Source organism: Agelaius phoeniceus, chromosome 23 (genome assembly GCF_051311805.1).
Source record: "Agelaius phoeniceus isolate bAgePho1 chromosome 23, bAgePho1.hap1, whole genome shotgun sequence".
Classification (NCBI taxonomy): domain Eukaryota; kingdom Metazoa; phylum Chordata; class Aves; order Passeriformes; family Icteridae; genus Agelaius; species Agelaius phoeniceus.
The window spans coordinates 2,730,651-2,872,544 of NC_135287.1; the positions used below are offsets into that span (position 1 = coordinate 2,730,651).

Genomic DNA, 141,894 nt, shown 5'->3' on the forward strand with positions numbered 1-141,894 from the left:
GCACCTGGATGTGCTCACAGTAACACCCAGCACTGAGGTTCACATTCTCTGAACCTCAGAGAAAGAAAACTCAATTCTTATCATTTGCTGTGTTGTGCCACAGTAGAATGCAGTATGGGGATTGTTTACCCACAGTGATGGTGTTTTGTTTCCTTGGCCTGTCAGGGCCAGGTGTGTGTGTGTGTGTCAGGACTGTTGGGTGACAGTCACAAGATTCTGTGCAGTTGTGTGCAGAGTGCTTGGCAGATTCAGTTTTAGATGTATAGAATAATATAGTACAATAAAGTAATTAATTAGCCTTCTGAGATCAGTGGAGTCCTCCTCATCATTTTCTCCCCTTCATCAGGGCCATCAGAGCATTGCAATACACAAACAAACCAAATAAACAGCTCAGCCCTTCACAGTGATCTCAGGGAGTTCATTTTGGTCTTCTTTAAAAGGTGTGGCTGTGAATGAGTCATGAGGCACAGGGGATTAAAGGAAGGGGGAGTAAGAGGTTAATTGGATTCTATTTGGAGAGGGATTTAGGTTGGCTGAGTTTTTTCAGTCAGCAGCACATGGTGGAACATGTCACTTGTAATTGAGCTAATGAAACACCTCTGGAGATAAAAAACCACCAGCTAAATTCAGACTTGGCTGCAGAGACTTGAGGTTCATTCACCACAAGGTTATGCAGAGATGGAACTGCTTTGTTTGAGCATGGGGAGGTAAGAGCAGGGCTGGGTTTGCTTTGCAAAATCTGCTTTTTGTCACTCGGGGCTGCTGGACCTTGGGCTGATTAAGCAGCCTGTGGTGTTGTGTTGTGCTGTGGACACTCTTCCAGGCCAGGAGCCCACACTCTGCCAATATGCTAATGCAATTTTCTGAGTCCAGCCTCTCTCCTGCCCTGGTGCTATTCTATTTGTTTTCTATAAATAGGCATTTTGCTCCATGGGTATTGCTGGGAGCTACACATGGCTGAGCTGAAAGGGGGCTGCCAGTACCTGCCCTTTTCCATGAACCTTTTGGTGACTCTCAGTACAGTCCTTTTGGTTTTCTCAAGGGTAATTAAGGGTTTGTTTTTCAGTCCTCAAAACCTTGACAAAAGCACCTCTGTCCCAAAGCCAAACTACCAAACCTGACTTGAATGCAAGAAGGGCAGAGTTGCCTTCCTGAGCCTGCCCAAAGGCCAAGCCAGAGTCCTCTTTGTGAGAGATTTTAATGATCTGAAATTACCTTGTCTTCCAAGTCAAGAGGAAAACCTTTCAGAGGTTGTACCTTTCAGAGCAAGATATAGCATGTTAAAAAATAAAAGAGAGACATTTTCCTGTTCAAAATCAATTTTGTACAAAACCACCACCTCCATCTTTTCAGAATGAACCTGAATGAAAGTCGCTTTCTAAATTAAAAAAGTTGCAGTGAAAATTGGTTTCCAATTTTGCAGGTTTCATATTCTTGCTTTGGGGATAATTAAATAATCCAGTAATTTCCTTTCCAAGACACTTTCAGAAAACTAAAATTCCACTTCTTCCTTCCCTCTGTCTCCCTTCAGGAATTTAAAGTTAGTTTTAATGAGCAAAGTGATTGTGCTTGACACCCCTGATAAAAGAAACCAAAACCAACACAGTAATGAATTTTATGCAGTTGTATAAAAAATATCAGGGGCACGAGGACCTCAGTGTCCTCCTCTTGTGTGCCAATTTCAGAACACAGGAAACCCTGGAATGATGTGGCTGCGCTCTGTCAGAGAAACCAGAACAGCACAAGGCAAGAAGAGGAGGAAGCTCAGATTTAAACCCATGGCCCTGCACAGATCTAGAGGGCAAGGACAGGAGGAGGCTGGGTTTATATCCCAGTGACACTTGTTCAGCAGGAATTGCCTCTTTCTCTTGGGTTTCTCCTGCTGTGGTTTGATTCTTCCCTCTTCCTGCAGAGCTTTGGTTCCTCCCTCTCTGGCTTTAGGCAAGAAGGAAAGCAGCTGCCTGAGCTACCAGCAGTGCCTGGAAAATGGAATGTCTCAGGTTAATTAAGGGATCAAAACATCCAAGGTGCTGCAGGAGAGGAAAATGTGCCCTGGTGAGTGCTGCTGCAGCCTTTGTCCCTCCCAGGATCCCCCTCAGAGCTCTGTGCTGCCAGCACACAGAGAGGCTTTCTCAGAGCAGGGTCCTGCAAAGCCTCTCTGGGATGGGAATTGAGGCTGCAGGCTCTCTGGCACCATCTCAGCAACAAAGACAAAACCCCTTCGTGCCCAGTTACAGCTCTGCAGCTGATTCAGGGAATTTGCACAAACAGCAGCTGAAGGGCAAAGGCCCCATTGCCCCTGAGCTCAGCTCTCCAGGGAAAGGGATCCCATTCCCTCCCCCAAAGCTCCCACAGTGCTGAGACAAAGAGGGCCAAAATCAGTGGCCAAAAGCTCCTTAAGACATGGCAGACAGGGACGAGGATCATCTCCATGGAATGGTTTTAGGCTGCCCAGCCTCCCTTGATGAGAGCCATCCTTCAAAGGCAATCTGGCCTGGATTATAAACTCAAATATCTGAGGAGCCAAGAGCTTGCAGTTTCCCATTAAGTGGTATTAATTGCCCTGGTTATCGTGCTCTGCAGTTTGACCTAACCTACTGATTCCCCTTCCTCTCCTGCTGCAGAGCATCCATCACTTTTTAAAGGGTTCCATAAAGCTCCAGGGAAGGCTCTGGTTTGTGTTAGCTTGATTGCTCTGGACTGTGACAAAGCACCCATCACAGCTGCCCAGCCACACCATAGATCAAACTCCTCTAACCTTGCCATGTCCCAGAGGGGAAGGGCAGGAAAATCATCAGATTTAACCTCCAGGGCTTTATTTCTGGCTGGAGGATGTCAAAGGCCATGCAAGCTTTCACTTTTTTCTTGCTCCCTTAGAACCCACAGCAACAGACAGGAGGAGGAAAGCAGGAAAGGCAAAGGAGAATATTGGTTTCTCTGGGTCTGGATTGAAGGCACTTGGGACAGTAGTTCATGTTCAGACTCAGGTGTTTATTGTTTCTTATCAGTAAAACAGTCTCACAACCATGAGTTCTGCAGCCTTTCATTAGAAGGCACAAAATGGCCAACAATCTCTTGTTACAAGGTCTTTTAAGACTAAACCATCCAATTAAGAAATGACACCTGGATTATTTTCCTTTTTAACCCAATAACTGATCCCTGGAAGCTTGCAATGTGGATTTTCCTGTCCAATTACAAAACACTACCCAAACCCATGAAGAAGAAGGAAGAAGGTGAAGAAGAAGGAAGAAGAAAGTAAAGAAGAACAACCTGCCTCCACCCTAAAACCTCCATCTTGCTTCATATATATTTCTATATTCTAAAATCCCAAACTCTAAGTTTTCCACCCTGTGATTACACACTTGTAACCAGCTCCACACCCGTAATCCCAGTGCTATCAATCAATTTTGGAAGACTTCTTCACAGCCTCAGGTCAAATGCAGTGTTCTCTTGTGGGTCTGTGCGCAGAAAGTTGAAAATTCTCAGGGGTTCCAACAGGAGAACAACAGAAACTGGATTTTTGATGCCACTGAGCAGCAAAGGCCACATCAGCGCTCAGTTTCTGGCTCACACAAACCCAGGTGTGAACAAGTGGCCTTTGGGAACTCAGCAGCCAAGGCCTTCCCAGAGATCAGCTTTTCTCCTGAGCCAGGAGGCTGCTGGGGATGAAGCCACATGTCCAACTCCTGCTTGTGGCAGGGCTGGTGGGGAATCAGCACAAAGGCTCCTGGCATGTGTGGACAGTCAGTGTTTTCCATCCTGCAGTGTTTTCATCCTGACTGAGCCTGTTCTGTGCAGGGCAGTGAATTCCCAGGGTGACTCACACTAACCAGCACATGGCAGTGGATGTGCAGCAAACCCATCTCCTGTAGGGTCCACTAAAGTCTGCTCTTCCTCTCCCTCTGGAAGCAAAAAGCTCAGGACTCTTCTGCTGCCTGCTACTCAGGGTGAAAAAGGTGAGGAGGAAAAAAGAAACAACAGGTTTAATTCCCATCCCCCGTGTCTCCCTTGGTGCTTTATTCCCTGAATCAATAGGAGAAATTCATAGAATCACAGAGTGTTTGGGTTGGAAGAGACCTTTGAGATCATCTGGTTCCAACACTCTGCCTTGGGCAGGGAACCTTGCCATGGACCAGTTCTGGAGAAACAGAAAATCCTCAGTGTTTCTTCAGTAAGAGACCCACCCTGACAGGTTTGGTACACCTGCCTCTGAATGGCAAATGAATTCCAGGGGTTTGGCTCATGTCTGCTGTCCTGGGTTGTCAAGCAATTGTGTTCCATTTCCCATCTGTAGGGCAGCTGTCTTCTGTTCAGGGGGCAGTTTTTCCTTATCTCTTCCACAGCTGGGGAGACACCTGCTGATAACAGCTATGGAATGTCCCTGCATGGCTGATAAGAACTACAGCATCCCATTGGGAGATGTGAGCCCAGAGGAAGGAGCCAAGCATTCCTGCCTGGATATAATCTGGAGATTCTGGAACACCAGCCAAGCATTCCTACCTGGATATAATCTGGAGATTCTGGAACACCAGCCAAGCATTCCTGCCTGGATATAATCTGGAGATTCTGGAACACCAGCCAAGCATTCCTGCCTGGATATAATCTGAGATTCTGGAACACCAGCCAAGCATTCCTACCTGGATATAATCTGGAGATTCTGGAACACCAGCACAGCTTCTGCACTGGATTTCCCAGAGGAACAGCAGCTGCCTCTTGCCCTGGATCTCCAGAGGCAGAGACTGCACCTTTCTCCAGGATCCCTGCTCCAGCAGAACCAGCCCTGACACTGCAGGAGGGCTGAGCCACAATTCCAATGGTTCTGCTGCCAGCACCCTGACCCACAGGGTGTCAGGCTGGGTTCTGACTCTGGCAGTGTGGTTTTGGTTTACTGCATTGTTTATTTTATCTTTTTATTTTCTTCCCTATTAAAGAACTGGTATTTCCTGCTCCCATATTTATAGCACTTTGGAAAAAGGGGTTGGGGACATGTTTATATTCTCCATTTCAGGGGAGGCTCCTGCCTTCCTCAGCTGACACCTGGCTTTTGAAACCAAGACATCTGCACAAACCATTGCTGTATGAGCAGTAACTGCACCCTGCCTCACCAGAGACATCTCAGGGAATGAGCCAGGAACAGCTCCTGTCAATGCAGGCCGAGCTCTGACTCAGGATTTTCCAGTTAGACTCAGGATTTTCCCAGGTTTTCTTTCCATGAATCCAAGCCCTCTCAAACAGTATTCACCCACAGGATCCATTCCTGCCTGGGATGCCAGATGCTGCCTCCAGCTCCACTCCAAGATGCAGATGGAGAGTGGAGGGGATGATGTGGGTGCACACACGAGCGTGGGCTTCTCCTCCGCTGCTGTGAATCAGCCACAATCACAACAGCCAGTGATGATCTGCTCAATGCTTTTAAAAAAGGACACTTAAAGGAACGTGAGCAAAATTAAAATACTGAACTAGCTAGTCAGATTAAAAAACCACGAGCTGTAAACCTTAGAAGAGAAACACAATTTTTCCTCTAACACAAAGAGAATTTTTAAGAGCAATTCACTCTGTCTGTTCTTCAAGGAGCTTTTTCAACCTGGGCTTATGCTCACTTTTTCAAAAGAGGCTGACCTGAACATTTTTTTATTTCTTTCAAGCACAACAATCCAACCCAAAGCCATTTCTTTTTGTCTGGCTCTGTATTAATTTCAATTCCATCAACGAGGCAGTTGCATAACTCTTGTTTGTAATTGCTGTCACGTCAGCCCTGACACTGATCACTGCAACACTGAAGTTATATAAAAGGTTTTGTTAGGATTTTTGTTATTTTTCTCGTTTAAATTGTGGGAAGATGAAGTCCTACCCTGGAGAGATGTTTTGGTTTTCTAAGCTCTGTTGTCTATTAGTCTTGTGCTTTGGTGTCTTTTCTCTCCAGTTTTGTTTTACACAGTGCAAGGGTCTGTTTATGCACAGAAACTCTCCAAAAAGTTCTGTGCACCCCACTAATACACAGGCTATAAAATAAACTCTGCTGAGTCAGAGAAGCTACTGGCAAAAGCAAAGTTCACAAAATGGGTTTGCTCTTAAGGGGCAATTTAAATTTCTGGCAGGGCAGACTATTTAAATGCTCCAGTGGCTGGAATTATAATTTACCTTGTTCTTCCAGAACCAGTGGGCTGTTTCCATGCAATGATGGAGTATCAGACCCCATGGGATCCTTTCTCCTTGAGTCTCTTCACCCAAACACACAGAATTGCTCCTGGAACCCAGAGTCAGCTCCTCCAAACTCCTCTCAGTGTCCTTGCTCCTCCTGAGCACTCCTGATCATCCCCTTTGACCCAGGGCTGTGCTCACCTGGCAGGGAGGCTTCTCCTGCCCCCAGAGAATTTAAATGATCCATTTTACCACTCATTTTCTGTCCTGCTGGAGGCACAAATGCCAGGGCCATACTCACAGATCTCTTGGGCCCAAGGTATTCTGAAAGGCATTCAGCACTGCAGACAGAAATGCTTCAAGCCAACAAATAATGAAGGACTTTATTTTGACATCAGTGAATTGTACCCAATACTTACTCCACTTATGTTCCTTCATACTTAAACAATCTGTTTGTAGCTGACATTGTTTTTTCTTTAAAAAAGTCTAGACAATGTCAGATTCTGCAAGGGGAAAAATGAAAAATATACTGAAGTATACCAATGTAACGAAGTATCCATGCTCCCTCCTAAAAAATAAAAAAGAAAACCCTTCAAGACCAGAAAATATAAAATATATCTGCTTCTTACAGTATCTTTTCTGTAAGTCCTGCCTCCCTGGGGAGGAGAAGCTTCTTTAGAGATGGGCATGGGATGGCAGGAAACCACATCTCTCATTCCCAGTCCAAAATCAAAAGAAGCTTGTAAGGGCTAAACCATAGCAAAGAAGCTAAACCAGAGCAAAGCAAGGCTCGTGCTGGAGGTCTGGGCTTGTAACCCATTTATTTCATCATTTCCCAGGAGACAGCAGTACCAGCAGCTCCTGAGGGGAAGCAGCAAGGAAGGAGTTGGTCAAGTGCTGTTTTCACATGGTCATTGTTCAAAATTCCTTCTGGATTGTGTGTGCAGCTTCAGGGGAACAGGCAGCACTCAGTGAGAAACAATTGTCACCTTCTGAGTGCTGGGAGCTTTGCAAACCACAGATTTGAAGCACCTAGGGAGGCACGGGGAGCCTGGGAATGCAGTTTAGCCAGATGCAGAGCATCATTCCTAAAGACACTCCCACAGGAACCCAGTGGTGTTTGAAATGAGAGGGGTGTGTGCCAAAGCCAGGGCACAGCCACTCAACACACAGTTACATTTCATTCATTAATTTCATAATTTGGATAGAAGAGATCAAACTTCAACAGAGAGGTAAAGGTTCAAGTGAGATACACAAATAGATGCCCTGTGAGTTGTTCTCTTATCTTCACCTGAGACCTTGTGACTGAGACAAAGGCAGCTCGTGCTCAAAGGCAATTAACTCAAGCCCTTGGAGTGGTTTTCAAACACACAGATCTCACTCTGGGTGTTTGTGGCCTATTTCTCAAGGATTTGTGAAAGGCAGCTGAGGAAGTCAGGGCTCCTGTCAGTGACTCTGCTCTTTAAGCACGTTTCTGTGCCCTGAAAGCTGCTAACAGACCCCAAAGTCCACACGGACTGCACCCCAGCCTCGGGGCTGTAAGAAAGGCTCTGCCATGGACACACCTCCCCTGCTCTGCATGCTCAGGCTCTCACAGCAACCTCAGCTCTCACAGGGGTGATGTTACCTCACTCCTCTGGAGATGCAGCTTGTGGAAAGCTAAGAAGAAATAAGAAAATGCATCCCAGAATTCAAAACCCTCTGATAATGTACTGAAAGAAATTGATGTTTTAGGTTTAATCCCAAGTGTAGTTTAAGGCAAGTTTTTTCTATTTTAGTTATCTCTCTTGCTCTGTTTGGAATCCGAGCACATTAGCAACAGAAATTGTTTTAAGATGTCCTGTGTTTTTACATCTCTCTTGTGAAGAACACCAGCATTTCAAAGAACTGAACACTTCCAACAAGTTAGAGAGGAGGAATAAAAAGGTATTTGCATTTAAACTGTATTCATGCATAACCCAAGCCAGGTTTCTCTCAGCAGCTTCATTTTCCTGGGGATATCACTGGGTAGGAATGGTGCAATCAGCCCTGGGAGAACTCTTGTCCCTGCTCTGCCACATTCCCAGTAGCTGAGTTTGGGCTTAGCTCAGACACTCTCCTCTAAGCAAAAGAAATAATCCTTCATTACTGTCAGGAATGAAATGCTGAATGCTCCAAGGAAGCCACACAAAAAGCTTCAATAATGTCCACTTGCTTTGTTAAGGGCACCTAAGAGATGTTTCATACAAAACATGTGGTGGTGCTTTGGAAAATCCTGCTCCAGTCACCGGCCCAGGCCTTGCCCTCCACCCAGGGGTGCCCTGCCCACCTCTGGGTGCTGTGTGTGAATTCACAGCTCCACCATCCATGAAGGGTGCCCTGCCCAGCTCAGGGATGCTGTGTGAATTTACTCCTTCACCATCCACCCAGGGGTGCCCTGCCAGCTCTGGGTGCTGTGTGTGCCTTTACAGTCAGCCAGAATTTACTGCAGACTTCAAATGGGACCTAGCTTCAAAGAACCAAAATTTCTGCTTTCATGGGAGACCCAAGCCTCTGTGTGTCACACTGCATCTCTCCAGGGCCCTCCCCAGATGAACTCCCTCTTCCAGTTATGCTCAGGTTCAGACACCTGTCCCTATTCATGGTCCTCAGTCAAAGGAGAATTTGGGGTTTAGAGACTCTCCAGCCCTACCCATGTTCATGGTGGCTCCAGCTGCTCTGCACCAGGGAGAGCTTTTCCATTTTGTGTCTCACTCCTGTGTCAGACACTGAGCACAGTCTGGCAGCTGGTGTACAAATCAGCCCAGCCTGCTTGTATTGAGCTGGTGGAGGGCAGAGTTAGCTCTTCAGCCAAGCACTTCCCAACCTGCCATTTTCCAAGTTATCTGTTGATCCAGGATTGCAGCTCACTCACACAGGTGGGGCTGTAGGAGGAAAGGGATTTTAATTGCAAGGGTTGTAGAAACAGCAGAGATGGATTTTAAGCCCCACACTCTGGGCTGTTTCATGGCCCCTCTGAAGCTCACAGCTGCCACTACAATGACTGCCTGCTGTACTTTAAACACTTTCTGCTTTGGCTGATTTGATGAGGCTCCCCCTTGGCTTTCCATCAACATCACCCCAAGGAAAGTTGGCCCCAGCACTTTTGCAGAATGGGGTCTAAAGAGAACATGAACAGAAGGCAATCTAATTAATATACAAAGGAAAATGAAACAGAAATGTGTTCTTTATTCTTAATACTCTTTACTCATGTAACTTCTCCAACCATCTATTAATGTTAATTTTGTCCTTTCTCCCAGTGACAGCTTCAGCACCAGCGAGTTCTCCTCACATCAGCTCTTTTGGGACTGGTTATAAGCAAAGCTATAGGGGAATGTGGCTCAAGGGACAGGGCTGCACCTTCTCACTGAAGGTCCAGTTTACTCAGTTGTACTGCAAGGCAAACACTGCCAGAGTTAAATAACCACACAAAGCAAATATATACTCCATAAAACATTAATATTTTAATGAAAAATCTTAGCTTCATATTTCTATCCAAAGACACTCAAAACTAGTTTTTCTCCCCCCTTAATTTTGACCTATAATGGGACCAGTTTGGAGATTTTTTTTTTTGTATTTTGGAACTTTTTTTTTAAAGATTAAACAACCAGGCTAGCAAAAAGGTACCCAATACATACTTTTCTTATATCAAACAAGCTAGTATTTCAATACAATGTAACTATACAGAATATATACATTACACATATGATCACAAAGCAAACACTACAGGCTCAGAACAGATTTGAAAAAACATGATATTCACATTGATTACAATAACTCTAAAAATGATTGTAACGTTGAAACGGCACTTAGTTTACAAAAAAAGTCACAAAAATATATATAGCCACCAAGAACTATGGTTCCTGAAAAATACTAATAGCCAGATAGTATTATATAAAATGTGAAGTGTATTTAAACATCGTATACATTAAAAAACAAAACCAAAACCCAAAACCAATTCTGTTAGGTCAATAAACATGCCAAGTAATCTAGCTGTGGCCAGCATCAACAAGAGAAGCTGTACTGTGGATGAGATGATGACTGGATATACGGCTGGTGACTGGAGACTGGCACAGTTAAGGGGGTTTCACTGTTACTAAAATGCACAAAGAAGCCCAACAATAATTTAATTCACATTTTTTTTCCCTCCAGCTTCCACTTTTCCCTCTTTGGGGTTTCACCATGGGGCAGCACCTTGAGTGAAGGCACTGCAGAACAGAGCAAGGAAGCTGTCCAAGGACTCGGTGTAGCCAGGGTTACAGGTCAGAATATCAAAAGCATGCATCAGCTAAATGAATGGTGAAACAAAATCACTCTTCTGGGGACTTCAGCAACCCTCAGGAAGACTGTAGGTACAGTTGCCACACGGGCTGGCAGCACCAGATTCCACTTTTTTTTTTTTAGTGCAACCAGATTTGTAGCTGAGAGCTGTGGGACACAGAGTTACTGTGCTAGAACACGGAGTGAACGAAAATCCAGAGCAGTAAGTACTGTTGCACTAAAAAAATTCACATTTGTTTCTTTTATGGTACATTTCCTCAAATACTTGGAACCCACTCTATTCACCAGGTACCTCTGATGTGGGGAGGCACTGTCTTGAACCCTCTTACCTGCCATCATCACAATGCTATGGGATTTATTATGTCTACAGTTGGAGATGAGAACCCTCCAAAACAGGATTTCACCTTGTGAGCAAAACTGGAACGTGAGCGGCCTGAATGAAAATCAGCTATTTTCCATATTCTGATGGTGTGGAAGTTGCAATGGATGTAGGAGCAGCAGGTGCTCCTCCATCTGAATTCTCTCATCCCTGCAGGGTGCACAAAGCTCCTGCTGGATTTGCATATAAAATGCTTCCTGGTTTGTCTCTGACAGAGACCAGCACTCACCTCAGCCCTCCCAACCCGGGGCTGCAGGGTGGAACCAGCGACCAAGAAGTGCCTGAAGCCCTCATATAAAACCTTAAACCATAGCTTAAAAACAATAAAACTCCATCCCACAGGGGACATATAGGGATCATAGTCTTATAAAATATATCTGACTGCATTGGCAGCTATTACTTTTTTAAAAAGTTTAAATTCACATCTTTTAGACTCAGAATCCATGTGAACCCAGAACCATTTTCAATACCCGAGTCTACTGATCTCTCAGTATGAGAGACTTGGCCGTGGTCTCTGCGAGCCTGACAACTGAACTCCAGCTGTGGGAACAGCACTTGGGCTCACTCTGCTTGCAGCAGGAGGGCTGAACCACACCAGCCCTGACCCTTGTCTAGCAGACACAGAAATGCATACTAAATAATGGAATTTTTTTGGGAGGGAGGGGAAAAAAGCTAAGAAGAAATAAGAAAATGCATCCCAGAATTCAAAACCCTCTGATAATGTACTGAAAGAAATGGATGTTTTAGGTTTAATCCCAAGTGTAGTTTAAGGCAAGTTTTTTCTATTTTAGTTATCTCTCTTGCTCTGTTTGGAATCCAAGCACATTAGCAACAGAAATTGTTTTAAGATGTCCTGTGTTTTTACATCTCTCTTGTGAAGAACACCAGCATTTCAAAGAACTGAACACTTCCAACAAGTTTTAGAGAGGAGGAATAAAAAGGTGTTTGCATTTAAACCGTATTCATTTCTATGGAGAAAAGAGATATTAACAAGAAACAATTACAGACAGGAAAATTAACAAGTAAACCCAACCCTAAACCCACCAAACCAAATCCTCCAAGAACTCTATTCTTTCTCCAGTTGAACCAGATTGAAAAATGAGAACTAAATTAAGATGTTACCCAGAGATTAGGAGGCTGAAAAGATAATGTGTAACACACAGTGCAATGAAAAATGAACCCAGGCCTTGCCTTGTACCTCGGTGTTAATGATCCTTGTGTCTTTTCAAGGAAGAACAGATCAGAGCTATAAAGTCTTTGTAACTTTCCCCTTTCTCTTTGGTATTCTGAAAGCAATTTGCCTTCTGACTCAAAATTTTAAGTCTTAAAAATCCAATATCCAGGTATGTCTGTGGTGTGTTTGTACCTTCTCACCAATGAACTCTTTAGCAAAATACTTCAGGGATGAAAATGATCAGATTTTAATGATCAGATTATGTCCTCCAGCTCATACCTGACCACCTTTGATTATTACATCTCTGCAGTCAGGAAATGTGGTTTGAGTGAAGCACTGCTCAGAACATGACTCACAAAGGGCTCTCATTTACCTGTGGAACATGTCAGGAAAAAGAGAAAACGCTGGGTTTGAGCTCAGTGTTGCAGCCCTCTAGGTCAGAATAAAGCTCAGCAAAAGGCATTGTCTTGTCTCACTGGCTTCTCAGAGAAATCCCAAGTGCAAGAGAAATGGTCTCTTAATTCAGCTCATCAGCAGGCACTGGGCTATTTCACAGTACAGCAGCCCAGAAAAAGCATTTCTCCTTCAAGCCCTTTTAAGAAGCCTCACAAAGGTAGATATAATCAAGACTGAATTGCAGCACAGAAGTTCTTTGCAGCATGTTTCTAAAACACCCTTTGGATCTGGTGGAGAAACCTCATTCCAGCAACCCGGAAAGTACTTAAATCCCAACTGTTTTCACTCTATTTAACTAAAATATGTGGGTTTAACCTAAAAAGAGAAAAATTGTTGAGGTCATTGAAACCCTTTAAACACTTTCCAAAGGTCAATAAACTTTTTTCCTTACAAAAGCTGGCTATTAATAGAAAGAACTCAGTCTCAGAGAGTATCAGAGCTGCCTAGGCTGCCTGAATACAAATTGATGTGCAATATAATACCACTTTTGTGTCTTCTGTTTCTTCAGGAGCAACCTTGCTCTATTGGTTTCATTTCCTCCTCATGTTTGCATAAAACAAATCCGGAAAATAACAGAAAATAGCAATTAACAAAAAAAACAAGACTCAAAACTAAGGGAGTGTATCATGCCTTTGGAATACTGAGATCAAGCAATACCTACTCACTCAGCACATCATCTGTAGGCCATGGGCATTTGGCATCAAACACTGAGTTAACTTCAGAAGCTGTAAGAAAAATCACAAATCTCCTAATGTACTTCCTAATTTAGGTTTCAAAGCAGTACTTGAGCCCAAACAGCCTCGACCAAACAAGACTCACTGCTCTGAAAATCCCACACCCTCCATTCGTAGCTTTTTCTAAATATGGAAAAATGAAATTGCAAATATTTCAGTTTATTGCTTGCTTGAGCTGTGTGTGTAGCTGGAGTAATGGCCTTTAATAAACCGAGTTGGCAAGGATTTAAAGTGTTTTGAAACAGGAACAATTCATCATTGCTCTATAGGCTTTTTGTAAACAGCCCCCTGTTGGTTAGAAAGTTGTCCTTAGAGAGAATAAATTGCTTGTTTTACCCAAAACAGGCTAGTAAAAATCTCTGAAACTATACATACATATGTATAAACAAAAAAAAAGTGCAATAATGCACAAAAGAGTTTATTTTTTCCAATCTGTAAACTCCCTCTAGCTAAATCTCAGATTAGTAAAAACACAGTGTGTATGTGAGGGGGCAATGATCAGAACTGCAAATAATCTGGCCATGGTTTAAGAATTTCAGTTTGGGAAAACCTTCATTTCCCTTTGTGGCTCCCCATCTACAGACAGGTACAGTCAGGAGATATTTGTCAGGCTTGCATGGCTGAACACTTCTCCATCATTCCCAATTCCTGGTGCACCTTTAGACTTTCCATGCCTAGCCTCAGCTGGGCTGATCTGTTTAGGCTATTTGATCAAGCAGTTTCTAAAAGGACTGGAACAGAAGAAGGAGGAATACCTGGCATTCATCTGGGCTGGACAGGGATGGTGTGTTTTGAAGAAGTGTGTGACTGTTCCTTTCAAAACCGCTCACCATTTCCAAGCACAGGGCACAGTAAGGGCTTTGAAAAACAGCAGGCACATATAGGAAGTGTCACTTCTTTATGCAGAAGATTAAAGCATCCACTCAAAACTAGTCAAAACTGTTCAATCATGGTTTCCAATGCATCCTTTTGTTTATCATTTGAAAAAGGTTTCCTCTGATTTCTTTCCCTTAACCAGAGGGCCTGCAGAAGCAAGAGAAACTTAATGAGCTGCTCTAACTGTGGAAGAAGGAATAGTTAAAGTGATCTGAATCAGTTGTTCTTCTTTAGAAGTGTATCACAGCTTCCATGATGTTCTGACAAGATCTTTTTTGTGCAATCAGTCTTAAATATTTTCACAGAAGTGATCATTCAGTCATGAAAAATAATGTAACATCTGTCGCAGTTTTCAGTTTAAAGCGTAGCTTACAAAGTAAAAAGGGGAAAATCTCCCCACTTTTCATTTAAAAAAATTAAATTAAAATGTACAGGACCAAACACAGGCACTTTCCAAAGAACAAAAATGAAACCAAACCATGAATTATTCGATAGTAATAGATGACAGCTCCGGTTTGGGAGGGTCACCCGCGGCTGCCTCAGCAGTGGTGTTAGTCTTTGGCTGCTCTGGCACATCTTCTTCCTTCTCTGCCAACCCACCCAGAGACCCCAAGGGGAAAGTGCTTTCACAATTCTGAGTAGATGACACCTGTGAAATGACAGGCATTTGGACAGAAGAGTTGCTTTCAAAGCCATGCTCCCCTAGCTCATACTGCCCGAGGGTCTCCTCTTGTTCCTGGTTTAAGTAGTCCGGTACTAGGAAGTCACTGGAAGAGGGGTAAAGGACAGAAGAGAAATGTCATTTCTCACACCATGGTATCAGCTCCATCACACAAACTACATTGACAGAGAACAAATGTACTCATTTCACATTGGCCAAGACCATGGCACTGACATACTCCACTAAGCACCATAACCTGGTTCTCATTTCCACACACACAGAATTTATTCAGTGGCATCTATTTCACATCCGTATTTCCTACACAGCAACTTCTTATGATTAGATTGTATCACCTTGATGAGAATGAAAGTTAATGTCTGGAACACATTTGGCACTGAAAACCTCATTGAAAAAAAGGGAGCATTCAGGCTTTAAAAATAGAAACAAAAATGAGTTCAGCACTGGCAAAATGTGGCCCTTTCCATGTCTGAGGAACAGCATCCCCCAGAGCAGCAGCAGGACTTCCCTCTGAGTGGGCAGGGTAGAACCAGGGGCACAGGTGAGGCAGCTGAAGGCACAGGGAGCTGCCAGCTGCAGTGGGGGGGTGATCCTGACATGTATCACACTCCTGACAAAAGTATGGAATTGCATCTCCTTCCCCTTTTAATCCTTCCTGGACAACTCTTGTGCTATGCACTCTTAACAGCTGAGGCCTGAGTGGATCCAAAGAAAACCTACCAAAAGCTCCAGTTGTACTTTCAGAGCACGAGGACATAATGGAAATAAATTTCTTTGCAAGTTTTCAGCACCAGACATGAAGTTTGTCTCGAGACAAGTACATACATGTACCATATATATGCACATTTGTATGCTTTGGTTCACCTGGCAATGCCTCAGTCAAAAGAAATCCTTAAATGACAGAAGCATTCACTGCTCCAACCCAAGCTCACAGCCAGCTCTGCTAAACCTCATGTTTGTCAAATCAGACTGAAGGAAGGGCTACAGGCAACTAAAATCACACCCTTTAATATGACTTTAATTTGCTGACAACAATGCAGTGCTTACCACAACCAGGGCATCACCCTGCAGACTGTTTGCTCCAGTTTTGGCACAAGAGCCAAGAACCAGAACTGTGTAAGCCCATAGATATGAAGCACTTGTACTTTTAAACAATATTCTGCTGAAACAACAGCAACTGGCTTTCCTGCTTTGTTTTTCAATCTTTTTTGTCCTACGTCACTTCTGAGTTAATCAAATAGAACAAAATACTCAAATGTTTTTTATGGGAAGAAGAATAATGTCTGGAAATCAGGAGGGGTGGGATTGTGATGCTGTAACATTCAGAACATTGCATTTTTTGCATTGCTGAAGGCAGATGATTACACACACCACGCTGCACTCTCTCTAAGATTTAAGAGCTGGAAGATCTTCCTGTCTTCAATTTCTCTCATCCAACTTTTATATTTTCTCAAATTCCAACAATTACTTTTATATCAATGAGAGAACACAGTGCTCGTCTGACACCTCAGAACTCTTTTAATAGTCTTTAGCAGTGCATTTGTGAGATATGCCAAGTCTTTTGTGGCCTGATAAAAAATGTCCAAGTGGCCCTCACTATTTCCAAAACTATGAGTCTAATCATTTAGTAATGTTATCTAGAAAATGAGAAAGGAGAAGGTCTGGAGTCATGCAATCTTTCCACAGTGTTAAGCAACCACTTAAAATGAAGTAGGAAGTCTGTGCCCTATGAAAGTGAACAGACTATGTACAAGATTTTGAAAAGCAAATCAATATCAAATCACAGATACTGTAGGACAGAACACTGTGGCTTCACACCATTGGCCTGGCCATAGGTACTACTGAAAAGAGAAATTAAGTAACCCAGAACCAGCCTCTGCATATCACTGGATTCTTCAGTAGCCTCCTATATAGCTCCCATGCTGTAAGACAGATCAGATACAACAGAGAGTGGAGCAGGAATCAATCTGACTGCAATTAGCTGGCAACCTGATGAGAGGCACAGCAGGCTGCCCTGAAAGCAGGAAATGATGATCTAAGGATAAAAAAAAAAAAGAAAAAAAAGAGAAAAAAAAAGAAAAAAAAGCAAGTTTCCCTGTTAGGTTTTTGCTGTGCACCTCACCTGCTCTGGAAGTAGTTTGCTAGCTCTGACGCTTCATGGTTCAAGCTCCTCAGGTGAACGATTAAATTTCCAGAGTTGGTGAACATGGCGCCGCATGTTTTGCACTCGTAAATCCGAGGCTTGCGGATAATGTGCCGGGAAACCCGCATGTGGTGTTTATATTCCCCGAAGGAAGTGAAAGTGGCACTACATATCTGGCACCGGAAACAGCGTTTACCTTCGTGCTTCAGGCGATGCATCTTGAGCGAGTAAGCTCGGGTGAACTTTTTCCCACAGCGGTCACACTGAAAGGGTTTAATGCCTGTGGGAGAGAGCACAAACACATTCACCTGTGGGGCACAGGGCACAATCCTCCCCACAGACTGCAGCTCTAGGTGCTCACAGCAAAGCTCTGCTTGAAAAAGAGATTTGCTGTTAACTTTAAAAAGGGAGAAATAATTAGAGCAGAGCTGCGCTCCCTCGGGACAACCTCCAGGAAATCTCAGGTGTAAGAGCTGAAATGAGGGATGCAGGACTCCAGGGGCTCTCCAAAATGCAGTTTATTATATCCAAGATGCAGTTTATTGTATCCAAAATGCGGTTTATTATATCCAAAATGCAGTTTATTGTATCCAAGATGCAGTTTATTGTATCCAAAATGCAGTTTATTGTATCCAAAATGCAGTTTATGCCATCCAGGACGTTACAGCAGTCCAGGGTGGTGGGTGACAGAGCTGTGCCCACAGCTGTGAGCTCCAGCTGCAGGCAGGCCTGGAGCCCTGCATCCCTCATTCAGGCTCTTACTAATGGAGCCTCACGTTGGGTGCCACTGTAAGAGCTGAAATGAGAGATGTGGGACTCCAGGGGCTCTCCAAAATGCAGTGTGTTGTACCAAAATCCAGTTTATTGTATACAAAATGCAGTTTATTGTATCCAAAATGCAGTTTATTGTATCCAAGGTGTTACAGCAGTCCAGGTCGTGGGTGACAGAGCTGTGCCTACAGCTGTGAGCTCCAGCTGCAGGCAGGCCTGGAGCCCTTTGGTTTTGGTTTCATTGCATTCTATACTTTTCTTTGCTGAGCATCTTAATACAGTAGAACCAATCTATACCTTAACTATTATCCATAGCCTATCATAACTGCTATCATTACCACATTCATGTTACTGTTCTCCAATCACTCAAAGTCAGTACATTACAGTTTAAGCTAGAAGTTGTTTTTTCAGTTTTCTTGCAGTGGAAAATTCTGAGACCTTTTTTCTACTTGCAGCTTTTGCTGACTTGTTTGCCTGTGCTTTCTTTCTGTTTGGTAAAAACATTTTCTTGTTTGAGGTGGGTTTTTCCTTTGCTCTAAGCCATAAAAACCCCTTCTAACTAACACACCCTTTGCCTCCTTGGTTATCCAGTGAGACTGGCTCAGCAATTCATTTCTTCTATATCAAAACCTGCTTCCATTTCTATTCCTTCTTCAGACTCTACATTTAAAAATCTTTCTGCCAAGCACACATACCTGTGAGACTTTCTGGTCAAACTTTCATCCTTCCCAGCACTCATGGCTGTGACCTGTCCCAAGGCTCCTTCCCCATGGTTTAAACGATTTCAAGCCCCTGTGGATTCAAGATCCCCAGGTGTGGGAATTTATAAAATCAGAGGCTTTTGGGAAAGCTGCAGAAGGCAGGCTTCAGAGACAGCAGAACTGTGATTAGAGCTGATAGCATCTTCCCATTGTCATAACCATGTCATGAGACTGATGCTAAAAAATAAAACAGCTCAGAGCACGTTCCTCAACACTCCTGTCCCATTTGTGATTTCTACAGAGCCCCTGACCAGCAACACCCAGGCACAGGCACAAGGCCCTGATGCTGCAGCCATCTCCTGTGCCTTTGAACTCCTTTGATCTCAGCACATTCTTGTGCCAGACTGGTTCCCAACAATGCAATTATCAGCCTACCCTTAATTGCAATGTTTTTTTCTGGCTGCCTTTGGCCTCAGAGAAGTGTTCTGGCAAGGGGACTGTGCACAGGGACGCCCCTGTAATGCAGCAGGAATGGTGATAAAAGGGGCAGTAGGAGCCTTTATATTGCGTGGGAACCTTGCTGCACAAGAATTTTCGGCAGCTTTGCATGACAGACAGCTCCCTAAGACAGCTGAGCTTCATGCCTCTCATTTTTTTCTTGTATTAATTTAGAATTTTTTTCTTGTATTAATTCTAGAAATTCAGCTCCTGGTTAATTTTTCATTTCTTACCCTAAAACATGCGAGCTCTGCAATATGTTGCAGTGGCTGAGTGTGTAATCATACAAACAGAACTATTACAAGATAAAAGTCTGAGTCACCAAAACCTTAGGATTTAATCAAAAGTGTGAACTGCAGAAAGTGGGAAAATCCAAACATGAGGTTAAGAATCTGGAATATGGAGCTCTATTCATAATAGGGCTGTCAAGGAATAAAAAAGATTTTCTCAAAAGGCTGAATGTGCATCAGCCCTGGCTGTTAATTCCCCCAGTCTTTCACTCTGCTTCTCTTACTTTCAAAGCAGGAGGTGAACTTTTAATTGAGGGCTTTTAGACAGAGAAAGCTGTAGTTAAGGTTACACTGAAATGCCCTGTTAAGCATGTGAAAACAAGTTAATAAACTGGAATATGGTCTGGTGGAGCTCAAACTTTTCATGCTTTCCTACTGTCCAAGGGCACCCATTTCCTCTGGTAGTTTGAGGGAAATCTCTTTAGCCATTTTACTCACATGAAAACACTTTCAACATTTACAAGCTTTGAGAGTTCTTTTGCATGTTAATTATTCTAAACCAGCTATTCAAAGCTCTCCCAACTTTACCCAGGGGTTGTCAGTTGACAGGCAGACCAGAGATGCTTTGCTGTCAGATTTTAACAACAGGCTTGGGATCATTTTGCACCCACAGAATTTGCTTTTTCAGGTATTAAACACATATCTGGCTATTTTGCTTGAAAGGATTTGACAAATAATTGTTGACAGGGAAAAATTACACCTTGTCAGTTGTGGCTGCTCTGTCCCAGAATGGTTCAGCTTCTGTGTGCAGGCAAGAGTCAGACTCAAACCAGGAGATGCTAAACCATGAGACTTAGTGGCCAAGTGCAATAACCTTTCAATATTCCCTTTATTCCCCCAAATGTCAATGTTATTGCCACATAATGCTGACAAGTCTTGAAAACACCAGTAGCAAAGACATTGGGGAGTTCATGCTTGGTTAGAAATCAAAATGAATTTGGGGACCCAGGCCCAGAGGAGGCATTCCCATAAACCTTTGGCTGCCTGTGCTACCTGCAGGAGCTAAACTGAAAATGAAACCAATTCAGTTGTCCTGCAATCCTTCCCAAAAGTCTGAGATGCAAAGGCATACAACCTCCTTCAATGCAAGGACACAGATAATATTTTCTTATGGCTGCAAGTCTCCTCTGAAACACAGCAGAGAATTGCAATATGGCAGAGGAAGAATTTCAATCTACTTCTTTAGTGCAATAAAAGGGCCAAGTATACTTTATTTCATCTCAGATATTTTTCAGGAAAATTACTTATCCTGATGAGTTGCAGGCAATCAGGTTTTTTTCAGTCCACACAAATGCTGATTATCCACGAGCACAACTATCAGTCAGACTGCAGGGATCACAACAAGCATTCAACACAACCTCTACCCAATCTTTCTGAAATCAACTCTGAAGCACTTGGCAGGTGAGTGGAAAAGCTGCATTATTACAAGGCTGTGAGTCAGGAACTGGGGGAGCAGGGCTGTTTCTCACCTGAGTGGATGAGCATGTGTTGTTTCAGGTTCTGGATGCGGGTGAAGCGCACCCCACACGTGGGACACTGGAAGGGTCTGTCGGGACCGTTGGGGCTGGGCCTCTCTGTGCTGCTGGTGGAAGGAGCAATGTAGAGTTGGTAGGGATACTGAACGTTCTCCAGACTACAAAGAAAAAAGGCACTTATTTACAAAAGCAGCCAAGAAGCCTCCTCTGCAAAAATCTGAACCTTGAAGGCTTTTGTGTGAGAAGGAAGAGATTGGCACGTCACAGTTCTGCTGAAATCTCATTTATTCTGGAAATCTCTGGGTCTGTAGCAATGTGTCTGATCTGCACCTGAAATCTTACAGTCACTGACTCTGCACATCAGAGCACACCCAGGGAATAAGCTCAGAATTCTGTTTCTTTGGGTCTGAGCACAACTGCAAACTGAACTGAATGTTATTTTCCAGGCGTGAGCGTTTTCTCCAGCACATCGATGACTTGCAATCACTGAACAGTCCCTGAGGAAGAGTTATAGAGCTGAGCAAATGAAAAGCAAAGGAGTATTTTGCAGCTTCAGTGATATTTACAAATGAAATTAAAGCCAATTAATTTTTCATCTCAATCCAAGCTCCATCAACAAAAACTAGCATCTACAACTGCGTATTTTTAAGTTTAAAATATTAATCTAATGAAGCAATACTTGCTCCTTGTCTGATTCAAAGAGCTCCAGTGCTGTGTTTAAAGAACAGCACATGAACTGCAATGAGGAACAATTTAACTTTCAAAGTAATTTATTTAAAACTGACTAATTGCTCCTCCATAGCCTCCAGCTGCAAACTGTTTAAGGGAACCACAGTGCTCTAATCCAAGTCCTCTGGCAAGGAACTTGCTAAAGGGCACAGTGAAACAGGAACAAATCTGCTGGTACAAACAGGGGTTGTACCTACCTGGGGGTTCCCTTCCCTGAGCACTAAGGTCTGTATTTTTGGTGAAATTGCCATTTCAGCTGCTGCCAGCCTGCTGAAAGATCAGCCATCACTGGCAGCAGGGAACTGCTCTAACCCTGACTGTTCATTCCATGGCCAGCACACTGCAACTTCAGCTTTACTAAACTGAAACATCTGAAATGCCCTGAGAAAAGATGCAATGGTGTCTCCTCACAGTCAGAAAGTTTTCCTAAGTGAGGAAATCCTTCTGCTGCTCTGCTTCCCCCTCAGGCCCAGAGGGCTGCCTTCAGGGTTCTGCTGGATTTGGGGGTTTCTAACACTCACACAAATGAAAGATGCACTTGGCACAAATACATTTTCCTAGGCATCATACAAAAATTCACAAGTTCAGCACAGGAGGGTAAGAACTAGGATCATCTCTTTAAAATCAACACTTAAACTGTCTTTACTCTGGAAAAGGATGGCACTGCAACTGTGAGGACAGGGCATATCTCAATTCTGAGCACATTAATTCTCAGCAGCCAAAGTTCCAGTTGTAAAATTTATCTGCAGAGAGAGCACCAGGTATCTCTTGATACACACAAGATTCAAGGGTTTCCTGTAGAGTTTAGTATCACTCAGTCTGTAAAACCCTAAGGATTTCTGACCTCACATGGCACTGGAAGAAGATTTGCACTAAAGAAGAAATTTTCTTGTCCTTGACTTTTTATACACAGTAGGGTCCCAGAGCTGAGGAAAACAAGAGATGTGACAGACTTGTTGATCTGTGATAAAGGGAATATTTGCAGGAGCAAAGTCACTAGCTCTGTCCTGGGCCTGGCAGAATGGAGCTCTTTGCCATTCTGGGGTCTAAAAAACATCAACTGAAGCTTTTTGAAATAAGTGAGAGCATTTTAAACATAGGTTCTGATTTTTCTAACCAAATTCCTGACCAAGCCTGGCACTCCACTTCCTTTTTTATACATGTAGCGTGCTCATATAAGAATAACATTTGGGTTTTGTGACAACAAAGAATTTCATCTTCTGACGAGTTCCTTAGGTGCTGCCTCCCTCACTGCTGTGTTGGGGACTGTGAGGAGGCACAGGCACGTTGTGCTGCTGGAGCTTTCTCAGGAGACACCCAAAGTAGGGCAGCAGAGCTCTCCTTTTGTTCCCAGCTCAGGAGCCAGAGCTCTCCTTTTGTTCCCAGCTCTCCTGGGCTCACTCACCCTCCAAGCCTGTGCTGGTGCCACCTCCTCCACTGGAGAAGTGCTATGGGCACAACTCCATAGAAGAAATTGAAATGAAAGCCTGGGTTTGATTTCATCTGTCTTTCATGGTGAGGAGGGCTGATTAAAGCAGATCCAGTGGGAACCAGAGGTTCCCCAGCTATCAGTGCCTGGCTTGTCTTTTCCCATGCTCACACTGCCAGCAGGGTGAAATGCCTGTTTGGTGACATAACTCAGCACCATGAAGAGATTATATTTGAAACATTATTAGATTTTTCTCCCCTGCTTCCTTTTCCCCCACATTTACCTAATTTTTCAAGACTTGCAATTTGTGATCAAGATTTGTGATCAATTTGTGGCATTTAACAGCTGAGATTTGTCTGACATCTCCAAGAGCTTCTGTACCAGCTACATAGAGAGAGAGGTTTCAAATGTTGTCACTGAAATATCCTACTTGCACTTTTTCTTCTTTTCACCTGAGATTATTTACATATTTAACTGTGCAGAACTAAACTCTGACAAACATGAATGTCAAAATGCCAGTGAACCTGGAAATGTTCATTATTTGTAAATAACTATTATTTTAGAGAAGTGGAGGCTCTCATTCTATTGGATCAGAGAGACCTTTTATAACTGAGCAACTCCTTTTTAAGTGTAGCCACAAACTGATACAGAGACCAACTGTTAAAGCAGGCAAGATTAGAAGTGTGTAACAATCCAAATGTGAAATACCAGAGAAAGAATAGATGAGACTTCACTGGAGCAGTCATTTTAATACTTAACAGACTCCTGTGTGCCTATTAAGCTGACAACAATTACATGTGACCTACTGTTTATGAAACACTGATTATGCAGGAGGCCAAATTAATGATGTTAATTATTTAAGACAGAAACTCAAGAGAGAAGACATCTTAGTTTTTGAAATGTTTATGATTCTTCCACAGCGACACAGATATAGTACTGAGAGGCCTTTAGAGGGACTGGTCTTTTGTTTTGTTTCAGAAATAGAAATGTAATATATTACATTTATTAATGTAATAAATGCTTATTACAATATACATTTTTTAATATTAATTTGCACTGGGAACACACAACTGATTTTGAAATTTTGAGAATTCCTAGTGGTAAAGAAATGTACAATATGGAGTTAAGGGTGCATGAAACATTCAAACAGTTTGGGAAGGGAATTTTCTCCATCTGTACAAGGTATTGATTGTTTTTTTCTGATTCAGCTAGAGAAACATGTTTTACTTTATTCAGAATTCTTATGCACCCAAAACTGTGTGCCCAAATTGCTGCACAGGGAACAACAATCCATATTTATTGGCTGCTGTGTCCATCCCATGCTTGAAATGGGAATTTAAGTCATGCTTGAAGGGCTGTCCCAGTGTATTTGAAAGCACTGACAAGACAAACACAAACCCCTGAAAGGAAACTGCTCAGGTCTTGGAAGCACCATTTTAAACATTCAGCTGGTTCTTGGAATCAGAACATTCTTGACACTTTCATTTGAATTTATAAAATAAATCACCTGGTAGTTCTGGAGTCTGAAATCCCCATGACTCTCAGTTCACTTGTAGCTATTGAAACCAGGTGCAAATTCAAGTTCATTTTCCTGATACTTCTGTCACTCTGAGACTAATTATTTTCAAACTGGAGCATAAACTAAGGTAAATATTCTTTCCTTCTCTGCATGTAGGAGATCTTTTAGTGGGAATTTTCAGTGTGTTTAAAGAATTTTTTATCTTTTGAATTTTCTACCCAATTTGTGCTGAAGCTCTGCAGTTTTATAGGAAATTTCTGAAATAATCCACTGCTGAAAATATGTGTGCCACTTGACTTCAGAATTACAGGTTTCAAAGCCTGGATTAGTTCAAGTGCAACATGTGCTCCTACTATTAATTCAACCCTTAAGTGCTGGGTGTTATTTTTATACTCAGGTTTGTTAGCAGATAGATAAAATCTTCCATGTCACCCAAAAAGTCTTATCTAAGCAGTTCTTTGCCCTTTTTAAGGGAAGTGGGACAGATTTGAGATGGAAAGATTTTATGAGCGATGAAAATGCAGCTTTTGGTTATTATCCCTATAGGGAGCTTCTCTTGACACAATTTCTGCAACAACTTCCAAAGGTTCACACTTCTCCCTCAGACCCACTTGTCTAACAAACCCCAGTTTGGAAAAATGTGCTGAGAGAAGGGAGAGCTCAGAACTGGAAGTCAGAGGAGCTGAGAGCAGCCCTGTGTGCCATGGTGGGTACCCCACTTACTTGGCTCTAACAGAACCATGATGTCTCTTTGACCAAACAGACCCAGCTCAGTTTGGTTTTCTCTGCCAACCTTCCCTTATAAGGGATTCCCTTCATAAATCACTCAGCTCAGCACAGCAAACGCCTGCTAAATATTTACAGCAAGTGCCACACAGCATCTTGGTAAGAACTACAGGCAGAAAGTTTGGGGGAAGAGATTTAAGGCTGCTCTGCCTCTCCTGTGGCTTGCACTAGTGTGGTTTGTTGAAGTCAGGGCTAGGCCTTGTTTTCAGTTGGTTGCTTTAGTATGCATGTTTCACATAGAGGTTTAATTCAAATTTATTGATATAGAGCAATGATGAAGAAACAGCAAGAACAGGACTATCTTTCTTCACCAGTGCTGCCTGGATATAAACAGGAAACAAAAAGCAATGAGTAAGCAGATTGTGACTTTCATCACCTACATTCTTCTAAAGCATCTGCCCCTCCAGGCACTGATTGTACTTTGATCAACACCCAGAACTTGATGTAGGAACAGCTAAACATTGTGGGATTAAGGCTGGGGAGGTAAATTACAGCAGCCACTTGGAGCAGAACACTTTGCACCCCGGGTTGGTACATACCGATCATCATCGTCTGCGTGAGCGTTGGTGCCAGACGTGCTCTGGAGTGTGGGCAGCCCCTCTGTAACCCCCTCATCTATTGAGCCTAGGCAAAGAAAAAAGGGCAGTTTAATGCAAAGAACTGTTCAAAAAGGGTTGGGGGAGCAGGTAAATACACATCAAGCTTGCTTTCCCAAATCTCTGATAGACACTGATAGCTGGGTGATAAGATAATAAAAGTGCCTAGGGAAAGTCATTTACAACACCCAGAAGCAACTTGTTCCAAAGCAGCTTCTCTCTGCACAGATTACCCAGTAAATTGACAATTCAATAAGGGCACATATTTGGTCCACCTAGAAAATGGAAATGTTAAATACAGCCAGTTTTCAAAACACATCCAGAACTAGCACTGAAAAGCAGGAATGTTACATTCACCTACAGGGACTATTTTGTCAATTTTTCAGGACTTCCTGAGCAATAAGGAGTTCAAACCTGCCACACTAAATGACTTTTGTGGTCCAAATCTTCCATAAATATATTAACTGATAATGTCTTCATTTATTGATAAGCAGCTGAGACAGGAAGAGCCCTCTGGGAAATCAGAAATGCAACACAAAAAAGACAAAACAGCTGTTTGTTAGAGAAATGTACAAACAAAACCACTCCAGAGCTCTGCTCAGTTCACCAGCACTGGGGCAAATGTAGCTCAAGGGGCTTGGGGAACAGAATCCAAGGAAATGCAGCACTAAAACAAACCCACACCTTCATTACTGATGGGGCTGCTGCTCATCTGTCACCAGCACCAGTTTGGTCAAGCAGCCCTGGATGGCCCCACTGAATCCATGGGATATGAGGACAGGAGGGGAAGGAGATTTCCCTCCCTTCATCTCCACCTTGAGGACAAGCAAAGTGCAGGACAGTGCAATGAGCTGCTCTTGCTGCTGGGGTGAAATAATTCTGCTTTATCAGAGAGGAGCAACCTGAATTTGGGGACCTAAAGCTCACCAGGAAAATCAAGTAGAATTAGGTGTACACTGGCAAATGTCAGAGAAATGCAGCACTAAAGTAAATCCACACCTTCATTCACTGATGGGGCTGCTGCTCATCTCTCATCAGCACCAGTTTGGTCAAGCAGCCCTGGATGGCCCCATGAATCCATGGGATATGAGGACAGGAGGGGAAGGAGATTTCCCTCCCTGCACCTCCACCTCAAGGACAAGCAAAGTGCAGGACAGTGCAATGAGCTGCTCTTGCTGCTGGGGTGAAATAATTCTGCTTTATCAGAGAGGGGTACAGGAGCAACCTGAATTTGGGGACCCTAAAGCTCACCAGGCAAATCAAGTAGAATTAGGTGTACACTGGCAAATGCCAGAGAAATGCAGCACTAAAGCAAATCCACACCTTCATTACTTATGGGGCTGCTGCTCATCTCTCATCAGCAGCAGAGTTTGGGCAAGCAGCCCTGGATGGCCCCATGAATCCATGGGACATGAGGTGGGGAAGGAGATTTCCCTCCCTGCACCTCCACCTCGAGGAGAAGCAAAGTGCAGGACAGTGCAATGAGCTGCTCTTGCTGCTGGGGTGAAATAATTCTGCTTTATCAGAGAGGGGTACAGGAGCAACCTGAATTTGGGGACCCTAAAGCTCACCAGGAAAATCAAGTAGAATTATTAGGTATATGCTGGCAAGTGTCAGAGAAAATGGAAAACCAAAGGGAGGAACAAAGATGGGAAAGGTGAAGCAGAAAATGTGCATATTCTGTCAAAAAGAATGAGAGATTCTTGTCTTAATGTGATGCCATGTTATGGGGCCAGTGACAAGAGGAAAATTGCATCTCTGGCAGCTTCACAATTAGTAAAATAAAAATTGTTGATTTTGTTAAGAGGTGACAAACTATACTTGGGAAATTCATCAGCTAAGCTATCTAGAAAGCAGAAAAGTGAATCCCACTTTGATTTATCCTTCTTTCTCATGAAATACTTCAGTGACAGTCCACTGAAAAATAAGCCCAACTGCTCTTAGGTTTCATTTCATGCCTTCACCTCTCAAATGCCAAAAGTGCTAATGAGTTATGAGAGTATCTTCTCACACACAGCTGTTTTGTAACCATAATGATTTATTTACCAAGTCCCTGCTCCACGTCTCCTTCCAAATTATAAAGTGCTTCCAAATATAATAAATTGCAAATGAACAATTCTTAAATTTCCCAAAGAGTGAATAAGAGCTTTTTGCAATATCAGAGAGAGGCAAGAATGCTTTTGTAGATGCACTATAAAACACTGAGATAAATATATGCAGTTATATGTGGAAAATATGTTCAGGGGAGAAAAAGCTGTACTTTAACATATTTTGCTGCCTCCATTTACTATTCTTACATTACTGCATAAAGTAATGCATTTTGGGGAGGTAAAAAGTGCTTTCTAGCTACAAAGTGTGCAGTATCATAACTGGGCTAAAAAGCAAGAACACTGTTTCCCTTTATAGCAAAACATGAATAAAAACCATTCTGAGGATGGTTATTATGCCAAAACCACTAAATATTAATTCAAACATATTCAAAGACAAAGAGCAGATTTGTACTTTAAAGATTTTGCCCTGGCACATTTTTCTTCTCTCTGCAGCTGTTTTAAGGCAGGACATGCTGTACTAACAGCAAAGACAGATATTTAAGTTTAAAAATTATAATCACTAAAGCCTGAGATTCTCTAACCCATGCACACAAAATTACTCATCTGGGGCCTGGAGTTTACAGCCAGTTTGTTCTTTAAGCTGCCTTGGTGTGATATTCATTTATATATTTATGATATATATCACTTGATATGCTATTTTTAACATTCTCTAATCATTACTGCTTCTTGTTCTATTTTGTCTGTGATGATATAATTACTTTGATGAAATAATTTGCATCTCTTATCACATGGCCCTGGCAAAGTCTTTCCCTTCTGACTGCAATGAGTTAAAACTGAATCAAACAAAATCTGCTTTTGAACAAGGACCTCTTTTCCTGGTGACTCCCCAGCAAACAGAAAGTTTCTTTTAGTTTTTAATTTGTGCAATATTTTGCCAAACTTTTAAAGATTTAAACTAGAGGACATGAAGTCTGTTCCTCAGCAAAGGTAAACATCCTTGTCTCCAATAAAGAAAACATTTTCATTTGGAAAAAGCATTACAATCTAAAATATCACCATGTGAGCTATACAAACTGGAGAACAATCCAACAGCACAGGATGGCATAGATGGGATAGATTTCATTTCTTTTTATGAATAGTTTGGCACTGAATGTGTGTTGCAGTTCTGGAGGGGCAGCCTGATCTCACTTTCTGCAGGGATGTTGCAGTGTTGCACTGACCAAAGCAAACAAACAATGCAGACTACAAGGCCACAATTCTTTACTGTGCTGTAGTTTATTTAATTCCTTAATGGGGGCAGCCTTTCACTCACACATTATTTGAATGAAGCAGAGCATCTGCCATTCTTCCAGTCTTCAAACAGAACAGGAGTTATTAGAAATCTTTCAGTAAACAAACTCTGCTGAGCACAGCTCAAGCCACTTGAGAGTAAAATAGCTGACTTGGGCAAAATTTTGATAATTAAATTAGAAATATTGCAAAAGCTCTATCTTCTGATTTACTAAAAGCCATTCAATGCATTCTGTGCAGAGGAAAAAAGGGATTGTTCCAGTAACCTTTAAGTATTAGCTCTTAATAAAGAACAGCCTGCTATAAGATCCCAAAACTGGTTTCAAATTGTCTTTCATGGAAAAAAGATTTCTCAGCAACCAGCAGCATTTGAAGAAGCAACTTGAGAATCAAATCCCACAGAAATGGAAAGATTCTCAATATTATGACTGTGTGGTTTTATTTTTGTCTGGGGCATTAAGATGACAGTGTTTCACCACTTATTTTGCAAATCCTCTTACAAAGGCTCTCTGTCACGATTATATGAGATTTGATGTCTGATGCAAAGCACTATTCTAACCCTTTGTGGCTGCAGGCACAGGCTTTTCAAATCTGATGCTGGAGCTCAGCTGAGATCATGCCTTTTGGCACTAATGAAAGCAGAATTAAGTTTCCCCAGTCAGGCAACTAAAGGTAAAAAGGAGTTATCAACCTCTGCTGAATAAAGAGGGTTACCACAGGCTCACCATTCTCAGCTGCCTTCTGCAAAGTTATTTAAAGAACTCCAAGTTTATGTGTAATATTTCAAAAATCAGGGGGAAAAATGGTGTTTCACCAAAATAAAGTATGAACACCCATGAGGCAGATTTCCTCCAATGAAATCCCCAGTGCTCAGGTGGGATGTGTACCTGCAGAAATAGCCATACCTGCAGATGAAGACTGAGGGCTGCCTTTTGCAAAGTTATTTAAAGAACTCCAAGTTTATGTGCAATATTTCAAAAATCAGGGGGAAAAAAATGGTGTTTCACCAAAATAAAGCATGAACATCCATGAGGCAGATTTGCTCCAATGAAATCCCCAGTGCTCAGGTGCCAGGTGGGATGTGTACCTGCAGAAATGGCCATACCTATAGATGAAGACTGAGGGCTGCCTTCTGCAAAGTTATTTAAAGAACTCCAAGTTTATGTGCAATATTTCAAAAATCAGGGGGGAAAAAGGGAAGTTTCACAAAGTAAAGCATGAACACCCACGAGGCAGATTTGCTCCAATGAAATCCCCAGCGCTCAGGTGCCAGGTGGGATGTGTACCTGCAGAAATGGCCATACCTATAGATGAAGACTGAGGGCTGCCTTCTGCAAAGTTATTTAAAGAACTCCAAGTTTATGTGTAACATTTCAAAAATCAGGGGGGAAAAGGGGAGTTTCAAAAAATAAAGCATGAACACCCATGAGGCAGATTTCCTCCAATGAAATCCCCAGTGCTCAGGTGGGATATGTACCTGCAGAAATGGCCATACCTATAGATAAGGACTAAAGTTTGCCTTCTGCAAAGTTATTTAAAGAACTCCAAGTTTATGTGTAATATTTAAAAAATCAGGGAAAAAAAAGAGAGTTTCACCAAATTAAAGCATGAACACCCACAAGGCAGATTTCCTCCAATGAAATCCCCAGTGCTCAGGTGGGATATGTAACTGCAGAAATGGCCATACCTGCAGATGAAGACTGAGGGCTGCCTTCTGCAAAGTTATTTAAAGAACTCCAAGTTTATGTGCAATATTTCAAAAATCAGGGAAAAAAAGGGCAGTTTCACAAAAGTAAAGCATGAACACCCACAAGGCAGATTTGCTCCAATGAAATGCCCAGTGCTCAGGTGCCAGCTGGGATGTGTACCTGCAGAAATGGCCATACCTATAGATGAAGACTGAGGGCTGCCTTCTGCAAAGTTATTTAAAGAACTCCAATTTTATGTGTAACATTTCAAAAATCAGGGGGAAAAAATGGTGTTTCACCAAAAGAAAGTATGAAAACCCATGAGGCAGATTTCCTCCAATGAAATCCCCAGTGCTCAGGTGCCAGCTGGGATGTGTAACTGTAGAAATGGCCATACCTATAGATGAAGACTGAGGGCTGCCTTCTGCAAAGTTATTTAAAGAACTCCAAGTTTATGTGCAATATTTCAAAAATCAGGGAAAAAAAGGGGAGTTTCACCAAATTAAAGCATGAACACCCACGAGGCAGATTTGCTCCAATGAAATCCCCAGTGCTCAGGAGCCAGGTGGGATGTGTAACTGCAGAAATGGCCATACCTGCAGATGAAGACTGAGGGCTGCCTTCTGCAAAGTTATTTAAAGAACTCCAAATTTATGTGCAATATTTCAAAAATCAGGGGGAAAAAATGGTGTTTCACCAAAAGAAAGTATGAAAACCCATGAGGCAGATTTCCTCCAATGAAATCCCCAGTGCTCAGGTGGGATATGTACCTGCAGAAATGGTCATACCTATAGATAAGGACTAAGGGTTGCCTTCTGCAAAGTTATTTAAAGAACTCCAAGTTTATGTGCAATATTTAAAAAATCAGGGAAAAAAAGGGAGTTTCACAAAAGTAAAGCATGAACACCCATGAGGCAGATTTCCTCCAATGAAATCCCCAGTGCTCAGGTGGGATATGTACCTGCAGAAATGGTCATACCTATAGATGAAGACTGAGGGCTGCCTTCTGCAAAGTTATTTAAAGAACTCCAAGTTTATGTGCAATATTTCAAAAATCAGGGGGAAAAAATGGTGTTTCACCAAAAGAAAGTATGAACACCTATGAGGCAGATTTCCTCCAATGAAATCCCCAGTGCTCAGGTGGGATATGTACCTGCAGAAATGGTCATACCTATAGATAAAGACTAAGGGTTGCCTTCTGCAAAGTTATTTAAAGAACTCCAAGTTTGTATGTAATATTTCAAAAATCAGGGGGAAAAAATGGTGTTTCATCAAAGTAAAGTATGAAAACCCATGAGGCAGATTTGCTCCAATGAAATCCCCAGTGCTCAGGTGCCAGTTGGGATGTGTAACTGCAGAAATGGCCATACCTATAGATAAGGGGTTGCCTTCTGCAAAGTTATTTAAAGAACTCCAAGTTTATGTGCAATATTTCAAAAATCAGGGGGAAAAAATGGTGTTTCACCAAAAGAAAGTATGAAAACCCATGAGGCAGATTTCCTCCAATGAAATCCCCAGTGCTCAGGTGGGATATGTAACTGCAGAAATGGCCATACCTATAGATAAAGACTAAGGGTTGCCTTCTGCAAAGTTATTTAAAGAACTCCAAGTTTATATGCAATATTTCAAAAATCAGGGGGAAAAAATGGTGTTTCACCAAAAGAAAGTATGAACACCCACGAGGCAGATTTCCTCCAATGAAATCCCCAGTGCTCAGGTGGGATATGTACCTGCAGAAATGGTCATACCTATAGATGAAGACTGAGGGTTGCCTTCTGCAAAGTTATTTAAAGAACTCCAAGTTTATGTGCAATATTTCAAAAATCAGGGGGAAAAAATGGTATTTCATCAAAATAAAGTATGAACACCCACGAGGCAGATTTGCTCCAATGAAATCCCCAGTGCTCAGGTGCCAGGTGGGATGTGTACCTGCAGAAATGGCCATACCTATATGAAGACTGAGGGTTGCCTTCTGCAAAGTTATTTAAAGAAGTCCAAGTTTATGTGTAACATTTCAAAAGTCAGGGGGAAAAAGGGGAGTTTCACCAAAGTAAAGCATGAACACCCACGAGGCAGATTTGCTCCAATGAACTCCCCAGTGCTCAGGTGCCAGCTGGGATGTGTACCTGCAGAAATGGCCATACCTATAGATGAAGACTGAGGGCTGATCAGGAGATCCTCCTGCACTTGCTCACTCCCTGGGACCGTCTGCTGGTCGCTCAGGGAGCTCTGGGATGCGCTCACGGGCTGTGACACCTCCTCGTGAACCTCCTCGTCACTCAGCCTCTCCACCTTGACTCGCACGTCCTCCTCGATCACCAGGGGAGAGCTGCCCTTGGTGCTCTCACAAGTCACATAATCTGCCATCCTCCTGCTGGACTCCGAGGGCCCAGGCATTTCCAAAGTCCTAGAGTTCTCCGCCTGCTTGACCTTTTCTGACTGAAGTCTTCGATCAATTCCAAAAGGAAAAGTCCAGGGAAAAGCTAATGACGAGTCCACGGGCTGATTTCTGGACTCTGGGTAGGAAGTGGAAGGATTGAGCACTTGGGGGGAGCTGGTTTGTGTGTTACACTTGAGGGGGCTCTCAGGAGACATGACGATGTAGCTTTTGCGCTTCCTCCGAGACTCGCGGCAAACGGGGATGGTTCTTTCCACCACGCTGCACTCGGAGGACACCGGAGACAGGCTGCCGTCCCGGGAGGTGAAATTGCAGTTTGCACCGCTCTCCTGTCCTGCATCCAGCACCTTCTCCTGCTGGCTGTTGGGTGTGTTCCATAAAATGCTGGATTTCATGAATTCCGAGCAGGTGCTGGCCACGCTGAACATCTGCATGTAGCTGGCGGCGGCCAGCACGTCGATGATGTTCTCGGTGTTGATGGACAGCGTGGCCGTGTACGCGTACTCCAGCAGGGGGATGAAGCCCGTCACCGTCACGTGGTGCAGGTCCAACACGCTCTTGCTCTCATCCTCGGCTTGCCCAACGAGTTTGGAGCGGAAGAAGTCGCTGCAGGCTGCCAGAACCACCTTGTGTGCCCTGAAGATCTTGTCCTGGACGCGGATGGTGATGTCGCAGAAGTGGCCGTCGTTCCGGAGCATGTTCAGCTTCCCCAGCATCTCCTGACTGTGAGCAGGGGAGTTATGAGTGAATGTTTTAACACCCATTTTTAGATGGCTCTCTTAGCGTTCTTCCCACATATGACAGATCAAAGGTATCCTGAAATAAAGAGGAAAACTGTCATTTCCATCTCTGAAAGCAAAAGCCAAGTACATTCCTGATGGTAAGACTCTGTACGAAGAAAATTCATCTGAATCCTCTAAGGCCAGGTTCCTCTAGGATCCAGACTGTGCAAGGGACTAACTCTACAGAAATGCAATTACTTGTAATTTTCATAATCACAGATTAAATTATTTGCAATCTGTCCCTACCATCTTCCATACATCTATGTATCTATAGCTCCCTATACCTATAGGGGTATCTCTCCCTCTCTCTCTCTCCACATTCCTGCTATGCCTCCTCAAACCCAAATTCCCAACACAGTTCAAAAAAATGTTTGTAATACCAAAACCAAAGCACTTGAAAAACTGTGTAGAAACCTGTATTTTTATTTTCTGGGCCCAGAAAACCATTGTTCACAGTTGTTAAACTAACAGACTATTGAAGGTTTCTTTTAAACAGAAAAGTCAGGCTGAGTCAACAACAAGGGTGCAGGAGTAAGCAAATCTCCCAGGGAAGGTATTTAATACCAGAAAAGCTTCAGAGAAACTACAGCATGAATTTTCAGAGGCCAGAGTTCAAACTAGTAAACATAAAACAACAGTGCCAATAGGTCTGATTTCCTGCTGTAGTGCAGGTATTGATTACCTAAAGCTGCTTTTAATAGTTTTAAACGAGGATCAGAAGTTATTGAAAATTCCTTCACAAACACAATGCAATATAAACCTCAAAGGAAAGTTTAAGTTTAAATCAAATAGACATAAACTGATTTTATGTATGTGATAAATAAAACAAGGAGGGCAACTTGTTTCTCCTGAAAAACACAAACCTGCCTTCTTGGGGAGCAGTTCTCTCCATGTGGGAGCAAATGCATGTGTTTTGTGCAAGGTCCTGATGAGAATGGGGTGTTTGACCCCTGGATTTCCCCAAAAATGTCAGAAACATTGCACTGTGAAGGGAAGATAAACCACAGTGTTTCACCTGCTTGAGCCCCTTCCAAGCCTGCATGGAAGCTCTCTGTGTTGCACATGCCTCATACAATTAACACCAGACACAATTATCTCACTGGTTAAACATCAACAGCATTATTGTGTTTGATTCATTCCTGCAGTCAGCCAGCTTCTGCACATCATCCTTCTTTCCCTTCCACATAAAAAAAAAAAAATTCCATGCTTGCAAATGGCTCACGTGGAGCTTCACAGAGCAACTGCAAGTGTGGAACAACTTACCCCAAATGTGACACATGGAAACAGCAGCTGTCACAGCCCACCTGGTTCTACAGACATTGACATTTGGCTGCTTCTTGTTCCTGGGTTTTCACTTTTGATACTCAAAGCCCTGCAGACAGAGGAACCCTAGCTGTTCAAGAGAACAGATTAACTAACACCTGATAATATATATAAAGTCTGGTGGAAACTCTAAGGGCCGTTTGGGTTTAAAATGAAATTTCACACTGGTGCAGAGGAAGAAGTTAAGCACAAGCAAAACATTCCCTTCACTGAAAAAAACCAGATTGACCTCAAGAGGCATCTGAATATCCAGACTCTTTGTTCTCCAGCATGAATCAAATGAAAAACATGTTTCATTGATCTCAGACCAACACACTACAGCAAAATCTTGTAACAGCATATTTAGAAATGGCCCTTGGATCCCCTTCCTTCTGCAATGCTGGTTGCTGCAGCTGTTCCTTGGCACATCAGAAGTTCACAAGCACTTCTGTTCAGCAGAAGTACAAGGACAACACATTCACAAGGACTAGCCATGGAATAGTTTGGTATTTAGAAGTAGTAGCAGTACATCATTATAAACAAGGAGAAAGATCTCAGAGCAATCCTCCCAGTTCCTACAGGCCCAAAAGACAAAGCCATTTTCTCTCTGTTCTTCTGAACAAGGAATGCTCAGCCCTCCAGCCCCAAAGTGAGAGCTCAATTCTGCTGCCCTGCTCTAAACCATTCCTTGTCCTGCTGCCCCTCCCCTCTTCTGGCTTCCTTTCCCCTTCTCCTTTCATCTTTTTGCTTCCTTGACCTTGATCTGGTTACAGAATTTAAAATAAAATAGCGGAAGTCAGTGATGTGCAATAAATTGATTTAAATTTATTACAGGAGCAGTGTTCCTGCCACGGATGTGGGATATTGCTCTGTTAAATCACTTCTGTAAAATGACTTTCACCCTCACTGCACTGACACCTCCATTCAAACAAGTGGCTCCCACCCAGGCCTCAGTGTGAACAAGGAGCATGCACAAATGCTATTTTCAGAAAAATCCAAAGGGCCAGGCTGAGGAGGGGGAAAAATATCAGCTCCTTACAGTTAATGATGTAGTAAAAACATCAAATATTTTTAGAAGGTAATTTAAACAGTATGAAAGCATTTTCCACATGAAAAGATGAGCGTGCTAAAGCACAGCCAGGTTATCCAATGGTTCAACCTCTTTCCAATCTCTCAGTGGTGCAAAGCACTTTTATAGCTGCACTCAATTCACAGTGACCTGAGAGGGTAAAGGGCTGCAACATTACAGCTTCAGCCCAAGTCCATCACCTGTGTATTATCATCATTTCAAAACAGCACTTTGGCAGGTCTTAGTTCCCAGCCTGAGTCCCTGACAGCAGCTCTTGGATGCCACATCCAAGAACTGAATCTACCCACACCCTTGGGAGTGCTGGGGTGGGGACAGCAAGGTGCACACCTCAACTAAGTGCTAAGTGGGCTGGAGCTGGAAAAGCTGTTAATTTTGGAGCCACAAACCATCCTCTAGGCAGGGACCAGGGATGGTATCACAGAGAGTGGGGCTCCTCCTCCCATTCCCCAGGCACACACTCACACCCTGGCCCACAACACATTTCAAACCTCCAGAGAAACACACTGAAATCCAAGGCACTTTCACAGGTTTTAAAAATATACACAGTGGGACACTTCAGTCCATATTTAACTTTGACACAGGCATTTACAGTTGGAGAGAATGGTTTTTCCAGCATGCATTCCTGCCCTGGAAACATGTGAGGAATCACCATCACAGCATTCATCCCTGAACAAGGTGAGAATTCAAATGTGAGCACTTCAGGCCTTCCAGAGCAAGGACAATTTTATCCACTATTAGCCAAAAGCAGTCTAAGGGAAGTGCTACTGTACCAAAGGATTTGTACAATTCATTTGAAAATTAGTTGGGTTTTTTTTTTTAACACCTAGGGGCACAAATGAAGACCTGACCTTTAAGTAGTTTGGAGTAACTCAGCTCATTCTCACTGTTTCAAGGCTACTGAAATGCAAGTTTTAGCAACAGCTACCACAGCACATGCACTGTTCTGGGATTCAACAGGTGTCAAGTTTCCGAGCTTAGAAACAGCAAAGATGAAACTGTACACTGTAAGTGTAATGTTATAATGTAATGAAACTGTGAATGGAAAAGAAGGACTTCAAAAATATTGCTTATGCAACCTATCTACTTTCATGTACACAAAATTTAGCTCCTTATTCACCTGCTGCCTAATGTGATTGGGTTTGAAACATGGTATCTATAAAAATATTTGAGAAGAGTCAGTGAATCAAACTCAGGGAGCTGTTTGCATTCAGTTTCTCACTTAGTCACATCACTTCAAAACAAAAGTCATTTTTAGCACCACAAAACCACCACCCTACCTTTAACCTCCCTATCCTGATCCGTGGCAATTCACAGCATGAAAACACCAGGTTTTCTGAACACTGAAACCAACAGACTTTATATCACTTTATAGCAATTAACTCCTCAAAATGATTAGGAAATTCCCACCCTGGTGCTCATCAACCCCTCAGATACATTCATCAAACTGTGATGTGAGCCCATGGTGTAAATCAGATCTTTGGTTGTTTTTTGATATCATGATTTATTTTTAATGCTGGTCACTCCTTGGGCACTGGTTAGAGCAGCATTCCACCAGCAGCAGCAGTCCAGACACAGACAAACCTTCCACAGGGTAAACATGAGACCTGGAGCATTTTATCTCTGTCATCTCACTGCAGTACACAGGTACCGGCACCCCTCACTCCCTCAAATTAACTGGTTAGTATAATTAAGTATAATTAAGTTCATAATTGAGTCAGAACAACTGCTTCAATCAGAATGAACTACCAGTCTGCTATTTCTATTTCTATCTCTATCTAAACACACATCTGTTTCCCCAACAGCAGCTGGCCTAATAAAAGGTACTATCTCCATTATAAATCTTGTCCTGGTTCACTTCACAAAACTGCAGGCCAGAGCTCCCACACCATGCTAGGTTCAAATCAATCAACAGCACTTTCTAAACTTCATTTTAAATCATATTTTAACTCAGGTTAGTGAACCTAGTTTGACCTCAAGGCAGCACTGCCAACCCTGACAGTATTCATGTAAAAGAGGCAAGCAGAGGTTTCTGTGCTCAAAATGACATCAGTGTGGAGCATTCACCTTGGAGCTCTGGAATCCCTGGAATGCAAACCTGTAACCTTTGGCTGCAGTGCATGAGTGGACCAGGGAAATGACCCATTCTGGGAAGTATGCTGGCCTTGAGAAGTTCCATTTCCTCCAGGACAGCAGATTCCAAACTGGGAGTGCACAAAGGAGCCAGTGTTCAGGAGCTGCTGCATAAACCCCGTTGTGTTCAAGCTGCAAGAGATGCCAAGCTCCAGCCTGTGCTGGGCTGAGGTGATGGCACAGCCTGCAAGCAGCTGGGAGCACTCAGTGCTGGGCCTGCCTCAGTCCCTGCTCTCTGTGACTCTGACTGTCCAAACCATTTCACTGAAATACCCCAGGACACTGCACTGCCCCTGGGTCCCTCTCCTCCCAGCTTCTCAGAAGAGGACAATGTTCAGGCACTTTTTGGAGGTGTTTTGTTCTTGGTCAGGGCTTGAGCTGCACATGGAACACTCACATCCATGGGAGGATCTCTGCCTGCCCACCAAGGGTGGCTGATGACAGGTAAGGAACTCAGAGAGCTCCACTTGGGAGCTGGAATGGAAGAGCAATTTCACCTAACAAATGAAAGCTGAAATACTACAACTACCTATTCATTGTGAGCAGCTAACACTCCCCTTCCCAGCAGAAGGGATATCAAGAGTGTGTTGTGCTTTCCCAATGTACCCCAAAACCACTGCACTTCACAAGAAGTATTTTGTATTTTGTAAAGATTGGGGTTATGGAACACCACTGTTGCCAAGTTCTGTTCACTGCCTTCATGACCATCAGTGCTGCTCACAGAGAACATTTGTTGGGTGCTCTGTACTCACCCCCAGCCTCTTCCTTTGTTCCACACTTAATTTTTCATTTATCTTTTTTTTTTTTTTACTTTTCAAGGATGCACCTCTTCCTGTGAAAAACTCCTTGCAAAGAAACTTTCCAAATTCTAGAGTTTAGATCTTCCTAAATTTTAGGTATAACCCAGCAGAAGCTGCTGCTGCTGAAGGGTGGCAGGCAGTACCCCAGAACCAGACTTCAGCTCCATGGAGGGAGACTAAAACACTGTCAGGAAGCAGCCATGGTCAATGTAAATAAGCTACACAATTATCAGAGGCTCTGAATGTTTATCACTCCCAGAAGCTGACAATAAGCTACTCTCATTCCCCAATTTTAAATGGATTTGTAAACATTTAGGTAAGTTTCTCCTGAGTGCTGTAAGAGCTGAGGTTTACAAAGTCAACGCACCAAGGCTGCAACTCCTCACAAAAAAAACTGCTGAGAATATTTGCAAATCTGGAAATCCTGAGCTGTGACAGGGCCCACCACCATTTTTGGTAGCAACCAAGGTAAAGCTCTTCAGGGCAGGAAAGACATAAAGGCAAAAGCACACAGGATTTCCTTACTCTAAGTCCTCCAACACACCAGGAACAGTGTTCATCTGCAAAGGACAAGGTGCAAAGCATCCAACAGCTCCTCTTCCAAAATAATTACCCAGAAAAAAGGCAGGCCCAGGGTGTCCATGAAATAGATGTTTCGTATTCCTAACAGATCTCTGCAGTTTCCCCCAAATTAAACCCTGCAATAACAGAAGACAAAAGCTTTGACTGTACCATGGCACAAGGAGAAAGCAGATGTGTGCAGCCATGGCAGAGCCCCAGCTCACAGCTCCAGCTCTGACTCACACTGTCACTGCTATCAAAAACATTAATCTTTCATGGGGATAGGAAAAAACTGACTCAGATCATGGAAAAATGCATTTGCATGATGCAAATCTAGTAGGTGCATTTTAATTCTCAGGGCTGGTGAAGGCATTGAGACAAGTAGTGGGGTGCCAAACCCATCAATTTGCTCTACAAAATGGTTTTATTGTAAAGTGGAGATGGGATGTCAGCTGCAACAGAACACTTGTGAAAGGATAAAATTAGAAAACATTTACATACACATTTTAAGGGAACAGTACCAACAGACTTTCCCCAAGCAGAAGAGCACAGATTATCTTAGGCCAGTTTGCATGAGTGGAGCTTTAGCTGAGTGCTGGATCCAGGAGCTGACACCTTCCTCTTGCAGGTGCCAAGGCTCCCAGCCACTTCTCAGCCCTGCAATTTATCACTCAAACCCAGCCTCTGCTTTTGGCAACAATGCCTTAATCACTGTTAGCTTTTTGAAAAAAGTTGATCTAATTCACTTCTCAATGCATATTCCCATAAAAGAGAGAGCAAAAAATCCTCCTACTTTGGCATTCTGTTTTAATTCTTACCAGCAGCAAGGTGTGAGGTATGGTCAGACACTGCACCATCCTTGCAATCCACTTCTACACCTTCCTGGCACTTGATTTTAACTTCCCTTGCCAAAAGATGGACAACCAACACCTTACTTCTGTAAGGGGTACTTCCTGTTCCCCTATGTGTACTTCCTGCTCCTCTGTGGTTTTGCAGATTTTATTTTATTTTTACACCATGGATATTAAGCACAATGGCTGCTGTTAAAGCAATATGGACCAAGAGCAAATCAGAAATATTTGCTTAATTCTAAATATCTCAGCTGTCCTCATTCAAAGCTATAAAACTCCAAGAAAAGGTTTACAGTTTCCAAAGTGAGATGACCAAAGTCTTCCTCATGTCACCAGACTGCCTGAGCATGTGAAAGTCAAAAAATACCCCAAAACATCTACTGTGATGAAAAGAGGTATATACATGCCTGCTACTTTTATTTTAGAATATTAAAACCAACATAAAACACATCACAGAGCTGTTGCTCCAGTACTGTGAGGTCACAGCGAAGAAAAAGCTGAAAACCATTAGTTAATGCATCACAATTTTCAGGAGATGCTGTTTCTACATTTAAGGTGAAGCACAAGGTGTCTTAGGGATTTTTTTTGTTTTCCTGACCAGTCATCTGCATGGGAATTAAGAAGTTGGATGTAAAAATTCAGCAGTTGTGCTCTGACAGTGTGAGAGGGGATATTAAAGGGAGCCTGTGTGGGCTGATAGGAGCAGAATTACAGCCTGCAGAGGAGGGCCCAGCACACAGCTCAGGATGGGGATGTGTGCATCTAAACCCAGCCAAACCTGCTGGTCAAAGGGATCCACAAACCCCCAGAAACTTCCCAGTGACGGAAGAGAACAAGAACAGAACTTACCTGTGTGGGCTGATGCAGCTTGCAGAGTGTTTCTGCAGAGTGAATGTGTCTGAAAGCCCCAGGCATGTCCTGGAACTCAGAGTGGAGCTCTCCCATCTGGCAGAATTGAGCACTCATCTGCCTGACTGTAATAATTACAGATTCCAAGGCCACATTCATTAACTTCACCAGCAGCCACATACTTGCAGTGGATTCTCATGCAGCTCTGGCTTGTCATTTCCTCATGAAAGTGACACTTCTGGATTTATTCTTGTTCCTTATCAACCCTTCTGTGTGGCCTACAGCAAGGGGCCTGCAAGACTTTCTGCTGTCTGATCTCAAATTGGTAGGAGAGTTCAATTCTACTTCAATTCTCTCTTTTTAATTTTTATGGCAGGAATTGCACATCAGTTATGTCTCAGGCAAATGAGAGTTGTGGTCTCTGCAGCTGATGGACTCACAGCTGCCATGAAGCAGGTCCTGAGTGAAAACCAATCCACAGATAAATGGGGACATTATGAACTGTCACAGAAATGTCACAGGGCTGGAAGTTAAGTTGCCCACAGTGAAGTTTCAACTCCTAAATGCTCCTGTTGGCTTCAGGGCAATGGAAATTTATCTGCCCAGCTCTGAAAATGGCCATGGCTGAGCACAGACTCTCCTGACTGATGGGAAAAGCTGGGAGCTGGCAACAGTTTGTAATGCAAAGCTTGGGAATCCCTGAGAGCCGAGCTGGGGCTCTGACAGCAGGCACTGAGTGTGCTGGATGAATGCAGCAAGATTAAAGCATAGCTACAAGTCCTGGCCCAGATAAAACCTGCAGATGAAATGTCATGTTGTAGGTGTGTAAAACATGTTACCACTCCTTTCATTAGAGGCCAGTCTAAAAGTGTTTCCATCAGACAGGGCTGGGATTAACCAGTGACACTTTAATTCCCAGGGAAAAGGTGTCAGTGCAGCAGGAGAAGAGGCAGGACTGCTCAAAGACTGCCTCATTTTGTGGTGCACACCTGCAAATAAGCTTGGCAACATGAGCACTATGGTAATTTCATCTCTCAAATATTTAGTGTACAAGGTCTGATTATTAAAAAATATAGAGATGTTTTCATCTCTCAAAGATACATGATTGCAGGTGTTTGTATACAAGTGCACAAATCCAGCCAAATGAAAACAAACTGAAGAAAAAAAGAATGAAGAATAAGAAAACAAACAGAAATTGGGATACCACCTGTGTTTACTGAAGTTAAAGTGTCTCAAGCTGGATTGAAAATGTATTTTTCAGAGAAAGGAAACACCAGCTATGATGAGAACTTCATTAAATGTTTGACTAACATGACAAATAGAGCTGTTAGTACAAACACACAGATGAACAGAAACTGAAGGTAAAGAGCCAGCTGAAAGAAATTCATGTACTTGGATAACAGATGGAAGAACTCACCTATGGAGTGCCATAAGAACTCATTTCAGCAAAGATCTCCAAGGCACTGGCTCAGAAAATGCTCATCAAAAGGTTAAAGTGCATTGTCAGCACAACACACAAAAACAAATGCTTGAGAACTGGAACCCCAGGAACAGAATGAAATTCATGGGAAATCCAACAGAATGAATTTAATATTTAGCATGATACATTAGGGAGCTGTGAGTTGGAAGCTAAAGAGTTAAAGTGACTCTGGAGTAAGATCTCCATCCTGTTACATTAAATGAACAGCAAAGTAAAAGGCACACAGAACAGCAGCCTGCTGCAGTGCCTGATTTCCTGCCAGGTATTTGTCAATATCTATTTTAACCTCCTGAAGGAGTCTCAAGAAGGGGTTTTGGTGTATTTTTCTTCTCTGCAGCTGTCCCTTAACATGTCTGCAAAGTAAACTGTGCTGGGATCTTCTCAGAGCATCTTCCCTCACCAGCACACTGGAGCAGGCAGAACTGACAGGGACACATCGAGGGCACTGAGCAGCACAACAGCTCTTAATTCATCTCAGCATCTAATTAAAAGCAGAGATTACAATAATCAGGGCAGGACAGTAGTGCCTGCTGCTGGAAACTGATCTGATGGCACAGACTGCTTTTCTGCAACAGTGAGATGTTTCCTGAGATCATTTCCAGATAGAGAAGGAAGATCTATGTCCTTTTTTAAGACTCTCTGCCTTTCTACGTAACTGAAGTTTGCTGGCTCCAACAAAACCCACGTTTCTTGCCACAGTGATACATTGAAATAAGATTTATCTGGGGAGAATTGTCTTGTTTTCCTCAGCCATGACAGCTTTTTGAGTTTTAGTGTGATCATTTGAAGTCATCACTTGTGGAGAACAGAATGTTGCTATTCACTACTTCAAAGGACCCAGATTTCACTTGTTGCTTTTTTGAAGCTGCAGTGTAGTGCAGAAAGTTTATGTGCCTAATATAGCTTTCACATGGTTGAATAAGCAAACCAGATAAATGCCACCTTCCCCAGCCTCTGGAATCTCACGGTAGCATTCCTTCCAGCACATAAAAGCCATTTTCTGACAGCACTTAGAACTGAGGCTTGTTTAACAATATGAGCAGGAACTGTGAAAAGGTCTGGTTCCACACTGAATTACCTTCATTCTCATAATAAAAATTAATGTGTGAACTTCACTAGACAGAGTGTTTTGGGATATCTCACAGCATATTCACTACCCTATACTTTGGGTTTTCACCAATTCCCCAAAAAACACATGATCAAACTACTAAATGTGCCATCAACATATGGAACAAACCTCCACTTTTCTGCTTTTTGGGGTTTTTTTGGTAGAATAAAAGCAACAAGTGAACTGAGTCCTCATCATATCCCTCTGCAGGGAAGTGCCTCAGAATGAAATCAGCTTACAGTGAATGGGCTGATGTGTTCCAGCCCTAAGGCACACATTCAAATTTAACCACGCTTTCCATGGCACTGTTCATGCAGAATTTTTGTGGGATCTCAGGAACTTTTTTATCCTTTTGCTCCATGCAAATTCAGGTTAAGTTTTTCCCAAATTTCTTAGTGTAGAGAAGCTGTTAGATGACCATTTCCCACTCTGTGTAATAAAAAGCAAGGCTGCAGTTTTATAGTCCTTGCTCTTTAACAACAGTACAAAAACCCCCAACTGAATATTAAATTTTCTAAGTACTGCAAATTGCCAAAAAATGTCCATATATTACTTTCATTTGCACGTGGCACCGACTGCAGCAACCTGCTAATTTCAACTAATTCCAGAAATCTATTTTTTCTTGTTTTACCATGGCTACCCACAGCATTTGAGCCTTCACTTTCAGAAGCTCTGCAAAGCGTTATCAACAAGAAGTCAGGAAAAACACACATGAAGAAAACTCCTCAAGCCAGCCTCCCAAATTAGTCACAAAAACAAGAATCTCCCAGCCCTTTCTGGTGATGGCATGTGGAAGAAATATCAGGAAAAAAATGGCCCAGCAAAGCAGCATGGCTCAAGATTGTTTTGGTAGCATTACTCCTCTGGATCCCTGCAAGAGTCAAAAAGACAAAAATAACAAAACTCTCCCATCTGTTGGTCCCCACACATCATTTTTTCCTTTCCTCCAAGGCAAAATCAGGGTGCATTCCACAAAAGCAGGCAAAGTGCAGAGTGCCTCCTCTCCAGTATCCCCCAAACCATGGGCTCCCTCCTGTCCATGGAAAGCATCCCCTTGTCCCCTCATTTGACAGAAATTAGGGACTGGAAGGCACAGCACAAACAGCAGGTTTGTCACTACCAAATTTGGCTAAGTGCTAGTTTTTACTAGCTGAGCACAAAGCTTACCTGTCAACTGACTGGTTGGTTGAAATATTCAGGTTTATTACACAAAATGACAGCTTTTCTCTCTCACTTTTATTCCAGGAAGCATTACACCCTAATGAAATCCACATTAACTATAATAAATGATTTTTTTCTGAAAGGCAATGCATATCTGAACTCTCCCTGAAGCACAGCAGCCCCATAAACACCCCCAGTGCTGGAAGCAACACTGAAGAAAAAGCTCAGTAAAGAGCAGAAGGGAGAGATCAAGGCAAAGTCTCAGATGCTGTGTGCTCCAAGGAGGAACCCAGGCACTGCTGCCAGCAGCCAGGGTGTCACAGACACAGCAACAGCAGCCACCTTCCAACGGAAGCAGCTAGAAAAGAATCCTCAACAAGTTCAAGCAAGGCAGGAATGTGCTTGTGTCATCACCCTTTCAGCACTACGTGTACCTTGATTTTCCTAATGACTCATTTATGCAGATAAATGCCTAAAAGGAGTTCTTCTTGGCTCCAAAACCTAAAAGTGCTTGTATTTATCCACAAATCACCTTATCAGGTGAGCAGCAACTCCACAGGCTGGAGCTGTCTGCCCTGCTATGGCCAAAGCTGGCCTGGCAGAGCCATATCCACAGTTTGTGCTGGGCATAACCCCACACGGTTTTGTGGGGTTTTTTAAACCTCCAGCATCGGCCACCAGCCACCGCTCCATTGACCAACATTTTACAGAAACTTTTCACAGTAGGTATTTCAAAATATGGGTATTTATCCACTTAAAAAAACAAAACAAGACATTGAAAGTTGCTGATATGGAGCAGCAACTCCACAGGCTGGAGCTGTCTGCCTTTGTATGGCCAAAGCTGGCCTGGCAGAGCCATATCCACATCCACCATACCCACAGTTTGTGCTGGGCATAACCCCACACAGCTTTGTGGGGTTTTTTAAACCTCCAGCATCTTGACCAACATTTTACAGAAATTTTCACAGTAGGTATTTCAAAACAGGGGTATTTATCCACTTAAAAAACCAAAACAAGACATTGAAAGTTGCTGCTGTGGAGCAGCAACTCCACAGGCTGGAGCCTGGTATGGCCAAAGCTGGCCTGGCAGAGCCATATCCAGAGTTTGTGCTGGGCATAAGGACATTTTGTGGGGTTTTTTAAACCTCCAGCATCTTGACCAACATTTTACAGAAACTTTTCACAGTAGATATTTCAAAATATGGGGTATTTATCCAGTTAAAAAACCAAAACAAGACATTGACATTGAAAGTTGCTGCTGTGGAGCAGCAACTCCACAGGCTGGAGCCTGGTATGGCCAAAGCTGGCCTGGCAGAGCCATATCCAGTTTGTGCTGGGCATAAGGACAGTTTGTGGGGTTTTTTAAACCTCCAGCATCTTTACCAACATTTTACAGAAACTTTTCACAGTAGGTATTTCAAAATATGGGTATTTATCCACTTAAAAAACCAAAACAAGACATTGACATTGAAAGTTGCTGCTGTGGAGCAGCAACTCCACAGGCTGGAGCCTGGTATGGCCAAAGCTGGCCTGGCAGAGCCATATCCAGTTTGTGCTGGGCATAAGGACAGTTCTGTGGGGTTTTTTAAACCTCCAGCATCTTGACCAACATTTTACAGAAACTTTTCACAGTAGCTATTTCAAAATATGGGGTATTTATCCAGTTAAAAAACCAAAACAAGACATTGAAAGTTGCTGCTGTGGAGCAGCAACTCCACGGGCTGGAGCTGTCTGCCCTGCTATGGCCAAAGCTGGCCTGGCAGAGCCATATCCACAGTTTGTGCTGGGCATAAGGACATTTTGTGGGGTTTTTTAAACCTCCAGCATCTTTACCAACATTTTACAGAAACTTTTCACAGTAAGTATTTCAAAACAGGGATATTTATCCACTTAAAAAACCAAAACAAGACATTGAAAGAGAACTGCAGGAACTGTCAGGCCAGAGAGCTTCAACACTGCCAATACCTGTCCCTCCTAAGGGAACAATGTGTCCCTAACCCACCAGTTATCCCCAGACCCACCAGTCATTTCTGGGACTCTTAGGTCTCCACAGGACATGGCATCTTCAGGCTTCCAGTGCCTTCCAACTTAACTCTGGCAAGTATCCACCACAACTGCAGTTTTTTCCATACTGCTCTCTTGGTAATATCCAAATACAAAATGCCTCCTCAACGGCCATCTGTACTGTATTTATAAACTAAGATCTTCCTCACTATCTGTATTTCCACTACAATATCTCTCATTATGATTACTGTGTTCATTTGCACTTGGAATATAAAACATTCCACATAGTAAATGTTTATAATATTATCACAGAGGAGCTACAAAGTGTCCCTTTATTAGAAAGCACATCTCTCTTTATTCAGTCTTCTTGGGTAAAGCAAGCAAACAAATGTTGTGGCCAAATCACCTCAAAATAACAGCAGAGCTCAAAGAAAAAAAACCCCAAGTGATGAAGAGCTGCCTCTGCAGACAGATGTACCAAACAGACTGGGACAAGACAGCTTGGAAAAGGAAAAGAACCCAAAGAGAGAAAACTGAGAACACTGAGACCTGTAAAATCACAAATGAGGTGCTGATGCAAAAAATATTACAAAAAGTACGAGGGATTCAATGAGATTACAGTTTAAAAAAGAAGCAAAAAAACCCCAAAAACCCAGAAGCCAGGTATTATTTTTGCACAAGTTGAGAGATTCATCACAGGGCATTCTGTGGAAGCTCCAGGTACAAACTGTTGGAAATGTTCAGGCAATGCCCTCAAGGACAGGTCCAACAGGCACTGCCAGCTCAGGCCACCTCAAAACCAGGAGCTGGGGATGAAGCCTGAGCTGCCTGGGGCTGCTGCTCCTCTCTCCCCTAATGATTTCCTCCTGGCCACTGTCACAGACCACATGCTGAGCCCAACACACTTTCTGCAGCTCTTCTGATCCCATTGTTCACATCCTCTGCTAAATGTGCTCATGTGAAAGAATGATTTCCCCAGCTCTGAAGTGCAAGGCATTAAGAACACACTATTTACAAATAATGCACAGTTTAAGTCACTTCCTTCACTTGATTAAATGGAATGTAAGAATTGAATGAAATGCTGAGCGTTTACATTTCCTGTCACCCCATTTTATCAGGTTTGCAGCTCATTTCCTACCACCACCATTTCATTTCAGTGCCTTGCACAAAGCAGTCCTAGACACCTGCTTTCATCCAGTGAAACCATTAGAAGAATCAATTTGCTCTGCAAGGCAAGGAGAGTGATGGACTCCTATGTTTACTTAGCAATAAGCACACAACTCTTTAATTAGATCTGGATGCTGAAAACTGCATCTTGGAGGCGACAGCCAGGGCCATGGAATGAAGCATTTCAATTCGTTACATAAATCAATGTTTTCAGGAGGTTTTTTTCTGCTTGTAACTGCTGACTTCCATATGGAAACAGTGTCACAGGTAGAGGCAGATCTCCCACCCAGTTTGGCTCCTGCCAAACCCTCACACAACACTTCTTGGAAGAAACAAGCAATTAAGTTGCTGCCCCTTCTCAGCCACACGCGATTCCAAGATTGATGTCGTATTTCAAGCGACAGACTGTGAACACGCTCTGCAACCGTGGCATTTAATTTAGAAGTCAGCACTTGACACATTGAAGTATTTGGAATTCCTGAAGTCTGGCTGTCTGCACAGTTGCATAATTTGAGCAGGGATAACCTACTTATAACTGGGAGAGGGAGAAGAATGTCAACAGACAATCCCTTCTACGTCAGGGGACATCTCCTTCCTCGTCACATGCCAGCAAAAGCAGCACTGCTTTGTCACAGGTTGATTTTTTCTTTTTTCTTTAAACTAGTGCATTACAATCCCTAAAAGGAGTGAAGCTACAGATATCACCAGATGTTCTCCTAGGAATACACTCAGATGTTCTCAAAGCTCACTGAAAAACAAGTTTAGCAGATAGAATGGGTGAGGCCATGAAACAGTGATGTGAAATACCCCACACGAGTGTGAAGGACCCAAGACTTGCTGCTGGCCACACAAACACCTCACCAGGCACAAGCACCTCACATCCATCCACAGAAAGGCCACAAAGCTACAAAATCTCCTTCCAGCAAGTCGTGGGATACAACCAAACCCAGCACCTGGGGGGTTGTTCAGCCTCAGCCAGGGGAAGCTGCTTTGCTTTAGAGCCTTTGGCAAACAGCTGAGCAGACCCTCAGAGCAGCACAATTCCCCACTAACACTGCAGAATGAAAGCACCCCTTTGGGAAGGGCCAGAGTTTATGATTAATCTCCCGTTGCAACAAGCATGGCAAGGATTCAGTTTCACCCTCTGCCTACTCCTCTTACGTACTGCAGAAGGAATATGTGAGCACAGTGTCTCCCCTCCAAACCTCACAGTGAGAGAGGCAGGAATTCCCTCACCCTGTAAACAAAACCAGGACAAAACCTCCCAGGCATGATCCTCCCTCAGCATCCATGCATCATCCACCTGGGGAGACTCAAGTGGGGCTGGAAATTCCCTTCCCATGGAAAGAGACTGCCTGGGGTGTCAGCACCAATTAAAGCTTTGGATTAAAACCAGCTGTTTAAATAGTAGTCCCAAGGGAGAGGCACTTAGAGCATTGTAACTGGTTCTGGAGTAAACAGCTGGACATCAATGGAGGCATTTACACTGGGAGAGCTGTGTCTGAGCTCCCAGGTTCAGCTCCACCTCCCTGAACAGCTGCACTCAAACCCAGGCGAGGTCTCCAGGCTCATCACACCTCGGATCTGCCCCACGTGCAGGCATCAAACTGCAGCAGGAGACTCGAGGGCAGAAGAAAAACACAGTGCACTCCCAATTCCCTGAGAGCCTCATTCCCACAGGACTCATTCCCGCTCACATCACCCTGCAGGGTCCACAGACCAGTGCCACATGTGATAAATAACCACCACCTCATCTGTGGAAACATCCAGCTCAGAGCCAGGGACCAGCTCAGGGGTGAACTGGGTGACCTCTACCTCAGTAACAGCTGCCATGAGGATACCTGGTGGATATACCCCAAGAATAAACTAAATAAAATCTTTTAAAAGGGAAAAGAAAAGCTTCCTATCAGGCAGAAACACAGAAATAAAGCAGGGGCAAACGTGTGCTAGGAAAATTGAGAAACTCCCCACGGGGGTATGGCAAACCCAGAGTATCAGATGGGGACAATAATGATTCTAGAAACATCACAGAACGGTTTGGGTTGGAAGGGACCTTAAAGATCACGTCCAACTCCCCTGCAATGGGCAGGGACACTTTCCACAAGCCCAGGGGACACCTTCCACCAGCCCAGGCTGCTCCAAGCCCTGTCCAAGCTGGCCTGGAATGGTCCCAGAGATCCAGGGGCAGCCACAGCTTCTCTGGGCACCCTGTGCCAGGGCCTCCCCACGCTCACAGGGAAGAATTCCCTCTCAATATCTCATCTAACCCTGCCCTCTGTCATTTGAAGCCATTTTCCCTTGTCCTGCCACTCCATGGCCTTGTCAAAAGTCACTTTCCTGCTTGCCTGGAAACTCTTCAGGCACTGGAAGGGCCTGGAGTGGACAAATTACACATATGACCAGAAAAAGAGAAAGTGATGGTATTTTAGACTCATGGAATGTGCTGATACCTAGGAAGTACACACACTACTTGATTTTACTCTGCTGGACTGCTCAGCAAAGGAAACCCCAAAGTCAAAGCAAAAACCAAGGTAGGCTTAAGCTGAGAGTCTCCCACTGCAGGGTCAGCAGGGCCCAGGAAGGAAAAGGGAGAAGTTTCAGCCATGGAGGATGAACAGGCAGCCAAGAAGAGAGCAGAGATGGGAACAGGGCTGAGCTCTCTGGCACGTGCAGGAGGTGATGGGAGCAAGCACAGGAACAGCTGGCACTGGGCATCTGTGGGAACATCCAAGATGTGAATGGACTCATGGTGGAAACCTCCACATGCATGAGGAGTGCCTGCCTGCAGCAAGGCTGCACCTCTCCTGCAGCAAGGCCTGCACCTGCCCTGGGGGTGCTCACACAGCCAGGACAGGATGCAGGCCCCTGGCAGGAAATCAGTGGTGAGTGTGGAGGAGGGGACACCCAGCCCTCAGCAGTGGGCACAACAGGCTCCACAGCATGACATGGGCTGGAGGACTCATCCTTCAGGCTCTGGAGGAGGATGTGTCTTTGTGGGTGGGGAAAACCTCAGCAGCTTCTGCAGCCAGGCAGGAGCCCCCTGAGGTGTGGGATTTACCAGGCTGTGCTTGACCCCATGGAAACAGGTACAGCAGAGTTTGGGAGGCACCAGTACCCTGGGTGTGTTAAAGGAGACAACAGGCTTTTGGCAAGCAAGAAACACATGATACCCTCCCAGAATCTGCTGATCGTGTTTATATAGGAAAATGACTCTGGAGAGATGGAAGGAGAGCAGAAAAACATGAAGCAGTTCCTGGCAGATGAGCACTGTGACACCCTCACAGTGCGTGGACACAGAGGCAGAGCAGCAGACCCTGGCAGATGGACACTGAGGAATGTGCAGAAGGGGCTGTTGTAGGGAAAAAACAAACAACAACAAAGGGACAGCAGCTCTGCCTCACGGCTAGTGGGAATCCCTCTATTTCCTCCCATAAGCCGGCACTGGAGGCAGCAGGTATCCCGTTGGGATGCAGGAAACAACACAAGTTCCCCCCCACAGCCCTCGGAAGTCCAGGTTCGCGTGTGCACCCGCAGGCTCCGGCAGCCACTGCGGCTCCCCCGGGGCTGGGGACACCCCCGGAGGGGACAGCACGGCACAGGGACACCCCGGACACCGGGACACGAGGCACGGGACACCCCGAACAACGGAACGCGGGGTAGGGGCATCCCAGAGGGAAGTGACACCCCCAAGCACCGGCACAAGGGACAGGGGACACCCCCGGAGAAAGGTGACACCCACAGGAGACACCCCCGGCCGGGAACCCTCGGCGAGGCGCGGGGCTGACACGGCCCCGCGGGAGGGGGACACAGCGGCTGTGCACCGCGCAATGGGATCCCCCGGGGGGGCGAGCGCAGCCCCGGGGCACGCACGGCAAACACGGGCGAAGGGACGGGCCGGGAAGGGCCGGGACGGGTCAGAAAGGGAGGCAGAGGGGCCGGAGCCGGATCCCTCCCGCCCCCCGCCCCCGAGGGGCACCAGCGGCCGCCGCGCCACCGACCGGCCCCCTCCCGCTCCAGGCCCGGCCGCGCTCCCCGGTTACCTGCGGGCGGTCGGTGAGGCCAGGCCGCTATCTGGGGGCCATGACGGCGGGGCCGGGAGGCGGCGGGACGAGCGGGATGACCGGGACGAGCGGGATGGTGTCGGGGGGGGGGGGGGGGGGGCGGAGGCCGCCGCCTCCCCCTCAGGCGGCGCGCGGGAAACCCGGGGGAGGGGGGGGCGGGGGGGGGGGGGGAAGAGCGGGGGGCGCGCGACCCCCCCGCGCGAGGGGGCGTGAGGGGCGCGCGCGCTGCGCGTGCACGCGGGGGAAGGGGGGGGCGCGGGGGGGAGGGGGCAGCGCGCGCGCCTCCGTCCGAGCTCCCGCGCGCGCCGCCCGGGCACTTTGTTTGTGTCCCACAATGCACCGCGAGCGGCGGCGGGGGCGGGGCTCCGCGCATGCGCACACAGAGGCCGGCGGCGGCAACGGAGCCGGCACCCCGCGGGGAGAGAGAGAGAGAGAGAAACGGGGAAACACAGCGGAGAGAGAGAGAGAGAGAAACGGAGAGAGAGAGAGAGAGAAAAACGGGGAAACAGCGGGGAGAGAGAGAGAGAAACGGGGAAACACAGCGGGGAGAGAGAGAGAGAAACGGGGAAACAGCGGAGAGAGAGAGAGAGAGAAACGGGGAAACGGCGGGGAGAGAGAGAGGGAAACGGGGAAACAGCGGGGAGAGAGAGAGAAACGGGGAAACAGCGGGGAGAGAGAGAGAGAAACGGGGAACCACAGCGGGGAGAGAGAGAGAAAAACGGGGAAACAGCGGAGAGAGAGAGAGAGAAACGGGGAAACGGCGGGGAGAGAGAGAGAGAGAGAAACGGGGAAACACAGCGGAGAGAGAGAGAGAGAGAGAAACGGGGAAACAGCGGAGAGAGAGAGAGAAACGGGGAAACAGCGGAGAGAGAGAGAGAGAAACGGGGAACCACAGCGGGGAGAGAGAGAGAGAAACGGGGAAACAGCGGGGGAACGGGGAAACACAGCGGGGAGAGAGAGAGAGAGAAACGGGAACGGAGCGGGGAAACCCAATGGGAAAAGAGAGGGAACGGGGAAATGGGGAACGGGGAAACCCAGCGGGGCGAGAGAGAGAAACGGGAAAACGCAGTGGGGAGAGAAACAGGAATGGGGAACGGGAAAACCCGGCGGGGAGAGAGAGAAAAATGGGAGCGGGGAAACGGGGAGAGAGAGCATGGGGAAACGGGGAACCCCAGCGGGAGGAATGCGGCCCTGGGGAACCCCAGAGCAGGGAAACAGGGTCTTTCTGCATCCCATCGGGGTCCTGCTGCACCCAGAGCAGGGAAACGGGGACCTGCTGCATCCCAACGGGGGGAAACGGGGTCCTAGTGAGCCCCAATGGGGGCAAACGGGGTCCTGCTGTATCCCAACGTGGGGAAATGGGGTTCTGCTAGACCACAACAGGGAGAAACTGGGTTCTTGTGAACCCCAGTGGGAGGTTCTAGGGAGCCCCAGTGGGGTCCTGCTGAATCCCAGTGGGGCCAAATGGGGCCCTGCTGCGCCCCAGCTGGGTTCTGGTGTCCCCCAGCATGGGGAGAATGGGGCCCCAATTCCCCTCAATGGGGTAATGGGGTGTGAGTGCTGCCTGGCATAGGCTGAACAGGGCCTGGAGCACCCAGCAGAGAGGGGACAGTGCTGGTGTGCCAGGAACCGGGCAGGGAACAGAGCTCCAGTGACCCCCCTTGTGCCATTGGGGCACGGGGAGAATGAGGGGCACAGGGGAGCAAGGGACACCAGGGGAGCAAGGGACACCAGGGGAATGAGGGACACCAGGGACACTGGGACATGCAGCCAGCAGGGACTGGGGAGTGTCTGCCCCTGGCTGCACATCCCACTGTTACAGATACACATTATAATACTGGCTTTTCACAAATATTAAAATGGATTTTATGTGTGTAATGTTAAAGTAATTTTGTTCTAAAGATACAGTTTTTATTTCTGTTGTTAATTAAGCTTAGACAGTAGTGCAATAGCTGATATCAGTGTGCTTGTGTTAAAATGCCTGCTTGGGTGGGATAACACCCAATGAACATAAGATAAAGACACCTACTACAGGTATGCCAACTATCAGCACTCACCATCTGAAGACAGTGTGGACCAAGACCCAGAACTAGAAGTAACAAAAAAAGGACTAAAACCACAGCCAAGGAGTACACATGCTCTAAAAAGGCAAACCCAAGGAGGAGCCATGCTAAACAGTTCTTAGAATATGTAAGCTAGCTTGAGAAAAAAGTTTACTGTGCATAAGAGTCTATGAATATGCAACAGGCTGGTATAAAGAAAAATATATTTAAAGAATATCCCTGAAAGTGATAGTGCAGTCTTAGCTGAGTGCCATGGTGCACCTGGCCATAATTACCTTTACACTATAGTCCTTGCCTCCTGTTGTCCTTTATTAAACTTTTTCCATTTTCACAAGAGACTAAACGTGTTTCTCACACCATCCCCCAGCAGGGGCTGCCCCGGGGCACCGGGATGATCCAGCCGTGCATCCCCGGGGTGTGGGAGTGGCTGGGGGGGGTAGGATGGTCTGGACAGACAGAGATGAGAGATCTCTGCAGCCAGGGCTGGAACTTGGGGTTCATTGCAAAGGGCCTGGGTGCAGGGCCCTGCTGGGAGCTGCCACAGCTCAGAGCAGGACTGAGAGAAGAGAGGGGGAGAGAGGATGAGAGGGTGAGAGAGTAAGGGAGTAAAAAAGATAAAAGAGCAAGGTTCCCATTACAATACAATAAATCATCTTCTGTGTTGAATATTCTGATTCTCACTAACCAATCTAACACAAGATACAAATCCTATAGCATTTCCATACAGCCTATAAGAATCATTACATTACCATCCTGTGTTACATTTTAAACCCTAAAAACTCCTCTTTGGGCCCCTTCTGCCAAGCTGTAGGGTCTGCTCTGACCCTTGGGCCTGTCTGCAAGCAGAGGGTGTTGTTCCATCAAAAGGGGATCACCTTCAGCAGCCACACCATTGTTTTCCAGTTGTTCAGTAACTGAGGGATCTCAAAGCTTGCTTTCATTTCAATCTCACTCATAGTTTCTATATTCTCAAAATCTTTTGCCGGGCAATCACATTGATAAGGCTTTCCTGCTTCATCTTCCACAACACTGGGGCACTGGGATGCTCCAGCTGTGCCTCCTCTGGGCACTGGGATGCCCTGGGCACTGGGATGCTCTGCTCCTGCATCCTCCAGCCACGGGATGTCAGGGCATTCTGCCCTCCCCAAACGTGGGGTACCCCAGCTCCCAGAGCCTCACAAACCACCCACCAGTTTGCAACCAACCAACTTTAATGAATCCCTAATTAATCCACCCTGATAATTTGGTCTGAATCTGCACTAATTTGGGTAAACACAGCTTTAAAACAGGATGGACAAAGCCCTTTCCTCTGTGGATTGTTTTATGGCATGGTTTTTTGTTGGTTTGGGTTTGTTTTTGGTGATGAGCTCTCAGTAAATTGAAGCAGGAAACAGATTGAAGGGCCAGGGTCCAAAAGTGTTAATCAGCAGTAAAAAATTTAAAACCTGTCCCTGGAAAAGCCACGCTGCTCCATCAGCAGAAAGAAAAGGGGCCAAACTCCCCTTGTGCTGTTGTGAAAACTCAGGGATCCTTTTAGATGCTTCCTTACACAGCTGAGGGGAGAACCAGAGCAGAGATTTGGACTGGATTTAATTCTCATTTCACTTCCCCTTACATTGCTTTTGTGTTCCCAGGGATCTCTCCTGCAATCCTGACACATGCAGCCTCCCCTTGCAATCTACTCCCGTGTAAAGCAGGAGTAAAATAGCACCAATTTCAGCTCATTACATGTCTGCAGGTGCTGTTTCCACTTTAATGAGACATCACTTTCAAGGAAATCTGCTCCTGGCTACCCATGGTAACTCCTGAATCACGGAGGATTATGGAAAAAACCTCAGGCTGCCATCCCTTAGCTTCAAAAAGCTCTGAAAAGTCTCTATCAGGGGCTTTTTGATGGTGAAATTGTAGAATGAGTGATTTTAGTCAACTGAGAGCCAGTGCTGGTTCCTGCAGACGCAGAATCTGATGTGCCTTTTCTTGCTGACTTCCCTAGATGTGTTGCTGCAACTTTAAAATTGCCCTAAAATGCTGATTTGTAACCATTTCATGAATAAAGAGTCAGGTGAGCCCAGCAGAGACTCTCAGTGCTGGGGGTTGCCACACATGCTTGTATCTACCTTGAGACTTGCTCTGAGCAGGTGATGGGCTTTGCACAGGAGGAAAAATGGGTCTAAACTAGACAAATTTGTGGCAGGAAGATAGTAAAATTAAAGTAAAATTAAGTAAAATTAAAATTAAGTAAAGGTAAAATTAAGCATGGTCTGTGTCCTCAGTGGCAAAACCAACAGTCTTTAAACCTGCTCCATGTGAGCTGGAAATAAGCCATAAAATTCCAGAATAAAGAACTGCCTTGACTTTCTTTTGAAAGAATTATTCAGTAATTAACTCGTCATTCCTGTGTGCAGGAAACTAAGAATAGACACTAATAGCATTCAACTGGTAAGTTTTATTCATGAAAGCTCTTCTACTTGTTCCAGATAAAGTTGGGGATCTGAGGATGCTACTGGAAAATAAACCAAATAGTTTTTCAGAGACAGCACCAGGTTCCAGAACACCATGTTTATAAAAGTGTCTCTCCTTTATGCCATGCTAAAATCTGGTAAAAGTGATATAGGTAGGAAGAGAACTGTTTCAGTCCTTTTATTGACAGCTTTTATAAAAGCACTATGAGATTTGTTTGCTCTCAGTCTCTAGTGCTGTGTATGCAAGATGATCTGACTTGCCTGAAAAAGAAAAGAGCCCTGCTCACATCATCACTGCAGGAGCAACCAGCCTGCTCACACCTCAGCTTCTTCCCCCTTATTAACAACATTTTATCAGCCCTGGATGCCTGCAGAGGTTCTCCAGTGATTCCAGAGCCAGGGAGAAGGAAAACCAGAGGAGGATTTGAGTTGATTCACACCTGCTCAGGTTTCCTCAGTGACTGGGTTGTCCTTTATTACTCTGCTTTCTCTGGGGTCTCTGTGGTCCTGGCTGACCCCGAGATGTGGCAGAGTCTCTTTTCCCAGCCTGGCAAGCAAAGAAGGAGTCAGGATTCTTCTGTTCTGGTTTCCAAGGTTGTTTATGTTTCTGTTATCTGTAGCATTCTTTCCCTGGCCTGCTGAGGTCTGTTCAGCAGGTCAGTCAGTGGCACACTGCCCACCCCCAGGGTGGTGTTGTCTTTTTATACTAAAAACTACCTGTACATTATTTACAATAACTTCCCAATACCTATCACCTATGTTAGACAGTGAGCTTCTACTCTAAACCAATCTAAAAGTGCCACCATCACCCAGAAGATGGAGGCCAAGAAGAAGAAAGAAGAAGGACAAGGCACACCCAAATTCCTCCATCTTGGGACTCCAAGCCCCCATTCTAAAAACCCCAAAATTCCACTTTTCGGCCCTGTGGCAAACTAACTATCATTCTACTTAAACTCTCATGGCTTGCAGATCCTCATATAAGGTTGGTAATTGTTTTTCCATGGTCAAAATAAAAAGCACAGAGGTCTTGGGCTCTGTGCCAAGGTCTCTGAGCCCCCTGGCAGGGCCTGGAGCCATCCAGGGCAGCCAGAGGGATGTCCTGGGTTCCAACACTGCTTTTTCCACCAAGCTGCAGTTTCCCAGTGAGAGGCTGAGAAATGCCAAATCCTGATTCCTGGTACTTGCCCAGTGCTGGGATGTGCTCTTGCATGCATTTTACAATATCCTGGGATTGATTTGTGGATGTAGATGGAGCAACACCAACATAAACCCTGAGTGATTCAGTGATAAAAGTGCTCTGTGCATCTTCTGCTCTCTTACAAGGACATAGAGGGATGTCAGGATTTCCTGGGCTGAACCTCCTGGAATTTGATAGGTATAAAACAGCTTTCAATGAGATTCCTGTCTGCATCATGAGGGGAGTGACTGGAGGTTGTGCCATGCCCTTAAAGCCTCCTTTGTCCGTCCAAACAGAAATTCTGTTTTCCCATACATTCAGAAAACACCCAGGTGTATCTCCCATCCATCCCTGGGATCTACCCCTTTCTTTAATCCTTGAATCTCTCCCTTGCTTACCTCATTCAAGCAGCCAGAAGGTGCCATTTCTGGCTGGAAGCTGCCTCACCCTGCTTTTGCAGCCTGTAGGATGTGTTTTCCTGTGCTTCAGCAGCTCTTGGAGCAGCCACTGCACTGCCAGCAGCCTGCTCCTGGCAGGATTCCTCATGAACAACCACAGCAAGTGACACCTTCCCTGCACAGCCTTGCTCTCCCCTCCCTGACCCAGCAGCTTCTGAGGGAAAACAGCTTTGCTCCCACACTCAGGGACTGTTGCCTGCTCCTGAATTTACCTCTGGAGTGCAGGAGCTGTTTCCTCCCCACCCTCCTGCCTGTTGTGGTCTCCAGGGCTCAGTTAATCTGCTTTAACTCCATCCTGCTTCTCTCTTTGGAAACTCCTGATTTTCTCCTGACATGGGGAGGATTTGGGGTCTATGTCCTCCCCAGACCTGAAATTGCTTTTCCTTTTCCTCAGCGAGGGTGGTGCTGGGGGTTAAAGCATCCTAGTTGGCCGGAGAGGAGGTTGAAGCAGGAATTTCAGAGAGAAACCTTTCTAAAAATCTCAGCATTTCAACAGCCCCTCAGAAATGCCATTGCCAAGGAGCCAGAGAGTTGCTTGGGCACCTGAGGATGGATTGATCAGGTATCTGTGTGGGGAAAGAGGGATCTAACAGAGCAGGGGAGTTGTAGGACCAAGATGGATGAGCTGAGCAGAGGATAAGGGCAGAAAAGGGATGTTATGGCTCTAGGACAGGGCAGGAAGGATGATTCCATCAGGAATAAGGATGGATTTGTGGCTGAAGCAGCGGGTGCTGGTGAGACCTTGCTGGGACACTGTGGTCCCTTCTGTCCAGGGATGATAAATTCAGCCCAGAGCTGAGGAGGGTGTTTTATGAGGTGAGCCTTGCAGAGTTTAGCAAAGTAAGGCTGGAAGAGGCCTGACTGCTGTCCACAGACACATGGGGAGGGAGGGATGGACCCAGGAGAGAGGAAAATAATTAAAAACAGAACAGTTTTAGCACAAGGATAAGGGGGAACAACTGTCCAGCAATGGCTAGGGCTGGAGATCAGGAGAGCCCAGTCCTTGGAGGGAGAAGCTCTTGAGATCAAGGAGCAAAGCACCATTTCAACACAGAGCTGGAAATGTTCATGCCTGGGGGAAGCCTGTGCCATCCTACAGCCTCTGGAAGTGCCTTTAAGAGGAAATATGCCCATAAAACATAATTACCCTGATGGAGGAGCAGCATTATGGGCAGCACAGGCTGGGGAGGTGCAGCCAAGGGTTGACCCCAAAGATTTGCCCTGGTGGGACTGCAGAGATCCATCTGTGCCTGCTGGTCCCCATTGTCTCTATGGTATCATCGTGGATACAGTGTAAGAAATGTTCCCTAAGGTTTATTTCTTACCCCACAGTCACTTTCTTACCCACTATTTTTTTTTTAAGTTAAATTATGATGGTTACACTGATATCCTTAATTAAGGACTTTTCCCCTACCTGGTAATATCCCAAAGCCTTGGGATATTATCCAATATCCCAATGCCTTTGCATTGTTTAAATTATTCAACTCAAACCCAGCGATGGCAACAAAACAAGGAAGTAAAAAGGTGGGGAAAATCCAGGGCAGGCTGTCACCTTAATGAGCTGCTGTCACCCTAATGAGCTGCAAGGCAGGGCCTGTCCCTGTGCCAGGGAAGTCACCTGGAATGAAAGTCACACCTGGCTGTAAACAGGGTGGCAGCAGGGGCAGTGGGGACATGTCCTGTGCTGGCTTAACCCGTGGTGGGGTGAACACAGGCAGCCTCTGCAGCAGCATTTTCTGGCTGCATCAGTGCAGGGAAATACCCAGGATATAGACAATAATAATGTAATGTGGAATGTTAGAATAATAAAATTTTGTGTATATATATATATATATATATATATATATATATATATGTATATGTAACATTCTGTATATATATTGTATATTTTAATAATGTAAAATGACATATATAATATATATAATATATATAATATATAATGTATTATATATATTATATATATTATATAACACATATATTATATAATATATATTATAATATATATACAATATATATTATAATATATATTATAATATATATTGTATATATGCAGAATATATTATGTAATGTATAATATATTATATAAATGTATAATACATATTATATAACGTATAATATATTGTAATAATGTATAATGTATATGTATTGTATATTATAATAATGGTATAATAGAATGGTTATAATAGAAATAATAGTAACTGTGAATATGATATGATATTATATGATATAAAATGATATGATATAATATAATATAATTAATATAATAATATAATTTATAGAAAATAAAGCAGACATCAGGGTGGGCTTTCACCCAGGACAGCTGGCAGGTTGTCTCCCTTGCAATGAGCCCAGGTTTATTCCAACGAGGTGGCTCCAAAATTCCCATTGGCATAAAGCAAATGTAGCCCTCCAGTGTTTCAGAGCTACATATCCAGAGAGCAGCAAATTCCACTGCCTGTGGTTATCCCACAGTTAAGTGAAGCAGTCAGAATCCCCTCTGCTTATGTCCTGTTTAGGCTGTCTGTCCTAGTAAAGAGCAGAATTATCTAAATGTGGGAACAGATTTCTATTCTGTATCTATGTATAAATATAATGTGTCTGTATTATGTCTATATTGTGTGTATAGAACATATGTATATATAATATGTACATAATATACCCATTATGTATATAAATATATATTATCTAGAATATAATTATTAATTATCATTATCTATTACATATTGTCATAGAGGTATAAAATTTGCTGACAGTATATATGTATATATTATGTATATACATGTATATATTATGTATATATAATATATATGACATATAATCTATAATGTAACATATATGGCATATACATATAATAAATATATTATCGTGGATTAATAGGATTCTATGTAGAATATATTAATATATATAATAGAATTCTATGTAGATATATAACATGTATATATCTAATAGATGATGTATATACAGATATATAATAGAATTCTGTGATACTATGTGTCTAATACATATATTATGCATATATAATATATATAATGTATATATACATCATATACACAATATATTATATGGTTCTATAATGGTTTAAATATATTATATATTATATATTATATACAGTTCATATTATACAGCTTTATATTATCAGTTATATATAGTATATTATCTGTAGTATATTATATATTATAATATAGGATATTATCTATACTAGTATAATATAGTATACTATCTATAATATAGTATAGTATAATATATATACTATAATATAAAATATAAAATATAAAATATATAATATAATATAATATATTATCTATAATAATATAAGTATATAATATATACCAAAAGATATACTGTATATGTATAGAAAAGAGGTAGGTGCTCAAAAGGCATCTGCAAAACAGAATTGCTTCCAAATTTCTGCAGAATAATTCTGCCTCCATGGGTTTTGTCTATTCTCTCATGTAATATTTTGGTTCAGCATCTTAAAACTGAATTAACCGTTTCTTATCAATAAGATACAGAAAAGAGAGATTTAAAATCTCTCTGGGATGCAGATAATAATAGTCCTGAGAAAAGTGCAAATAAGGACAAATGCAAAGAGATAAAAGGCAGGAGGTCCTTTATTGAGGGGTAAAGGCAGAGCCACAAACAGACTGTTTTCAAAATTAAAAACAAATACAAACAATAGGCTAAAAATCAGAAAATTGTATTTTCCCCCCTCTCCTTAAGATGAGTTCCAAAGCTTAATTTTTGGTTGGGTTTGTTATGCTTGCACAGCTTGGTTGGTACACCAGGGAGGAGGGAAACACCAGTCAGGTACCAGAGTGGATAAACAATGAGCAAAGACATCCCTTCTCTGAGCTCCCTGCAGCTTCCAGAGAGGGGATGTGGGAGCAGCATGTTAAAACACATTTTTAATCTCTTTTTTCCTTTCCAGACAGCTACTGTACAAAACCAAACAGAAATTTGTAATAAATACCTAACACAAGAGGCTCAGTACATTGCTACAATCCTTCACTGAAGGGAAACATATATATACATATATATATATATATATATATAGCCTAATATATAAAACCTCTTTGACTTAAATCAGAGTAAAGGCTACTTGTTTTTACAGAAACCTGGGGCAGGAATTCCACTTAGCATCACCCACACCTCAACAGAGCATCACTGCCTCTGGTCCCCCCTCCTGGGGGATCCCCACCTTCCCCCTCGCTGGAAAAGCAGCAGGATTTGCCCTAAACAAGGAGTTTTTACATCGAGGAAGCTCCAGTGAAGCAGCCACACAGTGATTATAAAAACCTGGAAAAGCCCCTTGGCAGGCACACATTATCCTGGGTGATAAATACAGACATTTTCCTTGGCACTGCCTCAGACTGATGTTCCTGACCCATCCTAAATGCTGGTGCTGACACTGGAGAGGAAACACATGCTGGCTTGGAGTTTAAAACCCTTGCAGACCCAGAGGGGAAAAAGAAAACAACCCTGCAAGGCTACATGACTTTAGCATCCAGCTATTTGTTAGAACTTAAATTCCTGGAGATTAATTAGCAGATGTAGAACATTGCCCAAAGGTAGGTCTGTACCACAGCCCAAACAGCTCTGCATCCAAACTCTGCAGCTGGCCTTCAGGTTTTTTTTTTCCTTTCCTAAAAAAACCAAAGGAACCAAGCACTCAATACCCTCAATCCTGGGCTGTAGCTCCCGTGGTTTTGATAGAAATCATGTATGGGAGATAAAACAGGAATATTTCATGTTTTCAGGTGAATAGTGAGGTTTCTGTCTTCAGAGGAGCAGCTCATCCCACCATCCCATTCCAATCCTGTCTGGACAGCCAGGAAAGGGTCTCACATGAGCTTGGCTCGCTCAGGCAAAAGGGACAAGGAAAAGGATTTGCTCCATAAATGTGAATGGGGAATCTGAAACATCACAAATTCCAGCCCTCCTCCCCTTCCTATGAGAAAAAGGCAGATCCCACTGGAAATTCTACATTTTGCTGCCAAAAAGGAAGCCAAGGCAGGGTATGAGAGGAGCCTGGAGATACTGAATTGCTCATCCAGCAATAGCAAAATCTTTCCAAATTCCATCCCTGCTCCCCAGGCACAGGCTGCTGCCAGCACATGGCCAGTGATTGCTTTGGAAAGGGCAAAGTTCAGGGTCTGAACAGCCATCTGTGCTGGGGCCAGGCAGCAGCTGGGCTGGGGAGAGGGCTGGGGCTGCTTCCCACTGGGAAAGAGCAGCTCCAGCCTTGCCAGGCTTGGTTCTGCACCGAGAACTGCTCAAGCAAGGCTGGAGCTGGCACCAGATCTGAGCATTCTCAAATATCCCAGGAAAGCAGAGGTGAAGAGCAGCACTGGTCACCTCTGGCACGATCTACAGATCCTGGGTTCATCCCTGCTGCACACCAGGCTAGTGAATTATCTCCAAAATTACAGCAGAGCTGAAAAAATGAGCCCACAGGGGACTGAAGGACAAGGATGGGAAAGGAAACGCTGGCACACCAGAGTGCCTGCTCCAGAGGGCATCACAATAGGCATTTCACAGTCCCAGCACTGCAGAATTAGGAATTAATGAATCCTCACAGTGACCCTGTAAGACAGATCAGGTGTAATTAAGCCTTGGTGTTTTAGCTGGGGAAACAGAGGTGTGGGGTGACAGCTCTAGGAATAACCACAGATGCTGGGGGTGTTTGGAGATAGAGGTTTGTCACCTTGTAGATTATAAATCCAGCAGAAACCACCTCTCACCTGTCCTCCTGCCTGATTCATGCTAGGATCTGGCTCTCAGCTTACTCCTTCTCCCATTCATACAAGCAATTTATCTCCCAAGTGAAACCCACAGCTGATAAAACACTCCTCATGCTCAAGGACACCCACACTGCTGCAGGGAGGGGATGGCAACCCATTCCATGCCTTTTGTGAAGAAATCCCAGTTTTATCAGCAAAGACATCCACTCTGGACCTGCAGCTGGGATGGGGTGACAGCAAAACCAGGCTCCCCATTTTCTCCAGTGCCAAACCCCAGCAAACCTTACAAAAGCAATCTGCAGCCACATCCAGCTCTTTGGAAACACCCTACAGAGATCTGCTTATCTTTCCCTTAATGTTACAACTTGCCTGCAGCAGCCAGCCAGAAAGAAAAGGAAGAAAGAAAGGAAAAGAAGTGATTCCTCCCTGTTTTGCTGCCGTTATTCTCCCCTCTGAGGTAGACATCGATGTGGTGGGGGTGAAGCACAGGAGAGAGAGCCCAGGGCACCTTTGCTGTCCTGCCCCAGTGCTGTGTTAGCCCAGGGCACCCTGGCTGTCCTGCCCCAGTGTGGTGGAGCTCGTGGCACCTTTGCTGTCCTGCCCCAGTGCTGTGTGGCACCCTGGCTGTCCTGCCCCAGTGCTGTGTTAGCCCATGGCACCCTGGCTGTCCTGCCCCAGTGTGGTGGAGCCCATGGCACCCTGGCTGTCCTGTCCTGCCCCAGTGCTGTGTGGCACCCTGGCTGTCCTGCCCCAGTGCTGTGTTAGCCCAGGGCACCCTGGCTGTCCTGCCCCAGTGCTGTGTGGCACCCTGGGCTCCCGCAGCCCGGCGTGGCTCAGCACTGCCGCAGCAGGCAGGCGCTGGTGGCCGGGGGCGGCCCCGGGGAGCTGCACTTCTCGGGGGCGGTGATTTTCCCGGCGTAGTCAATGCAGGAGGCGCTGCGCGTCCGCACGCCCTCGCCGCACGTCTGGGAGCACGGGGACCAGGGACCCAGGCGCCAGAGAGGGCAGGGCACGTCTCCACAGGGCTTGATGTCCTCAGGCTTGAGGGATCTGTTGCAGGCAGAGGAGGTTTGACCCTCCACATCCCGGCAGTCCACCGTCCGCCGCTGCCAGCCGGAGCCACACGTCTTGGAGCACTCGGACCAGTCCCCCAGCACCCACTGGGAGGTCAGCATCGGTCGGATGACGTTGACTGACTTCTTCTCTTTGCTCTTCTGCTTGCTGAAAGGGACATCCTTGGGGATGAAGAAGGTGTACTTGACTTTAGGTGGGAAGACCTCGCTGGCAATGGTCAGCAGCTGCACGGTCAGGGGCTCTGGGAGCTGCCGGAAGCTCTGCAGCCTCTCCAGAGTGGTCATGGAGCCGCTGTACTTCAGGATGGTGCCCTTAATGAGGATGTCCTGCTCCATGGCTGAGATGGCAAAGTCTCCATTGAGCAGGTACTTGCCCTCAAGGGTCTTCAGGGCCAGGTAATTCCCGTCGTGCCGGAGCCCCCGGTGGCTGCGCTGTTTGATGTCGATGTTGGTGGCTCCGGCGGGGATGGTGACAATGTCATTGTAGCCGTACCTGCACGGGGCAAAGGGACACGGTTATTCTGCAAGATTTACTAAAAATACACACACTCATGTAAGGAACAGCACTCAGGTGTAGGAGTGTCAGGGGGGTAGGACAGTGGGATGGAGACGAGAGATCTCTGCAGCCAGGGCTGGAACTTGGGGTTTATTGCAAAGGGCCTGGGTGCAGGGCCCTGCTGGGAGCTGCCAGGCACAGCTGGAGCAGGACTGAGAGAAGAGAGGGGAGAGAGGATGAGAGGGTGAGAGAGTAAAAGGGTAAGAGAGCGAGGTTCCCGTTACAATACCATAAATCTTCTTCTGTGTTGAATATTCTAATTCTCACTAACCAATCTAGTACAAGATACAAATCCTACAGCATTTACATACAGCCTATAAGAATCATTCCATTACCACACTGTGTTACATTTTAAACCCTACGAACTCCTCTTTGGGCCCCTTCTGCCAAGCTGTAGGGTCTGCTCTGCCCCTTGGGCCTGTCTGCAAGCAGAGGGTGTTGTTCCATCAAAAGGGGATCACCTTCAGCAGCCACACCATTGTTTTCCAGTTGTTCAGTAACTGAGGGATCTCAAAGCTTGCTTTCATTTCAATCTCACTTACAGTTCCCATATTCTCAAAATCTTTTGCCAGACAATCATATTGATAAGGCTTTCCTGTTTCATCTTCCACAACACTCAGGATCCTGGCTCTGAAGCCATCCCTGTGTAACCCCAAGCACTCAAGAGTTAGAAATATTGCAGATGTTCTAGATGTGAGCTCAGCTGTAAGGTTTCTCTGAATGACGTATGAAAATGAGTGATGCAATCAAATGGACAGCCCTGTGATTACCAGTCTAGGTGGGAAATTCCCCTTGCTCTCTGTATTTGGAAATGGTGAAATGTTTGGGATTGAAAGCCTGTCACTGGTTATGCTGAAGGGTGACATCACCTATTGACAGAGATAATATAGAGACAGTACAGATGTAGGTAGAGATACAGATATAGATGTAGAACAACAGAAGAGGAGGGAGTCTCTGCACTCTCAGCTCACTTTTTGAAGGGTTTTGCAGCCACCACTACGATGCAGAAGCAATCCCACTGGAGGATACAGAGGACATTCCCATGCCAGGGAAGCGTTTTCCTGCAGAGCCAGCCAAAGCCCAGCCCTGGAGCACCACGGCTCCCAGGACAGCACGTGGAAGGTTGCACTGAGCCCTCAGCACTGTGACTCACACTGTGGGGCCAGCACAGGATCATTTTCCACGGATCCCCATGGTGGATGCTGCGGTCAGTAATTAGGTTCAGAGTATTTTGGAAAAAAGCCTTTGAGTCAAACTCTGCTCTCCGTCACCCTGGCCTCCCTCACCCTGATCTTAATGGGATCTCTTCTTGGCTGTAGCTCCTGTGCTAATCTCCATTTAGTCAACCACAAACAACTCATAGGAGAGTGGAAGCCCTGTTTCAGCTGTTCCCTGGAAGGAAACCATTTAGGAAATCTGATTTGACTGTGTGAGTCACCTCGCTGCATGGAACTGGACGGTTGGGCTTTTGTTACGGTTTTCCAGCAAAAGCCTTAAATTCTGCTCTTTGGCAAAGCAGAATTCCCAAATCTGTTGGGTGAGGGAAGTGACTGCCCCAGTGTCCTTGTCCCAGCATTCAAATTCCCCCCAAGCCTAGGGAAAGGTTACTGAACATTTATATCACAATCAGCCCTGGAATATGTGTCCAATTCAGTGCACTGGTGTGAAATGTGTTTTGTAAACTCGTTGGGGCAGCAGATTTATTTGCAGTGGTGTACCGAGCCCGTCACACCAGTTATTATTTTAGAAAATACGCTCTACTTGGCTTGTATAATTCTGCCCCAAAATAAACTGAGCTTAAGTCCCAGAGTCTGGGGAGGAGCCCAGGCTCTTGCAATGCCAGCCAACTGAGGATGCTGGCTTGGATCCTAATATATTCCAAGCCTACAAGTTTAGTGATAGAAAAAGGGGAATGAGAGAGGATGCTGGTGTTTCTCCCACAGCCCATCCCTGCAGAACCTTCTTCCTGGTGCCTCACCTGGATCTGTTGAGCGAGCCAGATATTTTCCTGCACGTGGAGCCATTGCCACCGCACACCCCGCACTTGTCCAGCTTCTTGGAGGAGCCAATGACGTGGTCACAGCCAGCCTTGATGCACTGCCCGTGCACACAGATGGAGAGGGTCTCTGGGCCACACAGCGTGCCATCGATCACCTGGGAAAGGGGATGCACAGGAGGAACCAGGCCATGAGGTCTGACATGGGGTAAACAGGAGTGATTCCCAGCTCCAGGAATCTTACTATGGAGATTCCCATCTCAAGGAATCTTTGGTGATTCCCATCACCAGGAATCTATCTTTGGAGATTCCCATCTCCAGGAATCTTACTATGGAGATTCCCATCTCCAGGAATCTATCTTTGGAGATTCCCATCTCCAGGAATCTTACTATGGAGATTCCCATCTCCAGGAATCTATCTTTGGAGATTCCCATCTCCAGGAATCTTTGGTGATTCCCATCACTAGGAATCTATCTTTGGAGATTTCCATCTCCAGGAATCTTACTTTGGTGATTCCCATCACCAGGAATCTATCTTTGGAGACTCCCATCGCCAGGAATCTTACTATGGAGATTCCCATCACCAGGAATCTATCTTTGGTGATTCCATCTCCAGGAATCTATCTCTGGAGATTCCCATCACAAGGAGTCTTTGGAGATTCCCATCTCCAGAAATCTTACTTTGGTGATTCCCATCTAAAGGAATCTTTGGTGATTGCCATCTAGAGGAATCTCACTTTGGAGATTCCCATCTCCAGAAATCTCACTTTGGAGATTCCCATCTCCAGAAATCTTACTTTGGAGATTCCCATCTCCAGAAATCTCACTTTGGGGATTCATATCACCAGGAATCTTACTTTAGCCTCAAAGACTTTGAATTCGCTCCTCCCTCGGGCTCGGCAGAAGAGTTTGCATCTGTCTCGGGGGGACACTCCAGCGTACTTAGGAACCCACTCCAAGTGATTCCCTTCCAGGTCAGTGAAGTTGTAGCTGTTGTACTTCTCACACTGCTGCTCCCGAAAGCTTTTCCCTGAAAGGAAGGGTGAAACATGGCCCAAAATCATGGGAAGCTGGCAGGAGCTGCTGTCCCTGGCCATCACAGAGAGGTGGGAGTGAGGTTAGGATAGTGAGAGCACGCAGTGAGGGTGCAAGCAGGGGAGGAATGTCACGAAGGAGGGATCCCACACTCCTTCCATCACTCACAGAAGGTCACAGCCCCCAGCAGGAAGCTGTTGCTCCCCCAGATATGAATATCCAAGGGGGAGCAGAGCAATGCCTGTAGCGCGCTCTGGAGCAGCAGGCGTGGGCATGGCCATCCTTACCATCGGGCGGGCACTCCTGGGTGTGGCAGGACTGGTACTTGGCTCTCTGGCCCTGGCAGTAGCTGCCGCCGTGCCGGGGCCGGGGGCTGTCGCAGTGCCGGTGGGAGAACTGGATCCCTCCCCCGCAGCTCCGCGAGCACGCGCCCCACGCGCTCCAGGGGCCCCAGCCGCCGTCCAGCGCCGCCTGCAAGGGCACCAGGGTTGTGGTGAGATGTCATGGGTTGCCTCAGGTACCTCGGGCTTCTCCCTGAAGATTTCTTCCCCAGGAGTGTCAGTCCCCTCTCCCTCCCCCCTGCCCAGCACTGTCTGTCAGTCCTGGAATTCCAGAAGGGCATCGAGTGATTGGCAGAATTCAAAAGATGCCCTCTACCCCTGGAGGACAATGGGCCATCCAGGTGTCCTTTGTCCCTTGAGACTTCCCCTCCTACCTGGCTGGTAGCCCCACCATGCCCCTTCCCTGCCCTCTCCCCAGGGTTAACAGGAACAGCAGCCATGGGCTCAGGGAGTTCTGTTGGAGCTGGTGCTGCATTCAGAGGCCTGAGGGCCAGAATAAAGCTCTGGATCCAAACCCTCCATCAGAACCGACTCCTTTCCTTCACCATTGCCTTAAAGCTTCTCCGCCAAGGTAAAACTGAGCTCCTGAATGTCTGGACTTCCCTCCAAGCGCCCAACTGCAGCACCCAGATAGCCAAAGGTGTCTCTGAGACGAAATCACCACACACCCAGCCAGGCAAAAGTGTCTGTGGGGTGAAACACCACACACCCAGCCAGCCAAAAGTGTCTCTGGGGTGAAATCACCACAGCTGCCGCCTTTTGGTCAAGCAGCAAGGGCCAGACAAGGCCAGGCACATCCTATCTGGCTATACTGGTATTATTCCAATACAGAAGAAGCTGCTGAGCCCAGCCCTGAGCCTGCCCATGCCCAGCTGCTCCCTCCCAGGGCTGGAGCAATGCTAAAATCTCCCCCAGCCCTGATCCAGAAAAGTGCTCTGGCACGTACTTCACACAAAGTTAGTACTGACTTCCACTGGTCCATTTGCATGCTTCAAGTTAAGCTGGGCTTTGAGTACTTTGCTGACTGACTCTGAAACTGCTGCTAATTTCCCCAGCAGGGCAAAAAGTTGTGATTTAATTGCAGATCCACACTGCTTGTTTTGGTTCAGACCAGCCCATGGCTCGGTAGCAGAGTTTTGTCTATGAGCTGGACTCGCCAGTAATAAACATTAATGAAGGAGAGACATCCAGAAATAAACCAGCCCAATCCAAAGCCAGCCAAAGAGACAGCAGGGGTGGGGTCAGAGATTTGGAAATCCCAAAGGGTCAAGCCCCAGCCCAGCTGTATGGGGTTTGTGGAGGGGGATACAGGGGTGGCTTCTGTGAGCAGCTGCCAGAAGCTCCCGCTGTGTCCAGTGGAGCCAACGCCAGCTCCAGGATGGACCCACCACTGGCCAAGGCTGAGCCCAGCAGATGTGGTGTTGACCTTGGGGATAATGTATTTAAGAAGAAAAAAAAATTATTAGGGAAATGTAATTAGGTAGAGAAGAGAGGAGTGAGAATGTAAGAGGAACAGCTCTGCAGACACCAAGGACAGTGCAGGAGCAAAGGCAAGGATTCCTCCAGGTACTGGAGCTGAGAATTCCCCAAAATTCTGTGGAAAAGACCATTGTGAGGCAGCTTTGGCCCTGCAGCCCATGGAGGGCATGGGGGTGCTGAGATCCTCCTCAGCCCATGGAGGAACCCAGGCCAGAGCAGGGGGGATGTCTGAAAGAGGCTGTGACCCTGTGAGAAACCTGAGCTGGTGCAGGATCCTGATAGAACCTGTGGAGAGAGGAACCCATGCTGGAAGGACTTGGGAGCCTGTGGAAGACCCACAGTGGAGCAGCCTGTCCTGGAAGGACTAACCCTGAGGAAGAGTGACCCACATGGCAGCAGTTTGTGGAGAACATGTCCATGGGAAGGACTCATGGAGAAAATCATGGAGAATTGTCTCTCATGGGAGGGAAGGACTCTGACTCCTCTCCCTGAGCAGCAGCAAGAACAGCCCATGATGAGCTGACAACAACCCCCATTCTTTGCCTTCCTGCACCACTGGAGACAGAAGGGAGAACTGGGAAGGAGGGAGGTTTGGGAAAAAAGTGTTTTTAAGGTCTTATTTTACTTCTCATTGTGCTGATTTTGTTACTAATAAATTCAATTAACATCTCTAACTTGAGCCTGTTTTGCCTGTGATGGTGATTGGTGAGTAACTTCTCACAGTGTTTATCTCAACTCATGAACCTTCCCTGTGCAGCTGTGGAGGGGAGTGAGAGGGAGGATTTGGTGGGTGCCTGGAGTGCACCTGGACACCAGCATTCCCTGGTGTCCCCTTACCTGGGGTTTCAGGGCATCCTGCTGCACACAGCGCCCATCCCAGCACAGCCCCTCGGCTTTGCAGGGGGTTCCATCAGCCCATGGCAAGCTGCCATTCTTGGTGTGGCAGAGGGGCTCCCCACTGCCCATCCTGCACCACAGCTGGGCACAAATGTCCTCCTCCGTGGTGTTGGGGCAGTGCTGGAAGTCCTTGCCAAAGATCTGCTGGCACTGCTGGTCCAGGCTGTACAGGGCTCTCTGGCCAGGCAGCTCGGCAGGCAGGGACACGGGCTCGGCCGGGGCGTCCAGCAGGCAGTCACCTGGGCAAGGCTCAGAGTTAGGCTGGACATGGAGCTCCAGGGCTTGGTGCCACTGACTGCACCAAGCAGGGCACCCCACACCTCTGTCCATGGCCTGGTTTGACTCCCCCTTCACCCCACACCCCCTCCAGGCACAGCAAAGAGCCTGAGCTAAGAAAAGGCTGTTTTGAGAGATGCTGTAGCTGACTGGTGTCACAGTCATATTTTCTGGAAAAATCCCTTTGCCCAGGATTCTTCTCCTGGGAAGCTGAGAAGCCTCAGAGAAAAGGAAAACAATATTGTCTCATTTGCTTCTCCTGTGTTTTGCTGCTTTGGAATGTGGTTGGAGATTGTTTACCCATAGGTAATTGTTTCATTGGTTTCTGCTGTGAATGTTTTCACTCTTTGGCCAATCAGTGCCAAGCTGTGTCAGGACTCTGGAAAGAGTCACGAGTTTTCATTATTATCTTTTAGCCTTCTGTAAGTACCATTTCTGTATTCTTTAGTATAGTGTAGAAGTATAGTATAGTGCCAGAAGCTACTCCTGTATAGTGCAGAAGTTCTTTAATATTTATTCTTTAATATTATCTAGTATCATAAAATAATAAATTAGCCTTCTAAGAACATGGAGTCAGATTCATCATTCCTCCCTTCATCTGGGAACCCCACAAATACAACAGACTGGAGCCTTACCATGCCCTCCATCCAGGAACTCAGTGAGGTACATGGCACTGCACGGGGACCAGGGCTGGCTCTTGTTCAGGTGGATGAAGAGCGGGGCCATCACGTGGTGCTCGCCCAGGGGCCCGAAGAGCCGCTCGCAGTTCTTGGAGTCGTCGTGGGGCATGCTGAGCACGTGGCCTGGGGAGCAGAGGGCACGGCACAGCTGAGCTCCCCAGCCCCTGCTCCTCAGCAGATGGTGTGGGGCACCAGCTGTAAAGTATCAAGCAGCTCCTATGTCTGCCAAAGCTATTTGCTTCCATAAATCAGAAGGAATAAAAACCTGCTTGGTCTGTCTCAGAGGTACAGGTGTGCAGGGCAAAGGAGCCCAAATTTTTATAAACTCAGAATGGTTTGGGATGGGAGGGAATTAAGGCTACACTCCCTGTCATTTACAGGGACACCTTCCACTAGACCAGGTTTCTCCATGCCCTGTCCAACCTGATCTTGAATGTTCCCAGGGATGGGGAAGCCACAGCTTCTCTGGGCAAAAATTCTCAGTGCAGAAATGGCAAACCAAGGCAGAGACATGCTTGAGCACATCACAACAGGTAAATCATACAATCACTGGGGTTGGAAAAGACGTCCAGGATCCTCAAGTCCAACCTGTGACTGACCCCCACCTTGTCACACAGCCCAGAGCACTGAGTGCCAGGTCCAGGCATTTCTTCAACAACTCCAGGGATGGGGACTCCACCACTTCCCTGGTCAGCCCCTTCCAATGCTCAACAACCCTTCCAGTGAAGAAATGCTTCCTGAACTGGTTCAAATGCACCAATTTACACCAAGTTGGGCACTTAGTGTTTCTCCTGGTGCAACCCAGCTTTTATCAGTGCCAGAAGCTCCTCAAGGCTCAGTGGGTGATCCCCAGCCAGGAGATGCTGGTGCTGGGCTGTGCCATGACCCCTCCCAGCAGCAGGACAGGAAGAAGCAGAGCTCCCCTTGGGAAGGGAGCCAGTGTTACCCAGTTCATGAGCCAGGGTGTAGGCTGCCTGCAGGCCCTCGTCCTCGATCACGGAGCAGCTCTTGTTGCGGTCGCACATGGTGCCGATGTCCGCCACGCCCAGAGTGTCACAGCTTTGGTGGCCACAGAAATCCTGTTAGTGCCAGGCAGGGGGAGAGGTCAGCAGGGAGAGGGGGCCCCATGCTCAGCCCCAACATCTCTGTGAGCAACCCACTGCTGGTCTGTGCCACACACATCTTCTATGAAAAATCCTTTCCTTAGGGTTTTTCCTCCTGAGAAGCTGAGAGGCCTCAGGAACAAAATGCAAACAATGGTTATCTGCTGCTGTGGAATGCAACAGGTGCAGCTGGGATTGGTCTCATGTTGGTTGTTTCTAATTAATGGCCAATCACAGCCCAGCTGTCTCAGACTCTCTGTCTGAGCCACAAGTCTTTGTTATCATTCTTTCTTTTTCTATTCTTAGCCAGCCTTCTGATGAAATCCTTTCTTCTATTCTTTTAGTATAGTTTTAATATAATATATATCATAAAATAATAATCAGCCTTCTGAAACATGGAGTCAGATCCTCCTCTTTTCCCTCATCCTGGGACCCCTGTGAACACGGTCACAGGTCTGTGATATGATGTGATGTTCACATGTCTGAGATAGAACACATGACAGACCTTGGTTGTTTATCAGCCAAAGAGCCTGATTTATTGTTTGGGCTTGCTCTTACAGGAAATTCAAAGCTCCTGGCTCTAAACAGCCATTGGTCTAATCTCTACACCCCCTGACTCTGAACCAGTCAAATGTTTGTATTTTAGGAGAGTTGTTATTGATTGAAACCTCTGTCAGTCAGCCCAGAGGCTGGCTTATGGCACTGGGCTGGATTTCTTATTTATAACTGGATTAATGTTCAGTACCAGTCAGCTCGTACTGCAACAGGGCTGCACCCCAAATGGCACCACCCCAACTGCTGTGCTGCATTCTCTGCACAGTGGGGCACCCACCTCCACCATCAACCCCCTTCTCCCCCTCCAGGAATTCCTTGAGCCCTTTCCCTTCTGCCTGGGCTGCTGACCTGTCTGGTGAGGAGGATGGCGGTGTCGTAGTGCTCGGGGTGCCGGTCGCTCGGGGGGTTGAACCTTTGCTGCCAGCTGCAGAAGTTGCGCAGGGTGAGGCCACCATTGTCAGACACCTCGGGCCCTGCTGCTGCCTCCTCCACCACCAGCACCTTCACCACCACCAGGCTGATGGAGTTCCTCAGGCTGGGATGCTTGTAGATGCGAGCTGCCATGGACATCAGGGTCAGGATGTGGTTCTGTGGGGGGAGAGATGGGCAGGCAGAGCCTGGGTAAAACCTCTGCTACAGGGCAATTGTTTTTGTTTAAAAAGAAAGAATCAGCCTCATTTATGAAGCCTATCACGTCCAGACCATAGGCTGATGGACTCAGTGCTGCCTCTCCTGTATGTGATGCTTTACACCTTGTGCTGGTGGACAAGCCCTGCATCCCCTTCTGCAAATGCTGTGTCTCCTCTCCCATGAACCCTTTGCACCTAAATCCCTCTGGAAGAAATTCCTTGGGGAAAACCTCAGCATTCTGGAGAGTTCTCTCCATATTCCCAAAGGGCATTAACCCTGCCCTCGCTGCCCCAGGGCAGGAACCAACTCACACACACACACACCTTGCTGGAGCAAAACAACCTAGTAAAACTTCTGCCTGTGCTGCTCACAGGGTTTGAACCCAGCAACAAACTGGGACTAAAACACTTTGACAGCCAAGACTTTGCCCAGCAGCATCTCCTGCCTGGTGATGAGCAGGGATTACTTAATATGTCAAAAGCGCCAGCGCCAGCCATGTTTAGGCTGATGTAAACATCTTATCAGAGCATCAAAATTCCTCCTCTGCTTGGCACCACTCACAGCCCCGAGTCAGGAGTAAAAAATGCAGCTATTACACAACATGGTATTGGGAAAGAGAAAGTGGCTTCTCTCCTCCCCAGACAAATTACACCCTGCAGTCTCAATTCAGAGCCTAATTAAAGTGGAAGGACTCGGTGGGAGCCCTCTCTGATAGCCAAGTTTCACCCAAAATACATTTCCTCAGCAAAGCTGACTGTGTGTGCTCATCCATCACGGTATTGCCAGGACAATGCCATTTCCTGAGACACAAAATGCTGTTTTCTTAGCAAATGAGGGAGATGCTGAGTGAGATACAGCATATTTGCTGCACCAAGAGCCACTTGCCCAGGGCACTTGTGTCTATTTTAAATTATTCTGCCACATTTTATCCCGCCACTGGCAGCTCCACGTAAACAGATGTTTTGTTTCTACAAGACATATCCCAAGTCCTCCCCAGCTCATTATCCAAGGGCAGGCCCCAGCAAGGCTGCTGGGAGCAGGGAATAGACTGGTTTATTTAGACTGGCCAGATCTCCATGCCATGACTCACATCCATGCAACTCATGTCACAGAGAAGTCACTGCAGAGGCAAGAAATTGAGGAGAGAACCCCACAAAGGTTCAATTTCAATTTCAATTTCAATTTCAATTCCATGAAACTTGGGGGAATTGTTCACCCTGTGGGGAAAGTCCATTGGGAACTTTGCTAAAAATATCACAAAGCCTTCTTAAAAGTAGGCCCCTGAAGCTCTAGAAGGATGCTCTGTGCTGGAGCTGCTCATCCTGGGATCATCCCTCATTTCCAAGGGAATAAATCTGTGTCCTTTTCTAACCCATTAGAGGTTTCTGTCCATAGCAGTAGATCTGACCTGGGAGATATCAGTTCATACCACAAATCCCCCAGGACACCAGCCCTCACATCCTCAGGGCTACATCTAGCCAAAAACCTCTTTCAGCAGTAGGAACAGAGGGACTTGGAAAACATCTGTCCACCTTCCCTGTGTCTGGAAAGGGAAGATGGAAAGCAAACCCAACAAACAGCTATTTAGTGAAGATTAAAAGGTCAAATCCACTTGTTCCACCATCTGGTGTCTATTTATACCCATCCCTGGCCCGTGCAGGAATGGGTTGGGTTTCAGATGGACCCTGACTGCTCTGGGGAGAGCAGCAAATCCACCTGCACTGCCTTGGCTTAGCCAAGGGCTTGAAGCCATGGCCAAAAGCAAATCACGTATCCTCAGAGCTCAGGAGAGGCCAGCTGAGTGCTTTCAGCCAAGAACAGGCTGGAGAAGGGTTGAATCCTGCTGGTCCCATCCTCCCTCTGCCTTTGCAAACCGGCTCTGGCTCAACCATCCACCCAGGAGGGAACGCTGCCTTCTCCAGGGTTTCCTTCCCAGCACTGAGCCTGAGGATGTGGGGATTGGGATCAGGTGCAGGGCAGTGCTTTGGGCTGGGTTTGAGGAGCCCAGAGCTGCAAACACACTGGGAAGTGTTCTGGGATGAGTATGAGGAGCCCAGAGCTGCAAACACACTGGGCAGTGCTTTGGGCTGGGTTTGGGGAGCCCAGGGCTGCAAACACACTGGGCAGTGTTCTGGGCTGGGTTTGAGGAGCCCAGGGCTGCAAACACACTGGGCAGTGTTTTGGGCTGGGTTTGGGGAGCCCAGGGCTGCAAACACACTGGGCAGTGTTCTGGGCTGGGTTTGGGGAGCCCAGGGCTGCAAACACACTGGGCAGTGCTTTGGGCTGGGTTTGAGGAGCCCAGGGCTGCAAACACACTGGGCAGTGTTTTGGGATGAGTTTGAGGAGCCCAGGGCTGCAAACACACTGGGCAGTGCTTTGGGATCAGTATGAGGAGCCCAGGGCTGCAAACACACTGGGCAGTGTTTTGGGATGAGTATGAGGAGCCCAGGGCTGCAAACACACTGGGAAGTGTTCTGGGCTGGGTTTGGGGAGCCCAGAGCTGCAAACACACTGGGCAGTGTTTTGGGCTGGGTTTGGGGAGCCCAGGGCTGCAAACACACTGGGCAGTGTTTTGGGCTGGGTTTGGGGAGCCCAGGGCTGCAAACACACTGGGCAGTGTTTTGGGATGAGTTTGAGGAGCCCAGGGCTGCAAACACATTGGGCAGTGCTTTGGGCTGGGTTTGAGGAGCCCAAGGCTGCAAACACACTGGGCAGTGCTTTGGGATCAGTATGAGGAGCCCAGAGCTGCAAACACACTGGGCAGTGCTTTGGGCTGGGTTTGAGGAGCCCAAGGCTGCAAACACACTGGGCAGTGCTTTGGGATGAGTTTGAGGAGCCCAGAGCTGCAAACACACTGGGCAGTGCTTTGGGATCAGTATGAGGAGCCCAGGGCTGCAAACACACTGGGCAGTGTTTTGGGATCAGTATGAGGAGCCCAGGGCTGCAAACACACTGGGCAGTGTTTTGGGATGAGTATGAGGAGCCCAGGGCTGCAAACACACTGGGCAGTGTTTTGGGATGAGTATGAGGAGCCCAGGGCTGCAAACACACTGGGTAGTGCTTTGGGCTGGGTTTGGGGAGCCCAGGGCTGCAAACACACTGGTTTGTGCCTTCTTGCCAGGCACTGCAGCCCTGCAGGCACAAGAAGCTTCCCTGCCATTTCCAATCAGCATCCTGGGAGATCTGGCAGGATGTCTGGTAAACACAGCTGGAAAATCAGCCTCTTACTGTTCTGGGGGCAGAGGACACCAGTGTGAACCAGCGAGGGTTGTGGAGCGTCCCTTCACTGCCATTGAAGGCACTGTGAAGGGTGATATCCAACAAATCTCCTACCCCTTTTCCCCCCCAGCTGCAATCCTGGGCTCCCTCTGCTCTCAACATCAAATTCCCCCTAAAAAACAGGAGAGATGACTTTTGTGTGCCACACAGCAGCTCTGGGATCCTCCTGCCACAGCATCACTGTGTCTGGGAGAGCCTGCCCTGAGCCAGGCACTGCCCTCCAGCAGCAAACAGCACAGGCAGAGGGACAGGAAAAATAAATACAAATCAGGGCAAGGGGACCTGAAGTGGTTGTCTTTACCCTCATTGAAGGACTGAGTTTTCTGATGTAGGCTCTTGCAAAGTCTCTGGCTGCATTCCGTTTCATGGGAACCACTCAGAAGCTGAACCTGGCATTTATTTTTAATTATTATTATTATTTTGATGGGTGAAACTGCTCTTACACAGGCACTATTATTGTGGTATGCACAGAATGATTTAATGCACAGAATGATTTAATGATTTAACCCACCAGGACAGAGGGACAGCAGGGAGCACCCACAGAACACCCCAGCACAACCTGGCTCCCCCCAAGGTGTGGGGAGCAGTGTTCAGCCCAGCCTGGGGCTGTGGGATTGTCTGTTGGTTGGATTTCATTGGGTTTTTTGGCTATTTTCTCCCTAAAAACCAGCACTTCTGCAGAAGAAAGAAAAGCTGAGATTCTGGAGCACAGGCAGATGGAAGGGAGCAAATCCAGGGATGGAAAGGCTGCCCAGCTTTTAAAAATCTGCCTGTAAAAACATCTCAGGTTGTCCTTTCCCCATGTGGAGCTCCCTGCCTGGCTGGGGTGCCCAGGGGCTGCTGGCTGCCCTGCCAGCTCCTCTGGGCCAAGAATTCCCTCACAAAAAGGGAATTTCCCCCCAAGGGAATGGGGGCAAGCCAGGGGAGAGGGGCACACCTTGCCAGCCTGCTGCTGTGCCTGGCTGCCCTCCTGCCTGCCCAGCTCTCTGCCCATCCCTGCTCTGTTTGCCACATGATTTCCCCCCTTCTCTTCCCCTCCCTGCTGGATATCTGAGGCTGAACCACAAAAGCAGCAATTAGCCTTGCTCAGGGCAGGGGAAACTGAGGCACATCCGGACTGTCCCCACCTCCACAGAAGCAGAGATGGAGTCAAACCCCATCCTGAGAGCATCCCAGAGCAGGAGTGCTCCACTTTGGGAGCCAGCATGGAGCTGCTTCAGTGGGAGCCAGCACATTTCATTGTGAAGCCCTGAAATGCAGCAGCTGTTGAATGTCCTGGTGTGAGGTGAGTGCCCCAGCCAGAGGAACATTTAGGGGGCTGCCTGCTCCTCCATCCATCCACACAGGATGCAGGCTCTGGGTCACCCTCAGAGGACAAATCCCAGAAGAAAAGCTGGTGGGTGGCAGCATCATGCTACATCCCCTTTAATCCCACTCCTGTTGCCTTTGGGATGGGCTTAGGAGGAGCTGCCTTCTTTTCTCAAGGGATTAAGTGAATGTACCCACTCACACTGCAAAATACCCTAAAGCAAGGCTAAGATCCAGACACGAGGGGACCTGGGGCTCCTGGGGGGCTTTGGATTTACCTCCAGTCCATGTGGGAGTGGTGACAGCCCTGGTTTTGGATTTACCCCCAGTCCATGTGGGTGTGGGAGAGCCCTGGCTTTGGATTTACCCCCAGTCCATGTGGAAATAGAAGAGCCCTGGCTTTGGATTTACCTCCAGTCCATGTGGGAGTGGGGACAGCCCTGGCTTTGGATTTACCCCCAGTCCATGTGGAAATGGGAGAGCCCTGGTTTTGGATTTACTCCAGTCCATGTGGAAATGGGAGAGCCCTGATTTTGGATTTACCTCCAGTCCATGTGGGGAGAGCTGGCAGCAGGACCCTGGCAATGTCCCGTGCCCTGCACTCCTGTCTGGTCTGAAAGGGAAGGGTTTGCAACAGCACTCCTAAAAAAACCTCATCAATCTGCCTGGAAAAACCACAGAAGGAATCCCAGCAAGGAATCCCAGCTTCTCCAGACTGATCTGATTCTGCTGTGGTCCTCAGTGATTCCCGGCCCTGGGAGTCAGGAAGGGAAGATTCCTCACTCAGAGAGGAGGAGGGAAAGGGGATCACAGCCATTGTGCTTGCAGAGGAAAGCTTGGAAATGTGTCTCATCTGCACCCAAGAGACTGGAGAAATCCCACCACAGGAATCCCCTTTGGCTGCCAACTGGCTGGGGATGCTGCAGCTGGGTTTTGGAGCTGCTTGGTGCTTTAGGTGTCCTGGCAAACGTTCCCAGCCGTGCAGAGCAGCCTCACAAGTGCAGCCCAGCTGCAGGTGCTCAGCCTTCCTGCACACAGGCAGGGTTAGCCCTGTCCCCTGCCTCAGTTTCCCTGCTCAAAACCCCACTTTACTCTGTTAGTGATGCTCACAGCCCCTTTGTTTTCAAGCACTTGGGATCCTCTGCAAGAAAAATGCAAAAGTGTCCAGCCTGGACACCCCTACATCAGAGGGCTCTTCCCAGTCCCTGCAGGTTGAACCCTGCCACATCCCCCAGGATTTACTGCCCAGCACTATCCTGCTGCTGATGCCCCCCCAAATACCCCAACCATCAAGCCCAAACAATAATTAAACCCCCAAATTTCAGATTTAGTTCTGCTCTCACCTCACCATTCCCTCCTGGTTTACATAAAAGTACTGATGAAGGTAGAATAAGCTCTGGTTGTCTAAATTAGGTTAACAGCTGAGTTATAATGCTGAAATTGATGGGAAATAAATCATGAACAGCATCTTCCCACCACAAGCATGGCATTGATTATAACTCTCAACGCTTGAGTGCATCTTGGGGTGACTCTTCTGCTCAAGCTGTTACAACTTATGCAAGAAAATAACTGGGAATACAAACAATGCTGGTGACCTTTAATAAATATTTGGTAATTAAAGTGTGGTTACGGGAAGAAAAGTCATTATATAAATATGGTTTGTTCTGACTCAACAATTCTACTCCTTGGGCATCTCTCCTAGATCTCACCAGCACTTGCCACTGCTTTTTTCACCCCACAAGAAAGGTATTTAGGCAGAAGCAAGATTGCTGTGCTGCTCCCTGCATTCTTGTTCCAGAGAACAAAAGACACAGAAACACAGCAGGTGGTTTTTGGGTTGTTGTTTTTTTAGCTGCTACACCAGAGCTGGTGGAAGTTTTCTCCCAAATATTTCAATATGCTTTTACTCTATTCATCCAAAACAAGATCTTTGAAGGTTTCCTTGCCCTCCCTGAGAGATGATGTGAAGATATTGCTCTAGGGGCTGAGGAAATGATGGTGAAATGGGAGCCAAGCAGGCAGCACCACCCAGCCCAGGGCTGGGGCAGCCAAACCAGGGCAGGGTGCCTGAGTTCCAGCCCCTTGGTCATGGGTAGGTGCCATTTCCTCTCCTGCTGCCTTCACAGATTTACCCAGAGGGCTGCTGCTTTTTCCCCAGCTCAAGCTGGGCATCATCAGGATTTCCCCCAGTCCAAATAAATCATTTTATTTCTAGCAATGTAGACACCCTTGGGTGTTGCCTTCAAGCCATCAGGTGCCCAGCTGGACACAGAAGGTTCCCTGTATTATTTTTTCTGCCCTCTTGGGGAATCAGAGACCAACTTCACGCTGTGGGGAGAGTAATTCCCACCACCATTTATATGTCTGTTGCTTAAAAATTCAGCTTACTCCACTTTAAACTCTTTTCTGAGCCCTGTGAGCACTCGGGGTACCTCCAAGTGCATCACCCCTCGCTCACTGACCCTCTGCTACCTGATCCTGCCAGCCTGGCTGGGTGGCAAAACCAAGCAAAGGGCAAAACCAGAGTGATGCTGAGCAGCTGCAATCATCTGAAGCCCCAAGGTTTAGCATTTGCCAAGGTCCAGCCTGGCCTGAGCAGGGCTGGAATTAAAACATTGCTTTGTTAGGAGCAGAGAAGCCCCTAGGGGAAGGATAAAGCCGGTAAAAGTGGCAAAGCCAGGCTGCAAAGTGCAGCCTCTGGTTTCAGCTTCCCAACTGCTCCCTGCTGAGCTCCAGCTTTAAGGACTCTTCTCGCAGCCCAAACAACCCGAAAAGGAGCAACTTCAATGCACAATTATCCCTTGCAAAGACCGCAGAGCGTTTCCGACGGGGCAAACCTGAATTTGGAGCTGAATTTGGAGCAGCCATGCCTGCAGGGTAGGGGTGGGGAGCTGGCTTTGAAAAATGACCCGGTGCTGATGAACGAGGCAGCCCTGAATGAATGAACATGGACAGACCTGGCGAGGGGTGTGGGGGGCTGAGGCACCTCGGACTCTGCTCCTGGGGTCTCCCCAGAAGCCTGGTTGGGGCAGGATCTCTGCAGAGAGTGTTCAGGGAGGGTGAGAGTCGCTGGTGGCTGAGGGGAAGGGCTGTTCATCCATCTGCTCAGCGCTAACAGGTGGCTCTGGAGCGGGGCTGTGCATTACCCAGCCCCTGCTGCATTTACCACTGGCCCCGGCTCCACTCGGAAGGGACTAAAGGCCATTCCTGCGGCTCTTCCCTCGCAGCACAAGGGCACTGACCCGCCCTGTCCCGCACCTCGGGGACACCTTGGGGCTGCAGGGACATCGCAGTGCCCGTGTGTGCAAAGAGAGCCAGGCTCACGGGGCTGGGAAAGGCTTCAAACTGAGTGAGCCCCACACATCAGCACCGGGGATTGGCAGCCCACACAGCCAGGGAAGGCAGGACCGAGGTCCCTCGCTCACCCGAAGCTGTCCCCGGTGTCCCGGGGCTGAGGGGACCCGACAGCGGGCAGGACAGGAGGGGACGGAGAGGCAGAAGGGCTGGAGGAGGAGGAGGAGGAGGAGAGGCAGCGGGGATGGGAACAGGACAGAGCGGGATGAAGGGATGCGTGTGTAGGGAGGACAGAGGGATGAAGGCTACAGACAGGCAGTGGGAGGAGGCGGAGAGGCGGCCGGGACGGGGACAGCAAGGGACGGGAGGATGGAGAGACAGGAGCGGCACAAGCACGGACAGAAGGCTGCGGGCAGGGGGACGGCGCGCACCCAGCCCTTACCTCCACGTCCTCGCCGTAGAAGCGCACCATGGACGCGTCAGCCACCAGCAGCGTCTCCACATAGCGGGCCTGCGACACGAAGCGCGGGGCCCTGCGGCGCGGCGCGGGCTCGGGCCCGGGGCTGGCGGGGCGCGCTCCCGGCGGGGCCGCGCGGCGCCTCAGGCGGTGCAGGCGGCCCCAGGGCGGCCCGGGCGCGGCCGGCCCCAGCGGCTGCAGCTCGTAGGCCGCCCCGTCCAGCAGGAAGGCGGCTCGCAGCCCGCCGCCGCCGCCGCAGGTGCTGAGCACGGCGGGCGCGTCGGGGCTGCCCTCGACGGCGCCCGCGTAGAAGCAGCCGCGGCGCGGCGGCGTCGGCGGGCGGCGGCCGCCCAGGCGCTGGAGGCGGAGGCGGGGGGCCAGGAACGTGGTGTCGGGGCGGAGGCGCAGGACCACGGCGCGGCCGAAGGCGGCCAGGCGCAGGGCCAGCTGCCCCGGGGGCGCGGGCAGGCGGGCGGGCAGCACGGGCTGCGTGTCCCGCGGGGGCGGCGGCGGCAGCGCCCAGGCGTGGCACAGCAGCAGCAGGTGGAGCGGGGCCCGGCCGGCCAGCAGCGCCCGCCGCCCCATCCCGGCACGGCACGGCCCCGCACCCCCCGGGCTCTTCCCCCGCAGCCTCCGCGCCGGCCGCCGAGCCCGCTGTATTTATACTTTCTCCCCCCGGCTTTGACATAAGAGGTTTATTTTTGATCTCTCGCTGTTCTCCCCACTCCCCTCCCCTGCCAGCCGGAGCCTGGGGGAGGAGGAGAAGTGAAAGAGAGAGAGAGAGAGAGAAAAAAAAAAAACGCGACCGAAAAAAAAAAAAGGAAAAAAAATCAAAAATATCCCCCCAAACCAGGGAAAGAAAAAAAAAAAGAAGAAGAAAAAAAAAAAAGATGAAGAAGCAGAGAAGGAAAAAAAAAAAAGGGGAAAAAACTAAAAAAAAAACCAACCCCAACCCACTTTTGGATACGATTTGAGGCCAATCAGGCGCCGGCAGCCCCGCCTGCCTGCAAGTGTCAACTCCAGCCTGTTGCTCTCCCAGTATTAACCCCTTCTTCAGCCCCAGCGCTGCCCGCACGGGTCTGATCCTTCCCGGGCTCCGGGGGTTCAGCCCTCGGGAGAGGGGCTGGCACACTTCCCCCTCCACCGGCACGGAAGGGTTTACTCCAGAGCGCTGATTCTCAGCATCCCCTCCCAGCTGGAAAGCACCGGGCCCATGCCAGCTGGAGAGCATCTCGTTTCAGAAGGTGCCTCGGGAGGTTCCCATGTCCTTCCCCTAGCCAGGGACAGAGAGGGCTTTGGGCCCCAGGGAAAACTCCAGCAGGACACACGTACAAGGAGTTTCCATGCTCTGAACCAACAGCTGGATCCACATGGGGTTTCCTCCAGCTGGAATAAGACAACCGGCTAAATCAGACTTGTGGAAAATACCTATGAGAATAATACAATGCAGCCAGCTCCTCCTGTTGCTCTTTGTTTGTTTCACTCTGTGTGTGTTGTGTGACTTCATTTACAAACCCTTCATTCACCCCATTTCAGACTGAGTTGGAATTCCCAACTGAATTCCCTTGCAGCGAGGAAAAACCCCGCAGCAATAGCAAAGTCTCAGGCTGTAAATCCAGGTAGCTGCTGTGTGCTCAGCGTGGCAAGCACCAGGAGATGGGCAGAAACATTCTGTCCCTGGCTGGGAACCCACTCAGAAACAGGGAACAACCGGCTGTCACGGAGGAAGGGAAATCACTACGTATATATTACTCCTTCTTTCCTCTTAAGCCCTCCTTCTCCATTAGTTCATGAAATTCCTGGCCTCTGGAGCGCCCTTTGTGCGGCACTGGAACATCCTGGGACGTCCTTGCAGCAGTTTGGGGGTGGTGGATCCATCCTGGGCTCCTTTAGCCTTGCTGTGTGTACCAGCCCAAGGACCAGCTCCTCCACACTTGATTTTTTTCACCCCTCAGCCTCATCTGAAAAAAAATGGAAAAAGCCAAGCAGCGTTTGGCACCTCAGGATTCCTGGGAAACCAGAGTCTGGTCAGTGCTGAGTAATGAGGAGTGGGGTTAGGGCTGCTCTCCCTTTACTCCAGGATGTATTTACATCCCCCTCTCTGTTATTATCTCCTCTTAAAAGCCACATCCCAACCTATAGTAAACACACAGCCCTGGCTCAAACAGCAGCTGCCCTGGGGCCACGGCTCTGCTCACTCTTTTTTAAAGTGTGGGGGTTGCGAGCCTAGCAGAGGGGGAAATAATAATTAAAGCCAATTTTGGATGCTTGTGGTGGACAGTGACACAGGTGTGGAAGGGGACACTTAAAATCCAGATGTTGGGTGGCCAGAGAACTGCAGGAAGGGAGGAAAGCAAGCCCAGGTCCAGTGGAGTTTGGTCTGGGATGTATCTCCATATCTAATGGGGTCCTTCCAAACCCAGAGCCTTTCTCGGCAGCCCCCTCCTCTCCTGGCAGGGAGCTCAGCCTGCAGCTGGAGCTGCTTCTTTCCACTGCCTCGGGTGGGTTTTCCTCCCTCTCCAGCTTCACCGAGCTGGGCACAGTTTGTGTTTTAACACCAGCAGGAAAGCGCAGAGCCAGGACCAGAAGCCAAAAGTGAGCCCTGACTGTGCCTGCTCCAACCCCGAACCCCTCGGAAGGTGCCAACACCTCCAGGGCTCTCCCTTCCCGCGGGAGGGGAGGCTCTGCCCCTGCTCTGAACTGGGCCAGGTAAGGCTGCAGGCAACAGGATGTCATTTATTGCCGGCTTTCCGCTCCCGGAGCTGCATCTTTGATCTGGGAGGACGCGCTTGCATCTTAGCTCCGAGGCACCGCTGCTTTTCATTAGCGGCTCGCCCTGCAAACAGTAGCTGGAATTCCTTGTAGCCTCGCCGGGCTCGTTACGAACCAGCCCAAAAAAGAAAGAGCTGGGAAGGAGCAAAACCTCACCTGGCTGCCGCTCAGCATCCTCTCCCAGCAAACGGTGAGGAGCCTCAGGACTTTTTAGGGTTCCTGCCTCTTCACCCCTCACCAAAGCTCGCCCTCCGCCCGCGTTTCCTGGGGCTGCCCGAGCATGTGAAAGCCATTAACTGCTCAGCCTTGGGCTTTAGAGACCCTTTTGATCACACAGCCTGGAAAGCTCTGCCCGCTCCCCCCGCGGGTCCCCAGCCCTGCAGGGTCCCTCCTGTCCCCTCCCGGGGTTGCTCCTGCCCAGCACGCAGCTCCCGGGATTTTGGGAGGCATTTCTGGCTCCCAAGGTGAGACCCGTGCTGCGTTTGCTGCTCCCACTCTGCAGCAGCAAAATTGCCACTGTCAGGAAAATTAATTTACAAACACCAGAGGTTTATGTCCAAAAAGGAGACAGAGGAGTCCTTTTACTTTATTCCCATAAAGGGAGAGGCCATGGGGCTTTCCCCTGGGATCTCTCAAATTTTTGGAGGATGCAGCCTCCTTTTTATCCCAATTTCCTGGCCATATTTCCTTTCTCTCTTTCCCCATTTTTGAGGTACTTGAGAGAATCAGACTTCCTGGAATGCGTGATCCCAAAGATTCCCCTCTAATGTATTACCCTCCCTTTTAATTCTTAATTCTTACAGAATTTAGTTCCCCCCCCGCCATTGTTTCTTTCATTTTTCAATATCTAATTTCATTTATCAGCAAACCTAAAGTTTATTTGTAAAGGCAAATATCTTTTTGCATTCATCAATCAGTGGAATCCTTCCCATTGTTTCTTTTATCTCCTCCAACCCCAAACTCCAATGACCCTACCTAGACCCAGCTGGGTTTCTTCCTCCAAGAAAATGTTATTTAATTTTATTTCCTGGAAAGCTGACTAACAATGCACCCTGACCCATCCTCAGTCCCTGGAGAGGATCTTCCTTCCTGCCCAGGTGATGGGGAGTTGGGAGAGCACAGCCTGAACTTTTGGGTGAGAAGCCTCTGATATACCAAGATTTTAGCCCAAATCAACTGCTTGAGTGGCAGTTTCCCCTGCCTTACCCACCTTTCTGCTCTATCTTTGGCCTAAAATTCTCAGATGCTCTATTTAAAACAATTTCTTTAATGAACTGGAGTATCCAAGTGCTAGTTTTACCTACCAGCAGACCCACAGCTTGTTTGTAAAGATAAATCTGCTATTCCTCTCCCTGCTTTTCGGGGGAGTTTGTGATGCTTTGCTGTCCCCTCCTTGCTCTGCAAATGGGGTCACATCCAAATTTGCAGCTCCAGGCTGAGTTTTAGTTGTCCTTTTTGCCCTCAGCGCAGAGAAAACACTTAGGATAATTATTTGAGCTGCTAATGAAGCAGCTCCAATGCCCAAAATTGAGGCCGCTAGATGTCAGTGCTGCCCTACGCTGCGGTGGGAAACCCTAAATCCAGCAACCCTAAATCCAGCAACCCTAAATCCGCCCTGGGAATTTCTGGGAAAGTGGGACTGAAGGGGTCCTGCAGCTCAAACGCCACCCCACAGCAAAAGGAACATTTCCAGTCGTTTTCATTTAAAGTGATCAGGTGGGTGGGAATGCCTACCAGAAAAGCAGCTGGGCTTTAAATCAGAGTCCTGGCCCCTGTCCTGCCAAGGTACCTTCAGAGAGACCATCCTGGCTGTGGAGGTTGGTGAGGGGGCTCAGGGAAATCGTTGTTCCTGTGAAAAGGGGGAGATTTGGGCTTGTTTTGGTGCCGAGGAGTGAATGAAGAAGCGAAATGTGCCACTGAATCTGTGGTCGCTGCCTCGCCCTCCCCTCCCACCATGGCCACAGCCACGAGAGGGCCCTCCTGCCTTAAAAGTGCTGGTGATTTAGGGTTTGGTGCCTCAAAACTCTGAATACCCCATTGAAAAAGGGTTTTCCTTTCCCTTTGAGCTGTATTTGAATGCAGCAGCTCATCCCTGGAGATGATTTAGCATCTAATGATTTGTTAGGGTTGGCTGCTGTGAGAGTGATGCTGGGCAAATGATAACTCTCCTGGATCCCCTAAATGTGGGAAAAGAAGAATTTTAGGAGTCAGGGAAGGGCAGGGACAGCCAGGCTGGGCCTTGGTTCATCAGCTGATGCTGCTGCCTCTGAGATTTGGTGCCCTTGGTGCTGGGCACATCAAGAGCCATGGCTGTGATTTGATACAATTTGTATGAATTCAATTTCTAATATCTAAACCATCTTTAGATTTTTCCATATAATTTTCTCTGTTTTCTGTATTTATTCTCTATTTTTATTTGCACTTTGATTTGTAATGCCATCATCCATTGCCTTCATTCCATTTCATACCTGGATTTCCAGAGCAAGGATGTGGAACTAGAGGTCAGCCTTGCCTCAGGATGGGTTTGCAGCCCCACTTGTGTCCAGGTAAGGGAACAGGTTTATGGCTGTCCAAAATCAAGGGCTAAATCCTGTTCCCAGCATTGCAACCTCCTCCCTGGAGAGCTGCTTCTCTATTTCCTCTCTGGGTCTTGGGGCCTCCAAGGTGTCCTGAGAGCAGAACATCAGTGAGAAGATCCTTTTGGGGATTGGAGCTGCTTCATTAGCAGCTCGAATCATTGTCCCAAGTGTTTTCTCTGTGCTGAGGGTAAAAAGGAATAATTAAAACTCAGCCCAGAGCTGCAAATTTGCATGTGAACCCGTTTGCAAAGCAAGGAGGGGACAGCAAAGGAGGGGACAGCAAAGCCCCCCAGTCTGGTCCTTCCTGAGACTCCAAAGTTGTGTCTGCTCTGGGGTCAAAACCCTCTAAAACCCTCCAAGCCTGCTGCAGGGCTGCTTTTCCTATGAAACAGCCCATAAATTCTGTAAATAAATATGGCATGTTAGAATGAAAATACTCTTTTGTACAAAAAATAATAATCAATACAGTCTCCCCTCCTCTCTATTCCAGTCTCACATGGTTTGTGGGTTGATGAAAATGGCTGAACTTTGTAATGGTTTTGCTGAGTGAGAGCTGCCTTGTGGAATCTCTGTCCCCCCAGGTTTATTCCAGGTGTGGATCATTCCTGTGACCCCTCAGGCTTGCCCAGCCCTGCAGCCTCACCTGGGACAGCTCAGTGCCTTTGTGCACCCCTGGTGTCCCTGTCCCTGACAGCAGCATCCCAGAGAGGGAATCCAAAATGGCCAAAAAGGAGACAGAGGAGTCCCTTTTGACTTTATTCAAATAAAGGGAGAGGCTATGGGGCATTCCCTGGGGTTTTTCAAATTTTGGGAGGACGCAGCCTCCTCTATCCCATCCTGGGAACAGGATGGAGCTGCCCAGGTGGGAACAGCATCCCAGAGAGGGAATCCATGGATGGATGGAGCTGCCCAGGTGGGAACAGCATCCCAGAGAGGGAATCCATGGATGGCTGGAGCTGCCCAGGTGGGACCAGTGCAGTGCTGAGTGCTGGGCCACCAATCTCTGCAGGTGAGCGGGAGCTCGTGGTGCTGGGTTTGGGATGGGTGGCACTGGCATCTGGCTCTTCTGAATTCCCATGTTCTGTTTGAAAACACCATGGAAAAACCAGTGTCTCTCTTCCTCAAACAGGAGAAAGCCTTAAATGCTGAGGGGAGTGAGGAGAAGGGGGATTTTAGATGTTTTCAGAGAGAATGGAAAGCCTTAAATGCTGAGGGGAGTGAGGAGAGGGTATTTTAAATATTTTCAGAGGGAATGGACTATCAGCATCCCCAGGACCTGCAGTACTAGCTGGAAATTGCCTAAAACCAGGAATTACATTGGTTTTTTTCAACGTACCATGATATCCCCATTGGGAACCCTCCCAGACTGCAGAGGTGACATTTTGTGTCAGGACATTGTGAGGGGGTGAACAAGGCTCAGGGATCCGTCTCTTGTGTCTCATGTGTCTCCTGTGCACAGGAGGAGCAGGCTGCTCTGGTTTATTCTGTGGGACACAGAGATGGTGCTGGAACACCTTTGGAGCACAGACCCTCTCCTCCCACCATCCCAGGAGGAGCACCCTGCCCACCTCCTGTCCTGTCAGCCAGGCAGAATAAAGCTAATTAAATCCAGCATCTTCCTTCCCCAAGGCTGGGGCAGGTTTTAGGTCACTGACTCCTCCACATGCTCAGGTTTTTCAGTATCTCACCCTCTATGACCCTACCTAGACCCGGCTGGGGTTTTTTTTCTCCAAGAAAATGTTATTTCATTTTATTTCCTGGAAAGCTGACTAACAATGCACCCTGACCCATCCTCAGTCCCTGGAGAGGATCTTCCTTCCTTCCTGCCCAGGTGATGGGGAGTTGGGAGAGCACAGCCTGAACTTTTGGGTGAGAAGCCTCTGACATACCAAGATTTTAGCCCAAATCAACTGCTTGAGTGGCAGTTTCCCCTGCCTTACCCACCTTTCTGCTCTATCTTTGGCCTAAAATTCTCAGATGCTCTATTTAAAACAATTTCTTTGGTGAACTGGAACATCCAAGAGATATGTGAGGTTTAAGCTGGTTATTTTTTGCTCTTTTTGTGTTTTACAATGAATAAATTTGCATCACGGTGATGAATAAATGAAACAAAATAACTTGGTGCTTCCTGGAGATGTTTGGGATGAAGGAAGAGGAAGGTGGGAGAAGGAAAATCCACACTGCAGACCAGCTCACACTGATATTTCAAGATCAGAGTGAGCAATGGCTTAAGCCTGAGCGAGATAGGCTTTACCTTGAAGTGGTTTCTAGACAAAAATCAGAGTAGAAGCAGAATCCACCTTACATCCCTTGGTACATTTCATTTTCTGCAGCTGCTCAGAATGTCCCAAAGGCATCTTCCCCCTCCATTCCCTGCTTTCTGTGTGCTCTCCCTCAAGGCACACACCTTCATCCCAAATGACTGCAATGGACTGCAGGGGTGAGGAGCAGCCAGCCTGGAAGGGCAGGGAGTGACCCCAAGGTGTCACCTGGACCAGCTCCTGCCTTCAGGTGTGGGCTTCAAGCAGCTGCTGGCTTGTCCCTGGAGAGAAAAATCACATCATGTCCTCGAGCAAGAGGAAAACTGAAATGAAAATGTGCCTCCTTCTTTTATGGAGTGCTCTGAAACATTCCTGCACCTGCTGGAAAGGGTGAGCAGTGTGTGTGCTCCTGTGCTCCACAGCTTCTCTGCTCACCTGGGCAGGGAAGTCATGGTTTGGGTTAGGGTTTGGGTTTGGGTTTATGGTTAGGGTTAGGGTTAGGTTTTGGGTTTGGATTTCTGTTTGGGTTAGGGTTAGCATTTGGTTTTGGGTTTGGGTTAGGGTTTGGGTTTGGGTTTAGGTCTGGGTTAGGGTTAGGGTTAGGTTTTGGGTTTGGGTTTCTGTTTGGGTTAGGGTTAGCATTTGGTTTTGGGTTTGGGTTAGGGTTTGGGTTATGGTTTGGGTTTGGGTTTAGGTCTGGGTTAGGGTTTGGGTTAGGGTTAGGGTTAGAGTTTGGGTTTGGGTTAGGTTTGTGGTTATGGTCAGGGTTAGGGTTAGGTTTTGGGTTTGGGTTTGGTTTTGGGTTTGGGTTAGGGTTAGCATTTGGTTTTGGGTTTGGGTTAGGGTTAGCATTTGGTTTTGGGTTTGGGTTAGTGTCAGGGTTTGGTCAGGGTTACACTTTGGGTTTGGGTTAGGCTTTGGGAAATGCTGCTGCAGGGAAGTGATGGTTTGGTTTGCAAAGCCTTGGGGTAGGTGATTCCCAGCTGTTCAATTGATGGCTGGTGAGGCTGGGATGAAGATCCAGCTGGTCCATCCCTGTTTTCCAGTCCATGGCACACCCCCAGCATCACAGGACACAGCCAGTGTCGTGCCTGGAGGTTTGAGAAGGTCTCAGCCCAGGCACAGCCAAACCACTCACATGTTCTCCTGCCTTTCCCCATCAGGAGGCAATCAGATGTTCTCCAGGCTGGAGATAAAGCTCCTGCCAGCTTGGTTTGACTCATCCTCCTGATGAGAGCTCCCAGATGGAGGGGCTGGAGCTCAGGGGCAGCACTGACCAACTCTGGCTTGAGGACCTCTAGGCTGAGGGAGCTGGTGGGAGCTTTAGGATCCTATGGCATTGTGGATGCTGCTGTGGTCTTTGGAGAAACCATCCTGCAGAGCAGAGCAAGGCTGTGGGAAGGAGAAATTCCCTCCTGACACCTCAAGATGCTCAAGACTGTGCCCCTCTTCCCTTGCTCCTCCACTCCCTGGGCTGCCCATTACCAACACCCCTGGGCACGTTGCACTTTGGCCAGCAGACAAAGCCCTGACTGCCTCAGCCCAGTGCAGTCAGATGGTTGTTTTGGGTCACAAGTTCAGCTGGAAGGCACACGACTGAGCAAACCACAGCACGGGGATGCACTGACAGCAAAACGAGCTGGGCTGTGGGCTGTGGGCTGTGGGCCCTGTGCCTTAGGCAATAACTTTGGATCCTGTTTCATACATTCTTCAGCTGTGCTTGCATTTCAAAGGGTTTCAGCCTTTGCTGAAATCACATGAAAGCAGTTTGTCCATGAGAGGCCTTAATTTCATCACCAAACCAAACCAAACCAAACCAAACCAAACCAAACCATGGTGCTGATAAATCTGTCCCTCAGCTACAGGTTGTTGCTGAGGACTCTTCTCTGCTCTCCAAAAATCCCATCCACAGTGAGATCTTCCCACCTGCCAGGAGCATTACCTGCCCCAGCACCCTGCACACGCTGTTCTGCTGATCCCTGCATTTGGTGGGTGAGGGCAGTCCCATGTACCCCACACAGGCTGTCCTGCAGTCTCAGAGGAGGGGATATTGCAGATGGTAACACCTATGGAGTGTGTTTTGGTGCTCAGGGATGAAGGGAGGCTGAGCTCAGAAGTGGAAATTGCCCCAGCTGAATGAGGGTGGGGTGGGTGGGGAGGGGTGCCCTGGAAGGGATCCCTGAGTGTGACTGCAGGGGTTGTTGGGGCAGTGTGACACTGGGGTGGCAGGTCTGGAGGTGCATGGAGGGGCACAGATCTCGGTGCTAGACACCCCTGGGCTGTGGAAAACATTGATCTTCCTGGATAAATCTGGGAACTAAGCCCTCAGCTGTCAAATAGCGGGTTCCCCATTCCACTGAACTGTCCCAAATACCAGCACGGAGCAGAGGATGGAGGGCTGGAATAGTTGACCTTTAAAGGTCCTTTCCAACCCAAACTGTTCCATGACTCAATTATTCTATGACCTTTTATCTTCCCTGCACACCCTTGTGCACACCAGAGGCCCCATCCCTGTGGGGTCACAAAGCTCCATCCCTTCACTTAGAGCAGGGTTCAGAAAAACTGGAGAGTGGCAGGAGAGAGCCTGGCAGGTGGGAACATCCCTGGGGGATGCAGAGTTTCCCTCTTTGCTGCAGGAATAAAAGAGAAGAGGGTCTCCTTCCACTCCATCCCTTGCAACACCCCAATCCTATCCTGTCCCACCCCCCCTCCCACCTCATTCCATTCCCATCCCATCCTGTCCTATCCCACCTGTTATCCTGTCCCATCTTACCTCACTCCATCCCATCCCATCCCACCCTTTATTCCATCCTGCACCAACCCCAGCATCCCATTCCACCCCACACAATCCTGCTCCAACCCCAGCATCCCATTCCACCCCACAGAATCCTGCTCCAACCCCAGCATCCCATTCCACCCCACACAATCCTATCCCACTCCTCAGTTCCGCTCATCCCACCCCATCTCAAACCCACATCCCACCCCATCTCAAACCCACATCCCACCCCATCCCACCCCACCGTTCCATCCCCTGCCGTCCTCCCGCCGGTGCCGCGCCCCCGCCCCGCTCCGCCCCGGGGAGGCGGCGGCAGCCCCGGGCGGAGCGCGGTTCTCTCCCGGCTCCGCTCGGCTCCTCCGCCGGCCCCGCTCGGCCCCGCTCGGCCCCGGCCCCCGCCCCGGAGTGGCTGCGGCGGGGCCAAGCCGCGCCCCGCTCCGCCGCTATAAGAGCGCGGTGCGCCCCGCAAAGCAGGTACCGGCGGGGCCGCTCCGCTCCTCCAGCCTCCGCGGGTCCAGGAGGAGGAGGAGGAGGAGGGAGGGAGGAAGGGGGGGGCCGGGCGCTGCTTTCTCCCCCCCGCGCCTCCCCCGAACCCCGATGCGGCCGGCCTGAGCAGCCGGGACGATGCTGCCGCTGCTGCCGCTGCTGCTGCTGAGCGCGGGGGCTGCCCCGGAGCCCGACTCGGCGCTGGTCACCCCGCTGCGCCTGGACCCCGACATCAACGGGCCCGCTTACTTCAGGGGGGGCCCTGCCGAGCCCCCGCGCGGGGGGCAGGCGGTGGTGATCCAGCTCTCGGCTTTCGGGGAGGATTTCTACCTCCACCTCTCCCCCGACGCCCGCTTCATCGCGCCCGCCTTCGCCGCGCACTACCTGGGGGCGGCCGCCCGCCCGCTGCCCGCTCTCCGCCACTGCTTCTACTCGGGGGATGTCAACGCCGACCGCGAGTCCTTCGCCGCCCTCAGCCTTTGCGGGGGGCTCCGGGGGGCTTTCGGCTACCGGGGAGCCGAGTACCTGATCAGCCCGCTGGCGGGGGGCGCGCCCGGGGGGCTCCACCGCCTGCAGCGCCGCAGCCCCGGCCGCCCCGTCGGGGCCGGAGCATCCCGGTGCGCCGTGGGCTCCGGGCTCACCCCCGGCGTGCTGCAGGCGCTCGACAAGTACCGGGGGCGTGCGGGGGGGAAAGGCGGCCGCGCCAAGCGCTTCGCCTCGGTCCCGCGCTACGTGGAGACCTTGGTGGTGGCCGACGAGTCGATGGTGAAGTTCCACGGGGATGACCTGCAGCACTACCTGCTCACCCTGATGGCCACGGCCGCCCGCCTCTACAAGCACCCCAGCATCCATAACCCCATCCAGATCTCCGTGGTCAAGTTCCTCCTGATCGGGCAGGATGACAAGGGGCCCAAAGTCACCAGCAACGCCGCCCTCACCCTCCGCAACTTCTGCGCCTGGCAGAAGAAGTGGAACAAGGTCAGCGACAAGCACCCCGAGTACTGGGACACCGCCATCCTCTTCACCAAGCAGGTGGGTGCAGGGGGGCCCGGGGAGCTGCTCCCCCCTGGCACAGAGCCCTGCACTGGGCTGAGGTGTTCTGCCTCCTGTGTGCATGACCGGGGGACGGGGGAGGTTGTGCCTGTGCCTGTCCCTCTTTCCCAGGGAACCTCCACTCTCAGATGCTGGGTGGGGGGACCAGAGGCATGGAGCAAGCAGACTTGGGCCAGCCCTTGCTGTCCCCCGGGCAGGTTTTGGCTAGCAGCCTGCAAAAATCCCTGCCATGGGGTGAGTGAGGCCGGGAGGTGTCCAAAGGCAGGATGCCCCACGGGCAGAAACCTGCTGCTCTATCTCCTGCCTCCATGCAGGAGCTTGGCAGCGAGTGCCCTGAGGCTCTGAGTGCGCCCTGAAATGAGAGGTCTGAGCCCAGAAGAGGAGGAGCATGGTCCTGTTCCCCCTCCCCAGCTGGGAAGAGCTCACAGTGCCACCTGCCAAGAAAAAACCTCTCCCTGCTTCCTCTGACTCATGCGTGAGGTTCTCCTGAGAACCTGGACCTCTCCTCAGCACTGGCTGCGCTGCATGGACCCGGTTCAGGGCTGGAAGTGAAGCACCAGAGATCAGCCAGCACTACAGCCCTCGAGTGGGGGAGAGCAGAGAGCCACTGCCCCCAGTGCCTGGCTGCATCCCTGTGGTGGGAGAGAGGCCTGGAGCTGCCTTTGGCGTGGCTCCGTGGTGATGTGGCGTGTGGGATGAGCTCTGCATCCTCCCACCCCCACAAACTGGGTGACACCAAAGCTCCCCCAGCCTCTCCCCATTGTTCCTCCCTCCCTGTAGTCCTGTCTCAGTGTGGACATCAGTCCAGTGCCTGCATCCCAAAATCCCTGATGGGATGGGAGGAGGATGAGCCCAGCTTGGAAGGGTCAGTCACGTCTTATCTTGGCTGCAGCAGGATTTGGCAGAAAAGGCTCCTTGCATTTTCTCCTTCCACTATCCCTGCCCAGATGTTTTTGGATTAGGGACAGGTGAGGAACTCCCCTCAGCAGCAGGGAGACCATTCCCAAAACATTTTTCCAGGTCAAGCACTTGTGGTGGGTGGGAAGGATACAGCATCCAGCTCAGTTCAGCTGTCCCTAGCCTGGGCTCAGCAAGGGCTGACAATGGCCCGGAGCCATCGATGCTGTGCAGGACGTGTAGGATCCTGTCCTGTGTGTCTTCTTGTCCTCCCCACCCCGGGCCAGCTGTGAATCCTCTGGGAGCACAGGCAGGATGGAAGGCCAGGCTGCTGGAGCAGCTCACAGAGGAGGACACTGCTGACACCTCTGCAGGGAGGAGGCAGCTCCACCTCTGGTGGAAGCCCCGTGAGGTCACTGGAGCTGCACGTGGGACAGAGCCGGTCCCAGCCATTCAAAAGATGTGGATCACGTCTGGGCTGCATTTTTTACACATTGCTAAACCATCCATTCCTGAAATCCCAAAGCAAGCTCAATGCAAAGGCACACGGTCAGGGAGACATCTGCCTTCCTTGAGTGCATCCATCTGTGGTCCCCTGACATCCCAAAGCTTATCTTCCTGCCAAAAAGCTGTTACATAAGCCCCCGACTTAAATTTCACCTCCAGGCTGGTTGATAGGCAGTTTTCACTGTGATGATGAGCTGCTGACGAATGGGGCTCTGTTTTACTGCTTGGATTTGCTCCCTTCCAACACTGAATGATGGATTTGCCTTTGGGAAGCTCAGTCCTGATCAGCTGGTGGGAATCTGCAGATTCCCTTCCTACCTGAGCCACTGCTTGTTGGAGGGTCCTGCAGAGCATCCAGCCTTCAGCTGCTCTCCTGGAAATATCTCTGCACACCATGGCAAGGGGCTTGTCCATCCTTCCCACCCCTCCTGGACCTCACGCTGTCTGCACATCTTTGCTTTGCTGTAAAACCAAAGGGAAGTTGCATGAAGGAAGATCTGGCTGCAGCCTAGCACCTGGGGGAATCTGGAAAATGCAGCTCAAGCCTCAGCTTTTTGGAGCTGCTTTGGATGCACACAGGAAGCCTCTGTGGCAGGGAGAGTGCTTGTGACTCTGAGCAGGTGAATTAATGCACAAGGATCCCCCTGACTGACCTGTGGAACGTCTTGAGAAGTTCACAAGGGATGATGAGAAGCCTTGGGAGGTTCCCATGCAGGAAGGTCAGGCTGTCAGAGTGCTGATGCACTGAGCAGGTTGCCTGCAGCCCCTTGGGGGACCAAGGGTCCTCCCTGTACCTGTGCCAGCAGAGGGGACACCAGTGACAGAGAGCAAAGGCAGAGCTGGCTCCTTGCACGGTGCTTTCCACCCTAAACCTCTTCCATTTCTCTCTGCTCCCCTCCTGAGCAGCCTCAACGCTGGCAAGGCTGAAGGAGGCGTTCAGGTGGGGGATCAGGACCTGTCATTAAGGTCAGAGATGTCATGGCCAGGCTGTCCTGAGGAGGCTGTGGTGAGCAGTGAGGGAAAAGCCCCCAGAGAGCTGCTGGTGGTGAATCCCAGCGAGGCTCCGAGCGAGAAGTGGGTCAGTGTGTCAGTGCAGGTGTTGGGCTGGGAGCCAGAGCTCGCTGTGCTGGCGAGGAAAGAACTCTTCAAAGAGCACTGAGAGCTCTTCAAAGAGCACTGAGCAGGGAGCTGTGAGCTGTGAGGCTGGGACATTGCTCCCCATGCCCCATCCTCGCCCCCAAACCCCCAGTGCTGGTCAGAGCAGGGGCTCCTGGGCAAGCTGCAGCCCTGGGTTGGCTCAGGGTGGTGATGCCACTGGCTCTTGGTGGTGTTTTGGGACTGGGACTCTGCCCCTGGGCTTGCCAGCACCATTAATCAACCTGTGCCCAGCAGTGGTGGCACTGCCAGGGCAAGGTGGGGCTGCCACCTCTTCTCCTGGGATCAGGGATGCAGCAGGGCCCCAGCTGGGCAGGAGAATTGCAGAGCAAAGTGCTGAACTCAGTTGTGTGATGGGGTTTTCCACCACCAGAGCAGACCCAGACGTTTCTTCACGTCACCTCTCTGGAGATGCCGGTCCTGCCTGTGCCTCCACACTCGTGGCCCCAGGTCTCCTGTTAAAGCCATCTCAGCCCTGGCTGGGGCTCTCTGAAGTCATCAGGGCTGTGATTTACCCACGGCTGAACCTGCCTGCGCGGGAATGCCTGCAGCTTGGAAACCTTGCTGGAAATATTGGCAGAGCAGCTCCTGCAGGATTTTGAGCAACCCAGGCGCTTTGGCTGGGCGAGTGCTGAGCATGAATCACACTTATTTATAGCATGGGAGCGCCCAGAGAGTCCCTTGCTTTTCTTTTCATGTGGAAACAGCCCTGTGCCCGCTGCATGGCCTCCCTGGCAGCTCTGGGGCAGCACCCAGGGAGGGGAGGATGCTCCAGCCCTCCCAAACCCAAACCACACCCAGCAGGGGAAGGGAGTACCTGGGACAAGGTTACTGCCAGGCTGCAGCATCAGTGTGCCTAAAATGGACTTTTCTTAGCAGGAGCACCTGGGGAAGGGCAGATCTGCCCACGATGAGACCCTTCCCAGCCTCTCTCCTGGCAACATCTATGTAGGATGTGGCTGTCCTCAGTTTGGGGGTGGAAGCCTGGGCTGGTTCCTCCTGGGCTGGTTCATCCGTTTATCAGCTGGGCTTGGTTGCTCCTTGAAGGATGGCTGCAGAGTGTCTTAGAGAGGCAGGAGCACCTTCTTTAGCCTTGGAAACCTCTGGACCTGGTCCAGGGCTTTCTTTTTTCTTGGAAGAAGCTGAGAAATGAGATTGAGAAGTGGCTCAGCCCTGAGTCCAAGGCCAGATGTGTTCCCATGCACTCACCTGGGTCTAGTCCTTGAGCTCACACTTAAGACCAAGCGAACCAGGCTGGCTCGTCTGTGACAAAACCAGCTCCACCCTGGCCAGAGCAGCTGTTTGGGTAGGAAAAGCTGTTGCTGAAGGCAGAGCAGGATGCTACACACATCCCTGGTGCTGGGGTTGAGTGCAAACACACCCTTGCAGCCTGGGCTGGGTCAGGATTGATGTTTCCTGCCTCTGTGTCCCGGTGTGGTTCCCACACCTTTGGGCTTTCCTCCCATCAGGAGCTCCCCATGAGGGATGAGGTGGGAAAGGGGAACAGTGACACCTGTGCTGTCCCCAGGACTAACCCCTTCTCTCTGTGCCTGGCAGGACCTGTGTGGTGCCACCACCTGTGACACGCTGGGGATGGCAGACGTGGGCACCATGTGTGACCCCAAGCGCAGCTGCTCCGTCATCGAGGACGATGGGCTGCCCTCGGCCTTCACCACCGCCCACGAGCTGGGTAAGGCTCCAGCCCTCCTCTTCCTCTCAGCAGCAGTCCCAGGGGCTGCCAGGGTTCAGGAACTGCTCTGGTTTTGGCTTCTGGGAGATGAGACAACAGGTGGTGTCTGGTGAGGCAGAGTAGAAATTTTCTAGAGTAGAAATCTATTTTGATTTAAGTAGAATGTACATCTTTAAGTATGTAGCTTGCTGTGTAGTCAGACTGCAAAAGCCCAGGCTCAAAGAAACTGCTTCAGTGAAAGACAGATAAAAGGAAAAGAGACAGAGAGTGATAGAGACAGAGACTGCTGGGAAAGCAAGTCAACTTGACCTAGAAATTCTTTCTGATAAAGAAGAACTAGCAGCAAATGTCACACAAAATTCATAAAAATGAATATGTATGAACTTATTGTGAAATTGTATACATATGTATTTGAGAAGGAGATAAAAACAGACCTGAAGTTCCCAGAGGTACACATGGCATTTTAAGAAAACGATTCCCACATGTGTCCAGCGCTGTCATAAACACACCGGCTTTACAACTTCCACAAAAGTTGTGGAGTTTTGTTTATCTCCATAAAACACTGGTGATAGGGAAACTCTGCCTTTCCTGCTGAGCCAGGTGGGAAAGGGCTGCTGAGGGAGCTGAAGGAGCTTTGCTCTCATGGTTGCTCCCACAGCTGGGTGTCCAGGATTCAGGAGTCCTGAAATAACAGGCAGAGGGCACACCTACCTCTGGGAGGGAGGAGACAGCGGGCAAGTGCTGAACTCACCTGTCACCTTCTCTTCACTCCCTTGCCCTTCCTTTTCTGTGTGCTTTCCATGGGCATGAGGCATCTGGGAGAGAGCTGGAATGTTTGCTGGCTCTTCTGGGCTGTCCACAGCTGCAATCCTTGTGGGTCTGCCCCACTCCATGTCTCAGTCTCTGCTGAAAGAAGCTGGGGGGGTTCCTGCTCTCGTGCTGTGCTGGGTTATTCATGCTGCCTCCCTTATCCCACGCCCAGGCCATGTGTTCAACATGCCCCACGACAACGTGAAGGCCTGTGAGGAGGTCTTTGGCCGGCTGAAGACCAACCACATGATGTCCCCCACCCTCATCCAGATCGACCGTGCCAACCCCTGGTCAGCCTGCAGCGCTGCCATCATCACCGACTTCCTGGACAGCGGCCATGGTGAGCCCTGCTGTGCCCCTCACCCCCTGCCCGTGTCCCTGTCCCCTGGGAACAGGGTCCAACCCTGCAGGTCCTTACTGGGAAAAGATGGTTGGCTGTAGAGCTCTTCCTCTTCTGGCTCTATGAACAAATTCAGAAGGAAATGGGAGGTTGGCAGCATTTCTGTAGTGTCCAGACCTCCTGTGTGTCCCCAGCAGTGACATCTGCACTCAGGCTGCTGGCACAGCTCCAAAGCATCACCAGTGGGTGGAATCCTCTGTGTCTGGGATACAGCTCCAAAGCATCACCAGGGGATGGAATCCTCTGTGTCTGGGATACCCTGGGCTAGCTTTGGCCCAATCTCTCCCTCATGTCCCTGCAGCAGTGCCTTCCCTCCCCACTCCCCACCCTGGTCCCTACAGCCCCCAGGAGCTGACAGACCCTCTCCCACCCCTGCAGGGGACTGTCTGCTGGACCAGCCTGCCAAACCCATCCCTCTGCCCGAGGACCTGCCGGGCACGAGCTACAGCCTGAACCAGCAGTGCGAGCTGGCCTTCGGGGTGGGCTCCAAGCCCTGCCCCTACATGCAGTACTGTGCCAAGCTGTGGTGCACGGGCAAGGCCCGGGGGCAGATCGTGTGCCAGACCCGGCACTTCCCCTGGGCCGACGGCACCGCCTGCGGCGACGGGCGCTTCTGCCTCAAGGGAGCCTGCGTGGAGAGGCACAACGTCAGCAAGTACAGGGTGAGTGCCAGTGCTGGGAGCCCAAAACCAGCCCCAAAACAGGACACTCAGTGAGTACAGGGCGAGTGCCTGTGCTGGAAACCCAAAAACACCCCAGTCAGCAAGTACAGGGTGAGTGCTTCTGCTGGGAACCCAAAAACACCCCCAAACCAGGGCACTCAGTGAGTATAGGGTGAGTGCCTGTGCTGGGAGCCCAAAACAGGCCATTCAGTGAGTACAGGGTGGGTCCCTGTGCTAGGAGACACAAAACCACCCTAAAGGGTCACTCAGTGAGTACAGGGTGAGTGCTTGTGCTGGGAATGCAGAAACACCCGCCTCAGTGAGTACAGGGTGAGTGCCTGTGCTGGGAGCCCAAAATAGGGGTCACTCAGTGAGTACAGGGTGAGTGCCTGTGCTGGGAGCCCCAAAAGCACCCCACAAAGTCACTTTGAGCAGGTGCTGGCAGAGATATCCCCCATCTCCTGCTGGTGGAGACTCATCATGGGGATACTGATGTGGAAAGAGCAGGAGATTCCTTGGGGATCATGCATTTCTCAGGGAGTGAGGCTGCTGCTCTGCTCCAGCCAGACCTGGGCAAGTCTCACAGAATTTGCTGTGTTGGAAGGGACCCACAAGGATCATTGAGTCCAGCTACTGGCCCTGCTCAGGACCATTCCCAGGAGTCACACCACACACCTGAGAGGATTGTCCAAATGCTTCTTGAGCTCTGTCAGGCTTGGGGCTGTGACCACTTTCCTGGGAGCCTGTTCAGTGCCCCAGCACCCTCTGGGGGAAGAACTTTTTCCTGATATCCAATCTAACCCTCACCTGACACGACTTCAGACCACTCCCTTGGGTCCTCTCACTCACCACAGAGAAGAGATCAGCATGCACCCCTTGGATCCCCTCACCAGGAAGGTCCCCTCACCAGGAAGGTCTCCTCACCAGGAAGGTGACCTTATTGCTCTCTACAACTTCCTGAAGAGAGGCTGCAGACAGGGTTGGTCTCTTCCACCAGGCAGCACTGACAGAACCAGAGGACACAGTCTCAAGCTACATCAGGGAAGGTATAGGTTGGATATTATGAAAAATTTTTTCAATGAAAGAATAATAAAGCACTGGAGTGCTCTTCCCAGGGAGGTGGTAGAATCACCATCTCCGGATGTGTTTAAAAAAAGACTGGACATGGCACTGGGTGCTAGAGTCTAGTTGAGGTGTGAGGGCGTAGGTTGGACTCGATAATCTCAGAGGTCTCTTCCAACCTCATTATTCTGTGATTCTGTGATTCTGTTTGTGGGTGGTTGGAGGTTTTCCTAGTGCAGGGATGGCTCCAGGTGTGGGGATGATGGGCGTGCAGCCCCTCAGGCTGTCCCTCCCTGCAGGTGGATGGCGGCTGGGCCAGGTGGGCGCCGTACGGGCCGTGCTCCCGGAGCTGTGGTGGCGGGGTGCAGCTGGCCCGGCGGGAGTGCAGCGACCCCGTGCCGGCCAACGGGGGCTCCTACTGCGAGGGCATCCGCGTCAAGTACCGCTCCTGCAACCTGGAGCCCTGCGCTGCTGCAGGTAAGGGCTGGGGCTCAGCCTGTAACCACCCCAGACAACCAAAGCTGGAGGTGCAGGCTGGTGCCCAACACCACCTCCCTACTGTTTTCAGTGCCAGGGAAGAGCTTCCGTGAGGAGCAGTGCGAGGCTTTCAATGGCTACAGTCACAGCACGAACCGCCTGACTGCCTCCGTCTCCTGGGTTCCCAAATACTCCGGTGTCTCGCCCCGGGATAAGTGCAAGCTCATCTGCCGGGCCAACGGCACTGGCTACTTCTATGTGCTGGCACCCAAGGTTGGTGAGAGACCCCAGGGTCAGTGCCTGGACTGTGGGATGGCTCCAGTGCCCCTGGAGATAAATAGATTTTCCTTGTCTGGTGGGTGGATGGTGTTAGGTGACGTGCCACCAGTCTGGTATGAATCAGCTTGGGGCTGGAGCTGGTCCATGGAGGGTCTTCCTCTGGAAGATGTCATTTTTACCTTTTGTAAATGTGCCTCTGGCATATTCCTGTGGTCCTGGGATAGAGGATGATAGTTTGGTACTGGGGAAGCAACGGGCAGGGCAGGGTGGACATCCAGACATGGGACTGAGCGGGATGGTGTTAGCAGTGTCCCCTGTGCAGTTTGTTCCCTGCAATGGAAAGGATAGGAAATTCTCTAGATGGGAGCAGAAAAGAGATGTAGTCCCATCTATCTCTTCTCAGAGACTCCAAAATCCTGCCTGCAAAGCAGAACATGAGCAAAGAGCGACTTGGTGCCTGCTGGCATCTCCTCAGGACCTGTCAGATGGATTGGGGTGGGATGGGCACAGCTCGGGAGATGTCAGAGGGAAATGCAGCAGCTTGTTTTTCTCACCTGGTTTAGGTTGTGGATGGCACCCCTTGCTCCCCGGACTCCACCTCGGTCTGTGTCCAGGGCAAATGCATCAAGGCAGGCTGTGATGGGAAATTGGGCTCCAAGAAGAAGTTTGACAAATGCAGTGTCTGTGGAGGAGACAACAAGAGCTGCAAGAAGGTCTCAGGCTTGTTCACCAAACCCATGTGAGTGTTTGATTATCATGTGTGCTTCTCCAACTCCCAGCTCTGTGTTTTGGTGTGGGGGATGCAGGAAGGTTGTGGAGATGGTGATGGGATAAATCCATCCTGAGCCAAATCTGCTGGTGCACGTGCACATCACTGCGCAGACACCTGGGCTGGCTCTGAAGGAGCAGCAGGACACATTTAATGTCCTGTTGACTTCTGCTGATGGAGTGCTGTTGAGCCAGAGGGGCTGAAGCATCTTCCTGTAACTGGGTGACATCAGCCTAGACAAAACTCAATGCAGCAAGGAAATTCAAACTGATCCTCACAGGAAGAAGACAAACATAGGGGTGGGAGGATCTCAAGGCTGGAGTAATTCCCCATGTCACAGATAGGAGCTGATTGACATTTCCCAAATGTTCTCCCTTCAGAGACATTTTGGGTAATTGTATCATTACTAATACTTTTATCTTTGCATGGTGGTTTCCCTCCCTGGGAAGCATTTTTCACAACAGAAGATTTTTATCTATATCATATTTGGAATAACATTGATTTGCGTAGCGTTTTCTTTTTCCTGCATCTTGGGCAAAGGTTCGGCACTTTCTCACTTTTCTCTGGTTCTGGACAGTTTTTCTTTCATGTGTCCATATCTTCTGCATCTGAGGTGTGGTCTGTGCATTGTGTCCTGTGCTGATGTCCTGCCCTAAAGTCTCCCCCCTGCCCCAGCCCGCAGAGCAGGCTTTGCCCCCGATCAAGGCAGTCCTGTCCGGATAGCTCAATCCCTCTTGGAGACAGAGTGCCCGAATACCCAGGCTGCTCGTAGCCCTGGCTACCTTAAGCAAGCCAAGTGGATTTCAGCTCTTTAGTGATTATCAGCTCTCTTATGATTTCAGCTCTTTGCTTGCTTGCTAAGGTGCTGGGGGGCTCGGGGGAGAAGCAGACAAGAGAGAGAAGTAGAGGTCCTGGTGGTTCCACAGCGATGGGTTTATTGAGGGGTCTGTGAAGTGTTCCAGCCACGGCTTTTCTTCTCCTGAATGGGCTAAAACAGCCTCTTTTTATAGGGTACAGAGGGATCCAAACTTGTCCAATAGTAGGGGTTAGGGGAAAGTGACCTATGGGGTTACAGAGATAAGCTGGGGTTACAGAGATAAGCTGGGGTTACAGAGATAAGCTAGGGTCCGAGCGGCGGAAGACAGGAGCTTATTTTGCTGTCTCATCATGACTCAGCAATTCCTACTGTTAAGTCTCAGCCCTCCACAGGGTCTTGGACAATTCTGTGGGGTCTGCTACACTGCCCTGCCCGCTCTTCCCTTTCAGGCACGGCTACAACTTCGTGGTGGTCATCCCCGCGGGCGCCTCCAACATCGACATCCGCCAGCGGGGCTACAAAGGCCTCGTCAGCGACGACAACTACCTGGCGCTGAAGAACGCGCAGGGCAAGTACCTGCTCAACGGCCACTTCATCGTCTCGGCCGTCGAGAGGGACCTGATGGTCAAGGGCAGCGTCCTGCGCTACAGCGGCACCGGCACCGCCGTCGAGAGCCTCCAGGCCTTCAAACCCATCCAGGAGCCCCTGACTCTAGAGGTGCTCTCCGTGGGAAAGATGACCCCTCCCCGTGTGCGCTACTCCTTCTACCTCCCCAAGGAGAGCAAGGAGGACAAGTCCTCCTACAGGAAGGAGAGCAAGACCCCGCCGGACCTCAACAACAGCGTGCTCAGCCTGTCCAACCGCCTGGATGGCGGGAGGCCGAGCTACAAGCGGCCCTCATACAAGTGGGCGGTGGGTGGCTGGGAGGCGTGCTCTGTCACGTGTGGCGATGGCTTGCAGAAGCGCTCCGTGGCTTGCCGCGACTCCTACGGCCAGCCGGCCGCCGAGTGCGACGCCGCGCAGCGCCCCGCCGACGTCCGGCTCTGCGGGGAGCCCTGCCCGGCCTGGGAAGCTGGACCTTGGTCTTCCTGCTCCAAGAGCTGTGGTCGGGGTTTCAAGAGAAGGGCGTTGAAGTGCGTGGTGCCCAGCGGGCGCCTGCTGCCCCGGGAGAGTTGCAATTTTCGGAGGAAGCCGCAGGAGCTGGATTTCTGCACCTTGAGGCCGTGCTGAGCAGGTCAAGGGGTGCCTGCGAGGAAGGGCGTGTGCCAGAGGTTGGGAGTGGGGGAGATGTCCATAGCACATAGCAAAAGGGGGAAAAATAAGGAAAAAAATGGGAACAAAAAGGGACCTGGGTGTGGGGATAGCCCTGTGCACCTGGGAGAGAGGGCTTTTACCAACCAGGTCACTTGGAGACAGAGCGGGAATGAACATCTACCTCGAAGCCACTGGACGACACGGAAACCACCGGTGGAGGCTGGGAACTGGGGGGACAGATGGAAGCGAGGAGGATCATCCCTGCCTGTGATGGATCTGTGGTACAGGCAGGGAGATGCCCCTAAATTGCACAGATGAAGCCTCCCCCCACCTTCCCAGGACCAACCCTACCTCCCTTCTCCCTGGACTCCCCCAACACTCATGCTAAACGGGACCAAAAGGATTTACCAATGCAACGACCACCGGTGCGATGAGGCACTGGGACTGATGCCTCCAGGGCTTGCTGGTGGGGACTTTGTTGTCCCAGCAGCATCCCCAGGCCAGGCTGGAAGGTGGTGGCTTTATTTTCATTCTCTCCTCGTGTTTATGACCTGACCAGTGTAAATTTTATGGTGCTTAACTCTGTATTTTTTTAACCTCCTTCCTCCTCTCCTGATGGATGTAAACCTTGCATAGCAGGGCTGGTGTTATTCCCAGGGGATCTCACCAGCCTGAGGTTTCCTATGGTGCTTTGGGATGGGGCTGTGTGAACATCTGGATGCTCCTTTACACCCTGGTCCACCTGAAGCTTTTCAGGGCTAAAAGGCATCACAGTGGACCTGAGGTTTGAGCTGTCATTCCAAAAAAGCAGCAAGCAGCTGTGCTGTAGTTCCACAGGGTCAGACACAGCCCCCCCAGCCACTGAGACTTTGCTTTGCTCTGGAAATGGTGCTCAATGCTCAATGGGACCAGTATGTCATGCCCAGACTTCCCATAGCCTCCAGCCTTTAACCAGGCTGGGGTATTTTTCCTCTGTGTAAAGCCTCCCTGAGATATCCTGAGCTCTGTCAGAGCTGGGGTCACTTCCCTGGCATCCCTTTGGAGCTGAGGGAGAGGGAGACTAATTTGGGTCTTTGGCTTTCCTGAGGAAAAAGGGGCTCAGTGGGGTTCAGGCATGCAGGGAAAGAGGGACTGTCAACCCTCTTGCTGCTGCAAAGCATCTACAAGCAGATTCCCCCTCCAGTTATTCTGGGCTTGTTCTGTGCCTCTGGGGTTATTCTGCACCTCTGACAGTTTTGTAGCATCGTGCCTGTTGTGGTCAGAGGCTGTTTTACCTCTCCCAAACCCCATTCATCATTGAGGTCTCTTGCTCAGATCGAATCATCAAGGCACCATTGAGTTTTTTGCTTTGTCACTGATGCAGGTGCCTCTTAATCAATGAGCTGTGACTGTGAGCAAGCCAAAGCTTCTGGGTCAAGCTGTGCAGTCACTGGGGTCAGCAGAAAGGTATTGTAGGGATGAGACACAGATTTTGGGTAGGCAGAATATGCCATCTCAGCAAATAAAGGCTTGGAGCCTGCCATGCTTGTTGGAGGTCCAACAAGGAAACTCTGTTGCCCCTTGGGTGGTTCCAGAAGGTCTCCAGCTGTGAGCAAGGTAAAATGACAAGAAATGGGACAGGTGGCACGAGAGTTCCCTTCTTAGATCTTTGCAGCAGCTCACAAGCTCCTTGTGACAATGTTTGTGGGCTCATCCTCCCTGGGGATCCTCCTAGAGGATCCATCTAATGCCTCTTTCAACGCAATCATGTTTTAGGTCTCCACGCTGCTCCACAGAGCCAGGAGCAGATGTTGTGGTTGCTCTGCACAGCAGGGAACGGGAGTTAATGTTCTTAGGAAATCCCTTCCAGGTCTCCATTCCCATGAACATACCACCCATTTTCTGGGGGTTTTCCTGCATATCTGAGCCCGCTGCACTTCCCTCTGGGGACAGAGCTCTGCGGAGCTGCCCTTTGGTGTCCTGCCATCCCACAGCTGCTTTCTAAGCCACCGAGAAATTGTCAGCCTGGTTGCTGAGGAGGGGAGGGATTCCTCATGTGTGGTTCTTCTGCTGAGGGTGCAGCAGGAGGACGGAGATGCCGACGGTTCTGGCTGCTTTGTGTATACCATGTATACTGAACATCGATCTCTGCTGTTTGTGCGTCAGTAGCAAACCTGAAATAAATCTGTATTTAAAGTTACCCCCGGGGGGACACGCTCCTGCAAGGGTTGTTTTGTTGGTGGCTGCAGGGTATTCTTTGTGTTATTGGGAGCCTGACCCCTCTATAGTGTCAGCTCATTAACTAAAGAACAAAACTGATCCTTTTTGGGCTTTCCTAAAAACAGAGGTCAGACAAAATTAAGGGAATAAAAAGCATTTCTATTTATTGAAGGGCCTTCAGGTACATTTCAGGCAGACAAAACCCACCCAAAAATGGACAATGGGTCACAGGGTTCACACTTTCATAAGTTTGGTCCATTTACATATTGGGGGTTCATCTTCCAATTCCAGCTTCAGCTGATGAAGTCATTGACCCCAAGTTTGCTGCCCCCAACTCCCTTTTGTTCCCATCTCTGGGGCCTGAGGCAGTGAGGTGTCCTTGATTGCCAGGCCTGGAGAGGAATTGTTGTGTCTGCCCCAAATGGGGAAGCAGCAGCTCCCACTGGGTGTGGAGTTCAGAGTTCTACACTAAAGAACTTACAAATAGATGGAAAATAGAAAAGCTTTAGTTGTACACTGAAGAACTGCAGGATTACAATTTCATAATTGTTCCTTTCCCTTCTGCTTCTTTCTCACACCTTCACTTCCACCTTTATGGGGGAATTGTGTCATTGCTGAGGCTTTGTGGGCTTTGCTTTCCAGAGGGAAAGGGATGCTGAGCACCTTTTCTAACCCAACAGCCAAGCCCTCAAGCATCGTTTTCCATCTCATGCATCCCTGAAACATATGAAAAATAGAAAAGCTAAAATCCGAAGGCATCAGAGCCAACACCTTTATAAGTCCAACAGGTTTATTCTGATTTGCTTCTGCCACAGGATTGGTTAATGGTAAAAAGGAAACCCAACCTGAAGGAGCCCTGTGGTGAATCAGTTCCTGTGAGCCCCAGGGGAATTGGGGATGCTCATTGAAGGAGGCTGGTTTGCCTTAGGCTGGAATCAGGATGTTCTTTTGTCAGGGTGACAGGAATAGAGAGTTAAAATGATTGATGTAAAGTGGAACAGCACTCTCACATCCTGGAACAACCCTGTCTGTGTGCTCCTCCTAAGATTCTCAGCACACCCTCCCTGAGTCAGAGCCCTCTCTCTGCCGTGTTGTGCTGGGGCCAATGCTCACATAAAGCCTTTCCTGCTCCTGGGCTGTGTCAGCTCAGGGATGCCTGATGTCACCCCCCCAGCTCTCAACAGGTTGCCTGGGATTTTATTTTCCCCCAGCAAATGCAATTTATTTCCCCATTATGTTGTAATGATTTGGCAAATTTCATGTGTTTTATTGGGGGAAAGCTCAGTTTGCTTTCCATCATCACAGAATCCCAGAACAGTCAGTGTTGGAAGGGACCATGGAGATCATCTCCTTCCATCCCCTTCTGCCACAAACAGGGACCTCCCACTGTCCCAGGGTGCTCCAACCCTGTCCAGCCTGGCCTTGGGCACTTCCAGGGATGGGGCAGCCACAGCTGCTCTGGGCCAGGGCCTCCCCACCCTCACAGGGAACAATTTCTGTGTAATGTTCAATCCTAAAGCAACAGACACAGCTGGGAACCTTCCCCCTCAGCAGCTCCTACAAGGAGCCTCCTCTCACAATAAAGTTCACTTCCACCCCAAATATATCCCACACTGCAAAGGCAACAGCTGCAAATGGCTTTATTGGGAGCAAGGAGGGAAATTCCCACCTGTTACAGCCATAACTTTTGCCTCAAGTATCTGTTCAGGAGCAGAAAATTAAGTTAAAACTATCACCTTGCTCCTCCAGGTGACAGCTCCACACTTTTCACCAGGTGCCCTTAGAGATCACCAGGAGAGGTAAAAACCCCACACAATCTCCAAGTATTTACCTGGTATATATATATATATATATATATATATATATATATATATATATATATATATATATATATATATACACATACCTATATATCCTATATATACCTATATATACCTATATATATATACCAGGTAAATATAAATGATATATCTATTAAAATATTATATATATATATAAAATAATACACATATAAATACATATAAATATATAAGATATAATTAATACTATATCATTAATAATAACTAATAATATAGTACTATTAATATATTGTAATTATATATAATATAATTATATACAATATACAATATATAATATATAATATTTATTTTAATATTTAACATTTTATTATGTATAATTTTTTATTTATTATAAAAATAAATAGATACATACATATACATATATATATATATATAAAATATATATATTTACCTGGTGAGGAAGAAATAAACCCAGCATCAAGGCCAGAATCACCCTGTGGAAGGGAAGGGGGTGTTTAGGCAGGGAAAGCTGGTGCTGTCTTAGTGGGTGACACAGGTTCTGTCCTGCATCTTTATCAAGTCTCAGGGCACAGGAACAGGTTCCTAGTGCAGGAAGAATGATGTGGAGCATCAGATTTTCTGTCTGAGAAGAAGGGCTGGCTTTTCCCACTCTCATGAGATGCTGCATTCGATGCTTCTCTGGATTCCTCATTTTCCAGCACTAAAAGGTTTTATTGTTTCTTCCCTTTGCTGCGAATTTGTCATGTTTGGATTTTCCAGTACCCAAGAAAAGACTGACCTGGCTGCTTTTCCCTTCAGGGGACACTGCTGGGCCTTCACCTGCAGGGAAGGGAAGGGAAGGTTAGGATGACCTGATGGAGCAAGAGGCATGGGACCCATCCCCTCAGGCCACGGAATCCTGTGCAGGAATCCCCACTTTGGTCCAAATCCATCCCTGGCTGAGCTGCAGAGCTGAAGATGGCTTGGGCAGAACATCCCAAATGTCTTTAGGGAGCTAAAACTCACTCCTGCCTCTAGGACTGCCTGCAAATCTGCTGGTTTACATTTGTCCCATGCTGAAACACAGGAAGCTTAAACATTTTTGTAAAAGAGGGATTACCTGGAGTTTAAGGGAGAGAAACTATGGAGGGGGAGGGAAATGCTCCTGCCTCATCTGGTGTTTTGTCCAGGGCTTCAACGTGGCTGTGGATCAGCTCCCTGGGGCTGGGATGCTGCCTTGCTATTTTTATACATACATACACACACACACACACACACACACATATAAATATATATTACTGCCATCACCATTAATAATAATTATAATTACTGGGCTTTGCCAGGAGACAAAAGCAAAACCAGACGTACGTTGAGCGAACGGAGCTAATTGATAACACATGTCCTGCAGAAAGCCTCTCCTGGGAGAAGAAAGAAACTGGGAAGGACTCTGCTGTGCCTGGGAAAAGGGGAATGTGCACTTGAGCCTGGGGATGTGAATCAGAATGCTGAGTGGAGCCAGGATGTGAGACCCCAGCCCCTCTCCCCATTCCCTCATCAGCCCCTGGGTAACAACACGGCCATGGCTGGTTCCTCCTGACCCTGGCACAAACCCTGCTCCCCAGGCAGGAAAGGCTTCTCCCCGCTGTGGAACCTCTGAGAATGGTCTGAGTGCTGGTCAGGCAGGCAGAGGAAGCCTGGAGAACTGCAGTGGCTGGGGTGGAGACGAGCCCCAGCTCGGTGTGGAAGGGATGCCAAGGCCCCGGCAGTGCCAACCCCCCGGCCCTTGCAGCAGACTAAACTTCCCCTGCTGTCCTCCCAGCCAGCAAACTGACACGTTCCCACAAGCATTTCTGCTGGTTTGGGTTTATTTCTTTTCTTTTCTTTTCTTTTCTTTTTTTTTTTTTAATATTTTTTTTCTAATTATCCAACACGGTCAGTGCCAAGTTTGTCTGTCCAACACTAATCTGGCAGGCAGAGCTTGTGGATTTATAGCAAGCAAACCCCCACCTCTCGTTGACCAGAGGGTTTTATCTTTTTGGAGGTCTCCATCACATACTTTCACTGCTATAAATGCAGAATTCTCAGAGAAGTGATGGCAGGAGGAGCGAGACGGCGTCAGCATCTCCGAGGGAATGAGCTGAGTAAATCAGGCAGCTGTTAAAGATTATAATCTCTAACTAGGTAAAAACCCTTGGAAATGGCAGCCATGGGGTGAGTGGTGAGAGCTTTCCAGCCAACTCCTGGGGAAGGTGCTGCCTTTGGATTTAGCCTAATTAATATCAAGTTCAGCCAAGCAAGCCTGGGAGGTGGATGGGCTCCCAAATGGTTTTTTAATGTGCCATGATTATTTTTTAAAGGTTTCTTTATTTTCCCCCCACTTGTAAATGAATTTAGTGCTGGTGAAAGGTGTTGGATTGACAGCCCTGGAAATATAAGTCCTCAAGGAACAATGTTTTGGAGTTGTGAAGGGAACAACACTGTGTGCAACCGAGATGTAAAGGTAATTATTTGCAGTAACAGCTGTTTTTTGCTCATAATTAAAAAATAGAGACCACAGGGATTCATCAGAGCATCTGAGACATTTTCAGGTGACTGAAGCATTGGGCACAGTCAGAGCTGGCTAAACACACTGTCCCCAAGCTGCTGAGGCACCCAGGGCCACGTTTCAGTATTTAATTGCTATTTGCACTTTAAAAACTGCACATTTTGTCAGCCCTCAAGCACAGTCTCAACGTTGAGCAGGGACCTCGGCACCTCCCTGCTCAACACAGCCTGCAAGCAAAGCTGGAAACTTCCACTGAGGTTAAATCAAAGCCTTTGGGGTGTTCAGAGAGGAGAAAATACCCAAAATATGTCCCTCCCCACCACACAAATTGTGTGCTGTGGGCCTTTTCTGCAGCTCTGTCACTGAGAATGTTTTCAAAGGGCAGCACCCAGGCTCTGGAGAGTATAAACACATCTCCAAATGGTGCTCACTGCAGAGAATCGTCCTGACAGAGCCAATTAAGGATCTCTGTGCTCTCCATGTGCTGCCCCAGCTGTGGAAACCCAGGCAGGAGAAGCAGGGAAGGACACCTGGAGCAGGGATGGAGGGACAAAAGCAGCAGGATGAGGAGGAGCAGGCTGGGTCTATCAAAGCATGGCCTATCTGGGCATTTTAAAGAAATCTCAGGGAATTTGGGCATAAAAAATCCAATATCCCAGTGCTGGATGTTTTGTGAAATTAGGGAGATGAAAGGCCACTTCTCCATCCATCTGCAGACACCCCCAGGATTCAGGAGGTGAGGTCTGGGGTTTGGGGTCATGCAGGGTCACCATGGCCAGGAATGGCCTTGATCACCGTTGTCCCAAGCTGCCCATTAACCCCTGGGCTTCAGCACTTCCTGTGGAGGTGAGGATAGATTAGCTGGAAAAACAAACACAGGGGAAAGGGGACACTGAAAGACAGGGGGAACCTGGGCTGAGCTGTTTTCTCCCAAAGGAAAGAGAAAAGGAGCGAGCAGAGAGAAAAGGAAATGAGGAGAAAGAATAAAAACCATGAGAAACCTCCAGAGGGAGATGCTAATGCAGAGCAGATGTTATCCCACCTGAATCCTGGTGGGTTTGGCTGCTCCTCACCCCTGGAGCAGCACAGGGCAGCCAGAGCCCCTCTGGGAGTTGGTGCCTGCTCTGCTGCTCCATCCCTGGAGGGGCTGACAGGAGATGGGAGAGGAAAGGAAAATCCCTGTGCTGCTGTTCACAGTGAGCTTTTCTGGGGTGTATCAAACTCTTTGAAGTGTGTAGTTTTTTGAAAAGGAATAAAGTAAAAAAATTTAAATTTCATTTAAAAAATTATTTTGAATTTAATTAATTTAATTTTTCATTTCAATTTTTTTCTGCTTTTGAGGAAGAGAAGGGAAATGAAAAGTGATGACACATGTGATGGCACATCCCCTCTCAGTCCTTAGACCATGTCCTCCAGGGCAAGGACCTGGCATATTGAAGAAAATGGGAAACACAGAATTTTAAAGCAATTAAGCTTCTCTTTATTGTAGAAATTCTGTCTCCAGCATAAACAAGTCTCCTCCTTTCCTTTCCTTTCCTTTCCTTTCCTTTCCTTTCCTTTCCTTTCCTTTCCTTTCCTTTCCTTTCCTTTCCTTTCCTTTCCTTTCCTTTCCTTTCCTTTCCTTTCCTTTCCTTTCCTTTCCTTTCCTTTCCTTTCCTTTCCTTTCCTTTCCTTTCCTTTCCTTTCCTTTCCTTTCCTTCCCTTCCCTTCCCTTCCCTTCCCTTCCCTTTCCCTTTCCCTTTCCCTTTCCCTTTCCCTTTCCCTTTCCCTTTCCCTTTCCCTTTCCCTTTCCCTTTCCCTTTCCCTTTCCCTTTCCCTTTCCCTTTCCCTTTCCCTTTCCCTTTCCCTTTCCCTTTCCCTTTCCCTTTCCCTTTCCCTTTCCCTTTCCCTTTCCCTTTCCCTTTCCCTTTCCCTTTCCCTTTCCCTTTCCCTGTTTTTAGTGCATCCAAAGCATTGCTGGAAATGTTGGTTTTCCAGTCCTGGCTGGTGCTTCAGGTCCTATTTGGGTCTGGAAAACCCAAATTTCCCAGAATCAGTGCATCACACGAGCTGGAGGCATCCATGGTTTGTTTCCTCCTAGCAAAGAAAAATCAAAGCCCCACAAAGTGAGGTTACAAAGTGAAGAAAATGCAAATATTGCCCTGGGCCCTGGGGGTGCTGAGCAGAGCATCCCACCCAGCTGGGCACTCAGCCTGGCACGTGCCACCCCCTCCACAGCCAGGCCTGCCAATCCCTCCCCACTCCCAGCTGGGATTCACTCCTAGCAATGCCAGTGGGGGTGTATGTATATATATATTTTTTTTTTTTTGGGGATGGGGAAGTGTGTGTTTGTACGGGAAAGGAATAACCCAGTCCTTGGCTTTGCCCAGACTGCAGGGCTTTGTTCTGCTCCCTGCCAAGGATTCCTCTTGCCTTTTGTTTTTTCCATTGTTTCAGCTTGGTGGGAAGCCAAGAGCACCAGGGAACCTGTTTCTGATTCCTGCTCTGTCTCCATCCTGCTGCTGCAGGATCTCAGCCCCTCTCCATGGTGCAGAGACAGGGCTCTGGGAAGGGTTAACTCTTCCAGCCACGTTTTTCCATTTAATATTGCCTCTGAGGAAACAAACAGAGGCAAATCCCACCCTCTCCCCAGAGAATCTTGGCTTGTTCCAGAGAACATGCAAATAATAATTATTTGTCCTATATTTTCTTTTTCACTGCCTCGTTTCAGCAGCCTGGGGGACTGAGTAAACGGAACAACAAAATGACAAGGAAGGCAATAAACCCAAATAAATAACAAATTGATCAAACTGCAGCGGGAAGGAGATTAAAAAAAATCCTGACAACATTCCCCTTGTGGTGTGGAGAGGCTGAAAATGTGGGACAGACGGGAAGGGGACGTGGAGCTCCCCTGATGGATGCCAGCAGTGTGCTGGGAGAGATACGAGCCCAGATGTCTGGGAAAAGGCCTTAAATCCTCCTTTTCTGAGCCCAAACATTTGGGGATAAATCCTTCCTGGAGGAGCAGTGAGATTTGCTAGTATTAAGGTGAAACCCACTTGGGATGGGACATTCTGCATCCTGTGTGCTGCTGTTTCCATCCCTTTCACTCTCCTTTTAGTGCTCCTCGTGGTATTTTTTGTCCCCCAAACTGGTTCACATCTATATCTCTATCTCTATCTCTATCTCTATCTCTATCTATATCCATATCTATATATAATCTATATCTATCTATATCTATATATTTATAGCTATATCTATATCTAATCTATATCTATGTATATATTTATAGCTATCTTTATCTATATATCTATATCTATATTTATATCTTTATACCTATATCTATGTATATATTTATATCTATATCTCTATCTAATCTATATCTTATGTATATCTATCTGTACCTATCTACATACATCTATCTATCTATCTATCTATCTATCTATCTATCTATCTATCTATCTATCTATCTATCTATCTATCTATATCTCTCTCTATATATCTATATTACCTATCTATAGCTATATCTAATCTCTATCATCTATATCTAATCTATATCTATATCCATTTATCTGTATATATTCATATACACCTCTTCTCCTCTAACTGTGGGGTGTTGTGCCCAACAACCTCTGAAGCCACATTTAAACCTGAGCTTGTGCTCAAATCCAGGCTGCAGAGGCTCAATCCCTGCTCAAGACATGGCTGCTCCTTCTGGACAGATTCCAAACCCATTGCAGTTGTGCTAGGGCTCAAGTTTGGATGATGAGCAAAAGACATATAAGGAGTTTTTCACTAGCAAAACTTGTATTTACAAGAAATCACATTGCTTTGCTGGATCAGAGGCTGTCCAGCTGTAGGGGATGAACAAAACTCCTCTCTTGACCCATCACCTTCAGTTTCTGCAGGTGCCTCTTAAAATAAAGAGATCTTGCAGCACAAAAAAAAAAAAAAACAAACCCAAAACCCAGCTCAAATTCCCCAGTTATTTTTCCCAAATGGGAAAAAAATATCAAGTTGGTGGGTGCAGCCCTGTGATGTTGAGAAATTCCTGATTCCCAGCCAGGCTGCAGGTCCTGGGTGTGCCTGTGGTGTGCAGGCTGGAAATGCAAGATTATAGATACATCATCATCATCATCATCATCATCATCATCATCATCATCATCATCATCGTCATTATCATCATCATCATCATCATCATATCTAATAATGCAACACAGTGATCACAGAAGTAAAGAATTTTCTGAGTTGGAAATGATGATCCACAAGGATCATTGAGTTAAATTCCTGTTTGTAATAATAATAATAATAATAATAATAATAATAATAATAATAATAATAATGCAATATACAATGCATAGCATATACAATGAGCATAGCATATACAATAGTATACAATGTTATATAATATATAACAATACAATCCAAATAGAGCCAATATCGTGCCCTGGGTGCAGCCAGTACTTCCAAGGCATTTTCACATCTTACAGAGAGCAATCCTGTATTTTTCTTTCCTGGAACAGTGGATTTGTGCCTTTCCCCCTAATCTCTCATCTCCGAACTCCTCGGAGCTGATAATGAAAAACTTCCCTCTGCATTGGGCCCACTGCTTTTGCAGATTAAGGAAGGCTCCTCGAGGAAGCTGACAACCATAACACAGCCATTTGCTAAGATAACATTATTCCAGGATGGTGGCTGCTCTCCTACACGTGCCTCAGCCCAGCCCCTGTGGATAATGAATGTCCACAACCAGCAAAGCCTGCCCAGAGCCTGCCCCACCAAGGTGATCTCCACCCCCTGGGGGATCTGAGCTGAGCCAGAGCCAAATGAGGCACATGGGAGAGGGTTTGGGGATGTTCTGATGCCTTAGGATTTTAGCTTTTCTATTTTTCATATGTTTCAGGGCTGCATGAGATGGAAAACGATGCTTGAGGGCTTGGCTGTTGGGTTAGAAAAGGTGCTCAGCATCCCTTTCCCTCTGGAAAGCAAAGCCCACAAAGCCTCAGCAATGACACAATTCCCCCATAAAGGTGGAAGTGAAGGTGTGAGAAAGAAGCAGAAGGGAAAGGAACAATTATGAAATTGTAATCCTGCAGTTCTTCAGTGTACAACTAAAGCTTTTCTATTTTCCATCTATTTGCAATCCTGCAGTTCTTTAGTGTAGAACTCTGAACTACACATCCAGTGGGAGCTGCTGCTTCCCCATTTGGGGCAGACACAACAATTCCTCTCCAGGCCTGGCAATCAAGGACACCTCACTGCCTCAGGGCCCAGAGATGGGAACAAAAGGGAGTTGGGGGAGCAAACTTGGGGTCAATGACTTCATCAGCTGAAGCTGGAATTGGCAGATTCACCCCCAAAATGTAAATGGACCAAACTTACAAGTGTGAAACCCATGAAGTGTCATCCATTTTTTGGGTGTAGCCCCTGGGGGGCTTTGTCTGCCCTAAATGTACCTGAAGGCCCCTCAATAAACAGAATTGCTTTTTATTCCCTTCATTTTGTCTCTGTTTTTAGGCAGCCCCAGCAGACATCACTCTGAGCTGCTGCCTCCTGCACCCCACCCATGGGGAAGGAGCAGCTCCAGAGGCCACAGCACCTCTCCCTTTGTCCCCCTGGCCCATCCCTGCCTCTGACCACTCACATCTGCAGGGATAACCCGGTGTGCAGCAGTGTTTGTACAGCCTCAGCACTCTGTGCTCCCTTGTTTACTCACATTGGGCTTGTTTAAAGCCCACTTGACAGGAAAATGGATGTGTGTGGTTTTTTGTGACTCAGGACAAGCTGACATTCCCCCCATCCTGAGCCTAACACTGCCTTGGTGCAGGAACAGCAAACCCAATCCACAGTCTGGGTTTGCATCCATGGCTCAGGAAACAGGGAGAGGTGAGAGGAAAAGGAGCAGTGCAGCAGATGGATGGATTTTATTGTGAAGAAGATGACATTCCCAGTCAATGTCCCTCTTTACACCAGTTGGTGATGAGACCTCTCCTGTTTCTGGGCTGCATGAGATGGAAAATGATGCTTGAGGGCTTGGCTGTTGGGTTAGAAAAGGTGCTCAGCATCCCTTTCCCTCTGGAAAGCAAAGCCCACAAAGCCTCAGCAATGACACAACTCCCCTATGAAGGCGGAAGTGAAGGTGTGAGAAAGAAGCAGAAGGGAAAGGAACAATTATCAAAACCTTCTAGACTTGCAAAAATTGGGATCCTCCTGCTCAGCGATTAGGAGAGCTCAAAACCCCCTTGTTTTCCTAAACTGTGCAAATCCCATCTTAACAAATGCTGTAAATGCCTGATGGAGAAGGAAAGCAGGTCTGACTGCACCTGATGGCAGCAGGAGGGTTTCCCAGCAGGAGGCTTTTTTGGGCAGTGGATTGTGGGAACTTGGATGGATTGACCTTGGACTTTCATGGGAGCAGGGGAGGGGACGTTCCCCAGGGAGGAGGGAAGCAGGAGCATCAAAGCAGGGAGAAATTCCTCCTTGTTCACTGATTTCTTCAGAAATCTAAATATCACAAATAGCCCGAGGAGGCTGCACAGCAGATGGGATTTGGGCCCTTTGGGGAAGCTTTGTGTTCCCTCCACTAAGAATCCATCATGGGAATCTGATCTTGGGAGGCTGCAAAGCTGCAGACCCAGGAGGCTTGGGCAGCTTGGGAAACTTCAGAGTTCTGCCTTGCCCTGAACCTTGGATGGGAGCCCAGCTCTGATCCTGCTCAGTTTAAGCCATGCCACTAAACCCTTCCCACCCCTTGTCCCTAACCCTTGGTGGCTCCAGCTCTTGAGCCCCACACTCCAGACCCCAAAAATCCACTTTTGTCCCAAACCCACATCCTCACCCCTTTCCTTCTTCTTGCACCCATCAGAGTCTCCTCTGCTGTCATCAACAGCTTTCCCACTGTCCTTTCCTGGCACTGTTGCCTTGCTCCAGCCTTTTCTGGATGTCCCTTCCCTGGGGACATCTTGCCCTCATCAGTGCAATCCCAGCCCTCCTGCTCATTGCACAACCCAGGTTCAATGCCAAGACCTGGACAGAATTTCTCCCTGCATTGCTCTGAGTGATCCTTGCAGGGAATTTATTTATCCCCTTTGTGGTCCCTTGTGCAATTTGTATGAAGTCAGGGGTGCTGGCCTCCAGCAGAACACTCAGAAATGATGAGGCTGCTCAGATTTCCCCAAATTTCAACATTTTGATTTCGGGAGGTGGAAAAGAAGGGGGAATTTTCCATTAAATTTAGGAAATGTATTGGAATTTATCTCACAGGTATTCTGTGATCAAATCACACAATCCAGGATCAAGAGACAGCAAAGCATCTTTGCAAACAGCATCTCCTGCATGGTGTCCAGCAAAGTCTTGGGGGAATTTAGGCTAGGGATTGGAATTTCCCAAGCTCTCTTGGCATTTTGGGGACCACTGCAACCCCCTAAGCTCTGGCTGCCTCATCCTTTCAGTTTGCCTTTGAAAAAAATCCCAGTTTAGCACCTGCTTTGCAGAGCTTTGCCTCCTCCCATCTCCCCAAAAAGGGAGCAGGAATTGGGTTGAACATTTGTTGGGTCCTCAGGGGATCCAGGCAGAAGTGCTGAACCTCTGGAGTTGTGGAACCCCTGGAAGTGCAGGGACCCCCTCAAAAAGGGGGTTTTGTGTTTTAACAAGGGGACTGTGGGTTGTCCCTACAGTGATGCCTCCCCAGAACTCTGCTTTTCTGTCTTGAGTGCTTAATGGCTCATGTTTATGAGAGCTAAAAATATTTATTTCAGGAAGAAGGGGCAGGGAGAGGGGACATTGCTTGAAGATTTTATAGGGCATGTTTGGGAAAGAGGCTTCTATAAAAATAATGTGGTATTAAAGAACAAAAAAACAAGCACAACCAAACAAGAGCCCAGGACAAGGCCCCTGCATGACCCTGAGGATGATGCTGGGGGATGGAGACCCCAGCAGGAGCCCAGTCCTTTGGAAACTTTGCCCAAATTTCATGGCCAGGAGGGTTTGTGTTTAATGTGAGGTTTCCTCAGTATTTTACCCGGCCCCAACCTCTCAAAATTTGCTACCAACAGTCCCAGGAGGAGAGAGATTTGGGGGTGATGCTGAAAAAGGGCTCAGACAAAGCCCAACTGGGGCTGCTGGTGAGGAGCAGGAGGAATTTTGGCAGCCTGGATGCTGTCTGTCAGGGCCTCTGCTCCTGCCTGGCATGTCAGAAATATGAAGTGCTAATTCCCTGCTCCCCAGGGCCTGAGCTGGGGTTATCAGCTGGGGCAGGGCATCCCTGGAAAGGCCAAGCCAGGGGGGACAGGCAGCATCCAGGCCCCAGCACGGCCAGTTCAGCTCTTGGGGGTTATGTTTAAAGGGCATTTTGTTTCCAGTGAGAAGCTGGTGACGTCCACCAGGCTGAGAAAGGCAGGGCTGTGCCCCAGCACCATAAACCCCTTTTTGTGTGCTGCTGGCCCTGCGTGTGTCGGGGCACTGGGGGCACAGGCTGAGCATTGTGTGAGCCATTTCCAAGGGTGGCTCGGGGCCCTGGGGCACTGCAGAAGGTCACAGAGCCCTCTCCACTGCCTGGAGTCAATGGGGCATTGTCTGCAAGAGCTCTGGGTGGCATGGAGCAGCGTGCAGTGGTGGCACAGGGGGCAAGGGCACAAAGTCGACAGCTAAGTCTGTCACTTGTGCTTTTGTCTCGGTTTGAACAGGCAGGTGGCTGCTAGGAAAGGCAGGAGCCTCCCTTGGAATGGAAAATGTAAACCCCCTCCCTCTGAATTGTTATAATTTTGAAATTAAGAGGCTCTCAGGCAAAGATATGGGAGCAGGAATAACAGCTCTTCATTAGGAAAAGAATTTAAAAAATAAAGATAAAACTAAAGATGCAGTAATACAAACCAACCCTGCCAGAGTCAGCCCATGCCCTGTCCCCTGTGTGTCAGGGGGTGGCACAGCCCCATCCCATGGGGGCTCAGCCCTCCTGCAGTGCCAGCTGTGGCTCTGCTGGAGCAGGGATCCTGCACAAGGGGGGAGTTTTCCTCTGCAGCTCCAGGGCTGCTGCAGATGGGCCTGGGCTCCCTCTGGCAATGCAGGGCAGCAGAAGCTGCTCCTCTGGCAATGCCCTGGGCAAAGGCTGCTGGGCTGTCCCAAAGCTCAGATTGGATCCAGGTAGGAATGCTTGGCTCCTCCCCTGGGCGGAGCATCTCCCCATGGGATGATGGAATTGGATCAGCCATGCAGGGACACTCCCTGGCCATGGACAGAAGAGAATTAATGATTAATGGCCCATGGACAGCAGAGATCTCCTGGAGGGAGGATTGGCTGTGGGAGAGATAAAGAAAAAACTGCCCCATGAAGAGCAGAGAACTGCCCCAGCTCTGACAGATGGGGATAGAACACACACCCCAGGAAAACCTTACAACCTGAGACAGCTTCTCAATTCTCACAGTCTTGCTCCCATTCCAGCACACCTGGTAGGTTTGAGCACCAATATTCCACGTTAAAGCCTGACAAGACCAAACGAGGAGCTCAGGGTACAGGAGGAACCTTCCAGAGCAGGAATGGATCTCTCTGGGGTGCCCAATGGCAGCAGGGCCACAGGGAGCTCCCACTGCTGCTCCATCAGGGAAGGAAAAGCGGGATGAGACACACAGCGTGGTGCTCAAGGGCTCTGGGAGCACTGCCAAGCCCTGCACCAGGGCTCATGGATGGTCTGCAGGAACACAAACTACTGGGAACAGCCCTGCATTGGAGTTTGGAGCCCAAATATGGTCTGATCCAAATGTTGTGACTTTGCCTTTGTTTCAGTCATGAACTGAACTCAAATTAGGCCTGAGGCCATCAGCGTTTGCTCACCAGCAATGCTTGAGGTTGGTGGTGTCTGTCGGACACCAAGGAGAGCAGTGAGGGCAGGGTCCCTGCTCAGGGTATGGCAGTTCTAGGGGTGACAGCCCCCCTGGTTGTTTAGGAGCCTTGTGCCAGCAGGTTTGGGGATCATCAGTGACAGCAGCTGCACTTGTTGAATTTTTGGTGTTTGTATCATGGTGAAGTCAACAGAAACCTCCTGAGAGTTCCAATGGGAACAGGGCTGGGACCGGAAGGAATCTGCAATCCAAACACCCACAGACCCCGTGGACACCTGGGGCCCAAACAATCTGCAATCCAAACACCCCCACGCCCCATGGCCCTGACTCCTTCCACGGCCCTGAGCTGCCTCTGAGGTCACACACATTCTGTGAGGAACAAGCCCCAAACAGCCTTTGATGCTGCAGACAGGAGTGAGTTTGTTCAGCAATTCCCTGCCTGGAATCAAGGGCACCAGGAGAGCATCTGCTGCTGTGGCACAGCTGCTGGCACGTCCCACCACGAAGAAGTGACTTGGTGCTCTGTGTGGCCTCCAAAAGGAGAAATCCTGGCTTGCTGAGGTTGATGAGACCCCCCTGGCCCCTCAGAGCTGAGCTCACTTGGTTTTTGATGAGGGGCTCCCCAGCAGTTAATGCTGAGAAGGAGAAGAGAGCATCAGTGTCTCTGTTCCCAGATTCCAACTTCATCCACCTGGTGCAATTTTCCCCACTTGAATTCCTCATGTGTACTCAGACCACATCTGACTTCTATCCCCAGCACGTCTGGATGGCTGGAAAGGGAAAACAAGAGTTGGGAGGATGGAGATAAGGTTTCTGATGCTGGAAATCTGTTTATCTCCCTGGTCCCAGGGGTTACCTGCAGCATTTAAGATATTTTCTATGAAAAATCACAGGTTTCTCCAAGAGTCCCAGGAAAAAACTGCTCTCCTGCCTATCTCACATTGCACTGATGTTCTGCAGACAAAATCACCCTCTCTGCCCAACACCAATGATATTGTTTGTGCATCTTGGCCCCACCAAGCAGCCCTGAAGCCTGGCCATAAACAATGAGTCAGCTAATCCAAACCACACGGCAGGGACGCGCTGGAGGTCACCCCAGTGCATGGTCCTGATCCTGAAAAGCAGAGCTGCATCTTGAGCAAAGCCAGGGATAAGACAGGGATGGAGAAACAGCCTCCCCTTGGCAGGGCAGCAGAGCCAGGGAGCACCCAGTGCTGCTCAGTGCCACCCAGTGCCACCCAGTGCCATCCAGTGCCCCCAAAGCCAACCAGTGTCACCCAGTGCCAACCAGCACCATCCAGTGTCACCCAGTGCCCCCACTGCCAACCAGTATCACCCAGTGTCACCCAGCGCCCCCAGTGCCCCCAGTGCCCCCAATACCAACCAGTGCCACCCAGTGCCATCCAGTGTCACCCAGTGCCCCCCGTGTCACCCAGTGCCCCCAGTGCCCCCAGTGTCACCCAGTGTCACCCAGTGTCACCCAGTGCCCCCAGTGCCCCCAGTGTCACCCAGTGCCACCCAGTGCCCCCACTGCCCCCAGTGCCCCCAGTGTCACCCAGTGCCCCCAGTGCCCCCAGTGTCACCCAGTGTCACCCAGTGCCACCAGTGCCACCAGTGCCCCCAGTGCCCCCAGTGCCACCCAGTGCCACCCAGTGTCACCCAGTGCCACCCAGTGCCCCCAATGCCATCCAGTGCCCTCAGTGCCAACCAGCACCACCCAGTGCCACCCAGTGCCCCCAGTGCCCCCAGTGCCCCCAGTGTCACCCAGTGCCCCCAGTGTCACCAAGGAGCAGGGCTGGCTCTGGTGGCCCCCCCTGGGACACAGTTCTCTGCAAGGTGTTGCCTTCCCCATCTCCCTTTTGCTTTCCTCTGCAGCTGCTTTCTGCTTCCCAGTCTCTGAACCAAATTCTCTGTTTCCTTGCTGCTCCATCCCTCTCCCTCTGGGGGTTTTTCCACCCCCAGTTCCCTGCTCTTTCCCCCTCTTTTGTTTGCCCCCTCCCCAGCTTTCTCTCCTTGGAAAGCCTGGCTGGAACACGCTCACATGAAGTTAAACCCGACCTCCCAGCTGCCAGCTCTGCCTTTGGCCCGTTGCTCCAGTTTCATATTTGACTCTAATTCCACAATTTATACAGCAGAGAGCTCTGGGCCAAGCTGACTGTCTCGGGAACCTGCCAGAAACCTCAGCTTTTCCTAAGCCTTATAAACATTTCCTGCCTCCATCCCTGCACCTGCTGCCCGTGCCGTGCCTCCAGCCAGGATGCTGGGCCATGCAGGGCATGGGGTGCCCACAGGGTGCCCACAGGGTGCCCACAGGGTGCCCCAAGCTGCCTGAGCTCACTGGCACTGGGACTGGCTGCTCCTTGTGCTGACAGGAAATGAGCTCATGGCACTGCTCCCCTGGGATAACACTGCTTTTAACACTGCTTTTCCTGGCAGGTGGTGTAGGAGTTTCTGGGGGTTGCACGGTCAGGACAGACGGAGACGAGAGATCTCTGAAGCCAGGGCTGGAACTTGGGGTTTATTGCAAAGGGCCTGGGTGCAGGGCCCTGCTGGGAGCTGCCAGGCACAGCTTGGAGCAGGACTGAGAGAAGAGAGGGGGAGAGAGGATGAGAGGGTGAGAGAGTAAAAGGGTGAGAGAGTAAAAGGGTAAGAGTGTAAAATGCAAGAGGTAAGAGCTAAGAGAGTGGGGTTCCCGTTACAACACCATAAATCTTCTTCTGTGTTGAATATTCTAATTCTCACTAACCAATCTAGTACAAGATACAAATCCTATAGCATTTCCATACAGCCTATAAGAATCATTACATTACCACACTGTGTTACATTTTAAACCCTAAAAACTCCTCTTTGGGCCCCTTCTGCCAAGCTGTAGGGTCTGCTCTGATCCTTGGACCTGTCTGCAAGCAGAGGGTGTTGTTCCATCAAAAGGGGATCACCTTCAGCCAGCCACACCATTGTTTTCCAGTTGTTCAGTAACTGAGGGATCTCAAAGCTTGCTTTCATTTCCATCTTGCTTATAGTTTCCATATTCTCCAAATCTTTTGCCGGACAATCATATTGATAAGGCTTTCCTGTTTCATCTTCCCCAACAGGTGGGACACCAGCCATGTCCAAAATGTGCATTTCTGCTCCAAGCTCTTTGCAGCTTTTTTATCCTGTGGTGCCCTGCAGGCTGGAGCATCCTTTGGAGGGATGGGTGCCCACCCTGCCGCTACCTGATCCCTGTGCCCAGAACCCAGGGGAAGTTTGGGATATTTAGGAGGAGGATTTGTTAGTGACCTTCTCTCCCTGCAATATCTGAGGCTGGAACAGAGAAGAACAAAACAGGCACCTCCTGTGTGACCTTGGGCATTCCAGGAGGAGGTCATGGGAGCAGGGATAGGGCAGGCATGCAGGTGTCCCAGACAATGGGGATATCCAGGAATCCCAGGATAGTTTGGGTTGGAAGGGATCTTATCACTCATCTCATTCCAGCCCCCCACACCTTCCACTAGACTTGTTGCTCCAAGCACATCTCAGCTGGCCTTGAAAAGGCAAGGAGCAGCTTGTAAGCCATGGAAAGAGAAGAAAGGAAAACCTTCCCCTCCTGCCTCAAGGCCACTTGTTCATCTGCACCATTGTGCTTCATCCTTTTCCATTTGCTCGTGAGAAAAACCAAAGCCTCCTCTGCAGGAGATGGAAGTGGCATATCCAGGGGAGATAAAGCCAGTGGCACCACTGGGAGTTTTATCTCCCCAGGCCACTGAGAGGTTCTTTTGCAACTGAACTGCAATGTCCTTTCTTCATGTTATTTTTCCTCCTTCAAATGTTTTCTGACCAAACAAAACCTTGGGGTGCAAACAAGAAGCGGAGTCAATAAAAAGGTGCTTTTCTGGTTAATACCACAATGTGTTTGAAATAAAGTCAGCACAAAGCAATAAACTGTGCCTCAGCTTGCTGTAGCTCTTTTGGTGCAACAAATGCTTTTTAATCCTCCTTTTGCTGGGAATGGACCAGCTCATCCCAGCCAGGATGCTGCAAATTATTGAGCACCATCTGCTGGCACCTGATCTGTGAACTCTGTTTATTTGCATGCAACATGTGATGTCCTTTTCCTAATGGAGCCAGTTCTGCTTTGCTGAACAGCCAAACAAGCCCTCTCCATCTGCTCTTGCTCCTCGTCCATGGTCTGAGGAGGATTTCTGTGGGTGTTACACAAGGACCATTGTGGGAATCCACAAAATCAGAGGGTTTTGGGAAAGCTGCAAAAGGCCTCAGAGACAGCAGAACTGTGATTGGAGCTAAGCAGCAGCCATGAGATAGGTCAGCAGAAAAATTATGTAAAAAGTAGAAAAGTAAGGACACATAGAACAATGGTCTGTGTATTAACACTTGTCTAGAATAACTCTCTAAGCTACAGAAAAGTTTATCTAGCAAGATATTAGGAAGTTCTAAGCTTAATAATGGAGCTCTGTGCATTGTGTTTTAAGGCTTACAAGCAGGTATTGTATTCAAAATAAGCAAGCATTGTTTAACCAAAGGTACGTGTGCTTATAGTGGTTAGACAGAGCTACTGTCAATGTGCTCTTGCTTTGTGTGATTGGTCAAAAAACTTTTAAAGTCAGTTGTAACATTAAGTTCTTGGTCTGCTGCCTGGGATGTGAGCTGCTGGCATCTTCCCATTGTCATAGCCATGGAATGAGACTGATGCTGGAAAATCAAACAGCTCAAGGCACGTTCCACAGCAGTCCTGTCCTGTTTGTGGTTTGTACAGAGACCCCAGCCAGGGATAGACCATATCTAAAATAAATGTTAAAATTGGGATTAAAAAAGGATGGGCAGCACGTGGTGGGTAAAAAGTTGCTCTGCAGAAGATGAAGGCAAAATCTGCCACTGAGGGCAGGAGTTCATCCATAAACCGGAATTCAGAACACAAATTCATGACCTTGGTGCTGTCCTCAGTGAGCATGAGACTGAAAGCAGGAGGGTTTGCAGGTCTGTTGGCAGTGTTCAGAACTCCAGTGCAAAGGACATAAAGCTCTTCCTCCTGTATAAATCGCCTGAATATTTGAGCTTGCTCAAAGCAATGATTTCAGACTCAAGCTTGCCTCTTGGTAATTCCTCCTGGCAGCTGGCTCCATCAGCCCCTGGAACAGCCAGGTAGCTCCAGCCCCTGGCAATGCTGATTTATGGCTTCAGTGAGGAAATCAGCAGAAAAATCATCACAGTGGGGGCTGATATTTTTCCAAGTGGAGCCTTCTCACAGGGAAGGTGAAAGGTCCTGGGACCCAGCACAGCAGCCCTCGTGCTTATTTTGGGAGACAGACTCCAGGCTTTTCTCATTGCTGAGTCCTGCAGGTCCTGCTGCCCCTGCCAAGGAGCCTCCAACCCAAATTCCCATGGTGTGGAGAGATGGAGATACTGGGAAAGGGATCTGACTGCTGGGAAGGCAGCTTGTGCCTGCCCTGAGCTGGCACTGCAGCACTCTGCTGCTGGGATCTGTGGGAGTGGGGGCTCAATGGCTCCATCAAAGCCAGGAGCTCCTTCCCCTGTGTAAATCCATGTAAGACCCACCTTGCTCCCTCTTGTTGCAGAGGAAACAGAGGGCAGTGATGCCTCTTAGGTGGATTAACAGTGTGATGTTATGGGGGGTGATGCTGGAGCAGTGTAAAGGAGCCAGGTTTGTGATTCCCAGCAAGGATGTCTCTCCTGTGCACTGTTCTGCTGGCACTAGGGGAATATGAAATTTTCATGCTTCAAAGCCCCTCTTGCAGTCTGGGCTGTGTGATCCGAGCCAGAGTGCAGCCCTAATCCATCATCCAAAAAAGGGATGTTTGTATATTTATGTAAAATGACAGATTGGAGAGACCCAGTGCTGGAAACCAGATGCTTTCCCAAGAAACTGAAAGGGCTCAGGATTTAGAAATGCAGGAACACAGAGAGAGCCTGTGACAAAAACATCCCTGCAGCTACTGTCTCAAAACCACCAATCCTGGCTTTGCCCAGGCTGGGCAGCACATCCATGAGCACCACAGGGACACAGAGAGACATGGGACACAGCCAGGGGCTGGCAGCAGGTCCCTGCTGGAGAGGAGAGCAGCTTCACTCACCCTTGGGGACCAAAGGGGACTCTCCCCTTGCAGTTCCCAACTGTTCCACCATCAATGGAGAAGCCCTTAACAGGGTCAGTAAGCCAGAAAGTTTGAAGGAATTGCAGAAGTGAACATCCACCATCATTGAGAGCTCACTGTCTTTCCAAACAAATATCCATCAGGAGGAGGAGATGGCTGATGGGTAAGTTTGTTTCTATAAACAGTCTCCTCAGCCCACAGCCCCACTGGATCCTCCCCAGTTGGACATAAAAGGCAAAGGAGAGCAGGGTTGAAACCCACCCTGCAGCCCTACCAAGATATGAGAGCACGTGGTGATTTCATTGCTGGCTTGGATTTCTTCTTTTCCTCTCCCTGTTTTTTCTTTTATTTTTTATTTGTTTGGATTTGGTCCTAAGCAGGAAAAAGCTGCTCTTATTACAGCTGAAAATCCACCATGAGATCTGATGGCAGGCAGGTGGAAAGGAAATCTCCTGCAGGAGCCCCAAATGCTGGGCAGTTCCTGCTGACCTCCAGCACTCCTGGCACAACCAAAGTCCTTCCCACCTATGCCAGGTGCATTAAAATCCATCTGTGAGTTTGTCTTAGGCTGGAAATGGGGATGTGTGTTTTCTATTTCCATCTGGCAGAGCTGGGGTAGTTCTCTGCTGTTCATGGGGCAGTTTTTTCTTTATCTCTCCCACAGCCAATCCTCCCTCCAGGAGATCTCTGCTGTTCATGGGCCATTAATTATTAATTCTCTTCTGTTCATGGGCCATTAATCATTAATTCTCTTCTGTCCATGGCCAGGGAGTGTCCCTGCAGGGCTGATCCAATCCCATCATCCCATGGGGAGATGCTCCGCCCAGGGGAGGAGCCAAGCATTCCTACCTGGATCCAATCTGAGCTTTGGGACAGCCCAGCAGCCTTTGCCCAGTGCATTGCCAGAGGAGCAGCTTCTGCTGCCCTGCATGGCCAGAGGGAGCCCAGGCCCATCTGCAGCAGCCCTGGAGCTGCAGAGGAAAACTCCCCCCTTGTGCAGGATCCCTGCTCCAGCAGAGCCACAGCTGGCACTGCAGGAGGGCTGAGCCCCCATGGGATGGGGCTGTGCCACCCCCTGACACACAGAGGGCAGGGCATGGGCTGACTCTGGCAGGGTTGGTTTGCATTACTGCATTTGTATTTTTATCTTTTTTCTAAAATCCCTTTCATTTTCTAAATCCCTTTATTTTTTCTAAAATCCCTTTCAGATCTCTTTCCCAGTATGTCCATCTTCTTTTCCTAGTAAAGAACTGTTATTTGTATTCCCATATCTTTGCCTGAGAGCCTCCTAATTTCAAAATTACAATAATTCAGAGGGAGGGGGTTTACGTTTTCCATTTCAGGAGAAGCTCCTGCCTTCCTTACAGACATCTCTCTTTTCAAACCAAGCCAGTGTTTCTGTAGGCCACAAACCTGCTCCTGGGAGGAGATTTGTGTCCCCAAGCACCCCTTGGGAGCAGAGGTGTCTCCCCACCACAATCCCACCTGCATGGGTCTGTTTGGAAAAAGCATTTCCATCATGGATTCAGCAGTGGATGCTGCTCCTGCTCCTGCAGTAACACATCCCTGAGGGCAGGGCAGGGTGTTAACAGTCCAACAAAGCTGTTAAATAGGTGCAGGGGGGGCTGGCACACAGGCTGAGTCTGTAAAAACACACATCAGTCCCCAGGTGCTACCCAGGAACAGGAAAACTGCTTTTTTCAGAGTGTTTTGGAAATTTCTCAGCCAACAGGATGGGATCATCTGCCAGCTCCTGGGTCTGGCCACGGGGCAGGAGGAAAGCAGCAGGATTTGTTGCTGGTGGTTCCCTGGCATGTTCCCTGCACAGCCCAGGCTCTGGCCATTCCCAAAAGCCCACGCACAGAATCCTGTTTCATTTTTCTTGCTGTGATCAGCCCTGTGCATGACAGGGTTGAGCACTGGTATGTGTGGCAATGCCAGAAGTAAATGAAACCCTTCCCTGGGGAGAAGGGTCAATTGCTTTTGGCTGAAAAATTTGCAGAATTTTCATTCTTTTATTTTTTCCAAAATGTCTCCCTGGAAAACACCTCTGTGTTTTCATTTGAAGGGAAAATAAGCCCATGCTTTTGATTGTGTAAGTAAAAAAAATTAAAAAAAATCATTTATGTCTTTGAAAGGTGGATAATTTTAGCCAAGCATGGGGAACAGAATTTGAACAGGGTCCATGGCCATTGGAAGGGCTTTAGAGGGCTTGGAAGAGTCTGCTGACAAGGGAGCATTAGCCTGTTGACACCTTTTTGATGCAATGAGCTGAGCTTCCTGCTACAACACCAAAACCCACTGGGGAGGATGGCAGGCGAATTTTTTCTGGGATCTGGGGTGCTTCTCCCTTACCCTTATCAAAAAATAAAGGTTGGAAGAAAGCAATGGCAGGAAAAGAAAGCATAAAAGATAAAAGGATCAAGAAACCCACTGATTTTTACAATTTAATATCCTTCTTTGAGTGGGAGCTGCTCTAATAATATGCACAAGGAGTGAATAATGCTTTCAAATATTCCCAGAGAGTGAATAATATGTAATTATATTCCCAGAGTATTTATTTGGCTAATTTCCCCCAGTGTTTTTGAACTGAGATCTAAGGAGAGATCTGACTCCCTTAGAAGTGTGGATCAGGCCCCAAACACCAAATGAACCCACGTTCAAACATCACCAAAGGGTCAGCTGATGGACATCCAGTAAATTGTTGGGTCACTTTTCCCTGCTGATCCCCAAATAAATTACCTGCCAATAAATGGAACCAGAAGTGGCTTGGCCAGGTGTTCCACTGGGGCCCCAAGGGAGCTGTGGTGAAGAAAGGGGAAAATGGGGGGGAAAAGGAAAAGAAAAAAAGCTATTAAAAATAAAATATTAACATCCCCAGCTCGTTTGCTGCTCGGTGCCTCCAGCAGCTGTGCCCGTGTCACTGAGCGAGCTGCAATGGCCTGGCTGGGAGGACGTGCCAAAAGCAGGATATGGGAAAAGACTGTTCTTAAACCAGATGGATTAAACCTTTATTCCCTTTTAAATTACATTTTAATGCACTGGCTACTCTGGAGGTGTTGGTGGGACTGGCTGGGCCTGGGCAGGTTTGGGGTGAGTGTCCCCAGGGAACCTGCTGAACCCAGTCCTTGGTGACTTAGATATCAGGAAAAAGCTTTTCACAGAAAGGGTGATAAAGTTCTGGAATGTTCTGCCCAGGGAGGTGGTGGAGTCCCCACCCCTGGGTGTGTTTAACAAAGCCTGGATGTGGCTCTGGGTGCCAGGGTTGAGTTGAGCTGTTGGGGCTGGGTTGGACTCTGTGATCTTGAAGGTCTCTTCCAGCCTGGTCATTCTGTGAATTCTGTGTGACTTGGGTGGATCTCTGTGCCCCCAGCTCACCCTTCCCCATCCTGCTGCTATTTCCAACCCCATCCTCGTGTCTGCATCACCTCTGACAGCTCTGGGTCAGCTCCACCCCAATTTCGGTGCTGAGGGGTCACAGGAGCAGCTCCTTTGTCCCATGTTCAGCTCCTGTTTCCCACTGGAGAAGCACATCTTGAAAGGCCTGGCTTGCTCCCCTTCCAAAAGAGGAAGCATTTGGAGTCCTCAGCAGAATTTCTCACTGCTAATTATCCATTAATTAAGAGATTGGTTACTTTGGCAGCATAAATGAGGGTTAAATCCTGGCATTCCTGGTTTCTCCCCTCTTAGTAGAGCCCTTCCACCCTTCGCAGCACCCCAGACCCAAACAGTGACACCCAGAGCCAGGTGCCCCCCTGGGAGTAAAAACAAACCCATAAATGTGTGCTGCCCAAGGCAGACAGACAGACAGACAGATCTGCTGAGCTCTGTGGGGGGAAAGAGGTCTCGGTACATCCACGTCCTGACACTTGGGGTTTTTGGTGAATGGTTTGAGTGGAAGGGGTTTGATACCCCAGACCCAAACAGTGACACCCAGAGCCAGGAGCCACCCTGGGAATAGAAACAAACCCATAAATGTGTGCTGTCCAAGGCAGACAGACAGACAGATCTGCTGAGCTCTGTGGGTGGAAAGAGGTCTTGGCACATCCACATCCTGACACAAAGAGGTCTTGGCACATCCACATCCTGACACAAAGAGGTCTTGGCACATCCACATCCTGACACATCTGGGGTTTTTGGTGAGTGGTTTGGGTGGAAGGGCTGATACAGGGGTTGTTTGGGTGCCTGTGATGGAGGGAGAGCAGGCAGGGGGATGTGGAGGGTGGGTCAGGCTCCTCACCTGTGTGAGAGGGGATGGTCTGAGCACTCCAAACCTCCAGAAAGGGCAGATTTACAGATAAAGAAGGGAACTAAAAGAAACCATTCAGTTTGTTTTGTTTTTCCATCTGGGAAGAGAAAGAGAAGGGAACATTCCCATGGACTGAACACGGTATTTAATTATTTTTGTGTTGCTTTTCTCATGTGACTGAGCTGAGCTGTACCAAGTCACTTCAGCCCCCTCAAACACAGGATTTTCTCACTTTTTGGTAAACTGCAGTTACCATGGAGAGGGCTGAGGCAAGCCAAATGCAAAACATTGGACACTACACCCAAACTCACCGCAGCCATATCAAACAGTTAATTAGAAAGGCCGTCCATGTGTTTCCCATTCCCTGGAATGGTTTGAATCAATGGCCCTGTGATTTATCACCTGTTTTCTGTGTGAACGGCTCTGCTCTGCTCTTGTGCATGTGTTGGAAAGGGGATTTGTGCTCTACAGTGAAATAAGGAAGGGAGATATTAAGGACTTTAAAAACAACCCCAACACAATCATCAAATAACCACTTCTGCCCCTTCCCCCAGTCTAAATCTCCCACTGGAATGATATGCTTTGGATCTTGATGGGATTTCTAGCCTTTGGCAAGAGGGAAAAAGGAGACAGAGCTTTTGTCTTGCTTTGATTTTGGAGAGTGAGAGATCAGAGGGTGCTGGGCCACTCCCAGGGCTGCCTTATGCTGTGCTCAGATGGAAATTCAGAGCCTGCTTTCCTTTCCCACTGCACCGGGTGGAGAAGCAGGAAAGGCGTGGCTGTAGGGAGGAGGGAGGGAGAGGAAGAAGAAATCCAAACTTCCCACGAGTTCTCTCGATGTGTGATGTTGTCTCCCCACTAAGGAGAAAGAACTTGATGGTGGCAGAGGCGCTCCAGTGACACGGCTTATGGCTGAAGAGTCACTTGGAGGAGGTCCTGGTAGGAAACAGAGTCCATCCATCCATCCATCCATCCAATCATCCATCCATCCATCCATCCCTCCATCCATCCCCCATCCATCCATCCATCCATCCATCCATAATCCATCCAATCATCCATCCATCCATCCATCCATCCATCCATCCATCCATCCAATCATCCAATCCTCCATCCCTCCATCCCTCATCCATCCATCCATCCCTCCAATCATCCATCCATCATCCATCCATCCATCCATCCATCCATCCATCCATCATCCAATCCTCCATCCCTCCATCCCTCCATCCATCCCCCATCCATCCATCCATCCATCCATCCATCCATCCATCCATCCATCATCCATCCATCCATCCATCCATCCAATCATCCAATCCTCCATCCCTCCATCCCTCCATCCATCCCCCATCCATCCATCCATCCATCCATCCATCCATCCATCCATCCATCCATCCATCCATCCATCCATCCTCCATCCCCCATCCATCCATCCCCCATCCATCCATCATCCATCCATCCAATCATCCATCCAATCATCCATCCATCATCCATCCATCCATCCATCCATCCATCCATCCATCCATCCATCCCCAGGATGAATGCAGGGTTATCCAGGTGCCCCATTCCCTGCAGCCCTGCTCCAGTGAATCCCCTGGCTGGGATGGCTGGGGCTGGCTGGAAATCCTGCACCTTTATCCAACCCAGCCCCAAAAGCTGCTGGTCTGAGGTGGCTGCACCTCTCCATGACACACATTCCACCTTCCCTGCCAAGACTGAGGCAGAGAGGGAACAAAAGCTGTTTTCCTATCATTAAGAGATGAGTGGAAAACCTTACAGCTCCCCTGAGCCAAGTGTGAGAGGTATCAGCCCCTCTGAGACCCAAAAAGGGTTTTTTTTTGGGTTTTGGGGCGCTTAAGAGTGAGGATCAGACCTAAGAGAGCTGGTGTCACCATCATATTTTCTGAAAAATCCCCTTGCCCAGGATTCTTCTCCTGGGAAGCTGAGAAGCCTCAGAGAAAAAGGAAAACAATAATTATCTCATTTGCTTCTCCTGTGTTTTGCTGCTTTGGAATGTGGTTGGAGATTGTTTATCCAACAGGTGATTGTTTGATTGGTTTCATTTGAATTGTTTTGACTTAATGACCAGTCACAGTCAAGCTGTGTCAGGACACTGGAGAGAGTCACGAGTTTTTCATTATTATCTTGTTAAACCTTCTGTAATTATCCTTTCTGTATTCTTTAGTATAGTTTTAGTATAGCATTCTTTAATATAATATACTAACATAAAATAATAAATTAGCCTTCTAAGAACATGGAGTCAGATCCATCATTCCTTCTAACGATGGAGACCCCAGAAAATACCACGAGCTGGAAAGGGAGATTTGTGTAGGATCCCAGAGTGTTGAAAATCTCTATTAAAGGGGGGAGGTGAGGCATGGAAGTGCAGTCAAATCCCTGCCTGGCAAACAGGGGTGTTTGCCCCATCTCTTCAGACCATGCAGAGGTCTGGAGAAGGTCTCCTCCTAAAAAAGCCAGGTCTGTGCCTCAGTTTCCCCTCTTGCTGCAGAGGAAAGAGATGGCGTCAGGGAACACAGGGCACTGCCCTGGGAAGGAGGGAAGCAGCTGGGAGAGATGGGGAGGCTGAACTGGCACATTGCTGCTTTTATTGCAATCTGAAAGGAAGGAAACTGGCCTGAAGCAGCAGGAGAACAGAGACATTTCCTAGGAATTTCCAAAAGTTTCCCCACCCTGGGAAGAACTGGAAGCAGTGAATGTGAGCACTGAGATTGCTGCTCTACCCAAACCCATGAGACCCCACCAGCCCCAGGGGCTGCAGGGAGCAGGGTACAATCCTGCTGCATTTCATCAGGGTGGATGAACTTCTCAACACCCTCTCCCAGATTTGTTGGACCTGCTCGTTGGGAAGCTCCAGCACTGGATTTCATTTCAGCCTTGCAGCACTGACCCTGTGAAACCACAAAGAAACCACCAACACCTCATTTTGGGGCTGTGGGTTGCTCGTCCCAGCCTTGGGCTGTCAGCAGCAGCAAATTCCACTCTCAGCTCTGAGTCCTGGTGATGAAAATGGACCTGTTTTATACAAGGGAGCTGCTGGTGGGAAGTTTCCCAGGAAAGCTGAGTGAGGAGCAGGTGGTTTCCCCTGGAAAAGTGAAGAGGGGCTCTGCTGAAGGCCCTGAAACCTCCCAGCAGGAGGGAAGAAAATGGCAGGGATGTTTGCAAGGCAAGAGGGAACGAGGCTTGCAAAGAGGAATGACCTCTGTGAAGTGCTCTGAGGAGAATCAGCTTGGAAAGGAGAATCACAGCTACAGATGTGTGAGGAATGGATCCAAGATTATCCAGCTGGGATCCAGCTCAAATGGGCGGCTTTTCTTTAGTGCAACACACTCCCTTCCATGGCAGCCCCTCTTCCAACACTGCTCCCATGGATTGAGGTGTCCCTGCCCATGGCAGGGGCTGCACTTGATGGTCTTTAAGGTCCCTTCCAACCCACACCCTTCTGTGATTCCACAATTCTAAGATTAAACTCCATTCTTCCTAACTTTTTTATCCAAATCCAGAATAAATCACTGGTTGGTTGGTTTTGTTTTGAAAATAAGGCACTTATTTTCACTGGGGACTCCTTCCCCAGTCTGGGGGCTGAAGTTTTGCATGGGGTTGCACAAACTTCCTTCAGTCTTACCTATTTCAGAGAGCAGGTCTCTGGATCAAGGACAGAGCTGCCAGAAGCCTACACAGATCCCAGGGGCTCACATCTGGGTGTTTGTCACCCTGCAACCTGCAGAAATTAATGGATATGAGGAGCAGAGCCAAGATTTGCTCTGCAGGCGCACAAATGCCTCATACAATGGAAAAAAAAAACCAAAACCCAACTCAACTGCTAAAAACCATGAAGAGCTAAACCTGCTTGATCTGCAGGTCCCCTTGTGCTGGTGGAACACAGGAAGGCTCTGCAGGTGGGACTGATGGCAGCAGGTGTTCCTGGCCCAAATTTGTTCCTGGGCTTGAACCTCATGATCTCAGCCTCTGCACCAGCTTCAATTAAGGATATTCAATTCAATTAAGGATAATCAACCAGGTAAGCACAGAGCACATCCCTGCCCTGGGCACCTTTCTGTGCTTGGAGTCAGGGCTACGCTGCCTTCACGTCCATCAGGAAGATGCTGTGGGGTTTTGCATTTTATGATGTTTAATGGGTTATTATTTTTTTCCTTGCTGGCTGTTTGTTTGAGAAATTTCTCCCAGGGGAGCCTTTTTTTGATGGCTTGGTTGCCAGACAGAATGACATCAGACAGACGCTCGCAGGGATGATGAAAAGGCAGAGCCTCATTTCTTAATAACAGCCTCTGGCAGAACACAGCGTGGAGTTGAACACACTGGAGAGCACCAGGCCCTGCTGCTGACAGGGCACAGGGCAGGGGAGGAGGAGGAGGAGGAGGAGGAGGAGGAGGCTGCTCTGCCCAGCTTGGGCACCAGCACCTCCACATTAGCCCCTGGTGCTGCCAAAGTGTCAGCATGGACTGATGGGTGTTGTCAGGGGGCAGGGCTGGATGGGAGATGGGGAAGGAATTCCTGGCTGTGAGGGTGGGCAGGCCCTGGCACAGGGTGCCCAGAGCAGCTGGGGCTGCCCCTGGATCCCTGGCAGTGCCCAAGGCCAGGCTGGACAGGGCTGGGAGCAGCCTGGGACAGGGGAAGGTGTCCCTGCCATGGCAGGGGGCTGGGTGAGTTTGAGGTCCTTTTCAAATCAAACCATCCTGTGATTCTGTAATTCTGTTTTCAAAGAAGAGGAAAAGGAGCAGCAGAGGATGCTGATGTCCTTGCCCTATCCTAATTATCCCTTATCATTTTCCATGGAAGCTGTGCAAGCCTGCTTTAGTTGAGATTTCCATTTAATCCTTGGGCCCCACTGCAGTGCTGTTACTGATTTCTCCCTGGAAAATGAAGCCAGTTTAAGAAGATCTGAGCCCTTCTTTGAAACAGGGACATCCTGAGCCTTGAGCATCTCTCAGCCTCATCCCTTACCCCACCCTGGTACACAGAGGCTCAGCCAAGGTGTTCTTGCTGGAGGAGCAGTTGCTGGTGTTGCAGGAGCTCCCTGCAGTTCCTGGGGGTTGCTTTGTCCCCATCCAAAGCCACTTGTCCCTGCTGTGAGCAGAGGACCTTTCCTCCCCTTTCCTCCTCAGCTCACCCCTCTCCTGATCCTCCCTCAGCAGAGCCAAGCTTTGCTGCAGCTCCCAGACCACTTCATTCAGGGTGTGAATGTAATGAAGTAAATAACACACCAGGCCTTGCTGGCTGTTTAATTGGAATAATTGCTTTCTCTGCAGCTCCTTCCCTGGGACGTGCATCCAAGCAGTGCAGGTCTCTGTGCTGCTCGGGGTGTCTCACAGCTCCTGAATCCTTGTCTTCACAGCATTTCTGCTGATTCCTGCTGTTCTCTTCCTCATCTCAGCATCTAAAAGCAAGAGGTCAACGAGATGGTCAGATACTCCCTTTTGGATATGGGCAGAAGACCAAGAAATAAGTGATCAAAAGTTCACAGTTGCCTCAATACCCTATTACAGACCCATTGCAAAAATCCAACAGTTCCCTGTCAGAGCCCCTAAAAAATCTGAAACTAAACTAAAAGCCATCTAAAACTGCAGTTACATCTGGCTTTCAGTTTCTTCTCATTGCCTTCTCTTTTTAAGTTGTCCATAAATTCTTTGGATACAATTCCTTTTGGGCTAAAGTTTTTTAAGTTTGGCCATCCCTCAAAAGTACATTAAAAATAAATAAAAAACTTGAGAAAATGGACTTGGCAGTTGACATAAAGTTGTTGTGCAAAAATCCTGTCCTGCCTTCACTTTCCCCAAACCAGAGCCACCCCCAGTCAGCCAGACTGCACCAGTGTGCAAATTGGAATTTGGTTGGAGAAGCCATGAGACCCTTGGAGGGGCCCTGTGGAAGAGGGCTCAGATCTCCTTCATCCCAGCCCCTTCCTCCTGGCACTTCTGCAGAGAAACAGGCCAGATTATTTTCTTTACAGCTCCTTTCCCACAGTTGCTCCCTGCTCCACGTCACCATGGGATGCATCACAGGCAGGCAGGGTGTGCAGGCTGGGCAGGGAGGGGATGGAATCTGTAACAATTCTGGGGTGGCATCAGCTAGGGAAAACCTCATCCCATGGTCACACATAGTCCATGTACAGTCCCCAAATCCCTTTTATTACTCAGCTGATATTCCATTTCCTGGAGTGTTGAACACCAGGTTGGACAGGGCTTGGACCTACCTGGTTGTCTTAGGTTGGAAGATGTGTCCAGGGCTGTGTGTTCTATCCCCATCTGGCAGAGCTGGGGCAGTTCTCTGCTCTTCATGGGGCAGTTTTTTCTTTATCTCTCCCACAGCCAATCCTCCCTCCAGGAGATCTCTGCTGTCCATGGGCCATTAATTATTAATTATCTTCTGTCCATGGCCAGGGAGTGTCCCTGCAGGGCTGATCCAATTCCAGCTTCCCATGGGGAGATGCTCCACCCAGGGGAGGAGCCAAGCATTCCTACCTGGATCCAATCTGAGCTTTGGGACAGCCCAGCAGCCTTTGCCCAGTGCATTGCCAGAGGAGCAGCTTCTGCTGCCCTGCATGGCCAGAGGGAGCCCAGGCCCATCTGCAGCAGCCCTGGAGCTGCAGAGGAAAACTCCCCCCTTGTGCAGGATCCCTGCTCCAGCAGAGCCACAGCTGGCACTGCAGGAGGGCTGAGCCCCCATGGGATGGGGCTGTGCCACCCCCTGACACACAGGGGACAGGGCATGGGCTGACCCTGGCAGGGTTGGTTTGTATTACTGCAAACTTTAGATAAAACTTTAGTTTTATCTTTATTTTTTAAATTCTTTTCCTAGTAAAGAACTGTTATTCCTGCTCCCATATCTTTGCCTGTGAGCCCTTAATTTCAAAATGATAACAATTCAGAGGGCTGAGGTTTACATTTTTGTTTTCAGGAGAGGCTCCTGCCTTCCTTAGCAGCCACCTGTCTGTTCAAACCAGGACACTGGTCTGGAGAAAGGTGTCCCTGCCCTTGGTAGGGATGGGATGAGTGTTGAGGATCCTTCCAACCCAAACCATTCTGGGGTTCTTTGGTTCTGGAACATGCAAAACGTGGCATGGAAAATGCTAAACCCCAGTGTCCTCTACAAATCCTGGATGGATTTGTGCCCTCACCATTCTAAGAAGTGGCTGAGATGTTTTAAGGAAAATACAAAGCTCCTGTGGGTATCATCCAACAGCCTGGATGTTCCAGAAGGCTTTCCCTTCTCTCTGTTCCCTGGCCATGCTCCTACAAGCAGATTTTGTGGGAGACTCCTCAAGAACCACCAGTAAATAATGCTTTAAAAGAATATTTTCCTTCTCCTCTCTATTTTTTAAAGTACTGAATTATCCCGGAGCTGTAAGAAGCAGCAATGCAGCTCTAGGAAGATCAAAGCAGGGATTTCCTGGGGAGGGAAAGCTCCTTTCACCCAGGAGCTGGGAGCTTGCCTGGGGAACAGAGAGCTGGTTGTCAGCTCAACACAGGAGATCATTTTCCATTCATTCTCCATCCCCATTGTGTGGATCACAATGGCCGTGCCCAGCCTGGGGCAGGAAGGTGGTGCCACGCTCTGGAGGGTGACAAACAAGGGACACAGTGTGGCCCTTCCTGGGCCAGGGAGGAAGGGGATGCATGCCTTAATTCAGATATACACAGAGGGGTTGTAGGAATTGGGTGTTTGCTGCTTTTATTTGTGTTGGTTCTTTCCTCCAGGCTGAATTCCCACTTTTCTGCAAGCCTGCAGAACATGGACACCCTGGTTTAACCTGCAGCACACAGACACAGGATTTGAATGAGTAAATCCACCAAAACTCAGTCCTTGGGGATTTATTAGCTCAAATCTCCTCTCCTCTCCTCTCCTCTCCTCTCCTCTCCTCTCCTCTCCTCTCCTCTCCTCTCCTCTCCTCTCCTCTCCTCTCCTCTCCTCTCCTCTCCTCTCCTCTCCTCTCCTCTCCTCTCCTCTCCTCTCCTCTCCTCTCCTCCCTTCAGTTTTTTGAACGACACCTGTAGGATCCAAGTCCACATAAATCACAATTTCTCAACTGCAGGCAAGTTTGGGAAGGGTCTTTACATAATCTAATCTGCATAATCTAAATAACTTTGCGTCATCTGCAAACGCCTTAAAAGGGCTTAAAAACGGTGGGTTTGGAGATGGAGAAATGAATGTTTTCACCCCTCAGGGCTGCTCTTGGAGCAGGGATCCTGGATCCACACCCAGAGCTATTCTGGCAGTTAAATTAAGGTCCTTAATGCAGCATTTGTCTTCCTCATCCCCTTGCAAACCCAGATTTACTGCCTGTGAGCACATGGAGATTGGCTTGACTCAATGATGTTCATAAATTGGATTTGAACAAGAATCCCAAACACAGCCCAATTCCAACACCTGGCATCGCTTTCCCTCCTGCCAAATTCTCCATCTCCATCTGGGATGGACACTGGACTGCAGGGAACTGGGCTCATGAGAAACAGATAATCTTGAGAGGCCCTGGGAGAACCAGCAGGGCTGGAGATGTTCCTGGAGAATGTTCTGGAGTGGTGGGAGGGTGGGACAGCAAAGGCCTCTTCCAGGAGAGAGCCAGCTGAGATGGTCACATGCAGTTTGTCATCACTGCCAGCTAAAAGTGGCCTTGGAAGGCTGGGTGAGGGCTGGCCTGTCCTGGAAAGGGGGTCTGGATGGCTGAAATCTGAGCAGCACATGTGCACCCTCCTTGCCTGTGTGAACCCCTTGCCTTTCTCCTCTCTTGCTCCCAATCTTCCAAAAAGACTGAAAGGCTTCCACCCCTGCCTGTTCTGTTCCCTCCAGCTCCTGCCTTGAGGGAATGGAGTGAGGGACCAAATTATCTGGAAGAATCCCCCAAACCAGCCCTTGCACCCCTTGCCTGGATGAGCTGGGTGAGTACAGGGATCCTTGTAGGAGCGACAGGCAATCATATTTATCCAGCTTTCCTGTTTCACCTTCCCCAACAGATCCTCCTAAAACTTGGGGTTCCTGGAGCTGGCTGGCCCTGGAGTCAGGCTCTGAAGAACTGCAGCAGTAATGCCTGATCCAGGGCTGGTGCTTTTTGCTGTCCTTTCCCTCATTAACCACCTCATTAATTGATAAGGGAAGGAAGTGGGGAGCGGCGTTCCCAGATGAAGGATGCATG

At 48.3% G+C, this 141,894-nt stretch overlaps 3 protein-coding genes and 1 long non-coding RNA gene across 13 annotated transcripts; 1 reads left to right on the forward strand and 3 right to left on the reverse strand.

Annotated features, from left to right (window-relative positions):
• Positions 1-9,601: 9,601 nt before the first annotated feature.
• On the reverse strand, positions 9,602-52,580 carry ZBTB44 (zinc finger and BTB domain containing 44). Of its 5 annotated transcripts, none has more exons than XM_054647469.2 (7): positions 52,428-52,566; positions 35,148-35,256; positions 32,849-33,918; positions 25,619-25,703; positions 20,611-20,774; positions 16,861-17,161; positions 9,602-14,826 (listed from the first exon to the last, which is right to left on the reverse strand). In XM_054647469.2, the coding sequence occupies exons 3-7, from the start codon at positions 33,864-33,866 to the stop codon at positions 14,544-14,546; spliced, it is 1,851 nt and encodes a 616-aa protein (XP_054503444.1). In that variant the 5' UTR covers positions 33,867-33,918; positions 35,148-35,256; positions 52,428-52,566; the 3' UTR covers positions 9,602-14,543. The 5 variants fall into 5 exon arrangements, with proteins under 5 accessions (XP_054503444.1, XP_077046189.1, XP_054503443.1 ...); XM_077190074.1 differs by lacking the exon at positions 52,428-52,566 and adding an exon at positions 41,468-42,401; XM_054647468.2 differs by lacking the exon at positions 35,148-35,256 and having other exon boundaries at positions 52,428-52,580.
• A 9,621-nt stretch (positions 52,581-62,201) lies between these two features.
• ADAMTS8 (ADAM metallopeptidase with thrombospondin type 1 motif 8) lies at positions 62,202-84,117 on the reverse strand. 5 transcript variants are annotated; one of them, XR_013185041.1, is made up of 11 exons: positions 83,294-84,117; positions 74,689-74,928; positions 73,629-73,761; positions 72,638-72,805; positions 71,667-71,965; positions 69,297-69,480; positions 68,832-69,004; positions 67,957-68,132; positions 65,009-65,915; positions 64,898-64,936; positions 62,202-64,857 (listed from the first exon to the last, which is right to left on the reverse strand). XR_013185041.1 is itself a non-coding variant. In XM_054647466.2 (9 exons), the coding sequence occupies exons 1-9, from the start codon at positions 83,891-83,893 to the stop codon at positions 65,183-65,185; spliced, it is 2,706 nt and encodes a 901-aa protein (XP_054503441.2). In that variant the 5' UTR covers positions 83,894-84,117; the 3' UTR covers positions 62,202-65,182. The 5 variants fall into 5 exon arrangements, 1 of the variants encoding a protein (XP_054503441.2); XR_013185038.1 differs by having other exon boundaries at positions 62,202-64,936; XR_013185040.1 differs by lacking the exon at positions 64,898-64,936 and having other exon boundaries at positions 64,937-65,915.
• Positions 84,118-88,899: 4,782 nt separating this feature from the next.
• LOC143695638 (uncharacterized) lies at positions 88,900-94,697 on the reverse strand. 2 transcript variants are annotated; one of them, XR_013185034.1, is made up of 3 exons: positions 94,567-94,697; positions 92,059-92,294; positions 88,900-91,201 (listed from the first exon to the last, which is right to left on the reverse strand). It is a non-coding gene; the product is annotated as an uncharacterized LOC143695638 (long non-coding RNA). The 2 variants fall into 2 exon arrangements; XR_013185035.1 differs by lacking the exon at positions 94,567-94,697 and adding an exon at positions 94,432-94,555.
• On the forward strand, positions 93,996-108,193 carry ADAMTS15 (ADAM metallopeptidase with thrombospondin type 1 motif 15). Its single transcript, XM_054647465.2, has 8 exons — positions 93,996-95,214; positions 99,352-99,484; positions 100,467-100,634; positions 101,073-101,356; positions 102,718-102,895; positions 102,987-103,168; positions 103,738-103,913; positions 105,210-108,193. The coding sequence occupies exons 1-8, from the start codon at positions 94,321-94,323 to the stop codon at positions 105,988-105,990; spliced, it is 2,796 nt and encodes a 931-aa protein (XP_054503440.2). The 5' UTR covers positions 93,996-94,320; the 3' UTR covers positions 105,991-108,193.
• The last annotated feature ends 33,701 nt before the right edge of the window (positions 108,194-141,894 follow it).

Bases quoted from the DNA above. Each gene is read 5' to 3' on its own strand.
- ADAMTS15 (XM_054647465.2), top strand. From the start codon at position 94,321: ATGCTGCCGCTGCTGCCGCTGCTGCTGCTGAGCGCGGGGGCTGCCCCG. The intron at 95,215-99,351 runs GTGGGTGCAGGG...TGTGCCTGGCAG, and splicing joins CCATCCTCTTCACCAAGCAG to GACCTGTGTGGTGCCACCAC. The intron at 102,896-102,986 runs GTAAGGGCTGGG...TACTGTTTTCAG, and splicing joins GGAGCCCTGCGCTGCTGCAG to TGCCAGGGAAGAGCTTCCGT.
- ADAMTS8 (XM_054647466.2), bottom strand. From the start codon at position 83,893: ATGGGGCGGCGGGCGCTGCTGGCCGGCCGGGCCCCGCTCCACCTGCTG. The intron at 74,929-83,293 runs GTAAGGGCTGGG...CTCCCCCCACAG, and splicing joins TCTACGGCGAGGACGTGGAG to AACCACATCCTGACCCTGAT. The intron at 65,916-67,956 runs GTGAGGCACCAG...TGCCCCGTGCAG, and splicing joins GGCTCGCTCAACAGATCCAG to GTACGGCTACAATGACATTG.
- ZBTB44 (XM_054647468.2), bottom strand. From the start codon at position 33,866: ATGGGTGTTAAAACATTCACTCATAACTCCCCTGCTCACAGTCAGGAG. The intron at 20,775-25,618 runs GTATGTACCAAC...TTTTCTTTGTAG, and splicing joins CACGCAGACGATGATGATCG to TCTGGAGAACGTTCAGTATC. The intron at 17,162-20,610 runs GTGAGAAACAGC...TCTCTCCCACAG, and splicing joins ACACATGCTCATCCACTCAG to GCATTAAACCCTTTCAGTGT.